At 51.2% G+C, this 143,099-nt stretch overlaps 3 protein-coding genes across 8 annotated transcripts; 2 read left to right on the top strand and 1 right to left on the bottom strand.

Moving 5' to 3' along the window:
• Window positions 1–57,142: 57,142 nt before the first annotated feature.
• On the bottom strand, window positions 57,143–78,726 carry TRIP13 (thyroid hormone receptor interactor 13). Of its 2 annotated transcripts, none has more exons than XM_049859966.1 (13): window positions 78,594–78,726; window positions 77,039–77,204; window positions 72,234–72,363; window positions 71,583–71,638; window positions 69,782–69,872; window positions 67,519–67,591; window positions 65,715–65,778; window positions 64,806–64,892; window positions 64,300–64,406; window positions 62,738–62,891; window positions 59,932–60,044; window positions 58,490–58,559; window positions 57,143–58,068 (listed from the first exon to the last, which is right to left on the bottom strand). In XM_049859966.1, exons 1-13 carry the CDS (start codon window positions 78,683–78,685, stop codon window positions 57,973–57,975), a joined length of 1,299 nt encoding a protein of 432 aa, XP_049715923.1. In that variant the 5' UTR covers window positions 78,686–78,726; the 3' UTR covers window positions 57,143–57,972. The 2 variants fall into 2 exon arrangements, with proteins under 2 accessions (XP_049715923.1, XP_049715929.1); XM_049859972.1 differs by having other exon boundaries at window positions 59,932–60,017.
• A 152-nt stretch (window positions 78,727–78,878) lies between these two features.
• On the top strand, window positions 78,879–117,881 carry BRD9 (bromodomain containing 9). Of its 5 annotated transcripts, none has more exons than XM_049859851.1 (16): window positions 78,880–79,018; window positions 80,519–80,733; window positions 81,157–81,289; window positions 83,475–83,535; window positions 94,160–94,304; window positions 95,870–95,980; window positions 96,633–96,745; window positions 98,711–98,843; window positions 103,205–103,280; window positions 105,599–105,694; window positions 106,444–106,576; window positions 107,113–107,224; window positions 110,898–110,936; window positions 112,905–113,007; window positions 115,162–115,329; window positions 117,000–117,881. In XM_049859851.1, exons 1-16 carry the CDS (start codon window positions 78,967–78,969, stop codon window positions 117,098–117,100), a joined length of 1,791 nt encoding a protein of 596 aa, XP_049715808.1. In that variant the 5' UTR covers window positions 78,880–78,966; the 3' UTR covers window positions 117,101–117,881. The 5 variants fall into 5 exon arrangements, 4 of the variants coding, with proteins under 4 accessions (XP_049715808.1, XP_049715798.1, XP_049715790.1 ...); XM_049859841.1 differs by having other exon boundaries at window positions 96,630–96,745; XM_049859833.1 differs by having other exon boundaries at window positions 96,570–96,745.
• Window positions 117,882–119,060: 1,179 nt separating this feature from the next.
• On the top strand, window positions 119,061–137,904 carry LOC126062402 (uncharacterized). Its single transcript, XM_049859930.1, has 4 exons — window positions 119,061–119,463; window positions 119,980–120,138; window positions 128,517–128,560; window positions 133,167–137,904. The coding sequence occupies exons 1-4, from the start codon at window positions 119,455–119,457 to the stop codon at window positions 133,738–133,740; spliced, it is 786 nt and encodes a 261-aa protein (XP_049715887.1). The 5' UTR covers window positions 119,061–119,454; the 3' UTR covers window positions 133,741–137,904.
• Window positions 137,905–143,099: the final 5,195 nt, after the last annotated feature.

Below are 143,099 nucleotides of genomic sequence, written 5' to 3'. Positions count from 1 at the left end.
TTCTGTCACTCTCTCTCTCTTTATGGGTGCATTTAAGCCATTTATATTCGGGGTGATTATCAGTTGGAGTGAGTTTATTCCTGTCATTTTGTAGTGCTTTTCTTTCTTGATGTGACGCTGATGTTTTCTTTGTTCCTCTTACACTTCTGTGCTGAATTCCTTTTGTGGATTCTTTTTTCCATTTGTTTCATTTTTGTAAATTTTGTGTTTACTGAGGCTTTATGTTTTTCTTCTTTATTTTGATGGGTAGGTTTCTTAACTTTCTGTGTGGTTACCTTGAAATTTACCCTTATCTTCCTAAGTTTGAACCAGTCTGTTACTACTTGTATCGCCTTGACTTCCTTTCCATTTGAAAGTTCTATGAAAAAGAATGGGGCATCAGGACTGCAGAAAGACTCATTAACAACCTGCATTATGCAGGTGACGCAACGTTGATTGCTGAAAGTGAAGAGGACTTGAAGCACTTACTAATGAAGATCAAAGACCACACCCTTCAGTATGGATTACAATTCAACATAAAGAAAACAAAGAATGCTCACAACTGGACTAATAATTCACATCATGATAAACGGAGAAGAGATTGAAGTTGTCAAGGATTTCATTTTACTTGGATCCACAATCAACAGCCATGGAAGCAGCAGTCAAGGAATCAAAAGATGCATTGCACTGGGTAAATCTGCTGCAAAGGACATCTTTAAAGTGTTGAAAAGCGAAGGTGTCACCTTGAAGACTAAGGTGTGCCTGACCCAAGCCATGGTATTTGCAATCATATCATATGCATGTGAAAGCTGGACAATGAATAAGGAAGACCGAAGAAGAATTGACGCCTTTGAATCGCGGTGTTGGCAAACAGTACTGAATATACTGTGGGCTGCAAAAAGAATGAACAAATCTGTCTTAGAAGAAATACAGTCAGAATCCTCCTTAGAAGCAAGGATGGCAAGACTGCATCTTACATACTTTGGACATGTTGTCAGGAGAGATCAGTCCCTGGAGAAAGACAGCCTACTTGGTGAAGTACATGGTCAGCGGAAAAGAGGAAGACCCTCAACGAGGTGGATTGACACAGTGGCTGCAACAGTGGGCTCAGTCATAACAATGATTGTGAGGATGGTGCAGAACCGGGTAGTGTTTCATTCTGATGTGCATAGGGTCACTATGAGTCGGGACTGATTCAACAGCACCTAACAACAACAACAACATACCTACACTTTGTATTCCCCCTTTTGTTGTTCTGACATTGTCAGATTGTTTGCAGATTGAGGTCTCCAGTTCCCTGTTTTAAATCTTTTAGTTTTGTCTTATCCTTGAGAATTCATTACCTAGGTTGGTGTTTGGCTGATAGCAACCTGTGTCCTAGATTCAGGTTGTTGTCTGATGTTGGTTCTGTAACCAAAGGACTCTCATTAATAATTCTTATAAGTTTGGTTTCATTTTTACATATTCCATTAATATCTGTTTATCTGGAAAGGTCCTAATTTTGCCATTATATTTTAGAAAGAGTTTTTCAGGGTATATTATGCTTGGTTGACAATTTTTTTCTTTGCAGATTTTATAGATATCATCCCATTTCCTTCTTGCCTGCATGGTTTCTGCTGAGTAATCAGAGCTTAGTCTTATATTTTCCCCTTTGTATGTGACTTTTTGTTTTTCTCTAACTGCTCTCAGAATTCTTTCTTTGTATTTGGTTTTGGCGAGTGTGATTAGGATATGTTTTGGTGAATTTCTTTTGGGGTCTGTCCTATATGGATTTGTTGAGCTTCTTGGTTGGCCCATTTTTTAATTTTTTCGTGATATTAGGGAACTTAAAGACTAAGGTGTGCCTGGCTTAAGCCATGGTGCTTTCAATTGCCTCATATGCATGTGAAAGCTGGACGATGAATAAGGAAGATCGAAGAAGAATTGGCGCCTTTGAATTGTGGTGTTGGTGAAGAATACTGAATATATCATGGACTACCAAAAGAATGAATTAATCTGTCTTGGAAGAAGTACAACCAGAGCGCTCCTTAGAAGCAAGGATGGCAAGACTATGTCTCACATACTTTGGACATGTTATCAGGAGGATTAGTCCCTGGAGAAGGACATCATGATTGGTAAAGTAGAGGGTCAGTAAAAGAGAGGAAGACTTTCAAGAGATGGATTGACACAGTCTCTGCAACAATGGGCTCAAGCATGACAACAATTGTGAGGATGGCACAGGACCAGGCAGTGCTTCATTCTGTTGTACATTGGGTTGCTATGAGTCAGAACCAACTCAATGGCACCAAACAACAACAACGAGGAGGGAAGTTTTCTGTCAGCAAATCTTCAGTGATCCTCTCCCCTAGTTCTAGAACTCTGACCACATGCATATTTTTGCTCTTGGTTGTATCCCACATAGTTCTTAGGTTTTCTTCATTCTTTTTTCTGATTTTTCCTCAAACGAAGTGGCATCCAAGGATCTGTCTTCAATTTCACTGATTCTGTCTTCCATTGTTTCAAATTTGCTCCTAAAACCTATTGCGTTGTCTATTTCTGAAATTTTCATGTTATCTTTTGGATTTCTAATTGCTGTTTTTGTATAATTTCTAATTATTTATTTATTTTGACATTTAGTTCTTGTACCTTTTCCCTGAATTCTTCTATTGCTTTGTCTGTGTTTTCCTTGATTTGGGTTATGTTTTGATTGGTTTTGTCTGCGTTTTCTATGATTTTGTCCAGGTTTTTCTTGATCTCTTTCCTAATCTCTTGAAGAGCCCTTAATATTAGACTTTGAATTCCCTATCAGGTAGTTCTAGTAACTTTTCTTCTGCCAGAAGGTCAACTGGTGCTTTATGCTGGCTGCTTACTGGAGCTATATTGTCCTTCTTTATATTTATGTTCTGATATTGTCTCTGAGACATTCAGGTATTATTTTCTTTATTTATTGATTGTAGATACGTTTGTTTCATCCTACTTTTTTGTTTTGTTTGGTTACGTCTGGGCAGGTGGGTCAGCCATGCTTTGTTGCTTGCTCATCTGTGGGGACAATAGCTTTCACCACCTTGTCCAGGTATGCAGGGCTGTTTGTTCAGCTGTGGTGCAGCAGTGTAGGTCCAGCAGGGAGGAGAGGGGAGAAAGGGGCAGAGATGGGTCATTTTTCTGCAGCATGAAACAAGCTGGGGGCTGGAGTGGGGCTGAGGTGGGTGGTGGTGGGGATCCCAAGCTGGCGGGGAGGGACGTGGTGTCCAGGCCAGGGCCCCCAGGGCCACAGCAGGCAGCAGGAGGGTCTGGAGCCAGTGGGAAAGGGTCTAGGATACAGGTTGGGTCCCCTCAGGGCCACAGTGGGTGGTGGGAGGTGTCTGGTGCTGGTGGGGAGAGGCTTGGGGTTCAGGCCAAGTCCCCTTTGGGCTGTGGCTGGCAGGGTGGAAGAGAGAGATAGGAGGTGGGGTGAAGGCAGGGGAAGAGGGGCTAGATGGAGGAGGGCAATAGGGTGGGTTGTTACTGTGGTTTCCAGTAGTTGGGGTTGTCATTATTGGGTGGTTATAGCAGCTGTTCACCAGAGTGGTGAGTGTTGTGGGAGCAAGCTCCTGTGGTTACTGGGTGAGAGAGTCTGGGCTCTTCCTTGAGTTGCAGCCAGCAAATGTGGTCTTACTTAGCCCTGGGTGTATCTGCACTGTACCCCTGTGCCTTTTGGGAATTCTGTGGAGGTGCTTCTCTGTGTGCAGCATTGTTGGTTTTATTCGAAGATGGCCATGCTGAGCCATGCCATTTAGCTGAGAACCTCCACTCTGTATCTCTATTCTTTCCTCATTTTCTATCAGTTTCTTCTTCTCCTCAGTGACTTCCGATCTAATACTTTATCCGTTTGTGTAATGTTCAAGGTTCCAGAATTGACATCTGTATCTGCTTTACTTGGCTTTTCAAGTCTTTGTTGCGGTGGGATATCTTTGTGTGTCTGACTAGTTTACCATCTTGGCTCTGCCCCCTTCTCATTTGATTTCTTGACTGCTGCTTCCATGGGCATTGATTGTGGATCCAAGTAAAATGAAATCCTGGACAATTTCAATTTTTTCTCCATTTATCATAATGTTGCTTATTGATCCAGTTGTGAGGATTTTTGTTGTCTTGTTGAAGTGTAATCCATACTGAAGACTGTAGTCTTTGATTTTCTTCAGTAAGTGCTTCAAGTCCTCTTCACTTTCAGCAAGCAAGGTTATGTCATCTGCATAGTGCAAGCTGTTATTGAGTCTTCCTCCAGTCCTGATGCCTCTTCTTTCTTCATATAGTCCAGCTTCTCGGATTATTTGCTCAGCTTACAGGTTGAATAAGTACGGTGAAAGGATACAACCCTGATGCACATCTTTCTTGACTGTAAACCATGCATTATCCCCTTGCTTTGTTCAAACTATTACCTCTTGGTCTATGTACAGATTCCTCATGAGCACAATTAAGTGTTCAGCAATTACCATTCTTCACAATTTTGCCCATACGAGCCTTCAATATTACAACTCGAGGTTTGGATTTGTTTTCAATCCTTTCAGCCTGAGAAATATCAAACATATTTTTCCCTTTCCATCTCCAGGTCTTTGTGCATTTCATTATAGTACTTTACTTTGTCTTCTCCAGCCACCCTTTGAAATCTCTTCAGCTTTTTTACTTCCTCATTTCTTCCATTTGCTTTAGCTACTCTACATTCCAGAGCAAGTTTCAGTCTCTTCTGACATACATTTTGGCCTTTTTTTTTTCTTTCCTGTTGTCTTAGTCATCTAGAGCTGCTATAACAGAAATACCATGGGTGGATGGCTTTAACAAAGAGAAGTTTATTCTCTCACAGTCCAGTGGGGTAGAAGTCTGTATTCAAGGCACCAGCTCCAGGGGAAGGCTTTCTCTCTCTGTCAGCTCTAGAGGAAGGTCCTTGACATAAGTCTTCCTTTGGTCTGGGAGCATCTCAGTGCAGGAACCTCAGGTCCAAAGGACACACTCTGCTCCTGGCACTGCTTTCTTGGTGGTATGAGGTCCCCATGTCTCTCTGCTCCCTTCTTTTATATCTCAAAAGAAATTGCCTTAAGACACTACCTAATCTTGTAGACATCATCAGTATAATTGCCACTAATCCATTTTATTACATCACAGTGATAGGATTTACCACATATAGGGAAATCACATCAGAAGATGAAATGGTAGACAATCATACAAGGGAATCATGACCTAGCCAAGTTAACAGGTATTTTGGGGGGACACAATTCAATCCATGACACCTGTCTTTTTAATGATCTTGTTTGGTCTTGGATCAAATCTGTTTTGGGGATGGTTTCTAAATTCCAGTGGGATATGCTCAGGGTTGTACTTTGGCTCTCGTGTATTTGTTTTAATTTCCTTAAGCTTCAACTTGATCTGGCACGTGAGAAATTGATGGTCTGTTCCATCATCACTATGAGTCGGAATTGACTCAATGGCACTGGGTTTCTGGGTTGGGTTCCGTGGTCAGCCCCTGTCCTTGCTCTGACTGATGATATGACCTCCTCCATCATCTCTTTCCACAGCTGTAGTCAATTGATCCCAGTGTATTCCATCCAGCGAGGTCCATGTGTATTAAAAAACAAAACAAAGCAGAACCTGCTGCTGTCGAGTCAATTCCAACTCATAGCATCCCTACAGGACAGAGTAGATTTACCCCATAGGGTTTCCAAGGAGCACCTGGTGGATTCGAAGTGCCGACCTTTTGTTTAGCAGCCATAGCTCTTAACCACTATGCCACCAGGGTTTCCTCCATGTGTGTAGTTGCTATTAATGCTGTTGAAAGAAGGTATTTCCAATGACTAGGTCATTGGTCTTGCAAAATTCTGTTTTCCAATGTCTGGTGTAATTTCTATCAACAAGGCCATATTTTCCAACTACTGATCCTTCCTGTTTGTTTCCAACCTTCACATTCCAATCACCAGTAATTACTAGTGCATCTTGATCAAATGTTTGATCGATTTCAGACTGCAGAATTTGGTAAAAATCTTCAATTTCTTTATCTTTGTTTGAATAACAGCCTTATTAACTGGTTTTCCTTGTAGGTGTATGGATATTATCCTATCACTGACAGAGCTGTACTTCAGAATAGATCTTGAAATGTTCTTTTTGGCAATGAAAGTGACCTCATTCCTCTTCAGTTTGTCATTCCCAACATAGTAGACCATATGATTGTCCAATTCAAAATAGCCAATACCAGTCCATTTCAGCTCACTAATGCCTAGAATATCTATCTTCAAGTGTTCTGTTTCATTTTTGATGATTTCCAATTTTCCTAGATTTATACTTTGTACATTCTATGTTCCAATTTCTAATGTATGTTTGCAGCTGCTTCTTCTCATTGTGAGTCATGCCACATCAGCAAATGAAGGTCCCAAAAGCTTGATACCATCCATGTCGTTAAGGTTAGTTCTACTTTGAGAAGGCAGCTCTTCCCCAGTTGTCTTTTGAGTGCCTTCCAACCTGAGTGGCTCGTTTTCTGGCAGTATATCAGACGATGTTCTGCTGCTATTAATAAAGTTTTCTCTTGCTAATTTTTTTTAGAAGTAGATCACTGGGTCTTTCTTCCTGTTCTGTCATAGTCTGAAAGCTCCGCTGACACTTGTCCACCATGGTGACCCTGCTGGTATTTGAAATACCAGTGGCATAACTTCCAGCATCACAGCAACACACAAGCCATCACAGTATGACAAACTGACAGATGCATGGTGGAATTTAACTATAGAAGAGAATAAAGAAAAAAAAAACAGTAAAAGTTCATGTTAAGGAGGAAAGGGCCTCCTGGGCTAAGCAACCAGCACTTGTGCTGAGCGCACAGTGCATTCTGGGGACAGTTCATGATGCACAGAGAAGGCTGCCACTCTTGCTGCTAATTGCTCCATGGTCTCTGCCCTGATGACAATGGAGGGCCTGTCACACTCTGCAGGCATTTAGTTTTAGGCAAAGGAGCATGATCTAGACGACTCTGCTTTCTCTGAGGAGTTGATTTGTGCCTTAAGACCCCCAAAGAGTCTCTGTTGATGGTAAGAGGTGTTGCTTTAGAGCTGAGAAGGGGGCTGAGAAGGAACTGCAAAGCTGCTTAATCAAAATATTTACATTGATTTTTTTTTCTCCAAATGCAAGGAAGAGAGAAATGAGAAGAAAGGCAGTGTAATATGTATGTTTACTTACATTTGAGTTATTTTTTATAAAGAGGAAATATATCTTTTAGTCAAAACTCATCTTTTCATAATTTTGAAGAATCAGTTTCTTCACTGTGTTATTTATCCAACAAATATTAATTTAGTACTTATTTTTTTTACAGTCTAATTTGCTATTTGAATTTCTCTTTCTCCAATGACATCCAAGTAGCAATGAGCATACCCAGTGCCCTGATCTTGTTTTTTATATGCCATTCTCCAATAAAATGGACCAGAGCTAGTGGAGAAGTGGTTAATTCTGGGGCTGAACGGAAAGTACAAGATGAGCCTGGAGCATCTTCTGGTACCAAAAAGTAAGAAAGTACTCAAAAAAGGATGGGGCAAGCAGAAAAAAGCCAATGAGAAGAGATGCCAATGGCCAAAGCTGGAACAACTTAAGCCATAAAGGAAACAATCCAAAGTATAAAATAAACATTCATGAGCCCATAGTGATATAAACAAACAATTGAAAAAACAAAGGGAGAAAGGGGACCTCTTCTTTATGGAGCAATTCCAATCTGCAAGTGTACAAGGATGGAGGGAAACAGAAAATCGCCTGGAGAGCACCTCAGTGGTGGCTGTGCAGGGAGGGTCTGCCAACAGATGCTAAAATAGTAGGCAGAAGTTTGAGAAGAAACAGGATGTGCTTAGTCTCGAAATATCTCCTCCAAGATACTTATTAATTATATAGGAAAAACAGCTTTACAGTGGATAAACCACCTTACCCAAGCGATCAAGGTCAACACCACCTATAATAAAACTTGTTGACACCATGCACCACGATACAACACATCACTGGTGTAGTTTCCCTGCCCAAAACACACAACCTCCTTGAGTCATGACAAACAGTAGACAAACTCAAATTGAAGGATATTCCAAGAAATAGCTGACCAGTACTCCTCCCAAGTGTCAAGGTCATGGAAGACCAAGGAACAGTCAGACTGGACAAGGCCAAAGAGATACGAGGATTAAGTGTAACATGGGACCCTGGATAATACCCTGGAGCAGGAAATGGACATCAGTGGGAAGCTGGTGAAAGCTTGACAAAGCCTGTAGTTGTGTTGCGTTGTAACAAGGCTCTTTTCCTTGTCTGCGTCATTGCAGGAGGGTTACGCAAGATGTTGGCATTAGGGGAGGCTGGATGAAGGGCTCATGGGAACTCCTTGTAATATTTGCAACTTTTCCGTAAGTCTAAAATTATTTCAGAATAAAAACTTAAAACAAGTGTAGTGCCTGGGTTAAAACAATGAGTACGAAAATGACAGAGAACCCCTGAGGGAGCAGGAGAGCAGTGGGATAAAAACAGACCCCAAATTCTCATCAAAAGACCGGACTTAATGGTCTGACTAAGACTAGAAGGACTCCAGTGGTCACGGCCCCCAGACCTTCCGTTAGCCCAAGACAGGAACCATTCGCAAAGCCAACTCTTCAGACAGGGATTGGACTGGACAATGGGATAGAGAATGATACTGGTAAAGCTTGAGCTTCTTGGATCAAGTAGACACATGAGACTATGTTGGCATCTCCTATCTGGAGGGGAGATGGGAGGGCGGAGGGGTTCAGAAGCTGGCCGAATGGACACAAAAAGAAAGAGTGGAGGGAAGGAATGTGCTGTCTCATCAGGGGGAGAGTAATTAGGAGTATACAGCAAGGTGCGTACAAATTTTTGTATGAGAGACTGACTTGATTTGTAAACTTTCACTTAAAGCACAATAAAAATTGAAAACAAAAAACAACAATGAGTACAAGAAGCCTGAAAAGCAGCTGCCCTCAGCCCCCATGGTCTCATCTTCACTCCATGCTCTGGAAAAACCACTATTGATTGTTTTGGGACTTCAGCGGTTCTAGAAGGGAGAAGTTTCAGGTAGATCCTTGACCCCTAGTTCTTGGTTTATCTGTGTTAGACCCTGGCTGCTGGCTGGCTGCCCCAGTGTATGGGGGATTTCCCTCCCTCCTTTTGTCAGCAAACATGCCTCCTTGCCTCTCTAGGTGTGCTGGGCATGGGAGTCACTGCTGAGGCCACCTGGGTGAGAAGCTCTACTCCACACTTACCTGCGGGGCCCTCCAATGTGCTGCTTCACTTTGGGCCTCTGTTTCCACATCTGTAAAATGGGACAATAAAGATGCCTCCCTCACAGTGCTGAGGTGAAGACTAAGTGTACTAACACCTACAGACTGATTTGTACATAGAAAACTATAATTAAAGTTGCCTACTGAAAAAAGTATTTCTCTGTGTCTCCCTGTGGTTCTTGTTTATGAAGACAGCATACAGTGTGGACATAAGAACTGCAGTTTAAAACGGCTATGATATGACAACTCACAAATGGAAAACCCTGCAACCAACTCTGCCTTTCCCAATGTCTGTTTCCCAGTATCCTGGATTTCTGCTGACTTTCGTGTTACTCTCTTGGAAAAAGAATGGGAAAGAGTTTATAGGCTGTTTGCAACCTCATGCTTGTTCTTAAACTTCTGTTCACTTTCCAGGTTTGTAGCTTAATTTCTGGAATAGTGGAAGTTCTTCTTCCCTCCTTGCTTGGAACCTGTAATTCCAGGTTGACGTGTCTTTGGGGTTTGCTGATAGCTAGCTGTGGTCACCCTTCATCACTGGTACCGCAGGGGTCTGAGAGGCAGAATGACCTTCCTGCCTGTGCACACGGGTCTGCTTTGTCTGCCCTCCTTCAACCACAGGTCACCCGCTCACCAGAGCGAACCAGTGGAGGACAGGATCCTGGCTATCTCTCAGGCCGTGGGAGCTAGGGACCAGTGGGCTGAAGCCTGATTCTAGGATCTCATTCTAGAAAGTAACGCCTTCCCCCCATTGTCCAGGACTCACACGTGAAGAAGGTTTCTGGTGAGGGCTCAGCCGCCACTGCCCCCTGTGGTTTCAATGCTGGTCTCTAGGGCACTGAGTGCAGCTGAGGAGGAGAGAGACCTGGCGGCCATGCTCAGGGCCTGGTGCCAGCACGTTCATGGGAAGACTGGCGGGGTGCTGCTGGTCTCAGCTGCTGGTCCGGAGCAGATCTCCTCACACCAGTGGTTCATCCTCAGGAGTCCCAGAGAAGGATGAGCCTTCAGGCATTGGGGCCAAGCAGTGGGGACCGGGATGATCAGGGGGCAAAGAGAGCCGAACAAAAACAGCTTCACATCCTGCTTCCACTGAGCTGGGGTCCAGACTGAGAGCTGAGGAGTGGGGCATTTTAGAAACTCTACTGGAAGACCCACCCCCAGAGGCAGGAAGACCCCCCCACAGGTGGGAAGACCCTCCACAGGTGGGAAGACCCCCCCCACAGGCGGGAAGGCCCCTCCCTCTCCCGCAGGTGGGAGACCCCCCCACAGGCAGGAAGACGCCCCACAGGTGGGAAGACCCCCCCGAGGCAGGAAGACCCCCCCACAGGTGGGAAGACCCCCCCCACAGGCGGGAAGACCCCTCCCTCTCCCACAGGTGGGAGACCCCCCCACAGGCAGGAAGACGCCCCACAGGTGGGAAGACCCCCCCCACAGGCGGGAAGACCCCTCCCTCTCCCGCAGGTGGGAGACCCCCCACAGGCGGGAAGACTCCCCACAGACAGCTGGCCTCTCTACGTACTTGCTCTGTGTTCACTCCCAGGGAACTGCAGCTTCCTTTCTCAGCCTGGGGGAAGGGGGGAAAGAAGGAGCGGGGAGGAAGGAAAGGAGGGAGAAGGGAGGAGCAGTGGAGGGGAGGGAGGGGTGCTGAGAGGAGGGGGGAAGGAAGGAAGGAAGGCAGGGGGAGGGGAGGAAGGGAGGGAAGAGAAGGAAGGGGTAGAGAGGCAAGATGGAAGAAGGGAGGAGTGGAGAGTACGGAGGAGGCGAGTGGGGGAGAGAGTAGAAAAGGGGAGAGGAAGGGGGAGTAGGAGGAGGGGAGAGATCAGAAAGGGGGGAGCAAGAGCGGAGTGGGAAGGGGGAGGAGAGGTGGGGGAGGGGGCGTGAGGACCTGTGACCTTGTGAGTATCGAACTGCTCACCAAAGAGCTTTCTCTCCAGCCAGTGTGAGCCAACAGAAATATCTGTGCTACTTTTCCCTTACGCACCTGTTTGAAATATGGGGAAGTGGACTTGGCCCAAAGCATGTGGTATCTGGTTCAGAAACCATCTGAGGTAATTACCAGATCCTCTTAGCGCCTCGTGCTGGTCCCTGTCCTGGAACCCCAGTGCCTGGCCTTTGAGTGGGGAACAGCCACTGCAGACACCCTTGCCTGAGCTCACTTGGCTGAGTCTCTGCACAGGAAGCAGGGCTGTGGAGAGTTGTCTGGAGCTACTTTTTTTTTTTACCCAGGCCAGCCAGTGCAGGTCCCTTGCACCAGACCTCCCATGCAGTGTGGCCACTGCTGGCCACATCAAGGCCCTCTGCCCTTCTCTGCCACGTCTGCTCCTGCCGGCCGATACTGGGGACTCCTGGATCCGTTAGCCTGGCACCATGTCCTTACTCAAAGTCTCTGCAAGTCTGTCTGTCTGGGGTGACCTTGGGGTGGTCAGTCCCTCCCTTGGCCAGAGCAGTGGCTCCAGGGACACTGAAGGGCTCCAGCCCCTCCAGTGAGATCCCCCATGTGCTGCCATGCCCAAGTCTGACCCAGGACACACTGGGCAGGTGTCTCCAGCCCCCTCTGCCCCTCAAGCAGGTGACCGGGGTGGCCGCTGGGACCCTGCTGGCCAGCAGACCTCGCCCCCAGCCTCAAGGGGAGCTAGGAAGGGTTCTCTCTGTGTGCCTTTCAGCCCAACTGAGCAGCGAGGCCCCTGTTCTTATCACAGCAGGTCCTTCCCCTTGACACTTTTCTCCTTCTTTTAATTGATCAGAGCCATTGTTCACCATCCCAAGTCAGGAAGCCCAACTGATGGACCATCTTTGCAAACACTGAGCCCACCTGTCTCTCTGCCCTCCAGGGCCTCAGACCCAGGGACAGTGACATGCTGAGTAAGGGCGGGAGGGTGCCAAGCCAGTGAGCATTCAACTGACAGGCGGCCCATGACTGCCCTCCCCATCCCAGGCCCCCACTGCCACTCAGAGGTGTGGGGGATGTCGTCCACCTCCTGGCCACAGGGGGCTCTGCGGTGTTCCCTTTGGAGAGTTTCCAGACCATAAACCTCCCGTTTTGTGGGATTTGGAGCCTTAAAAAAAAAAAACGCGAGGGGGACAGAGCTGCAGTTGCTGAGCTCTGCCCAGGCAAAGCCCAGCTGGTTTTCAAATAAGAGGGTACCCAGTCCTCTCCTCAAATATCTATGTTCTCCGTCCATCACCATTACATCTATTTAAATAAAAGAAGCCAAGTCCCCACAACTTCCCAGACCTGAATTATCTGCTACTTGAAGGGAACTGGAAGCCACAACTGGCCTTTGGACATGGCACACACGTGTTTGGGCAGAAGCCCCTTGTGGCATTCTGTACTGAAGTCCTGGGGCAGCCATAACAAAGAGCCACAAAGCGCGTGGCTTACAAGAACAGAAACTGATTGTCTCCCAGTTTGGGAGGCTGGGGGTCCTACTCTCTCTCTGTGGGCTCTTCCAGCTTCTGGAGGCCCGAGGCATTCCTTGGCTGGTAGCAGGTTCTTCATATGGCATCCTCCCTCTGTCTGTCTGCCTCTGTTCTCTCCTATAAAGACACTATTCAGATGGGATTAGGACCCACCCTACCCTGGTATGACCTCATGGTAACTTAACAGATGTTTTTACTGTTGGGTGCCATAATGTTAATTCCGACTCATAGCGACCCTGTAGGATGCAGCGGAACGGCACCATAGGGTTTCCTAGGCTATAATCTTTATGGGAGCAGATCACCAGGGCTTTTCTCCCTCAGAGCCACTGACAGATTCGAATCACCGACCTTTCAGTGAGCAGCCAAGCGCTTAACCACCGTGCCACCAGGGTTCTTGATAGTATCTTCAAAGACTCTGCTTACAAACCAGGTCGTGTTCACAGGTACAGAATTCAGCCCACAACAGTATCTAATTTAGAGGTTAGGTTTCTCTTAGTAAAAAGAGCAACCTAACGCAGCCGGTTGGTGTGGATTGATTAGATGACACGCGGTTGCTCAGTTTCACCCGTGTTGATATGAGTGTGCCTTTCTGGGTGACAATGCCTGGGGTGGGAAAGACACCCTTCTTCAGATGTGGCCTGAGCATACGAGGTTCTTAGGAACAGGCCCTCGTGGTACCAGCACAAGGAGAAACCATTTCATCCTGGGGCACGTTGTTCAGCGCAGCTCGGCTTGGTTGGTTTCCCTCAGCTCATACCCAGCCAGAGCCATGTCCAGGTGCCAAGTTTCAGGACAGCCTTATTTGTGAATTGGAGGGTTCCACGGGCCACAGCCGCAGAGCGGGGCGCCTACCTGTGTGCACTGGGTTTACTTCCCCACACATTTGGCCCCAGATTAAAGAGCCCTGTGATGACTCTCCGTGCTTGTGGGTCTACACGTACGTAAGCCCGTGTGCTGTGTTTGATCGAGGGCAAGTTCCTGCCACTTCCAGCAGCCTTGGCAGACCCTCCTGTGCCTGGCAAAGCCAGCCTGCATGGAAACAGATGGAAAATGTTTTCTTGAAGACGTTCCAAATAGATGACAAAATGGCTATTTCTCCGAGTGCAGCGGTCTCTTGCCAGTGAAGCTGCCCAGCTGGGGGAGACTGTTGGAGGGTCGAGTGGCTGGAACAGGACTATCCACTGGGTCTGATGACCTGGCCCCCGTAGACATGCCTTCTGGAGGCCAAGGCCAAGCCAGCTGTTGGCCGCTCATCTTGATCTCACTAACAGTACTTCCACGCTTCATCTTGTTTTTGGACGCAATTGATTGCTCCAGTTTGATTTAACACCTTATCCTAGTTCAGACACAAGGACCCTCACCTGGAAAATGCACCTTAAAAGGAGAAAAAAGGAGCCCCTAAAAACTTACCAGTAAATAATCATGTGAGTCATTGGCCCCTCTGATTTGCGTCCTAAATGTGCTCCCTTCCTGGCCCCTGACCTCAGTTCTGGTTTAGGGCTTAAAGCCCAGGGGTGGGGTCCTTTTGCATGCCAGGCCACTGGCAGCCGCTCTCACTTTGTTTCGCTTTGGACACCCTTGTAAGGGTCTCGTCCCTCTGTGGACCTGGGGGAGGATTAGGAAGGGTGCAATCAACCAGGCCACAGCCCGGAAGGTGGGTGTGGAGGGCCACCTGAGGACCCTTACAGCTGCTCCCCACAACCTCCCCCACCTCTCCCTGGGAAACAGAGCCACCAACCTGATTCTTGTCACCGAGAGCTGCCACCAATGTCAGGCCCCAGCCTTGACCAGATAGTTCAGGAAGCCTGGACAGAGGCCCCACTGTGGAGCTGCCTTCCAGAATGCCCCCGGTCTTCAACCACCCCCACCCAGAAGGTATCGGGACCACTGGGCAGCCCCAGGAGGCAGCTTCCCCACATGCTCCCCAGAAGCTCTCTGCAGGGGAGGTGGGTGCATCTCTGCCTCCCTTTCCCCCCACCTCCACCCCCTTCTCTCTATCTCACACACACACGCACGTGCACAAACACACACACACGCTTGTGGGCTCACCCCTCAAACTCACATGCCTGCACATACTCACATGCACACAACATGCTCACACACACATGTCCACGCACACATGCTCACACGATGCATACACACACACCTACACACACACCCACACACATGCCAACACACATGCACATACACAGGCTCACACACACAAGCTCACACACGCATGCCTACACGCATATGCCCACACACATGCACACATGCAAAAGCTCATACATACATGCACACACACACACACTTGCACACACAAGCACACACACATGCTCACACACACCCACCCACACATGCACACACACGTGCACACACACATGCTCACACAAGCTCACACACACACCCACACCCATGCACACACAAGCTCACACTCACACGCCCACATACACATGCTCACACACATTTATGCTCACACACATGCGCACACACACAAGCTCACACACATGCACACACACGCATGCTCACACACACATATGCTCACACACACATGCTCACACACACAAGCTCACACACATATGTTCACACACACATGCCCACATGCACATGCCCACACACACATGCACACATACACTCAACTCTCATATATACTCACAGGGACATACACCTCTCGTACACAGTCCCACACACGGTCCCACGATTCCCTGTGCTCAAGCTGACCTCAGCCTACATTCTAAGTGTGACCCTCTGCTTTCCAGCAGGCCCCTCAGCTCCACAGTCTGATTCCTGTGAATGTGTCATTCATTCGTTCACTCATTCATTCCTTTAACATATGTGCCATTCTTCTGGGCACCTGTGGAGCCTGATGGTGCCCCGGAGATGTCAGGTCCTTGTCCCTGGAGCCTGTGAGCACGACCGTATTTGGGAAATGGGACCCCGGGGACATGGCTCCAGTCAGAGTCTTGAGATGGGACTTGATCTGGATTCTGTGGGTAGCCCTAAATGCCACCGCAGGGTCCTCAGAAGAGGGAGGCAGGTTGAGGTCTCGCACACAGAGGAGGAGGCGATGTGAAGGGGGAGCAGTGCTGCCTGTTGTGATGCTGCCTCAGCCTGACCTCACATGCTTGGCCTGACCAGGCTGACGTCCACTCTGGCTTCGGTGTTTGGCAGGGCTACAAGGGACTTTGGGTCCAAGCCCAGCGGCCGCTCCTTCCTGGCAGGGCCACGGCCACATGGTGTCAAATAACATCTCTGACGGGAGTCTCAGCCACGCCTCCCCCCAGATCAAAGCATTCCTCCAGCCCTGTCCACTCCCCACTCCGAGGCAGCTCTGGGCAGCTGTGTTTGTGACTGAGTCCTTCTCCTCAGTGGGAACCTGAGCCCAGCGCTCTCGGAAGCACTGGGCAGTGGGCACCAGATCCCGCGTGTGTGGCAGCTCTCAGCAGTGGCAGGAGCCCCCATCCAGCCCTCCAGAGGACGAGTCCTCCCAAGAGTCCAAGGGATGAACACCTGGCAACTCCCTTGGGAGTCAGACAGTCCTCACATGGCCCATGGGTCAGCTGGCTCTGGCTGCTGCTCAGGCTCTGGGCATCGATGACCAGGCCGCATAGGACCCTGTCCATCCCAGCTTGTGTCTGAGTGACTGACGCCCAGTGCTCCAAATGCAGCGTTGGCTTATCGCACGGCAGCCATCCTGTGAAATTGGGCTGTGTGGATCCAGGATGATCCTGGGGCTGTGGCTCCCATGCTCAGGGATGGGGCCACTGCCTCCACTCTGCTCCCATGAGGCCTCCAAAGTGGGTTGGTGTCCTGCAGGGTGCAGTGCACCAGTGTCCCGCAAGGAGTGCTGTACAGCCCCTGGGAGCCTGTGTCCTATAGGGCACTGTGCAGCCCCTGGGGGCCTGTGTCTTGTAGGGAACCATGCAGCCCTCTGTATCCTCATAGGAGAGCCTTTCCCCTGCAGATTGGGGGCCAGAGAAGAGGAGAGCAGGGAGGACGGTCTAGGGAAGAGAATGCCTAGAGAGTGGGCACTGGCTGGACACAGAGGACAGGGAGCCATATGGGTCTAGGTGGGCATGGCGAGTGGAGGGGGCACCCCCTGACTGCGGTGGGTACTATCTTGTGGGTGTGGCCCCAGCACCATTCTCCTCGACCGCCGTAGCACCTACCACCGTAACAGACTGTGGGGCACTTTGGACATGGGTACACCTGCATGGGGAATGCCAGGGCAAGGAAGGCCTTCTGGCTGGCCTCCCCTCCACCCTCCTGAGACCAGCATGGACAGAGCAGCACAGCATTGAAAAAGAACAGTGGTGGGACCTGGCAGCTGGCAGCCAAGAGGGCAGAGCTCAAGGCAGCAACCAGAGAAGTTTGGGAACAGGTAGGGTGGAGAATCAACCACCCTGGTCCTTCTTGCTCTCAAGCTCCCAGGTCCTTGATGAGGTTGCCAGTCAAGGGGACCCAGTATTAAGGAAGTGGTAGCCGCCAAGGTTCCCATCCCTTAATTTTCATGCAACCATTCCAGGCTACAGCAAGTCTCTCTCCGCCATGAATGGGATCCCCATGAGCTGGCAGAGGGTGGATATTCAGAAGTGTTGGCTCAGTGAGTGAGTGAGTGAGAGTGAGTGAGTGGGTGAGTGAGCGAGAGAGTGAGTGAGAGAATGAGAGTGAGTGACAGTGACAGAGTGAGAGAGTGAGAGTGAGTGAGTGAAGGAAAGCAAGCGAGAGAGTAAATGAGTGAGAGAATGAGAGATTGAGTGAGTGAGAGCAAGTGAGAGTGAGAGGGAATGAGTGAGAGTGAGCAAGTGGGAGAGTGAGTGAGAGTGAGTGAGCAAGCAAAAGAGTGAGAGACAGTGAGTGAGACAGTAAGTGAGCGAGAGTGAAAGAGTAAGAGAGTGAGTGAGTGAGGGAATGAGTGAGTGAATGAGTGAAAGTGAGACAGTGAGTGAGAGTGACTGAGAGACTGAGTGAGAGTGAGTGAGTGAGAGAGTGAGAGTGAGTGAAAGAGTGAGTGGGAGTGAGCGAGACAGTGAGTGAGAGTGGCGGAGTGTGAGTGAGAAAGTGAGTGAGTGAATGAGAGAGTGAGTGTGCAAGACAGTGAGTGTTAGTGTGAATGAGTGAGTGAGTGGGACAGTGAGTGAGCAAGTGAGTGAGTGAATGAGCAAGTGAGTGAGAGATTGACAGAGTGAATGAGTTAGAGAGTGAATGAATGAATGAGTGAATATATGAATAAGTGAATAAATGAAAGAGTGAAAGAATGAACAAATGGCATGGTAAGCATTTTAGCTGTTGTGTCACTCATACCTTTTTCTGAAACTGGAGATCTGGGACTTGAAACACTGAGAGGGAAATCAAAGATGTCCCTGAGCTGTGTCCTGATGTTTTGTCACTTTGGCTTGCCTGCCCCCTCCCTCCTTGTTCTCTCCCTCAGGACAGCCTTAGGTCTCATCCCTCTTCTAAGGGACCCCAGATCATGGACCTGAGACTCCAGTGTGGGGCATGCGAGAAAGGACCCACTGTCCAATGGGGTCTCAGCCCCTGGCTCCCTGGGCTCGCCTGGAGCTCTTTGAGCGAGGAGACATGAGTGGCCATGAGCAGGGTAGGCCGGGCGCTGAAGGTCACCCACTTAGCATTATGGGGAGGTGGGGCGAATGCAGCCTGGCAGGGGAGATGGGGTGTGCAGCTGCATTCCCAGGACAGTGGAGGGAGGCTGGCCTAGAGGGCACTCGCAGGCTCTGGGAGCCCTGGAGGAGATGTCCAGGGCTGTGGTGGGAAGGGGTCAGCGGCACAGGGAAGGTTAGGCAGGAGGTAGGGGGAGTGGTCAGCAGGTAGGTGGTGGCAGGGAAGGCGTAAGTGGCTGGGGAGGGCTGGGTGGGCGGTGAAGAAGAGGGCCAAGGAGGGCAGTGGTGGGGAGGCAGAGGGGGTGGCCCCATGACCCACCTTCACCGCCTGGTGGGTCTGCCCCAGGACGTAAGACACGTTTCCCTGTGAGAGCAGGTGGCAATCTGAACAGCTGTCTGATCTTAAAACTGAGGCTGTGTTTGTAACAGGAACCCAGATCCAGCAGAGCCTGCTGAGTCACATCAAATTGGTATACGTGTAGAAAGGCTTTACCAAGAACAGAGACTTTAGCTGCTCAAAAGACCGAGGAGACAGATGCTGCAAGGCACCTGAGGCAATGACACAACCATCAGGGCCTAGGGGCCAGCCTGGAGCCTAGAGATGAACGAGGCCTGCTCCCAGCGGGACCCCGTACGGCTGGGGTTGTTGAGTGACTGCCAGGTACCATGGCCATCAATGGGCCCCTTATGTTCTTTTCTAGTCATTTGACTAAATTGCCACAACAATGGAGGTCTCTGGCTAAGCTTGGGGGCTGTGCCGGCTTCCACTTGTCCCAGATGATGAGGGAAAGCATCTCAGGAATCCCAGCATGGCTGAGGAATATGCACTAGTTTGTGAAATACCATTGTCATGGGCAGGTGCAGGGACTGTGGGTGAATCCTGAGCGCTCAGCCCTCTTGGCCACATTGAAACCATGAGGTGGCGAGGATTCAGTGGTCTTCAAGGTGCAGACACAGGCCCGTCCTGTGCAAACACAGAGCAGATCCACACGTTTCTTGGTCTCACATCTGCCCAGCCTTGAGGACTCCTTCCAGAAGCACCTATAGCCACCTGTGGGACACATGGGACGCGGCTCTTCTTCCTGCATCTCCCAAAGTCCTGTGCCCTCATGGGTGGTCCACAGTCCCCACGCTGCCATGCTTTCAGAGGATTTCAGGCCCTCACAGGCTAGAGCCCTGGACGGTGGGTGTCTCTGGAGGTGCCATCAGGTCTGAGACCCTCAGCTGGGCTGCAAGGGCTCTCACCTCCCTCTGCAATATGTCTGGAGCGTGTGTGAGCCACAGCGCAGTCATCTTATGGCCTGGGGACCCAACCGTGTCTGCTGACCCTGCCCACACCCTGGCCGTTGCCTCCACTCAGCAGCTGGTGCTGCCCTACCTGGCCACGAGATGCTTCCAGAACCCCAGGTTGTCAGGCCTAGATCACTGAAGGGACTCAGAGGTCAGAGAGAAGCCCGTGAGTGAGGTGCTTTGTGACCAGTAGGGAGGGTAGGCGCTCTCCCTCCTGCCAAAGGCCCCACAGTCATAGGCCTCAGGAGCCGGGGTGTGGATTTGTGATTGACACCAAGGGTGAGGTTTCCAAGCCATGGTGTTTTCAATCACCTGATATGCATGCGAAAGCTGGGCAATAAATAAGGAAGACTGAAGAAGAAATGACACCTTTCAGTTATGGCATTCGTGAAGGATATTGAATATACCATGGTGCCTTAGTCGTCTAGTGCTGCCACAACAGAAATACCACAAGTGGATGGCTTTAACAAAGAGAAATTTATTTTCTCACAGACTAGTAGGTTACAGGAAACCCTGGTGGCTTAGTGGATAAGAGCTACTGCTAACCATAAGGTCGGCAGTTCAAATCCATCAGGTGCTCCTTGGAAACCCTATGGGGCAGTTCTACTCTGTCCTATAGGATCGCTAGGAGTAGGAATCGACTCGATGGCAATGGGTTTGGTTTTTTTTTTGTTTGTTTGTTTAGTAGGTTACAAGTCCAAATTCAGGGTGTCAGCTCCACGGGAAGGCTTTCTCTTTCTACTGGCTCTGGAAGAAGGCCCTTATCCTCAATCTTCTCATGGTCAAGGAGCTTCTCATGCGCAGGGGCCCCAGGCCCAAAGAACGCGCTCTGCTCCTGGTGCAGCTTTCTTGGTGGTATGAGGTCCCCAACTTTCTGCTTGCTTCCCTTCCCTTTTATCTCTTGTCTTGGAAGAAATACAGCCAGAATGCTCCTTAGAAGCAAGAATGTTGAGGCTATGTATTAAATGCTCTGGACATTTTATGAGGAGGGATCAGTCCCTGGAGAAGGACATCATGGTTGGTAAAGTAGAGGGTCACTCAAAAAGAGGAAGATCCTCAAAGAGATGGATTGACACCGTGGCTGCAACAAAGATCGTGAGGATGGCGCAGGACCAGGCAGCGTTTCCTTCTGTTGTACGTATGGTCGCTATGAGTTGGAGCCGACCCGACAGCACCTAACACCAAAACATCTTTCTGGTATTCTCTGCTTTCAGCCAAGATCTGTCTGACGTCAGCAATAATAGCCTTTGTTCCACATCTTCTTTTGAATCAGCTTGAATTTCTGGCAGTTCCCTGTCGATATGCTGATGCAACTGTTTTTTGAATTATCTTAGCAAAATTTTACTTGTGTGTGATATTACTATCGTTCTATAATTCCCAGCTTCTGTTGGATCACATTTATTTGGAATGGGCACAAATATGGATCTCTTCCAGTTGGTAGGCAGGTAGCTGTCTTCCAAATTTCTTGGCATAGATGAGTGAGTACTTCCAGCGCTGCATCCATTTGTTAGAACATCTCAATTGGTATTCCATGATTCCTGGAGCCTTGTGTTTCACCAATGCCTTCAGGGCAACTTGGACTTCTTCGTTCTGTACCATAGATTTCTGATCATACTCTACCTCCTGAAATGGTTGAACATCAACAAATTTTTTTTGGTATAGTGACTGTGTATTCCTTCCATCTTCTTTTGATGCTTCCAGCGTCAGTTAATGTCTTCCCCATAGAATCCTTCGATATCACAACTCGAGGCTTGAATTTTTTCTTCAGTACTTTCAGCTTGAGAAATGGGGTGCGTGTTCTTCCCTTTTGGTTTTCCATCTCCAGGTCTTTGCACATGCCATTTTAATACTCTGTCTTCTCGAGCCGCCCTTTGAAATCTTCCGTTCAGCTCATTTACCTCATCATTTCTTCCAATGGCTTTAGCTACTCTACATTCAAGAGAAACTTTCAGAGTCTCCTCTGACATCCATTTTGGTGTTTTCTTTCTTTCCTGTCTTTTTAATGACCTCTTGCTTTCTTCACGTATGATGTCCTTGATGTCATCCCACAACTCTTCTGGTCTTCAATCATTACTATTCAATACATCAAATCTATTCTTGAGATGGTCTCCAAATTCAGGTGGGATATACTCAAAGTCATATTTCGGCTCTCACAGACCTAATTTTCTTCAGCTTCAACTTGAACTTGCATACAAGCAATTGATGGTCTGTTTCACAGCTGGCCTCTGGGTTTGTTCTGACTGATGATATTGTATATAAATGTATAGCCTTAAAATATGTAAATTAAAAATTGACAGAATTAAGTGCATGGCCCCTGGACACCCTTTTAACTCAGTACTGAAGTCACTCCTGAGGTCCACCCTTCAACCAAAGATTAGACAGGCCCATAAAACAAACAATAATACATGTAGCCCAGCGGCAAGGACAAGAAGGCAGGAGGGGACAGGAAAGCTGGAAGAATGGAAATGGGGAACCCAAGGTTAAGAAGGGGAGAGTGCTAACATGTTGTGTGGTTGGCAACCAATGCCACAAAACAATGTGTATTAATTGTTTAATGAGAAACTAATTTGCTCTGTAAACCTTCATCTAAAGCACAATATTTTTTTTTAATTGACAGAATTATAAAGAGAAATAAACAAATTCACAAACAAAATGGAACATTTTAACAAATCTCTCAGTACTTATTAAAAGCAGAAAAAATCCAAATCCTGATCTGCTGATAGACAGTGCACTTAGCAGCTGCAGAATATACATATTTTCACACATCTATGGAACATTTATGAAAATTTAACAAGTTTTGATAAGTTACAAGAACTGGAGCCCTGGTGGCGTAGCAATTAAGAGCTACAGCTGCTAACCAAAAGGTCGGCGGTTTGAATCCACCAGCTGCTCTCTGGGAATGCTATGGGACAGTTCTACTCTGTCCTACAGGGTCACTACAGGTTGGAATCAACTTGATGGCAACAGGTTTGGTATCATACAGACCACATTCCCTAACCACAATGTGATTAAGTATAAATTATTAGCAAAAATATTATTAGGGGAAAAAAAATATTCAGCAGAAAAAAACTTTTTAAATAATTTATGGATCGAAAAAAATTTTAATAAACCAAATACCAAACCTGCTGCCGTTGAGTTGGTTCTGACTCATAGTGACACTATAGGACAGAGTAGAACTGCCCCCTACAGGGTTTCCAAGGAGCCACTGGTGGATTTGAACTGCTGACCTTTTGGTTAGCAGCCGAGCTCTTAACCACTATGCCACCCAGGCTCCAAAATTTTAATGGAAATTATAAAATATTTAAAACTCATTGGCTACTTAAGTACATATCATCACTTGTGGGATTTTAACAAATCAGTACTTAGAAGGAAAATATAGCATAACTGCTTATATTAGAAAAAGAAAATGTTGAAAATTAATAAGTTAAACATTTAACTAAAAAAAAAATTGGGTAAAAACCCAACAAAATGAAAAGGAATAATAAAGATAAGAGAAGAAACTAATGAAATGGCAAACAGTCATGCAATAGAAAAACTCAGCAGAGTCAAAATTTATTCTTTGAAAAGATGTACAAAATTCATAAAATTTGTTTGAAGTTGATCAAGAAAAACCGCAAATATTAGCATTATCAGACAAAAATAGGTTATAGTTGCTAACAAAATTTAAAAGGTAATAAAGGGGTATAATGAACAACTTCATAATAGTTTGTTTCAAAAATACATAAAATGAACAAATTCTTACAAAATAATTTACCAAATTTCTCTGAAGAATAGAAAGCACAAATAGTCCTATAATCATCGATACACTGAATTAGTAATTAGAACTTTTTCCCTAAAGAAAATTTTAGGCTCAGATGGTTTTACCAGTGAATACCACCAAAAATTCAAGTAACCAATATTTCCAATCTTACACAAAATATTCCAGAGTGTAGAAAAATAGGAAACATTCCCTAGCTGAAGATAATTTGGTATTACATTGCTAATATTTCATCATATATATATGAGTTGGAATCGAATTGACAGCAATGGGTTTGGTTTTGGTTTTATATATACATATATAATAGTATCTTCTATAATCAGTGTAATTCTCAACTTTTATTTATTCAACAATTACTTACTGAAAGCCAACCATGTACCAGGCATGCATTCTAGGCAGTAGGGATAGAGCAGTGAACAAACAGCATCTCTCCCAGCTGAGGTGAGGATGCCCCCTTGCTCATCCCCGTGGTGGGTGCCTCTCTCTTTTTCATCTCTCCTGGGTGAGGTGAGGACATCTTCTCATTTGTCCCCATGTTTGGTGCATCCCTCTCTCCTGGCTGAGGGTTGACATCCCCTCACTTGTCACCATGGTTTGTGCCCCTCTCCTGTCTCTCCTGGCTGAAGTGAGACGTCCCCTAGCCCATTCCTGCAGTTGGTGCCTCTCTTGGCTGAGGTAAGATGTCCTCTCACCCATCCCTGCAGTTGGTGCCTCTCTTAGCTGATGTGAGATGCCTCCTCATCCATCCCTGCAGTTGGTGCCTCTCTCTCGTCCAAGTCCAATGAGAGGCAGACTTTTATCTTCTTTTCAATTCCTGAAGGAGTTCCTCACAGGAATCAGCCAAGTCCAACAAGAATCAGAACACAGGAATTGAGAAGGGACCCAAGCAAAGTCACAGGGGCCACCTGGCATAGGCACAACATTTTCAGAAAGATGCTGCTCAGAAGGGGGTTCTGAGGCAGCTAAGCCGCTCAGGGCCTGACTCGTTGGTGCCAAGGGAGTTAATGGTAACAGGGCTAATCATGATCATGTTTGTGGATGGCATCTATGTGCCAGGCAACGTCCTTCATGAGTACTTTATATTCATCATCAGTTTAATCCTTAAAACCAGCCTGTGAGGGAGCTATTACCACCATCCCTGTTTTACAGATGAACATGGGTGAGACCCACTTTCCTGAGGTTAAATAGCTAGCAGGTGGCAGAGCAGGGACTTGGAACCAGGCTATGCAGCTTCAGAGTCTGATGCCTTCAACAACATGCCATGCTCAAAGGGTGGAAGAGGTAGGGGCCCTGCAAACCCCAGAATGAAAGCTTGGATGCTTCTGCCTAAGATAAGGAGCATGACAAGGATGTCTACTCTCACCACTTTGATTTGACATTGTACTGGAGCTTCTAGCCAGGGCAATTAGGAAAGAAAAGACATAAAAGGCTTTCATATTGGGAAGGAAGAAGTAAATTATCTCTGCAGATGACATGACCTTATATGTAGAAAATCTTAAGAAGTCCACTAAAAAATCTACAAGATCTAATAAACGAGTTCAGCAAGTTTGCATGGTACAAGATCGATATACAAAAATCAGTTGTATTTTGATATACTAGCAATGACCAATCCGAAAATGAAATTAATGAAACACTCCCAATAGCATCACCAAAATAAAATGCTCAGGAGTAAGTTTATTAAAAGAAGTGCAAGATTTGTACCCTGAAAACTATAAAACGTTGTTGAAAGGAATTAAATATCTTTCAAAAATGGAAAGACATCCCATGTTCATGGATCAGAAGACTTCATCTTGTTAAAATGGCAGTGTTCCTCAAATTGAGGGACAGATGCAACACAATCCCCACGACAAAGTCCCAGATTTCTGAAAAATCTGGGATTTTGTCGTGGGGATTGTGTTGCATCTGTCCCTCAATTTGAGGAACACTGATCCTAAAGTTTATATTGAAATGCAAGGGACACAGAGACCAAAATAATCTTGAAAAAAGAAAGCCCAAGTTGAAGAACTCACACTTCCTGATTTCAAAACTTAATACAATCCTACAGTAATTAAGACAGCCAGACTCAGAGAAGACCAGTGACAATAAAGGCAGAGTTTGGAGTGATGCAGCCAAGGAATGCCTGGGGTCAACAGAGGCTGAAAGGGACAAGGAATGGGAATGGTCCTCCCATAGAGCCTCTGGAGGGAGCCTAGCCCTGCTGACACTGATTACCGTCTTCTGGCCTCCGGAGCTGGGAGAATGAATAAGTAACTATCGTATTAAGCCACCAAGGTTGTGATTTGTCATGGTAGCCCCAAGACACTCAAGGACAGTCCTACCTCGAGGACAGCACCACAAACACAGGCTGAGCTCTGACGAGCCCTCTGTTCTGAGAGAGCACAGAGGAGCAGACCTCAGCTTCCTTCTGCAGTACTCTGCTGCTCCAAGTTGCTGGATGCCACACCTTTGGGAATGTGACCATGTCAATTACTTCATTCCCTCGGGGGACATCAGCCAGCCCCTTGTCTGAACAGCTGCTACAGGGGAAGGGCAGAGGGAGATAACTGCCAGGCTCCAGGCAGTCTGGAAAGCTCTGCCCAGGCTCCTCCCCTATGGAAGCTTGTGGCAGCCCCTACAGTCATCCTGCAGCCACCCAGGGCGGGGAAGTGTGGGCAAGGCTGGGCACCAGGAATGTGCATCTACTTCGAGCTTTCCCTAGAGCTGATGGCCACGTGTCCCTCCAGCAGGGCCAAAAGAACCTAGGCCTCTGGTCCACTCCCAGCCAGCCACATCCATGCAGCAAGGGGGTACACTGAGAGGGGTCTGCTGCCCTTCAGGTGTTCACAGTTTGGCCCTGGTCACCACCTTAACCAACAGGCATGACGTGTAGGTTACAGGGCCTAACACCTGCTCAGACACACAGCCCAGGGGCCGCCCTGACAGAACCCTCCCAACCCCCCTGGGGTGGCTGTGGGTGGCCATCCTGGGCATCGAAGTGGACCTGAGTTTACTCTTTCCCTCATGTCCCTGTACTCCAGGCAGCCCTCCTCTCACTGCCGCACCCCACTCCATGGGGGTGGAAATGCCCCTCTTGGCCAGAGGAACCGGCAACTTCCCTGGGCCTCACCAGGGCCTAGCACTGTACACCCTTCATGTCTGAGCGTTTTCCAGGTCTGGAGGTGGGGTCTGGTTGGTCCTAGCTCAGGACAACTGAACCCACCTCACCAAGCTCTAGGTACCTGCCTCTCTCCTCACTGTTAATCTCTCCACTCAGGGTGGGTTGACAGCTGACCTGTGGTTTTGACACCAGCAACTCCAGGTTTGTCCAGGTGACTGCCCTTTGGCCCCAGCTGCCTCGCCTACCCTCCTCCTGTGGACGGTCATGTCCTCTCCATGCCCTGCTGTAGCTTGGGAAGAAGGTGTGAGTCCTGGGTGGGACACCCAGGCCAGGAGAGAGGAAATGGCGGTGGGCTTGGCTTTGGTCCTAGCAGACGGTATGGTCCTTACATTCCTTACCTGGGCACTCATGAGGGTCAGCCAAGGTGGAGAAAGGCACCTGCGCAGGCCCGTGCATTCCAGGATGTGAGTGCTATGGAAACGACTCACAGACCGACTCATGTTCGCTCCTGTGACAGGACTGGGAGGGAGTCCTGGCTCCAGACGCCAAGGCTGTGGAAAGAGGCCATACCTGCAAGACTCCACGTGCAGGTGAGCGCAGCACAGGGTACGGGGCCTGGGAGCCAGGTGGCTACCCCGCCAAGCATGGGGAGAGCCCTATCCATCAGGCCAGCTTAGAGCTGCCAAATGTTACTTCCCCGAGAGCGGGAGGCACTTGGAGCTTGGGATGCATTTTCCAGGGATTTGGATAGAAAGGGGAACCCACACACAAATGTGCACCTACTTCATCCTCAGTGCTGGGCCCTGCTGTTCACATTCCCTCAGAACTGCTGCCAGCCTTGGCCAGGGGTAGCTGAGGGGTCTGGAGGACAGATGGTATTCATATTTGTTTAGCTTTTGAGCCTGGGGTCTCCCTTAAACTCTGCTTTGGAGAGGTGGCCAATCTTTTCTACAGCCCCCACCCTTTTCCCTAATGATCTATGCCACCATCTAGTATTTATCCAGAAGGTGGCAAGCTCACATTTTTCTTATATCCAGGACATCCTGGCTGGGTGGCTGTTCCTGGTTGCTTGGCAGAGCAGGAATGCATCTTGGTCCCCTTGAGAAGGTCGCTGACACCAGTCATTTAAACCATTCATGTCATTTCCAGACACCCATAAATCCCAGCTCTTCGGCTGAGATTGGTATAGGTGGTTGACCAGATGGTTCCTTGCTGGAGTTAACCAGATTCCTCATTCTGACTCTCATGGCAGAGTAGGCTGATCAGACCCTGGCACCTAACCCAGCCACTAGGGTCGGTGTTTCAGAACACTGCACAGTTCTAAAGCAGACATGTGTTGGCCATTGACCTACGTGATGCCCCAAATTTTTGCACCCAAATTTCCCTGGTCCAAGTTCCCCCAGCAAGGGTTTATACTTCATCGACCCCTTTTCAATATTTTCTCCCCACAATTTTATCTCCTTCATCTGACCTTACCGGTCATTACAAATCTATGAAAACTGATTTATCATTGTATGCCCTGTTCCAATTCCTTCACAAGTTTTTTCTCATTGTTACTTGATTAGGGTCCGTGCCCTGGAGCAGTCGAGCCAATGAAACAACTCCAAGTCAGAAAGAGTGAGAAAGTTTATTAAGGAGATGCATACATCACCGGGGACCCAGCAGCAACACAGGCTGTCTTTAAGGAGTCCCAAAGAGCAATTTTACATTAGAGCTTATATAGAATCTTACAAGGGTTACAAGTGTCTTTGTAGTCCCCTGCCTGACATTTCTTTATCAGGCCAAAAATATACATATCTGATACCTGGGCTCCAACTTTCCTGTGGGGGTTGTATGCCACAGGTAGTCTGGACAGAACAAAAGGTTATTTGCATCAGTTTAAAACAAAGAACAAAATCATTAACCTTTGGTCAAAACAAAGTCATTAACAGAGGTATGTGAAGGAGGCAGGCAGAGGAAGAACAACTTATAGGTTTATCATGGCCTTAGTCGTGTTAAGCTCTCAGTTGCCCGTTTTGAAAAAGGAGAAAACATGCTGGGGGGTATTGGGGTCACATCATCTCTAATCTCACCCACCTGTGATCCTCACGAGCAAATACAGCTCCACGGGGGTGGGCGGCATCATTCTTCCTGATCACCTGACCCATCTTCCATTGCAAGGAAGTGCATAGGGGGTGTTGTCCAGCACCCCTTCGGCGGGAAGGGCAAGGCTCCCCTGACACCTTATCCACCCTCCCTGCTGCTCCCTGACTCACACGTGGGGTCCTGAAGAAATGCCGATTGCCTCCTGATAGAAGTAGAGGAAAGAAAATCAGCGAGGCTACAGAAACTGAACATCGTCAATCAACTGGGTCGAACTGACATTTACAGACGTGCCACTCAGCAAGGGCAGAATGCACGTTCTTACAAGTGCTCGTGGTAGGTTCACTAAGATAGACCGCATCCTGGGTCATAAAACACACCTTAACAAATTTAAATAACGGAAATCATAGCAAGGATGTTCCTTGACTATAGTGGAATTAGACCAGAAATCAATAGCAGAAAGATAACAGAAAAATCTCCAACAAACACGCAGAAATTGAGCAACACTACTAAATAATTTATGAGTCAAAGAGGAAATCTGAAGAGAATTTTAAAAATGTTTTTAATTGAATGAAAACATATGGTGAAATAAGTTTCTTCACACTGACCTTTTGCTTCAGTTCTGTTAAAAAGAAAACAGCTTGGGAGATTTTTCCCTGGGTCCCGAGGAGTTGTTACAGCTGCCCTGGTCCTTTGGAGAAGATTATTACTTTTGCCAAGGGAGGTAGCCAGTCCCTGCTGGCAGAAAATGTCAGTTATGATGCAAATAGATGAAGCCACTTGCAAGGGGTTGGCCAGTTTAGTCCAGAGAGGGGATTGGTGAGTTATTATGCAAATAGGGTACATAAAATCTGCCCAGTAGAGTTGATCTACTTGCCTATATAAGCATCTGTTCCACAGAGGTTGGGGTGGACCTCATTATCATCAAGAAAAACGGCCTGTAGTACAGCACATCCCTTGGAGCCGGCGTGCCTGCATTGAGAACCTTCTAGACCCAGGAGTCATAGGGAGCTGTAACACTGGAGTGGTGGAAATAGAACCAGGAGACCAGTGTGAGACAGTGTGGTGGGATTTCTGGCCCACAGAGCGAGGAAGCTACAGTGGACTTAAAGACCCACGGAGTGACAGAGCTGAGCACCTTCCAGCAAGAGGCTTGCTGGAGAGTAGGTAGGGGTGCCTCAGCGCTGGGTGGCAGAGCTAAGGAGTTTGCTGCCCATGGAGCTTGAGAACTGAGGGCTGGCCATCCGGCAAAAGGCTTGCTGGTGGAATGAGGTGCCTCTGGGCACTTGCTGGGAGGCTTAAAAAATTGTAACACTTGCCCAAGCAGGGTGGAGGCCAGACCCAGGTGGGGCAGAGAAGGCCAGAGGAGGCTTGCACGGCCTGCTGAGAGAGAAGAGCAAGAGAGAACTGTCCTACATTAAAGGGAGGGATGCGTTTGGGGGAGCCTTCCAGACCTTCCTGTGTGCTTCCTGACATTGACCCTGTTTCTGTTATTTCCTTGTTAATCCTGATCCCATGTTACTTCCCTCATGAACCATCTAACTGTGAGTATGGCCCGAGAGTTCTGTGTGGCCACTGCAATGAATTATTGAACCCAGCAAAGACGTAGAGTGCTGTCAGGAGGACAGCTGGTGTGAGAATGGGTAAAACAGGCTGGAGAGTGGAGATATGTTCGACCTCCACCTCACAGGAATCAGCTTTGGGCTGATGCTGATTGTCATTCTCCCTGAAGTTAGGTGAAGTCCTAAACTACTGCCACCCTTTGCACAAAATGAAGACACGACATATCAAAGTTTGTGGGCTGCAACTGAAAAAGTGCTCAGAAATACATTTATAGCATTAAATGCTTATATCAGAAAAGAATAAAGCATTGATATCAATAATCTAAGCTTTCACCTCAACCAACTAGAAAAAAGGAACAAAATAAACACAAGCAAACAGAAGAAGGAAATAATAAAGAGCAGAAATTAGAGAAATTAAAAAAGAAAAATAATAGAGAAAATCAATAAAACAAAAGCTGAGTTTTTGGAAAAGATCAATAAAATAGATAAACATCAATCGAGATTGACCAAAAAAAAAAAAAAAGAAGATTCAAATTATCAATATCTGGACTAACGGGGGATATTACAAGAGACTCCACAGACTTTAAAAGGATAATAAGGGAATACTTTATAAATCCAACAACTTAGCTGTGATGGGTCAACTCCTTAAAGGCCATAATCGACCAAACTCACCCAAAAAGAAAAAAAAAAAAAAAAAACCTGAAAAATATTATAACTGTTAAATTTGTAATTAAAAATCTTCCAAAAAATAAATCTCCAGGCACAAGTTGTTTCATTGGCGAATTCTGCTAAACATTTAAAGAATAATTAAGATCTACTTTACACAATCTATTCCAGAAAATAGAAGAGCAGGAAATTCTTTGCAAATCATTAGGCCATTACCAAACCAAAAAACCAAACCCAGTGCCGTCGAGTCGATTCCAACTCATAGCGACCCTACAGGACAGAGTAGAACTTCCCCATAGAGTTTCCTGTATAGGACAGGGTAAAACTGCCCCATAGAGTTTCCAAGGAGCGCCAGGCGGATTCGAACTGCCGATTGTTTGGTTAGCAGCAGTAGCACTTAACCACTACATTACCTGATACCAAAACAGTGACCTTAGAAGAAAAGAAAACTGCAATTCTTCATTAATACAGAAAGTTTTAACAAAAAATTTACCAGAAAAAATTATATATATACACACACATACACACACACACACGCCCTGAGAAAGTGGGATTTATCTTGGGAATGCAAGTTTGGTTCAGTACTTAGAAATCAATCAGTGTAATCCATCATATTAACAGGCTTAAAAAAATGTTCGTATTGATTGTTTAAAAAAAAAAGGTGACAAAACTAAACATCCGTTCCTGATATTCATGACTCCTGATAAATTTTTAGCAAACTAAAAATAGAAGGGAACTTCCTCAACCTAACAAAGAACATCTACAAAAAAAAAACCTGTCAGCTAACATCATATTTAATGATGAAAGACTGACTGAATGCTTTCCCCTAAGATCAGGAGCAAGGCAAGAATGTCTGCTCTCACCATTTCTATTCAACATCGCACTGCAGGTGTCTCAGTTACCAAGTGCTGCTGTAACAAACATGTCACAAGTGGGTGACTTTAATGAGCAGAAATTTATTTTCTCACAGTTTAGGAGGCTAGCAGTTCAAATTTAGGGCGATGGCTCCAGGAGAAGTCTCTGTCTACTCTGGTGGGAAAATCCTTGTCTCAGCTTCTCTAGCGTTCTTCTTAGGGTACCTTGGAGATCTCCACATGGCAGCTATCTTTCCTCCATATGTGCTTGCTTCTCTCTATGTCTAATCTCTTTTTATGTCCCAAAAGTGAGGTTTAAGACAACTTACACTGATATGGCCTCATTAACATAACCAAGAAACCCCTATTCCCAAATAGGATTACATCCACAGCTATAAGGTTAGGATTCCAGCACATATTTTGGGGGGACACAATTCAATCCAGAACAGCAGATTTGAGCCAATAGGCAAGAAAAAGAAATAAAAGGCATCAACGTTGGACAGGAAGAAGTTAAAATATCTTTAATTGCAGACACCATGGCCATCTATGTAGAAAATTTGACGGTGCCTTAAAAAAAAAAAAAAAAACCACTAGAATATACGATATGAGGTCAATAAATAAACAAAAAGATTGTATTTCTATATACCAGCAATGAATAAAAAGACTTACATACTTCGGACATGTTGTCAGGAGGGCCCAGTCCCTGGACAAGGACATCATGCTTGGCAAAGTACAGGGTCAGCAGAAAACAGCAAGACCCTCAATGAGATGGGTGGATATACTGGCTACAAAAATGAGCTCAAACATAACGAGTGTTGCTGTCTGCTCACAGGTGACCCAGCCTGGCCAGAACCCCACTGGTTACCATGCAGTTAGCAGCATGAAAGTGGAGCTCTGACCCTGACTTTGCCCAGTGATGTCACAACGTGAAGACATCCATGTCTGAGCCTGCTTTAGACCACTGTCAGTGAGAACCCTGAAGCATGCTTTGCTCCTGGAACTTTGACATGTGACCGCAGAGAGGGGCCTGGCAGCCCGGCTCCTGCTCCCATCACCGTGGGTCCCTGAGGGATGCCCGCCGCCTGCCGCCCGCCGCCCGCCTGCACACCAGGTGATTGTCCTCATGCTGTGTCCTGGGACTTGCCCCTTGGCCAGAGTGCCATCGGACTTCACCTCATTTCACCCCAAACACAGCCCCTTTCGCAGGCCCCATGTGTCCCCATGTGAGATGAAATAGGCTGTTTTGGTGACTCTTAGGACCTGGTGTTTTCAGGGTCTGAGCTCTCCCTTGAGAAGCCAGGGCAGCATTTCTGCAGCAACACCCCAGGGGGAAAGAACCCTCTGCTCTGGGGGCAGCTCTGCTCTATAATGGGGGCTGGGGTTGGGGGACTGAGCCTTAGGGACCCCCAGCCTACCCCAGGTGGACCAGGGGACAAGGCTGCTAGCTCAGGACCTCCAACCACCTCCACTTCCCTTGGTGTGGTCGGAGAGATCGCAAGCTTCCAAGAACTTGTGTCCAGGCCTCTCCGGGAAGCCGACAACCAAGCATTTTTCCTGAAATGAGAGCCCACTATACTCTGCCCCATCCTTCTCTCTTGTTATCTTGTTTTTCCCATCACAAACCCCAAGCTGGAGACAAAATGTACCCTTCCAGAAGGCAGCCAAAGTAGAGGTGTGGTCTGCTTCCCAGAGCCTGGGTGTGTCTCGGTTGTACCAGAGATGACAGGGAGAGGCCTTGGAGCCACATGGAGGGGCCACAGAGCTGCCTTGGGCACATGACAGCATCTGAATGCTTGTACCAGTGAATGGTAATCAAGCCACAGACAGCTGGGTGGTGCTCAGGGCTGAACAAGAGGTCGGTGATGGGTGTGTCTCGGAGCTGAGCTGTGGGTTTGGAAGTGCTGTGCTACCCCCTGAATGCAGACTCAGAGGGGTTAACCAAGGAGGGAAAGAACATGGCTTTCAGAGGCTGCTCTGGAGGGCCCAGGTGGTGCTGGCTTGAGTGGCCTGTCGCCTCATGCTCTGAGGGGGCCCCTCTGGCTGGCTGCCGTAGTAACGCTGTTGAATCTCTAAGCCACAGTTTCCTCTGCTTTAATGTGTTTAATATGTTTTCCAGTCCTCTGACCCCCAGCTCTCTCACACCCACCAGACTGAAGTTTGCCCCGAGTGGGAGAAGAGAGGGAAGTGAGCCAGAGAAGATACAAAACGAGACCAGACTTTGTTGGGATTTCTGAAGGGGATCCTGCAATTGCCCCACCTTGAGCCAGACCCAAGGACCCCACTTTGGTTTAGGATCTCAGAGGTGATTGGCCCCATCCTCTCCCAACCCGATGGTGGAGTCTGAGAAGAGAGCACGAAACCCCAACCCCCGTGCTGCACCTCATGCTGTGTGGAGGCAGACAGTTCTGTCCTGCATGAGGCTGGCAGAGTAGCCCATGACAGTTACCACAAGGCCAAGAGTGCACAGAGCCAGTGTCAGCCCATCCCTGTCCCTCATGTGGGCCATGAGATAGCCTTGATGAAGGACAGACAAGCCGAGAGCCAGCCTAGGACACAGAATGGGTGGGAGAGAAGGGCAGACAAGCTGAGAGCCAGCCTGAAACACAAAATGGGTGGGAGAGAAGGAATGTGATATGAAACGCACACGATAATCACCCTTCGAGAAATAATGGGGCAGCAGAACGGCAGACCAGGTAACTGGCAAAAAGAACGAATACGCTGGGTCACATTTAAAAATGCCTCTCCAAGGCACTCACCAGTTGACAACCAGAGGCCAACAACCCCATAGACTCTGCGGCTCTCAGACAGAAGCCAGGCTTCACCTCCGGGACGTCTGCCACCTCAGTAAATCAGAGCACCAGTTTTTTATACCTTTCTGGAGATTCAGGACCAAGCTGGGTGGAGAGTATCACAGGAGACTCACTAGGAATCTAGGACACCAGCTTGCACACCATCAGTAAGAGTGAACTGGCAAAAACCATCCAACCCCAAGGATCAGAGAAAAACTGAGTAAGGAGGAAAACGTTTTCTCTAGGAATTCATACTGTGACCCCGAATACTCCCCAGCATGTTTTTCTTATTTCAAAATGGGCAACTGAGAGCTTGACATAATTCGACTGCTCCACGGCCCGGACCCTATTCAGGTAACAATACTAACAAGTTAGGAGACAAGCGAGTTTGCTGCCCAAATTCACACCTTCTGGGTAGTGTGCAAAACCCAAGGCCAAGAATTCAGCTTACAGTGGTTCTGGGCTGGTACTTTCCCTAGCTACCTGAAAGAAGCAAAATGCCAAACTTCCACCTAGGAAAATCCACCTTCATTCCAGGCCTTTGTCAAAACATAATACATAAATACAGTTCCAGAGAAAATGAGAAGCTCAGAGTCAAAAATCACCAAGCACACAAAGAGACATGGCACCACGAGCAAGAGCAAACAAAAGATTCAAATCAAATTATAAAGACTATAGACTTAAAAAGACAATAAATATTGGAGTTAAAAAATAAGTCTATTCAATATGTTTTAAGACATAAAGAAGAGACTTGAAAATTAGTGAATAGCAAGCAGAGCTGAAGAAGAGCCAGACAGAAGTCCTGGAAACTAAAAAAAAAGATAGTAATGGAAATTTAAAATTCAGTGGACGGTTTTGACATCAGATTAGATGTGAGAACTAGTGACCTGGAAGATGAAACTGAAGACATTATATAGGACGCAGCCCAGAGAGCTGAAATATGGAAACTGTGAAAGCAACATTAAGAGAAGTGGAGGGTAGGGTGAGAACTGGACTCACAGAAAGAGACAAGAGAGAGAACTGAGTAGATAATGGCTGAGAACTTCAAGAATAAAGATACAAATCTGATTCAAAAGGAAAGAATCCTGATCAGGATAAATGAAAAGGAACCTAGATACGTTTGAGTGACACTGCAGAACACTACAGAAACAGCAAAAGCTCCATAGCAGCCAGAGGGAAGGCCAGCGTTAGGATCAGTGAGACTGCACGCTGGCTCCCAAGAGCAGTCAGACAGCAGACAGCAGACAGCAGAGCCCATCCAACGTGCTGGAGGAAACACCACCTGGGCAGAACTCCAGAGCCATCAAACACACACTTCAGGAAGGAGGATAAATAAAGACATTCCCAGAAACACCACAACTGATGGAGTTTGCACCAGCCCAGCCTCGCTAGAGAAATGTGTAAGGATGTACTTGGCAGAGACAACCAGATGAGACATCAGCAGTGAGGAAGGAGAGGAAGCAACGAAAACGATCAACAGGTGAGTAAATCTAAATAAACCCCAGAAGAATGGCAACCGGCCTTGTAGGGTCACAAATGTTTAGAATTAAAACACACAACAATTGCACATACATTGAAAGAGGGGTGACTGGAATTCAAGTTTTCTAGGGTCCTCGTACATTTCAGAGGTGGTTAAATTATCAACTTTAGACTCTAGTGAGTATATTACACCCCCAGAGAAACCACTCAATGACAGAGTATATAACTTCCAAGTCAGTAGGTTAAAATGCATAATGAGGAAAAGTAATCAAATAACCCAAGAGATAAAGAAGGATGTTGGTGATGTGAAGCAGAATGAAGTAGTTATAAATTGGACATATTGGGTATACAAATACATAATGGCTAAAATAAAGAGCGTGAAGGAGGTTGAGGGGCTTCGTGGGTGCAGTCGAAGAGCCTTGCGTGAGCCTGAAGGTGGGGTGTGGCGGACACAGAAAAGGGGTAAAGAGGAGATGAGTAGAAGAGCAGAAGGTTGACATCCACAACAAAGGGGTCTCAGAGGGAAACTAATCAGTGGAAAATGAAAATACATAAAGACCTGTGACCAAAGTGCTTTCAGAATTAAAGAAAACTGTGGATGGATAGGGAGTATGGAGGGCCAGGGAAGACGGCTAATACAACATGCCATCTCCTTCCTTGTATCCATTATACTAAAATTTAAAACAAGATAAAATCAAGGAGAAGATTTGAAAGCATAAAGAGATCAACTGCGAAAGAACAAGAGCCGCCTGACAGCAGGCTCGTCAACAGAGAACATGGAGCCTTGCTTTCAAAGACGCTCAAAGCCAGAACGTTATAGGAGCGAACTGTTACTTTAGTGTGAAGGTGAAAGTGGCATTTCTGGGGCTGTGTGCTGAGGAGTTTACCACATGGAGACCCTGTCTGAAGAGCTCTGGCACGAGTGGGCAGGAGGCGGGGACAGAGAAAGTGCTTGGACCAGGTGCATTGGGTTGGGGGTCGGGGGGAGGCACAGAGAGCGGTGAGTTTAGGAAGTTGATGGGGAAACAGTCAAAAGTGTGAGTCTCAAAATTTAGGAGCAGCAGAAGAATAAAAACAGAATATGTTAACTTCAAACCTGCTGAAGAAAAGCTGATCTCTACGGTGGATCAAAGACGAAAGAAATGTCCTTACTGGTAAAGACTGTAAGCCAAACCTACTGTAAACACTGTCGTCTGGAGGGATTGCAGACACTTCTGCATTAAGGAAGGGAACAAGAAAAGATGCCTGTCTCTTCCACGCTGTTCAGAACTCCAGTCAACTCAAGGCAAGAACAGCAGGTAATACCTGTGGCGTTTGAGGTCTCACGGGGGAGGTCTCACGGGGGTTGAGTTATGGTCTTGTGCTGGCTTGTGATTGGGGAGCTTTAAGGGCACACCATCCTGTTTGAAAGGATGGTGGCAGGTATGCTGTCCATAGTGTGGTCCTCTGAGCATCCACAGCACCTTCGTGAGTGCTCGGATCCCCGGCTGCTCCCCAGGCACCACCTCCTCCGTTTACTCCCCAGTGAGATGAAGGTAACAGCAGTGATGGCCGGTTTGTGTGGGGAATAAATAAGACCATGCATTTTGTAAGCCCCCTTCCAGTCAATGCCCATGTGGCCTGCGAGGTCAGCGTGTTTCCTCACACAGATGAGCAGAGGAGGGCCCAGCCAAGGTGAGGACTGGCCAAGTCCAGCTGGGCCCAGCTCACTCCTGGCCACCCTCTTTCCTCTGTACGGACCCCATGGGGATGGTAAGGGTTTCCAGGACCACTTGTGGGCAGTGAAGGTGCCTGGGCATGCTGGGGGTCCTGCGTGTCCTGAAGATGAATGCTTCATGCCCTGTAAACAAGGCGTCAGCTCCAATTCCTACCTAGTCAAGATGAAGGGTCTGTTTGGTAGTTACGCAAACTCAAGATCAAAGTCTTTGATCATTTTAAGCTGACAGTTTGTCATCTGCTCGCTGGAAATTCAAGTCCCAGTAATTATACTGACTTCTGACACTGTGTAAACACCAAACCATTCAACTCCTAACAGGAGATTTGGAAAGTACACAAAGACCTAACTTTACGTGGATTTCGAAAAGAAGATAAGAGGACCTGACCCGTTGTTCAGGCATTGACATTTTTTGCTAGAAAAAGTCCTTTATTTTTCATCGGTACTCAGGCACAGTTTCTCCATCTGTGCTTCCAACTTAAGTAGCGGGTCGGTACTTTCCTTCTATTTCGAAATTTAAACTGAATAAAAGCTAGCCAGAACATTTGCCAATTGTTCTCCAGAGGAAATAAAAGGAGTCATTTGTCTCGGCAGAAAATATAATATAGCCTTGTTAAAGGACCTGGCTCTCCTTCTCCTGTGAGCCTCTCTCCTCTGCACAGAAGGTGCACACCCTGCTCAGCCCAAAACAAAGAGCTTCCCTCCACCTTGTTCTTGGTGGGCAGAAAAAAAAAAAAGGATGGCTAAACGCCTTCCTCCTCGAGCTGAGGGGGATCAAATGAGTTACTTCGAGAATGGTGCTCTGGCCGGAGCGCTGTACCTAGGAAGGCTTTCTTGGATGTTAATAGTTGTTGATATTGTTATCATTTGATGACTATCATTAGTTCAAAACAAATTTTCATTAGTTCATTAGTTCAAAGACAGACTAGGAGGAAGAGCCTGGCGATCCACCTCCCAAAATTAGCCAATGAAAATCTTACGGATAACAACAAAGCTTGATATGCATGGGAAAGCTGGACGTTGAAAAGGAAGGCAGAAGAAGAATTGGTGTGTTCAAATGGTGGTGCTGGCGAAGAATACTGAAGATGCTGTGGACTGCCGGAAGGAACAAATCTGCCTTGGAAGAAATGCAGCCGGAATGCTCCTTAGAAGCGAGGATGGCGAGACCTTGGCTCACTTAATTTGGACACATCATTGGGAAAGACCAATCGCTTGAAAAGGACATCATGTTCAGTGAAGTAGAGGGTAAGCAAAAAGGATGGGAACCCTCAACGAGATGGGCTGACACAATTGCCTCAATGGGTTCAAACATACAAAGTGACCACAAAGATGGTGCAGGATGGAGCAACGTCTGTTCTGTTCTATATAAGGTCGCCATGAGCCCGGGCCAACTTGATAGCAACTACAACAATAAAGTTCAAAGCGGCCCAAGGAAGACCCCTGAGAGAAGGCCAGGGAACTGACCTCCAGTCCTGTGGCCAGCATGTGTCACCTGGCCAGGGAACTGACCTCCAGTCCTGTGGCCAGCATGTGTCACCTGGCCAGGGAACTGACCTCCAGTACTGTGGCCAGCATGTGTCACCTGGGTAGGGAACTGACCTCCAGTACTGTGGCCAGCATGTGTCACCTGGGTAGGGAACTGACCTCCAGTCCTGTGGCTAGCATGTGTCACCTGGGTAGGCCACTCTGTTCCTTGTGAAGTGAGGTGAGTGTGTTACGTGATCGTGTGAATTACTGAATTTGCTCCTGTCATTACCCTACCATTCTGCCCTGGTCTTCTCTCCAGGATGTCATGATGCTTGGGGGGAAGTGTGTGACACTGCCCACACGTGTTGGCACTTTCCCACACTGCCACCGCCAGGGGAGGGGCTCCGGACGCTGAGCCCACACGTGCGGCATCTGCCAAGGCAGCGGCAGCGTGCTGACTAAATGAGGAATTTCACCCCAGATGCCGAAAACAAATGCTGAGTGAGCTCGTTGATCCCATTTGCAGATCCAAGTACAGAAATTCCAGTGTCTTAAGGAAGACTACAGGGTTGCTATGAGTTGGAATTGACTAGATGGCAACAGGTTTTTTTTTTTTTTTTTTTAAAGGAAGACTCTTGATTGGTTTTGCTGAGTTTGTGGAAAGGAAAATAAATTGATCCAGAAATAGCCAGTGCTGGTAAGAGGGTGGAGTCTTCAACAAACCCTGCCCCTCTTCCCAATAAGGTGAGGCCCCCTGGAGCCTAAGCATCCTTTGAACGGATGCCTGAAGGGCAGACACAACCCACTCCTGCTACAGAGGGTGGAGCAGGCCCCAATCCCAGACTCCAGGACTTTGGAATTGTGAGAGCCTGGCTGCTGTAGTTCTCTTGGCATTTCTTACTCGGGAAGATGGCTGGCCTTGTGGCCCATGAGGTCACATTCTTCTCGACTGCTCCGAGGATGACTGTGGTCCCTCCAGACCGGGAAGGCAACCTGGAAGTGTGCTGCTTGCTCCATGTGGGTCCTCTGCTTTTCTCCGGCTCCATCTTCCCACCTGAAGGGATATGGGGACCCCTGCTGTTCAGGCACATTGATGTGGCCAATCTCTCCCTGGCCTTCTTCACTGTCCGGAGGGCAGTAGGTGCTGCCCTGAAACATCCGGCAGAAAGAGGGGGTTGAAGAACTGGATCCCTGAGCAGGTTCAGCCACAGGTGTCCCCTGTCCACCACCAGCTCAAGGAGAGGCTGGGCAGGGTGGGAGGGAGCTGGGTGCCCTGCCAGCTGAGGGAGACGGCCTCCATCTCCGCCACAGGAAGACTACTGGTGGCACCACAGCAGAAGAAGCCACGTGTGCCCCACCGACAGCCTGCAGCCCACAGCCCAAAGTGCCCACTGTTCCCCAGAGCTGCCCATTGCCCCACAGAGCTGTCCACTGCTCCCAGAGCTGCCCACTAACCCCCAGAGCTGTCCACTGTCCCCCAGAGCTGCTCGCTGCCCCCCCAGAGCTGCCCATTGCCCCCCAGAACTTTCCACTGCCCCCTAGAGCTGCCCACTGCCCCCAGAGCTGCCCACTGTCCCTCAGAGCTGCCCACTGTCCCTCAGAGCTGCCTACTGCCCCTCAGAGCTGCCCGCTGCCCCCAGAGCTGCCCGCTGTCCCCGGAGCTGCCCATTGTCCCCCAGAGCTGCCCACTGTCCCCCAGAGCTCCCCGTTGTCCCCCAGAGCTGTCCGCTGTCCCTCAGAGCTGCCCGCTGCCCCCCAGAGCTGCCAGCTGCCCCCAGAGCTGCCCGCTGCCCCCCAGAGCTGCCCGCTGCCCCCCCAGAGCTGCCCACTGTCCCCCACAGTTAAAGAGGGAAGACGTTTCGGCACTACCGTGGAAGTCTGGGGCCAATGCTTCTCTTCAGAGACCTCAGGAGTGGCCAGTCCCCACAGAGCGATGGCCCAGTGGCCGGGCCTCCAGAAGACAGCCCCCTTGCTTCCTCTCAGCAGCCACAGGACAGGAATGGAATTCCGATGTCGCCCAAGCCAGGTATCAGGCTATGCAAAGGGGCATCTGCCCACTTGCAAATATCCTGAAAGTCTGCTCCTCACCACTCTCCATCTCACCGTGTGGAGGCTCCCCTTAGTGTCAGAGAAACAAGTGGAGGTATGAGGGCCGCAAAGGGTGCAGGTGGAGGGCGTCCGGGGCAGGGTTAAAGGAGGGCGCAGGGTAGGTGCCCCGGCCAGGGTTAGAGGAGGACTTGGGCGGAGGGTGCGGGGTAGGTGCCCCGTCCAGGGTTAGAGGAGGACTTGGGCGGAGGGTGCGGGGTAGGTGCCCCGGCCAGGGTTAGAGGAGGGCTCGGGCAGAGACCGCAGGGTGGGCGCCCCTGCCAGGGTTAGAGGAGGGCGTGGAGTGGGCGCTCTGGCCGCACTTCCACAGAAGAGCCCGTTAAGATCCCTCCGTGACAGCCCATGATCTACTGGAATATTAGGTTGTCAGGACGCGTTCTTCTCTTCAGTGGTTGGGGTCCCACCTCAGTCGCAGGAAGGGTTTAGCGAAGGCAGCCAGGCGACTCAGACACACAGCTGGAGCGAATGCTGGGTCTCCTGCAGGGCAGAGAAGCCCCCAGTCCCGAGGGGGGTCTCAGCAAGTCCCAAGGGGGTCTCTGCTGCTTCATTTTCAGAGGCGCCTTCCCCGGCCCAGTGCTGCTTGTAGCTGTGCGCACCGCCGGCTCCCGGGGAAGTGTGGAGCTCCAACGCTGCCGCCAGCCACCAGGCCTGTGACCGAGGCACTGATCCCGGCTCTAACCGCGACACAGCCCATTCTCCGCTGCGGCCCCGGCCAGGCCTCTGCCACGCACGGCTTCCGCTCACCAAGCCGCGCTATACTGGCCTTAGATGGCCACGTTATGATGTCCCAAAGGAGGCGCCTGGCGTAACCATGGTTTTTTTTGGTTTAAACTAACAAGTCAGTGTAAAACAATATCATATTAAACGAACTCTGGGCAGTTTCTACCAGAGAGGCAGGCAGCGCTCTGCCTGGTAAGTGGGTGTTTGTGTTGGCAGAACGCCGGGAGCCAGGCCGCGCAGCGGCTGGGAGCTGGCACCGGGCACGTCTGCCCGCACACACACGCACTGGGACCAGCGCAGAAGCTCCCCGAGCTGCCCCTGACCCACACCCGGACTCAGGAAGCCTAAAGCCTCCTCCAGAGGTAGAGTCCAGAGCTCGGCTGCCTACAGGGGCCCAGGCCTCTCAGTACCTCCTCCCACGGCACCCTACCCCTCAGCCCCCTTCTCCTCGTGGCGCTCTCCCTCCCCTCCCCTTAGCTCCCTCCTCCTCAGTACCCTCCCCCATGGCACCCTCCCTCAACTTCAGTGCACCACCCTGCGGTGCTTTCCCTCCCCCTGTGGAGCCCTCCCCATAGCACCCTCCCCAGGGGTGCTCTGCAGCCCTGACTCAGGTGTAGCAAAGGAGGGGTTGCAGGAGGGTCCATCTGAGATCCTGGTGGGCAGGCGCCAGCGCCTCTTCCCGTGCACCAGGGTGGGCCATGCACAGGAGGTGCCCTGCTGTGACCCCCTGACACCCATACCGAGCTCTGCAATGGTCCCATGGGCTTGAGCTCCACTTGAAGGTTCTGGTCAGTCAGCAAGGCTGAGCTTCCACACCCCACCATGCACCATGCTGCCAGCACTTTCTTGCCATGTGTTAGGGACGTGGCATCAGGGTCACAAGTCAGTTCTTTTGGAGCTGGGGAGAAAGGCTGCACCCACTCACAAGCACACACTGCAGCGGACTGCACCCTTGAGGCCTCTGCTTGCATATCAGAGAAATGCCCCATGTTGGCCACAGGGGGTGGGGGCTGGGAGGTGCATTCTGGAAGGTCTCAGAATGACCACTGTGGGGTTTCATAATGACCATGTGGGCGATGGGGCCATTTGCCATCCAGGCCAAGCCCAGGAGAGACAAGGGGGCCACAAGGGCCAAGACCCCAGCCTTAAATAGGTACAGGAGTGTGAGACCCCACAGCAGATGAGACAAGCTAGGAGCACAGAGCTTCACTTACTGGAAGCCTCACAATGCAATGAGTCCAAGCACTTCACCACTGCGCCAACACGACTCCTTACCTATCTACACACCTGTCCACGCTACCTACATGTCGTCACTGCGCCACCGGGGCTCCTGCTTACCTATGTACACACCTACACACACTACCTACATGTCGTCACTGTGCCACCACGGCTCGTTCTTACCTATTTACACACCTACACACACTACCTACATGTCGTCACTGTGCCACCGGGGCTCCTGCTTACCTATGTACACACCTATACACACTACCTACATGTCGTCACTGCGCCACCACGGCTCATTCTTACCTATTTACACACCTATACACACTACCTACATGTCATCACTGCACCACCGGGGCTCCTGCTTACCTATGCACACCCCTGCACACACTACCTCCATGTCGTCATTGCACCACCACGGCTCCTACTTACGTATGTACACCCCTGCACACACTACCTACATGTCGTCACTGTGCCACTACGGCTCCTTCTTACCTATGTACACACCTGCACACACTACCTCCATGTCGTCATTGCACCACCACGGCTCCTTCTTACCTATGTACACACCTACACACACTACCTACATGTTGTCACTGCGCCACCAGGGCTCCTTCATACCTATGTACACACCTACACGCACTACCTACATGTCACTGCACCACCGGGGTTCCTTCATACCTATGTACACACCTGCACACACTACCTCCATGTCGTCATTGCACCACCACGGCTCCTACTTATGTATGTACACCCCTGCACACACTACCTACATGTCGGCACTGTGCCACTACGGCTCCTTCTTACCTATGTACACACCTGCACACACTACCTCCATGTCGTCATTGCACCACCACGGCTCCTTCTTACCTATGTACACACCTACACGCACTACCTACATGTCACTGCACCACCGGGGTTCCTTCATACCTATGTACACACCTGCACACACTACCTACATGTCGTCACTGCGCCACCGGGGCTCCTGGTTACCTATGTACACACCTACACACACTACCTACATGTCGTCACTGTGCCACCGGGGCTCCTGCTTACCTATGTACACACCTATACACACTACCTACATGTCATCACTGCGCCACCATGGCTCGTTCTTACCTATTTACACACCTACACACACTACCTACATGTCATCACTGTGCCACCGGGGCTCCTGCTTACCTATGTACACACCTACACACACTACCTACATGTCGTCACTGCACCACCGGGGCTCCTGCTTACCTATGTACACAGCTGCACACACTACCTACACGTCGTCACTGCACCACCGGGGCTCCTGCTTACCTATGTACACCCCTGCACACACTACCTACATGTCGTCACTGCACCACCGGGGCTCCTGCTTACGTATCTACACACCTGCACACACTACCTACACGTTGTTGTTGTTACTGTGCCACCAGGGCTCCTACACACCTGCACTCACTATCTACAGGTTGTTGTTAGGTGCCATCCAGTCTGTTCTGACACATAGAGACCCTATGTGCTGCAGAAGGAAACACCGCCCAGTCTTGTGCCATCCCCCGAATCGTTACGCTTGAGCCCATTGTTGCAGCCACTGTGTCAATCCATCTCCTTGAAGGTCTTTTCTTTCTCGCTGACCCTCTACCTTACCAAGTATGATGTCCTTCTCCAAGGACTGGTCCCTCCTGACATCATGTCCAAAGCACGTGAGACAAAGCCTCGCCGTCCTTGCCTCCGAGGAGCACCCTGGTTTTACTTCTTCCGACAAAGCCTCGCCGTCCTTGCCTCCGAGGAGCACTCTGGTTGTACTTCTTCCGACAAAGGCTCGCCGTCCTTGCCTCCGAGGAGCACTCTGGTTGTACTTCTTCCGACAAAGGCTCGCCGTCCTTGCCTCCGAGGAGCACTCTGGTTGTACTTCTTCCGACAAAGGCTCGCCGTCCTTGCCTCCGAGGAGCACTCTGGTTGTACTTCTTCCGACAAAGGCTCGCCGTCCTTGCCTCCGAGGAGCACTCTGGTTGTACTTCTTCCGACAAAGGCTCGCCGTCCTTGCCTCCGAGGAGCACTCTGGTTGTACTTCTTCCGACAAAGGCTCGCCGTCCTTGCCTCCGAGGAGCACTCTGGTTGTACTTCTTCCGACAAAGGCTCGCCGTCCTTGCCTCCGAGGAGCACTCTGGTTGTACTTCTTCCGACAAAGCCTCGCCGTCCTTGCCTTTGAGGAGCACTCTGGCTGTACTTCTTCCGAGAGCTGAATGTAGTGTGACCCACAGCCAGTTCCCGTGGAGTCCACTCCAGGTCATGGGGCCCGTGTTACAGAGCAGAGCTGCCCCACGGGGTTTTCTTGGCTATAATCTCTACAGGGCAGATCAGCAGGGCTGCCTTCCGTGGCACTGATGAGTGGATTCAAACCACCAACCTTTAGGTTAATACCAAAAAAAACCCCGAAAACCCAAACCCACTGCCACTGAGTCAACTCTGACTCACAGGGACCGTACAGGACAGAGTAGAACTGCTTCATAGGCTTTCCAAGGAGCAGTTGGTAGACGGACTGACAGCCTTCTGGTCAGCAGCTGAGTGCTTAACCGCCACGCCACCGGGGCTCCTTAGGTTAGTAGCCCGTTGCATGTAGCCCACGGCTTATACCCTGTTGGTGGCACAGTGGGTAAGTGCTCAGCTGCTGACTGAAAGGGCACCAGTTGCTCTGCGGGGCAAAGACGTGGCAGTCTGCTTCCGTAAAGATCAGAGCCTAGAAAACCCTACATAGTAGCTCTACTCTGTCCTATATGTGCGCTGTGAGTCAGAATCGACTCAACAGCAACGGGCTTGGGGTTTTGGATTCGTTGTTGGTTGTCGTGGAGTTGTTCCCGACTCATGGTGACCAGCACGTGCAGAGAACTGCTCCACAGGGCTCTCAGGCTGTGACCTTTTGGAAGCAGATCACCAAGCCTATCTTCTGAGATGCCTCTGGGTGCGTTTGACCAGTCAACCTTTCTGCTAGAGTTGAGTGCATAACTGTTTGTGCCACGCAGGGATCCTCTATAGATGCAGACACACAGGCAAGTCATAATGGCTGCTGCCTCCCACTCCAGGCAGCACCTGGTCCTGTCTGCAGACACGAGGAGAGGCCAGCAAACGGGCTCCTGGGGTGATTTCCGGGAGCCCAGTGTCAGGTAGCCTTGGCACCCGGCCTCTGGCAAGGTTGCACCGAGAGCGTGCCTGCCCACTGCCTCTGGATACTCCTGTGATGTAGGGCCATGGCTCAGCTCCAGCCGCGCACAGCCGTGTGGAGGCGCTTGGCGGCTCCTCAGACCCCGTCAGGCTGCCGCCTTCACTGTGCTCAGGCCCCTGAGCCCATGCCTCCCGAGCTAGGAACAGGTGACCACGGGGTGGGGACGCCAGAGCAGCTCAGGGCGCCACCAAGGCTTCTACCTCCTGTTGCCCTGCTGAGGTCCGTCTTGACCCTTCTCCCTCCCACATCCTCCTCACCCCTTTGAGAATGGGAGGGTAGACAGTGTCCCTGGAGGCCTCAACTGCTCAAGATGGGGGAGGGAAGGGGGGCTGGAAGAAGTGGAGAAAGCCTGGCAGGTGTGGTCAGGTGGCAGCAGCTAGGGTCAGACCAGGGGCACAGGGTGGTGGGGGGTGGGCTCCAGAGTCAGACCAGGAGCGTGGGGTGGTATGGGGTGGGCTCTGACCCTAGGGGGTCATGGCTGCCAGTCCCTCAGGGTGACCAGCATGCGGGGCCAGTTTGATCGCCCCTCAGTGTCCCTTGGCAGTCAGGGTCAACCCTGAGAGGCTCTGTGTCAGGTGGAGTCGCACACCTAAGCTCACCTAGACTCCTGTGCACACCTGGGGCTGAGAGCGGGCTGGGCAGCTTCCTCCACCCCATCTTGGCTGGGCCTGGGAGTGAACAGAGAGGAGGACCTGCTTACACCCTAACATGGATACGGTCTGATGGATGACTGAGATGACTTCTACCCCAGCGGCTGCCTCAAGGAATGGGAGTGCAGGCTGGCCCTCCACGGCCGAGCCCTATCACTGCGTCTTTGGCAGCCCGATTCCACCGCAATGCCTCTTCGGCTGCCCTGACCCCCCAACTCTGCAGCCTCTCTGGCAGCCCCTGCTCCCACAGCTGCCTCTTGCACACCCCGAGCCCCCCAACCGTGCTGGCCATCTCCAGTGTGCCCAGTGCTTCCCCTTGGGTCGCTGCACCCCCCTGGGCCCTTTCTGCAGTAGTGAATGTACCCACCTGGAAGGACCTGGGAGGTGGGCTGACTTCTCAGTCCGAGGTCCCCATGGCCTTCCTCATCCACCTCTGCCCAGCCCCTCTGCCAGTTGGGCTGGGTTTCTGTCAATGCTCAGCCCACACTCCTCCCACTCCCACCTAGCCACTGTCAGCCCCGAACACTCCCCCACCTGCTCCTCACGGCCCACTGCTCCCAGGGGGAGTGTTCTGGCTCAGGTCTCCACATCATACCTGCCCCTACCTGGACCGCCGAGCCCTTCCCCCAAAGCCAGGCACCATCTCACCACAATTTCACTCACAGTTGCAACACCTGCTGTGAGCACTCTGAGGAGCAACGCCCCTCACAGCCAGCATGCAAGGTCCCCGAGTCTGCACAGGCCACGTGAAGACATCCCCCAGGCCACCTTCAACCAGCCCTCGTGCCTGGCTGCGGGGATGGGGTCTGCAATGACCTCCAACTACAATCCCCCTGGTCCACCCAGCATCACGGAGACCGCCTTCTCCTCAGTGTGGCCCCTGTGGGAGATACCTCTCCTGGGACATGGGAGTCTCTGCGTCTTCCGAGCAGGTCTACTGTCCCTTTGTTGGGACTGTCTCATCAAAGATGTTTGTGCAGCCAGCAGCCAGAACCTGGGAAGATGGACATGGTCCTTCCATCCAGGACAGAGCTCTGGGCTCTGTCAGTGACTACCAAAGGACACAGGGTAGGGGGTAGAGCAGGCACCATCACAGGACACAGGGCAGGGGGCAGCAGACACCATCACAGGACACAGGGCAGGGGCAGCACAGACACCATCACAGGACACAGGGCAGGGGGCAGCACAGACACCATCACAGGACACAGGACAGGGGCAGCAGACACCATCACAGGACACAGGGCAGGGGGCAGCACAGACACCATCACAGGACACAGGGCAGGGGCAGCATAGACACCATCACAGGACACAGGGCAGGGGGCAGCAGACACCATCACAGGACACAAAACAGGGGGCAGCAGACACCATCACAGGACACAGGGCAGGGGGCAGCACAGACACGATCACAGGACACAGGGCAGGGGGCAGCACAGACACCATCCCAGGACACAGGGCAGGGGGCAGCAGACACCATCACAGGGCACAGGGCAGGGGGGAGCAGACACCATCACAGGACACAGGGCAGGGGGCAGCACAGACACCATCACAGGGCACAGGGCAGGGGGCAGCACAGACATCATCACAGGGCACAGGGCAGGGGGTAGCAGACACCATCACGGGACACAGGGCAGGGGGCAGCACAGACACCATCAGAGGACACAGGGCAGGGGGCAGCACAGACACCATCAGAGGACACAGGGCAGGGGGCAGCACAGACACCATCACAGGACACAGGGCAGGGGGGAGCAGACACCATCCCAGGACACAGGGCAGGGGGCAGCACAGACACCATCACAGGACACAGGGCAGGGGGCAGCAGACACCATCACAGGGCACAGGGCAGGGGGGAGCAGACACCATCCCAGGACACAGGGCAGGGGGCAGCACAGACACCATCACAGGGCACAGGGCAGGGGGCAGCACAGACACCATCACAGGACACAGGGCAGGGGGGAGCAGACACCATCCCAGGACACAGGGCAGGGGGCAGCACAGACACCATCACAGGACACAGGGCAGGGGGCAGCAGACACCATCACAGGGCACAGGGCAGGGGGGAGCAGACACCATCCCAGGACACAGGACAGGGGGCAGCACAGACAACATCACAGGACACAGTGCAGGGGGCAGCAGACACCATCACAGGACACAGGGCAGGGGGCAGCACAGACACCATCACAGGGCACAGGACAGGGGGGAGCAGACACCATCACAGGGCACAGGGCAGGGGGCAGCAGACACCATCACAGGGCACAGGGCAGGGGGGAGCAGACACCATCCCAGGACACAGGACAGGGGGCAGCACAGACAACATCACAGGACACAGTGCAGGGGGCAGCAGACACCATCACAGGACACAGGGCAGGGGGCAGCACAGACACCATCACAGGGCACAGGACAGGGGGGAGCAGACACCATCACAGGGCACAGGGCAGGGGGCAGCAGACACCATCACAGGGCACAGGACAGGGGGGAGCAGACACCATCACAGGGCACAGGGCAGGGGGCAGCAGACACCATCACAGGGCACAGGGCAGGGGGCAGCAGACACCATCACAGGGCACAGGGCAGGGGGCAGCAGACACCATCACAGGGCACAGGGCAGGGGGGAGCAGACACCATCCCAGGACACAGGACAGGGGGCAGCAGACACCATCACAGGACACAGGGCAGGGGGCAGCACAGACACCATCACAGGGCACAGGACAGGGGGGAGCAGACACCATCACAGGGCACAGGGCAGGGGGCAGCAGACACCATCACAGGGCACAGGGCAGGGGGGAGCAGACACCATCCCAGGACACAGGACAGGGGGCAGCACAGACAACATCACAGGACACAGTGCAGGGGGCAGCAGACACCATCACAGGACACAGGGCAGGGGGCAGCACAGACACCATCACAGGGCACAGGACAGGGGGGAGCAGACACCATCCCAGGACACAGGGCAGGGGGCAGCAGACACCATCACAGGGCACAGGGCAGGGGGGAGCAGACACCATCCCAGGACACAGGACAGGGGGCAGCACAGACAACATCACAGGACACAGTGCAGGGGGCAGCAGACACCATCACAGGACACAGGGCAGGGGGCAGCACAGACACCATCACAGGACACAGGGCAGGGGGCAGCAGACACCATCACAGGGCACAGGGCAGGGGCAGCACAGACACCATCACAGGACACAGGGCAGGGGGCAGCAGACACCATCACAGGAAACAGGGCAGGGGGCAGCACAGACACCATCACAGGACACAGGGCAGGGGGCAGCAGACACCATCACAGGGCACAGGGCAGGGGCAGCACAGACACCATCACAGGACACAGGGCAGGGGGCAGCAGACACCATCACAGGGCACAGGGCAGGGGCAGCACAGACACCATCACAGGACACAGGGCAGGGGGGAGCAGACACCATCACAGGAAACAGGGCAGGGGGCAGCAGACACCATCACAGGACACAGGGCAGGGGGCAGCACAGACACCATCACGGGACACAGGGCAGGGGCAGCATAGACACCGTCACAGGAAACAGGGCAGGGGGGAGCACAGACACCATCACAGGAAACAGGGCAGGGGGGAGCACAGACACCATCACAGGACAAAGGGCAGGGGGCAGCACAGACACCATCACAGGACACAGGGCAGGGGGCAGCAGACACCATCACAGGACACAGGGCAGGGGGCAGCATAGACACCATCAGAGGACACAGGGCAGGGGGCAGCAGACACCATCACAGGACACAGGGCAGGGGGCAGCACAGACACCATCACAGGACACAGGGCAGGGGGCAGCAGACACCATCACAGGACACAGGGCAGGGGCAGCACAGACACCGTCACAGGACACAGGGCAGGGGGCAGCACAGACACCATCACGGGACACAGGGCAGGGGGCAGCAGACACCATCACAGGACACAGGGCAGGGGGGAGCAGACACCATCACAGGACACAGGGCAGGGGGCAGCATAGACACCATCAGAGGACACAGGGCAGGGGGGAGCAGACACCATCACAGGACACAGGGCAGGGGGCAGCATAGACACCATCAGAGGACACAGGGCAGGGGGCAGCAGACACCATCACAGGACACAGGGCAGGGGGCAGCACAGACACCATCACAGGACACAGGGCAGGGGGGAGCAGACACCATCACAGGACACAGGGCAGGGGGGAGCAGACACCATCACGGGACACAGGGCAGGGGGGAGCAGACACCATCACAGGACACAGGGCAGGGGGGAGCAGACACCATCACGGGACACAGGGCAGGGGGGAGCAGACACCATCACGGGACACAGGGCAGGGGGGAGCAGACACCATCACAGGACACAGGGCAGGGGGCAGCATAGACACCATCAGAGGACACAGGGCAGGGGGGAGCAGACACCATCACAGGACACAGGGCAGGGGGGAGCAGACACCATCACAGGACACAGGGCAGGGGGCAGCACAGACACCATCACAGGAAACAGGGCAGGGGGGCAGCACAGACACCATCAGGGGACACAGGGCAGGGGGGAGCAGACACCATCACAGGACACAGGGCAGGGGGCAGCATAGACACCATCACAGGACACAGGGCAGGGGGCAGCACAGACACCATCACAGGACACAGGGCAGGGGGCAGCACAGACACCATCACAGGACACAGGGCAGGGGGGAGCAGACACCATCACAGGACACAGGGCAGGGGGGAGCAGACACCATCACAGGACACAGGGCAGGGGGCAGCATAGACACCATCAGAGGACACAGGGCAGGGGGGAGCAGACACCATCACAGGACACAGGGCAGGGGGGAGCAGACACCATCACAGGACACAGGGCAGGGGGGAGCAGACACCATCACGGGACACAGGGCAGGGGGGAGCAGACACCATCACGGGACACAGGGCAGGGGGCAGCATAGACACCATCAGAGGACACAGGGCAGGGGGGAGCAGACACCATCACAGGACACAGGGCAGGGGGGAGCAGACACCATCACAGGACACAGGGCAGGGGGGAGCAGACACCATCACAGGACACAGGGCAGGGGGCAGCATAGACACCATCAGAGGACACAGGGCAGGGGGGAGCAGACACCATCACAGGACACAGGGCAGGGGGGAGCAGACACCATCACAGGACACAGGGCAGGGGGGAGCAGACACCATCACGGGACACAGGGCAGGGGGCAGCACAGACACCATCACAGGGCACAGGGCAGGGGGCAGCATAGACACCATCAGAGGACACAGGGCAGGGGGGAGCAGACACCATCACAGGACACAGGGCAGGGGGGAGCAGACACCATCACAGGACACAGGGCAGGGGGCAGCATAGACACCATCAGAGGACACAGGGCAGGGGGGAGCAGACACCATCACAGGACACAGGGCAGGGGGCAGCACAGACACCATCACAGGACACAGGGCAGGGGGGAGCAGACACCATCACGGGACACAGGGCAGGGGGGAGCAGACACCATCACGGGACACAGGGCAGGGGGCAGCACAGACACCATCAGAGGACACAGGGCAGGGGGCAGCACAGACACCATCACAGGGCACAGGGCAGGGGGGAGCAGACACCATCACAGGACACAGGGCAGGGGGCAGCATAGACACCATCAGAGGACACAGGGCAGGGGGGAGCAGACACCATCACAGGACACAGGGCAGGGGGCAGCACAGACACCATCACAGGACACAGGGCAGGGGGGAGCAGACACCATCACGGGACACAGGGCAGGGGGGAGCAGACACCATCACGGGACACAGGGCAGGGGGCAGCACAGACACCATCAGAGGACACAGGGCAGGGGGCAGCACAGACACCATCAGAGGACACAGGGCAGGGGGCAGCACAGACACCATCACAGGGCACAGGGCAGGGGGGAGCAGACACCATCACAGGACACAGGGCAGGGGGAGCAGACACCATCACAGGACACAGGGCAGGGGCAGCACAGACACCATCACAGGGCACAGGGCAGGGGGCAGCACAGACACCATCACAGGACACAGGGCAGGGGGCAGCATAGACACCATCAGAGGACACAGGGCAGGGGGGAGCAGACACCATCACAGGACACAGGGCAGGGGGCAGCATAGACACCATCAGAGGACACAGGGCAGGGGGGAGCAGACACCATCACAGGACACAGGGCAGGGGGCAGCATAGACACCATCAGAGGACACAGGGCAGGGGGGAGCAGACACCATCACAGGACACAGGGCAGGGGGCAGCACAGACACCATCACAGGACACAGGGCAGGGGGGAGCAGACACCATCACAGGACACAGGGCAGGGGGCAGCATAGACACCATCAGAGGACACAGGGCAGGGGGGAGCAGACACCATCACAGGACACAGGGCAGGGGGCAGCATAGACACCATCAGAGGACACAGGGCAGGGGGGAGCAGACACCATCCCAGGACACAGGGCAGGGGGCAGCACAGACACCATCACAGGACACAGGGCAGGGGGCAGCAGACACCATCACAGGGCACAGGGCAGGGGGGAGCAGACACCATCACAGGACACAGGGCAGGGGGCAGCACAGACACCATCACAGGACACAGGGCAGGGGGGAGCAGACACCATCACAGGACACAGGGCAGGGGGCAGCATAGACACCATCAGAGGACACAGGGCAGGGGGGAGCAGACACCATCACAGGACACAGGGCAGGGGGGAGCAGACACCATCACAGGACACAGGGCAGGGGGCAGCAGACACCATCACAGGGCACAGGGCAGGGGGGAGCAGACACCATCACAGGACACAGGGCAGGGGGCAGCACAGACACCATCACAGGACACAGGGCAGGGGGGAGCAGACACCATCACAGGACACAGGGCAGGGGGCAGCAGACACCATCACAGGGCACAGGGCAGGGGGGAGCAGACACCATCACAGGACACAGGGCAGGGGGCAGCACAGACACCATCACAGGACACAGGGCAGGGGGGAGCAGACACCATCACAGGACACAGGGCAGGGGGCAGCATAGACACCATCAGAGGACACAGGGCAGGGGGGAGCAGACACCATCACAGGACACAGGGCAGGGGGGAGCAGACACCATCACAGGACACAGGGCAGGGGGGAGCAGACACCATCACAGGACACAGGGCAGGGGGCAGCATAGACACCATCAGAGGACACAGGACAGGGGGGAGCAGACACCATCCCAGGACACAGGGCAGGGGGCAGCACAGACACCATCACAGGACACAGGGCAGGGGGCAGCAGACACCATCACAGGGCACAGGGCAGGGGGGAGCAGACACCATCACAGGACACAGGGCAGGGGGCAGCACAGACACCATCACAGGACACAGGGCAGGGGGGAGCAGACACCATCACAGGACACAGGGCAGGGGGCAGCATAGACACCATCAGAGGACACAGGGCAGGGGGGAGCAGACACCATCACAGGACACAGGGCAGGGGGCAGCATAGACACCATCACAGGACACAGGGCAGGGGGCAGCACAGACACCATCACAGGACATAGGGCAGGGGGCAGCAGACACCATCAGGGGACACAGGGCAGGGGGGAGCAGACACCATCACAGGACACAGGGCAGGGGGCAGTACAGACACCATCACAGGACACAGGGCAGGGGCAGCACAGACACCATCACAGGACACAGGGCAGGGGGCAGCAGACACCATCACAGGACACAGGGCAGGGGAAGCAGACACCATCACAGGACACAGGGCAGGGGAAGCAGACACCATCAGGGGACACAGGGCAGGGGCAGCAGACACCATCACAGGAGACAGGGCCGGGGGCAGCAGACAGCATCACAGGATGCAGGGCAGGGGGCAGGACAGACAGCATCCCGGGACACAGGGCAGGGGGCAGGAGACACCATCACGGGACACAGGGCAGGGGGCAGCAGACACCATCAAAGGATGCAGGGCAGGGGGTAGGACAGACAGCATCACGGGACACAGGGCAGGGGGCAGGAGACACCATCACGGGACACAGGGCAGGGGGCAGCAGACACCATCAAAGGATGCAGGGCAGGGGGTAGGACAGACAGCATCACGGGACACAGGGCAGGGGACAGCACAGACACCATGACAGGACACAGGGCATGGGGCAGCAGACACCATCACAGGACACAGGGCAGGGGGCAGCACAGACACCATCACAGGTCCCAGGGCAGGGGCAGCAGACATCCAGCTCAGCTGCTAAGAGAGGAGGGTTAAAGACACAGATTAGTCCCGGGGCCAGGGCTGCACCCCAGAACCCCCGATATCTGCGCTGGTACCTGGGACAACAGCCACCTTTGGCTCTGACAGAGGGAGTGAGTTCTGAACTTTAACTGATCCAAATCCCACAGGTAGCTGGTGGTATGAGAGACTGCATAGCCCTAGACCTACCCCACACATAGCTGGAGCTACAATGCTGGGGTGCCCTAGACCCAGCCCACCCCACATGTAGCTGGAGGTACAACACTGCATGACCCTAGACCGACCCCACAGGTAGCTGGAGCTACAACGCTGTGCTGACCTAGATATAGCCCACCCTACATGTAGCTGGAGGTACAACACTGCATGACCCTAGACCCACCCCACAGGTAGCTGGAGCTACAACGCTGTGCTGCCCTAGACCCAGCCCACCCTACATGTAGCTGGAGGTACAACACTGCATGACCCTAGACCCACCCCACAGGTAGCTGGAGCTACAACGCTGTGCTGCCCTAGACCCAGCCCACCCTACATGTAGCTGGAGGTACAACACTGCATGATACTAGACCCACCCCACATGTAGCTGGAGCTACAATGCTGTGCTGACCTAGACCCAGCCCACCCCACATGTAGCTGGAGGTACAACACTGCATGACCCTAGACCCACCCCACAGGTAGCTGGAGCTACAACGCTGTGCTGCCCTAGACCCAGCCCACCCTACATGTAGCTGGAGGTACAACACTGCATGATACTAGACCCACCCCACATGTAGCTGGAGCTACAATGCTGTGCTGACCTAGACCCAGCCCACCCCACATGTAGCTGGAGGTACAACACTGCATGACCCTAGACCCACCCCACAGGTAGCTGGAGCTACAACGCTGTGCTGACCTAGACCCAGCCCACCCTACATGTAGCTGGAGGTACAACACTGCATGACCCTAGACCCACCCCACAGGTAGCTGGAGCTACAACGCTGTGCTGACCTAGACCCAGCCCACCCTACATGTAGCTGGAGGTACAACACTGCATGACCCTAGACCCACCCCACAGGTAGCTGGAGCTACAACACTGTGCTGACCTAGACCCAGCCCACCCCACATGTAGTTGGAGGTACAACACTGCATGATACTAGACCCACCCCACACGTAGCTGAAGCTACAACGCTGTGCTGACCTAGACCCACCCCACATGTAGCTGGAGCTACAACGCTGTGCTGACCTAGACCCAGCCCACCCCACAGGTAGCTGGTGCTACAACACTGCGCTGCCCTAGACCCAACCCACATGTAGCTGGAGCTACAACGCTGTGCTGACCTAGACCCAGCCCACCCCACATGTAGCTGGAGGTACAACACTGCATGACCCTAGACCCACCCCACAGGTAGCTGGAGCTACAACACTGCGCTGCCCTAGACCCAACCCACGTGTAGCTGGAGCTACAACGCTGTGCTGACCTAGACCCAGCCCACCCCACATGTAGCTGGAGGTACAACACTGCATAGCCCTAGACCCACCCCACAGGTAGCTGGAGCTACAACGCTGTGCTGACCTAGACCCAGTCCACCCTACATGTAGCTGGAGGTACAACACTGCATGATACTAGACCCACCCCACACGTAGCTGGAGCTACAACACTGCGCTGCCCTAGACCCACCCCACATGTAGCTGGAGCTACAATGCTGTGCTGACCTAGACCCAGCCCACCCCACATGTAGCTGGAGGTACAACACTGTGTAGCCCTAGAGCAACCACTAAGAAATAAAACAGGTGTAGGTGGGAGTAGGAAACCCTGGTGGCGGAATCGACTTGACAGCACCAGGTTTGGTTTTGTTTTCGGCTAAGTGGGAGTAAACTTAATAAAATTTGATAAAATTCAAAACATTTGAGTGGTCCTGGTGACGCAGTGGTTAAGCATGCGGCTGCTAACCAAGAAGTTAGTAGTTCAAATCCATCAGCCACTACTTGGAAATCCTACGCGGCAGTTCTACTCTGTCCTACAGAGTCGATAAAAGTTAGAATCGACTCGACGGCAACAGGTTTTTATTAAACAATTGAAACAAAAAAAAAAAACCCTGGGAAACACACATTTTAATACTTAAAAAGTCCTATAATAAAAAGTAGCTAGTCCTTTAAATACGGACTTTATGTATAAAACATGAACTTGAAATTTACTTCAGCACGAGATAAAAGCAACACACAATATCCTACAAAACACATCACTGACAATTTAGTTCACGTTCTGTTCACCTGACTTCACGTGAGACGTGAATAACATCACCGAACACGGAACAACTCGTACACGCAACCTGTCCCACATGCACAGCACACAGGCAGGGCAGCTGAGGGCCAGGAGTGCCGTATGGCGCCCACGCGTCTCGTTTCTATGCCCTTGGAGTGGGCTTTTCTTCTCCACGGACGTCTCCAGGCCGCATCTGGGAGATAAGTGAGCTCAGGGAGGAAATGTGCCATGGTTCGTCACGGCGGGTAGCTCATCTCTGTTTCTACACAATCTACGTTCTTCTTTTTCCTTCACAGGGCGTGTTAGTGTTTTATGCAAACAGGTGCAGTGGGAATAATATTGAGGCTGTTCTTCGTAAAAAGACACACAACTTGAATTACAGTCATCAAACACATCTGAAAACAGTGGGCACGACAGTGGGCACAAGCCACCTGTCCTTCAACACGCATGCAGTCACGTGATGACTCCTTCTCTTCTCGGAGCTCACAGCATGGGGTTGTGGCCTCCAGATCGGTGCTGTCTCAGAGAGAGGTCACGGGGCCGAGGCTGCCTGGAGGAATGTGAGATCCTGATGGGGTACGGCATTTCAGTGGGAAGGATGCAGGGGGAACAGTGCAGAGGATCACACGCAGGTGGAAAGCTTCTTTCTCTCTTCAAACTGTCTGTCCACTGCCAGGGACAGGGCCTGGAGGAACCCCTCTATCGTGACGGTGGGGGCCTGGAAGGGATGCAGAAATCAGATGGCGTGACCTGGGCTGGGCCGCCCTGACGCACACACACAGCGAAGGGAGTCAACAGGGGGTTAGGAGGGGGAGTGAAGGGGGTCGGTCAACGAGAGCCACCCAGCTGCACACAGGGTGAGGGAAGAGTCAGCTACAAGTGACCTAAGCCACAAAGACATGTGCGCACACGTGTGGGAGCGTGTGCATGTGGAGGAATATGCAAACGTGTGTCTATGTGGGTATGCGCGTGCACTCAGACACAGGCAGCTAGCCACCTCCCCGCAGGGGACTTGGCCCCCCAGGCTCTAAGGTCAGATGCTGTGCTGTGGCCCGTGGGCCCTTCCCACAAGGAGCCAGCTGCATGGTGTGATGGGGCACTGTCCCACACAGGGCTCAGGATGCAGGAGCCAGCCTCACCTGCACATACAGCGCATGGGCCAGGAAGGGCAGCTTCCGCAGGACCCGGCCGCTGAGGCCCTCGCTCTTCCTGTTTGGAAACAACCCCAGTCAGGGTGTGGACCACATGGACGGCCCACACACCTCAGGACTGGTTCCAGTCAGTGTGGAAGCCAAGTGTGAGGGCTGCCTGGTGCTGCCAGCAGGGCCTTTGCCTCAAAGGACGTCTGCTCATGTCCCCTGGGCCCCACACGCAGTTTCTGCGTAACAGAGGGCAAGATCTGGAGCCCCCTGAAGAGGACACGCTGAGCAGTTACGGAGACACCATTGCACCTGATGCTTCGCGTCCCTGAATGGGCGCAGCGGCCCGGTATCACACTTGCCAGGTGGGTGGGCACCACATGGAGCAGACCCAGCAAGAGTGGCCTGTGCCCCCAGAGCGCAGCAGAAGGAGGTGCTCAGACTGTGGGTGACCTGAGTCCCTGCCCCACCTGTGCCCCTTTCCTCCAGCTCCCCTCTGCTTCTCTTGGGTGTCCACTGCTCAGGAAATCCCACCCCTGCCCCAGCCCACAGCCCCACTCCGTCGCTCTCCAGTGTCTCTGACTCTCACATGTGAGTCAGCACGGCTGAGTCAGTCAGTGCACCCGAGATGGTCTGCTCAACGGGACCCTGGACGAGTGAATGCATAAACAAGCCAACGGATAGACTCCCCCAATCACCAGGCTGGGTCCAATCTCTGAACTGCCCCCCTCTATGCCCACCTCAGCCCACATACGTCCCTTCAACAGAGCGTCACAGATGTTTTACACGCCCCCTTCGCTCAGTCGTGTTCACAGCCTCCTGTAACCCCCGCCCGCCTCCTGCCTTCCCCGTGCCTCCTCCGCCCCCGTGAGGGCCCGGGACACCGCCCACGCGTTGCTATGTCTCCTCTACCCCATGAGGCCCCCGGACCCTGCTTGCATATAGTTGTGTCTCCTCTCCCTCTGTGAGGCCCCCGGACCCTGCCTGCATGTCACTGCAACTCCTCTGCCCCGTGGGGCCCCCAGACACCCAACGTGCCCTCCTAGCTCCTCCCGGCCACCCAGGTCCTAGTAGCCTACAAGACCTGCTCACTCTCTTCCTTCCCATCTGTCCTCCCATTAGAAAAGGCACCCCCTCCTTTGGCCTGGCCTCTGAAAGCACCCTCGCCACAGGCTCGCACAGTTCGGCTGTTCTCGCGGCGCCCCCACTGATCCCAAAGCACCAATGCAGGTCCTGCAATTACTTACGCAGTTATGTTTTCCACGTCTCTACCAGCTAATCTTAACACCATTTAAAAACCATCTCTATCATCTGAACTCTGGGCGGTTCTGACCTCTGTCCTCCAGCCCTCCCTAGATCCTTGGAGCCGGTGGCTTCATGCCTATCCTGGGTCCCGAAGCCTCCCGAGGTGGGAATTCTTGGATCAAAAGGACATCAGTTACCTTGAGATCTCACTGAGCAGGAGGCTCAGCCTGGACACGTTGTTCTCGATGAAGCCAATCATCTCCAGCTCCCGCAGGGTCAGCAGCTGTTGGCGAGGGTAGATGATCTGACACTAGGGAGACACTCACAGTTAGGGGACGCCCACACAGGGGTCTCGGGAGAGGTACTGCAGTTACGGGACGCCCACAGAGGGACCTCGGGACAGACACTGCGGTTACGGGACAACCACAGAGGGGTCTCGGGACAGACACTGCGGTTACGCGGCGCCCACAGAGGGGTCTCGGGAGAGGCACTGCGGTTACGGGACGCCCACAGAGGGGTCTCGGGACAGACACGTGCAGTTACGGGACAACCACAGAGGGGTCTCGGGACAGACACTGCGATTACGGGACGCCCACAGAGGGGTCTCGGGACAGACACGTGCGGTTACGGGACAACCACAGAGGGGTCTCGGGACAGACACTGCGGTTACGGGACAACCACAGAGGAGTCTCGGGACAGACACTGCGGTTACGGGACAACCACAGAGGGGTCTCGGGACAGACACTGCGGTTACGCGGTGCCCACAGAGGGGTCTCGGGACAGACACTGTGGTTACGGGATGCCCACAGAGGGGTCTCGGGACAGACACGTGTGGTTACGGGGTGCCCACAAAGGGGTCTCGGGACAGACACGTGCGGTTACGGGACAACCACAGAGGGGTCTCGGGACAGACACTGTGGTTACAGGGCACACACAGAGAGGTCTCGGGACAGACACTGCGGTTACAGGACTCCCACAGAGGAGTCTCGAGACAGACACTGAGGTTACGGGATGCCCACAGAGGGGTCTCGGGACAGACACTGCGGTTACGGGACAACCACAGAGGGGTCTCGGGACAGACACTGCGGTTACGGGGCACCCACAGAGGGGTCTCGGGACAGACACTGCGGTTACAGGACTCCCGCAGAGGGGTCTCGGGACAGACACTGTGGTTATGGGGCACCCACAGAGAAGTCTTGGGACAGACATGTGTGGTTACGGGATGCCTGCAGAGGGGTCTCGGGACTGACACATGCGGTTACGGGACAACCACAGAGGGGTCTCAGGACAGGCACTGCGGTACGGGACTCCCGCAGAGGGGTCTCGGGACAGACACTGCGGTTACGGGATGCCCACAGAGGGGTCTTGGGATAGACACGAGCGGGTATTGGACGGCCAGAGAGGGGTTTTGGGACAGACATGGGCGGTTACAGGACGCCCAGAGAGGGGTCTTGGGAAGGACAAGCATGGTTATGGGATGCCCAGACAGGGGTCTTGGGACAGACATGCGTGGTTATGGGATACCCAGAGAGGGGTCTCAGGGCTAATACGAGCAGTTACGGGATGCCGAGAGAGGAGTCTAGGGACACGTGTTACAGGACGCGCACAGAGGGGCCTTGGAACAGACACATGCGGTCACAGGACACCCAAAGAGGGGTCTCGGGGCAGACATGCATGCTGACGGGATGCCCACAGAAAGCGGTCTCAGGACAGACATGCATGGTTATGGGATGCCCACAGACGGATCTCAGGAGAGACACACACAGTTACGGGACGCAGAGAGCGGTCTCAGGACAGACGCCCACCGTCATGGGACACAGAGCAGTCTCAGGACAGACACGCACCGTTACGGGACACAGAGCAGTCTCAGGACAGACACGCACCGTTACGGGACACAGAGCGGTCTCAGGACAGACACGCACCGTTACGGGACACAGAGCGGTCTCAGGACAGACTACGCACCATTACCGGACACAGAGAGAGTGGTCTCAGGACAGACACACACCATTACGGGACGCAGAGAGAGTGGTCTCAGGACAGACACACACCATTACGGGACGCAGAGAGAGTGGTCTCAGGACAGACACACACCATTACGGGACACAAAGCAGTCTCAGGACAGACATGCACATTTACGGGACGCAGAGAGAGCGGTCTCAGGACACACACGCACTGTTACGGGATGCCCACAGACAGAGGTCTCAGGACAGACACGCACGGTTATGGGACGCCCACAGAGAGCAATCTCAGGACAGACACGCACCGTTACAGGACGCAGAGAAAGTGGTCTCAAGGACAGACACGCACCGTTACGGGACGCAGAGAAAGTGGTCTCAAGGACAGACACACACTGTTACGGGACGCAGAGAGAGCGGTATCAGGACAGACATGCACTGTTACGGGATGCCCACAGACAGCGGTCTCAGGACAGACACGCATGGTTATGGTACTCCCAGAGAATGGTCTCGGGACAGACATGAATGGTTACGGACACCCACAAGACAGGGGTCTCGAGACAGACACGCAGTTATGGAACGTCCACAGAAAGGATCCCCGGCACTGTCAGCCATGGGCCACCGCGTCGGTGGAAAGTTAATGGTGTGTCCTGGAGGGACGGCTGCGCCTGAGGGCTCCTCTTGTCTCTCAGGGAGAGACCGAAACCCCCAGGCCGGGGCTGCTCAGGCTGTGGGAAGTGCAGAGCTGGGGCCCACCCAGGATGACACTAGGCAGGTGACTGCAGACCATGCTCCCCTCCCTTCCCGCCTGCAGGTTAGCACGTTGAGCAATGCAAGGGATGACATTTTGTGCAAAAGAACCAGAACCAACGCGAACATAAGAACTCAACTGGCCAAGACATGAAAACCTCGAGTTTTAAGGAGATGGTCACTGTCTGCCCTGACATGCAAGCTCCACACCAGAACCAGCTCCCCTGAACTCTCAACCCTGCCCTGTAACCAGCCCCCTGCCCCAAGGGCATGGATGACTCAAGAGCAGACAGCTCACCTTCATTAGTTCCTCCAAGCATGAGAGGTAGATCTTGAAGATGGCAGCTGCTGACGGGGGCCCGATGTACTGCTTGATGTCGGCCCTGTCCACAAAGGCCACGTCGATGCGCTCTGTGATGTTGGATGTGGTCAGGATCACCACGTTGGAGTGCCTGTAGGACAGCCGCACGCTGAGGGAGGGCAGGGGCACCTCTGCGGGACCCCCACCTGGAGGGGATCCAGAGGAAGAGGCGGACATGTGGGAAGGGGTTGGAGGCAGGAGAGGCAATGAAAGAGCTGCAGGGAGGGGTCCCAGGGGTCCAACACTGCAGGAAGTTCCAGAAAGGAAAACTGAGTGGCTCTGGTCAGCTCTAGTGAGGAGGCAGGGCCGGGGTGGAAACCAGCCTACAGTGGACAGAGGGAGGACAGACAAGGGGTGTGTCCACATAGGCACAGAGCGTGTCTGAAGGATGGCCAGGAGCAGACAGGCCCCCTCTTTGGCTGATGCCCACAGGAAGTCGTAGATCTTCTCTGTTGTAAAGCACTAACAATGCCCAGTAACTACTCTCCGCCCCATTCGGTCTGCTCTCTTCCATCTCCAGAGGCAGCTGCTCAGGCTCTGCCCCCACAGGTCCTGGAGACCCAAGAGCACCAGAGAGTCACTAGGATTCTGGCCAGCAGCGGGGTGTGGAGACACTGAGAAGGGCAGATGGGGGCTGGGGTTTGTACATCACTTCCTTGTAAGTCTGGTTAGTCAGAGACGGCCCCTAACTCTGACACACTCTGGGGACAATGACACACAGGATGGGCCTCAAGCCAGCAGGGGGAGCCGGTGGCCATCACCACCAGGGCCATCCTTGATAAACACTGGTGTGTGTTGGCACTAACACTTCAACACAGCACTGCTTTACGTTTCCTTTTACGCTTCTCTGCATAAAATCGTGTAACGTTTTTACCATGCCTAAGTACTGTTTTACATTTTTAAATTTTAATAAAACATAAAGAATTTAAGTGAATCTCTTGTTGTGGAGTGAATTATGTCCCCCCAAAATACGTACTGAGGTCCTAACTCCTGTATCTGTAAACTACGGCCCTGTTTGGAAACGGGGGTTTCATGCTACGTCGATGAACCAGGCTGGAGTAGAGCGGGCTCTAACCTACTTCCGAGTTACAAGAAAAGCAGAGTAGACAGACACACGGGGAGACGGCACACGGACACAGAGACGGCGCACGAAGACACACATGTGGCAGACGCGCCAACAGGCCCAAAGCGCCAAGGACTGGCAGCTACAAGAAGTGGAAACTGACGAGGAGGGCCTCCCCCTAGAGCCATACCCTGAATTCTGGACTTTAAGAAACTTGTTCTTTAAAGCCAGCCCCTCGCAGCGTTTTTCGTTATGACAGCCCCAGGGAACTAAGAATCTCTAAAAAGTACGTGTTATGTTTCCTGAAATGCAGAGGAAGATAAAGCAAACACAATGCCACTGTCTCCTAGTCAGAGTGCTGGGAAGTGCAGGACCACACAGCCACCCGCATTCCTCTGACCAGGGGCTTGTCTATCCTTCCACACTAGAGTGTTACCTCTTGATCTGGTCTATCTGGGTAAGGACGGCATTTACCACACGGATGGCATCGGAGGGCTCTGTGCCTGCCCTGCAGGCATTGCGGGCTGCGGTGAGGCTCTCCACCTGCAGGGACAGGTAAACGGTCAACAGGAGTGCTGGCCCAGCGGGTGCAGTGTGGGGGCTGGTCACTGAGCAGACTAGTAAATACATTAACACAAATGTGTCCACATGAAGCCAGGAATTCTGTGGCCAGGAATGCTGGGGCAGGACAGGGCTTTGTGACAACGCCAAAGCTGGAGCTGAGGCTGGACAAAGCAATGAGCAAGGAGGCCAGAGCCGAGGCTGGACAAGGCACGGGAAGGCCAGAGCCGAGGCTGGACAAGGCACGGGGAGGCTGGAGCCGAGGCTGGACAAGGCATGGGGAGGCCGGAGTGCAGCGCAGCATGAAAGGGCACAAGGTCCAGCAATAGCGAGGGGCAGGAGTCCCCCTCAATCGCAAGGTGTGATATCAAGCAGCCTCACCTCATCAATGAGCACAAACACCAGGGCATCTTTGTCATCTATGAAATCCTGAATCTTCTGGAACATCTTGGTCACCAGCTTGCCACTCTATGACCACACATTCTGTCAGTGTTGAGCTTCGTCCAGGACAGTCCAGCACCCCTGTGCCTGTGCCAACGTCAGGCTCCCCCACTGTGCCCATAGCCCTCCTCTCCTGGACATCCCAGAGTCTGCCAAGAGGGGCTGAGCCAGCCCGATGGGTGGATCCAATCTGCCCTGTGCTTGGGTGCCTGCAGGGCTGGAAACTGGACATGCCTGACCCAGTCAAGGGCCTGGCGGCGTGGATGCCTCACCTCTGTGGCCACCCCCTCCTCCTTTCACTTCCTGACCCACTGTCCTCAGAGACCCAAATGAGGGGTCACACACAGGTGCAGCATGCACACAGTGGGGCTCCCTGAACTAGTTCCCTGAAGGCATACTCTGTCCCCAACGTGCCCAACGTGCCGCTTCCTGGCTCACCACCTGCTGGGGACACATCTGCCCAGTGCCTTGACGAGCAGCCTATTTAGGGGTGGGAGTGCCTGTGACATCAGCTCATCTGACCCCAGATCACAGATGGCAGAATGAGGCCCAGGCAGCCGAGGGCATGCCAGTGGTGAAGCAGGCTGAGTGGACGCCTGCTCTGTTCTCCTGAGGCTGCCAAACATCCCAGACCACCCAGTCAAGGGTCCGTGAGACGAACCTGGGGGCGGGGGTGTCTGCTCAGCCCTGGGCCCTCTGACCACAGAATCAGCCCCAGCACACACACTCCCATTTCAACTCCTTCTGCCCTGAAGCTTCCAGAGGAGCAAGCCTGTCTAACACACAGGACATTTTCTCAACTATAATTGTTGACAGCACAAAAAACAAGAGTAAAACTTTAATACTTACTTCTGAAAACCACTTAGAAAAGAGGCTATGGCTGTTTATTTCAATTAATTGGCCATATCGGTACCTAAGATGATAAAAAAAGGGGTTAAAGAAATCCTTTAACTGAATGGAATACTACGCATCCATAAAGAACAATGACAAATCTATGAAACATTTCATAACATGGAGTAATCTGGAAGGCATTATGCTGAGTGAAATTAGTCAGCTGCAAAAGAACAAATATCGTACAAGACAGCTATTATAAGAACTCAAGAAATAATTTAAACAGAGACGGAAATATTCTTTGATGGTTACAAGATGGGGGAGGGAGGGGGTGGGAGAGGAGCATTCACTAATTAGATGGTAGAGAAGAACTACTTTAGCTGACGGGAAAGACGAAACACAATACGGGCGAGGTCAGCACAACTGGACTAAACCAAAGCAGGAAGTTTCCTGAATAAACTGAATGCTTTAAAGGCCAGCGTAGCAGGGGCGGGGGTTTGGGGACCACAGTTTCAGGGGACATTTAAGTCAATTGGCATAATAAAATCTATTAAAAAAAATTCTGCAGCCCACCTTGGAGAGAGGCGTCTGGGGTCTTAAATGCTAGCAAGCACCCCTCTAAGATGCATCAATTGATCTCAACCCACCTGGATCAAAGGAGAATGAAGAACACCAAGAACACAAGGCTATTACAAGCCCAAGAGACAGAAAGAGCCACATGAACCAGAGACTACGTCAGCCTGAGACCAGAAGACCCAGATGGTACCCGGCTACAACCGATGACTGCCCGACAGGGAACACAACAGAGAACCCCTGAGGGAGCAGGAGAACAGTGGGATGCAGACACCAAATTCTCGTAAAAAGACCAGACTTAATGGTCTGACCGAGACTAGAAGGACCCTGGTGGTCATGGCCCCCAGACCTTCTGTTGCCCCAGGACAGGAGCCATTCCCGAAGCCAACTCTTCAGACAGGGATTGGACTGGACAATGGGTTGGAGAGGGATGCTGGGGAGGGGTGAGCTTCTTGGATCGGGTGGACACTTGAGACTATGTTGGCATCTCCTCCCTGGAAGGGAGTTGAGAGGGTAAGGTGGGTCAGAAGCTGACAAAATGGACACAAAAAGAGAGGGAGTTGAGGAATGGAGCAGGGTGTCTCATTAGGGGGACAGCAATTGGGAGTACGTAGCAAGGTGTGTGTAAGTTTTCGTGTGAGAGACTGACTTGATTTGTAAAGTTTCCCTTAAAGCACAAAAAAAAAAAAAATCAGATTAGACTCTGTAGAAAATCAGTGACCTTGAAGACAAAGACAGAAACTGTCCAGAAGGAAACAAACAGAAAATTTTTAAAATCTGGGGGGAGGGGGAGCAGAGGGACAGCTTCAGCAACCCGTGGGGCGACTGGTATCAAGCAGTCTGACGTGCCCACTAACGGATTTGCACGACAGGCAGGGGCAGGGAAAGCAGGGGAAAAGATGACGGAAAGAGACAAATTTACAATTAGAAGCTTCAAGCACTCCTGATGAAGCCAGCATTGGTGGAACACTCCACTCAACAACAGTGGAATACATGTTCTGTTGAGACGCACAACGGACGTTTGCCAAGATGGAGCGCATGCCAGTCCTGCAACAAAGCTCCACAGACTTAAACAGACTCGACGCTAATTCGAGACAGGTGATTCTAAGCATAGGTGGGTAACTAACTTACACTGAAGGAGAAGCACAGATAATTCACATAAAAGGATTTCAAAAATAAAAATTGCTATGTTAAAACAAAAACAAATACTCCCACTCCGGCTGCTCGCTTTCCAACCACCAGGAGTCACCTGTTTGAGAGCCTTATGGTCAATTTCTGGGCTAATGCTTTACACAGGGATGTTTTTCCGGTTCCTGGAGGGCCTGTAATGAAATCCAAGCAAACGTGTGTAAGTCAGCACTGTGACAACTTTCCACAGACAACACTAGTGTCGTCAGCCACAGGATACACAAGAGGGAGAAGGGTTTAACGCCATTAATATTACCAACACAAGTGCTATTGGTTAGCTTAGAAAGGAGCCTGCGTTAGCAGCTGAAAGGGTTTCCAATGTCACGACACACTTTAAAACAGAAGGCTGCCATTTCCACACAGGCTCACGAGTCTCCCCTTTCTTTCCTGCCTCCATTTCTACGTGGGCTCACAAGTCTCCCCTTTCTTTCCTGCCTTCCATTTTTCACCTCTACACTGCCTCGCTCGGTAAAAGGAGCCAACTTCCAGTGTCCGTGCTGTGCTTTTCAGGCTGTAGCTTATGAACTAGGCTGTGGCCAACAGGTGTCTGTGTGTGTGCATGTGCACCAAGAGACAACACCGTGTGCACAGTCAGGGCAGGTGTTGCCGGGAAGGTCTTGTTCCGTTCACACCTACAAATACATGTGTGTGTCCAAGGCCACACATTCAATGTCCTTCCTAGGAGTCTGCCACTTTGCTAATGGAATGGCCCATTCTTTCAGAAAATGAAACCTTAGCTAAATTCTGACTCCGCTTTCTTCTCTTCCAAACCAACCCCCGACCTAACCAAATTTTCAAATCCTGTAATTTATCCTCAAAACACCTGTTAGATCTGTCCCTTCACACCCCTGGGCCCAACTCCTCTCCTCTTTCCTGCTTCTACCTCTCCCACATGCATGGTCTCTTCCAAGCACACCGGGTCCCTCCTGTTGCCTCTGCCTCGAGGCCCGTCCCAAGCCCGGGGCTGGCCGGGCCGTAGCAGCTGTGTAGCCCTAGCGGTGCCCACCACAGAGGTTTAAGTACCACGCCTGTGCCCATCTCCTTCAAGCATCTATAAAACTACTGGAAGTAAAGTCTCCCTTGCCGACTTTGTACAGGACCCCCGGCAGCGCTGGTTATAACTGAACTGAATGTCCACCACCTACCTAGCACGGTGGGCAACTCTTGGCCTGACGTAACCTGGGCTCAACTCAGCACTACCTTTTGGTCCAGGCCTGCAGCCCCCTGAGCAGTGTCTACCTGATCTGTTGTCACTGACTCTGCCCGTGGCCTGGCGTCCTCTCCCACACTCCGTAAAGTCCACTCACCAGGGCACCAAGCAAAGCCACGCTGCTGGTCCCACACACCTTTCCTGGTAAACGGAGTGGAGGGACCACCCTCGCCAGGGCTCTCAGGCACTGGTGCCAGCTGTCCCTGCAGGTCTTCTACATGGGCCTTGCATCCCATACAAGCTAGAAGGGCCAAGGCCGGCCCTGCTGTCCACTTGCCCTGTGTGGCGGCGCCACGGCCTGCCGTAATATCCCCTTACCCTCTGTGGTATGAGCACAGGACCAACTCTGGGTGGACCAACAGAAGATGGTGCAGAGGGTGTAAAATGGAGACATCCAGCTCCAACTCCCAAAGCACCACCCATAATCAAAGGGGAGATGTGCAACTGAGTCTAAAGAAGAAGACAAGGCCCACTTGCTTACTCAGCTATGTGCTGACTGCCTGCTGGCCTTGCATAGCAAGTTCCGGGGCACGTGCCACAGCCTAGTTCATAACCCCACAATCTGGTAAGCACAGCGTGGACACTGAAAGTTGGCTCTTTTTACCGAGTGAGGCAATGTAGAGGATCTGACTGTCCTGTACAAGGAGGCTACCTGCCCACTGTAACTTGCATCCTCTAGGAAGCGTCTCTCCACCCAGTCAATTCCTTTGTCATCTTTCTACTTGGTGACTTTGAAAATAATCACCACTATTTTCTTCTGAGAACCAGGCAGTACTCTTTGAAAAGACCTTTTCTGCAGTCTGCTGCTCACGAGGGGGCTCTGGGGACTCCACACAGAAGCACAAGGGGTCTCTATTCTGATGAGTTATGACCAGCTGGGCAAATAAGGCAGTTACTTGAAAAGCTTCATAATGATACAAAAAAGGGCCCCAGTAGTAATCAGTTAGCTACCAAACAGGGTCAGATAATAAATACTAGACTAATGTGAGCTGGGTGTGTTTCACAGAGAAGGAACACTGCAGAGCAGCTCTGCTGCTTCAGAAAGTACAGGGTTCTAGCTATCGTAAGCAGAAGCCCAGCTTTACACGTGTCTTGTAAACACACAGCGCTTTACCATGCAGCAGCACAACACGGTTCCAGGTGATGAGGTTGCTGTTGACACTTTTTTCTGAAAACAGTAAGGTTGTCATCACGTAATCCAGGAGCTGATGAAAGAGGAGGAAAGAAGCAGATGAAAGAGCCAGCAATGCAAAGCCTTCCAATAGCCACGTGCTAGTGTCTGCTCCTGAGTAGAAGCAGAAGCAGGGCCACCTCTGGAGACCCCACCCCCAGATGCTCCTTGGCACTAAGAAGCTTTCATTTTCAACACACTTAGAACATCGGGAAAAAAGTGCTGGCTCCTGCTATCACAAGAGGATAATCAAAAAGATCACTTTTATTTGAAATGCCAACAATTAAGCAATCCCTGGGGGATTCACCAGTAATAAGAAAGCTGCTCCCTCTAGGAGGACCAGAAATGGCAAGGGCATGGCACCACTCACTAAAAGCCTCAACTGCCAGGTCTCTGCCCTCAGGGCTGCCAGGAAGCATGGGGTCCTGGGCCCCAGAGAATGGGATTTACTCAGACTGCCCACCAGGAGCAGCACCAGGTCCTGCGCCCCTGGAACGTGCTTTAGTTCAGACTGCCCACCAGGAGCAGCACCAGGTCCTGCGCCCCTGGAACGTGCTTTAGTTCAGACTGCCCACCAGGAGCAGCACCGGGTCCTGCGCCCCTGGAACGGGCTTTAGTTCAGACTGCCCACCAGGAGCAGCACCGGGTCCTGCGCCCCTGGAACGGGCTTTAGTTCAGACTGCCCACCAGGAGCAGCACCGGGTCCTGCGCCCCTGGAACGGGCTTTAGTTCAGACTGCCCACCAGGAGCAGCACCGGGTCCTGCGCCCCTGGAACGGGCTTTAGTTCAGACTGCCCACCAGGAGCAGCACCGGGTCCTGCGCCCCTGGAACGGGCTTTAGTTCAGACTGCCCACCAGGAGCAGCACCGGGTCCTGCGCCCCTGGAACGGGCTTTTGTTCAGACTGCCCACCAGAAGCAGCACAGGGTCCCGGGCCCCTGGAATGGGCTTTAGTTCAGACTGCCCACCAGGAGCAGCACCGGGTCCTGCGCCCCTGGAACGTGCTTTAGTTCAGACTGCCCACCAGGAGCAGCACCGGGTCCTGCGCCCCTGGAACGTGCTTTAGTTCAGACTGCCCACCAGGAGCAGCACCGGGTCCTGCGCCCCTGGAACGGGCTTTAGTTCAGACTGCCCACCAGGAGCAGCACCGGGTCCTGCGCCCCTGGAACGGGCTTTAGTTCAGACTGCCCACCAGGAGCAGCACCGGGTCCTGCGCCCCTGGAACGGGCTTTAGTTCAGACTGCCCACCAGGAGCAGCACCGGGTCCTGCGCCCCTGGAACGGGCTTTAGTTCAGACTGCCCACCAGGAGCAGCACCGGGTCCTGCGCCCCTGGAACGGGCTTTAGTTCAGACTGCCCACCAGGAGCAGCACTGGGTCCTGCGCCCCTGGAACGGGCTTTTGTTCAGACTGCCCACCAGAAGCAGCACAGGGTCCCGGGCCCCTGGAATGGGCTTTACTCAGACTCCCCATGTTCTTTCTTCCCTCTGCTCCAGCAAAGCCTCCTGAATCCCACTGAGCTCCTGAGGCTGAGATTAGATGAGGTGTCTTTACATTCTACCCCCTGCCTGTCTCTGTCAGGGGCCCCGAGAGACCGGTCACGCTGGAGCACCCTGTGGTGCCATCCAGGCCATAGGGTGCTGGTGTCACAGGCTCCCAAAGCCCTCCTGAGTCCAGCGGGGCTCAGAGTGGCATGGAAGGAACAGTGTAGAGTGATGGGCCTTTTGGGAAAAACACCAGCACTTACTTGTGACTTAACTTCCACGTCATACACCAGGCTGTCCCACAGACCATGGAACTCCACTGTCAACAAGAGAACAGAGTGAGATTTCAGAGGCGGGAGCATCAGGCACATCCCGCCTGCTGGTTTGCACCTGGGCTCCCAGCGGCCCCGATGTGGTCGAGCGCTATCTGATCACATGAAGCTACAGTTGTTAAGTTTTTCTTAACACTTTAATTTTCTAAAAATTAAAGACACAAATGTCAGTTACATGTGACTGAGAAAAGATAGTAGAACTGAGTCAGAGGACAGATGTTCCCATTCTTCAAGCAGGGACACTGACCCCACCCATCTCCACAGCCTTAGCACTCAGGCAGCACAGGCTGGGGGCGCAAAGCCCACGACATATCAAGCCTGGGACTTGCTGCTGGCACACAGGCAGGTGCCACGGAGAACATAAGCACCAGCCGGCACTCCCAGCCAGATACGCTGAGGACAGGCCCGAGGGCAAGGCTCTGACACAGGATGTCTGTGTCATCCCCGTTTCACAGGCGAGAGAATGCTCGGAAACCCCAAAGCATGAACCAACCAGCGAGCCCTTCCCTGCTGAGTTGGCATGCCCAGGGCACATGCAGCCCCACTGGCCACCTCGTCCAGCACACTGCCCCCCACCTGTACCTGCGGGCAGAACCCAATGGTTTGCTGCAATGATGTTTTCTGTCTCTTCCTCCAAGTTTTCACTACTGGGGCCGTCTTCATTCAGCTGGAAGATGTGTAGCACAACTGTGCAGGTGCTCAGATCGATGGGCTGCAGTGGGAGGAGGAGGTCAGCCAGGCCTGACAGGGACATGTACTGCTCACAAGAGTGGCACTCACATGCTGAGTCCACAACTAAACCCATACAGACACACGACTGCTCATGAGAGCAACAATCAGACGCCAAGGTCCACAACTAAACCTACAGATATATGGCTGCTCATGAGAGCAACAAGCAGACGCTGAGGTCCACAACTAAACTCACACAGACACACGACTGCTCATGAGAGCAACAATCAGACGCTGAGGTCCACAACTAAACTCACACAGACACATAACTGCTCATGAGAGCAACAACCAGACACCGAGGTCCACAACTAAACTCACAGAGACACACGACTGCTCATGAGAGCAACAATCAGACGCCGAGGTCCACAACTAAACTCACACAGACACACGACTGCTCATGAGAGCAACAATCAGACGCCGAGGTCCACAACTAAACTCACACAGACACACGACTGCTCATGAGAGCAACAACCAGATGCTGAGGTCCACAACTAAACTCACACAGACACACAACTGCTCATGAGAGCAACAACCAGACGCTGAGGTCCACAACTAAACCCACACAGACACATGGCTGCTCATGAGAGCAACAATCAGATGCTGAGGTCCACAACTAAACCCACACAGACACACGGCTGCTCATGAGAGCAATAACCAGATGCTGAGGTCCACAACTAAACCCACACCAAGAGATGGTTGCTCACTAGAGTGACCATCAGATGCTAAGGTCCACAACTAAACCCACACAGACACATGGCTGCTCATGAGAGCAATAGACGCTGAGGTCCACAACTAAAACCACATCAACACACAGCTGTTCACGAGAGCAACAATCAGACACTGAGGTCCACAACTAAACCCACAGAGACATATGGCTGCTTACTACGGTGACCATCAGACGCTGAGGTCCACAACTAAACTCACACTGAGACACAGCCGCACACTAAAGTGACCATCAGACACTGAGGTCTACAACTAAACCCACACCAACACACAGCTGCTCACTAGAGTGACCAGCAGACACCAAGGTCCACATTTAAACCAACACCAGGGCACACCATGCTGCTCATGAGAGAGCAACAGTCAGATGCTGAGGTCCACAAACAAAGAGGGTGAGTGAAGTACATTAAAAACTAGGTCTCAGGCGAAGTGATAAAGTGACTTTATTTCAGATTCAGGATTGGCGTTTTAAAAAATTCCCCCCCTTCCATTTTGGGGCCTACATCATATTAAATAAAAGCATTACTGCTTCCCATAATTTCAAAAGTACCAATTCTTGCTGAAAAATGCAAATACAGGAAGAAAAATGAGTCCACTATAATCCAACAAAGTTGAAACTGAAGGAAATGACAACAAGTTCATGAAAGCCAAAGTATGACCTGAGTATATCCCACCTGAATTTTGAGACCATCTCAGGACAGATTTGATGTACTGAACACTAATTACTGAAGACAAGATGAGTTGTGGAATGACATCAAGGATATCACACATGAAGAGAGCAAGAGATCCTTAAAAAAACAGGAAAAAAAGAAAAGACCAAAATGGATGTCAGAAGGGACCCCGAAACTTGCTCTTGAACATTGAGTAGCTAAAGCAAATGAAACAAACAAAGTAAAAGAGTTGAACAGAAGATTTCAAGGGGTGGCTAGAAAAGACAAAGTACTATAACAACACGTGCAAAGAGCTGGAGATGGACAAAAAAGGGAAGAACTCGCGTGGCATTTCCCGAGCTGCAAGAACTGCTGGAAAAATTCAAGCCTCAAGCTGCAATACTGAAGGACTCTATAGGGAAAATACTAAACGATGCAGGAAGCATCAAAAGCAGAGGAAGGAATACGCAGAGTAGCTACACCAAAAAGAACTGGTCCACATTCAACCATTTCAGGAGGTAGCACGTGATCAGGAACCGGTGGTGCTGAGGAAGAAGTCCGAGCTGCACTAAAGTCACTGGGGAAAAACAAGGCGCCAGGAACTGATGGAATACCGACTGAGATGTTTCAACAAAGGGATGCAGTGCTGAAGCGCTCACTCATCCATTCCAAGGAATTTGGAAGGCAGCTGATCCATATTTATGCCTATTCCCAAGAAAGGTGATCTGATCCAATTTGGAAATTATTGAACAACGTCATTAAAACCACATGCAAGTAAAATTTTGCCGAAGATCATTCAAAAGCAGCTGCAGTGGTATATCCACAGGGAATAGCCAGAAACTCAAGCTGGATTCGGGAGAGAACGGAACCAGGCATATCACTGCTGATGTCAGAGAACACCAGAAAGATGTTCACCTGTGCGTTACTGACTATGCTGAGGCATTCAGCTGTATGGGTCATAACATATTATGGATAACACTATGAAAAACGGGAATTCCAGAACACTTAATTGTGCTCATGAGGAACATAGGTCAAAAGGCAGTGGTTTGAACAGAACAAGTAGATACTACGTGGTTTAAAGTTAGGACAGGTGGGCATCAGGCTTGTCTCCTTTCACCATATTCAATCTGTATGCTGAGAGAATAATCCAAAAAGCTAGACTATATGAAGAAAAACGGGGCATCAAGATTGGAGGAAGTCTCATTAACAGCCTTGCTGAAAGTGAAGAGGACGTGAAACACTTACTGATGAAGATCAAAGACCACAGCCTTCAGTATGGATTACACCTCAACATAAAAAAAACAAAAACCCTCACAACTGGACCAATAAGCAACAACGTGGTAAATGGAGAAAAGACTGAAGTTGTGAAGGATTTCATTTTACTTGAATCCACCATCAACTCCCATGGAAGCAGCAGTCAAGAAATCAAAAGATGCGTTGCATTGGGGAAATCTGCTGCAAAAGACCTCTTCCAAGTGTTGAAAAGCAAAGATGTCACCCTGAAGACTAAGGTGTGCCTGACTGAAGCCATGGTGTTCTCAATTGCCTCGTGTAAGCGTGAAAGCTGGATAACGAATAAAGATCGAAAAAGAATTGATACCTTTCACTTAACGTGTTAGATAAGAATATTGAATATACTAGGGACCTTCAAAAGAACAAACAAATCTGCCTTGGAAGAAGTACAACCAGAATACTCCTCAGAAGCAAGGACAGTGAGACTATGTCTCACATACTTTGGACATGTTATCAGGAGGGACCAGTCCCTGGAGAAGGACATCATGCTTGGTCAAGTACAGAATCAGAGAAAAAGAGGAAGACCCTCAAGGAGATAGACTGACACAGTGGCTGTAACAATTGGCACAAGCATAGCAACGATTGTGAGGATGGCACAGGACTGGGCAGCATTTTGTTCTGTTTTACACAGGGTCGCTATGAGTTGGAAGCAATTTGATGACACCTAATGACAACAACAACATGATCCAACCACATAATGTTATACATATACGCATATAAACCAAACCAAACCAGTTGCAGTTGAGTCAATTCCAACTCCTAGTGATCCCACAGGACAGAGTAGAACTGCCCCATAGGGTTTCCAAGGAGCATCTGGTGTACTCGAACTGCTGACCTTTTGGTTAGCAGCCTGAACTCTTAACCACTGTGCCACCAGGGTTCCGTGTATGTGTATTAACTTACACATAATTAGCCAAGCACTGAGTTCTAGGACAGTTTTTTACCTTACACCTAGTCCACTCACTACAGCTTGAAGACATTTCACTTTGTCGAAGAAATCTACTGAATTCCTCTTAATGGCTATACTGTATTTTACTGATGGTTCTATCAAATTTGTTTAACCGGTCTCTGACTGAGAGAGTTAAATTATCTCATGTTGTCTGCTCTTAATAATAAGAAGCAATGGACATTTTTGTTTACATACTTCCACAAACTTACAGTGATCTTTTGAGGTAAATACCTATAGGTGAGTCTGCACGGTTGAAGGTGAAGACATTGCACACTTAGTGGTCAGGACCGACATCCTCCAGATTGGCTGTGCCAGGCTGTCCTTCCACCAGTGCTGGGCAGCACTTGCTTCCCCCTTACGCTAGCCAAAACCAAGAATTATGGTGCCAGGTCTTAACAGGAATAAACCTGGGCAACACCAGAACAGTAACCCTAATCCACCAATGGGGAGGTATGCCTCATAAGCAAAATTCGGTGCCAAAGCAGTTATACAACACGGGCTCTTGGTAAGATCTGCACTGCAGAGCTATGGGTGCTTCATCTTCCAGAGGTGACAGGCAATGCCCCGCACCCTTCACTCATACACCACTACCTTCACGTCCACGCACGAATTGTTAACTTGGCGGGGGAGGAAGTCTGCCCGCTGGACTCCAATAAGAGCTACTGGAAGGAAGCCCATCTCTCCTTCCCTGCCGCCCAGCACCGTCTATGGTCCCAACACACACGTGCACTCCGTGAGTGCTTGCTGAATGAAAGAACAACGGAGAAGGACCAGAGCCTCATTAGCACAGCCCGCTGTTCTCACAGGACGGCATTCTAACACTGTTTCCCCGTCTGCTTCCCCACTGCATGGCAGCAGCCTGAACCCAGGCCCGTGTCTTACTCCTGGTTCCTAACACAGAGCAGACAGCCCGTACTTGCCGATCCTTCACCCAGACCAACAGGCTGGCCAGTTTCTGACAATGCAGCTTCAAGGCACCCAGAGTTCATCAGCATCTCTGCGCGTGCAGCCAAGGGCCAGCCGGTGCTGGGCAGGGTGAGAGTTACCTGCGGGCCTTTGGCTTTCAGCTCTGTATCTACGATGGACACAGACTGCACGTTTCTGGTCAGAAAAGGCTCGTCGAACTCGGTCCACATGTAATCGCCAAACACAATGCTGTGTCTGCTCAGCAACTTTCTAACGCTCAACTTTATGTCTTCTTTTTTCGCGGTACTAGAAAAGCAAACAAAATGCAGACAAGATCTAAGTTGAAGTTCGGGATTTTATGGCAGGGTATTATTCTTTAATCAGACAGGGGTCAGGAGAGCAGGCTGAAGTCAGCCTGCCTGGCTAAAACCTGCCCAGCACGTGCTGGCTGCCACACCCAGCTGTGGGGGCTCTGGAAGCTACTCGCTGTCTGTGCCTGGGCTCCCCATGGTAGAACAAGTAACTGTGAGCGTACACACTACACTGGGCAATTCTGTAAGAGTGGTTAGCACATTACAGTATTTAGAACGACGCCTGCACAACACTTGGTAATCGTTGGATCTTACAATTATCAACAAAAGAATGGAAGTATCCATGCCTGGGGGCCCAGGAGCCTGCATCTCCCCATGCCTGTGACAGACACTGACAGTGACGAGGTCCACAGGCCTCACTGCCACCCTCCTGCACCCAGAGCAGCTCTAGCTCACCATTTGCACCTCCATCCTGCCGTCCCCGCTCTCAGGCTGGTTAGCTCAGGTCAACTGAGACCCAGCCCCAGCCTGCCTCCCCCAGCCTCCCTGACCAGATGGTCCCTTGGAGGCAAGTACTTTGTGCCCAGCTGGATTGCTCCCAGACCGCCTCGTGGCACCCACAGCCAGAACTGGGCTCCCGGCCCTCCTCGCAGCACCAATTGCCAGAACTGTGCCCAACAGACCAGGCTGAGTTAAAAGAAGGGGTCTCCTCCTCTGCTTCCCTGAGACTCTGTGGTCTTGTTTGTTCTTGACCCACCCTCCAAACGGTGAATGCTATAAGGGGCATCTGTGTCACTCTGCTGCCCACAGGTCCCGGCCACAGGCATGAGGGATGATCTTTGGCCGACCTGTCCTTGTCACTGCCCAGAGGTCCCCACCACAGGCATGAGCAGCGTTTCTCAGCTGACTTGTCCTTGTCAAGTTGCAGGTGAATGGGGTTTACTGGGAATCTTAAAGCTACTCAGCCCTGAAGGGAGGAGAGAGATAAACAGTGGCTCAAAGTATAACATCTCTCCGCCCGAATTTAAGGGGCTGGGGTGGGGCTCAGGTCAGGGTTGGCTCTGGCTCAGGGCCAGGCCTAATCCCGGTTGGGTAGGGTCAGGGTCCGAGTGCGCTCTGGGTCTGGTCAGGGGCCTCCTCGCGCTAGGGCTGGGTCAGGACAGGGTCTGGGTGGATTCGCATGAAGTTCGGCCGGACCTCTGCGCCGGGGTCTGGTCGAGGCAGGATCTGGGTGGGGTTGGGTCCGGGTGGATTAGGATGGAGCTGGGGTCGGGTCAGGGTCGGGTCCGGTTCGGCTGGATTCCGGTCAAGTTCGGTCCAGGCCTCGTCGGGCCCGGGTGGATTCGGGTCCGGTTCGGGCCCACCTCGTCGGGGCCAGGCTCACCTGCTGCCGCGCTGGCGCACCTCCACGTGGACAGTCGGCGACTCGGTCACGCAGGGCAGCGCCTGCTTCAGGTCGCCCACCGCCTCGTCCATGGCGCCGCCGCGGGGACGCCGCCTCCACCGCCTTCACCGCCTCCGCCGCCTCACGGCCGTCCTCCCCGCCTCAGCCGCCGTCCCCCCGCCTCAGCCGCCGTCCCCCCGCCTCAGCCGCCGCCCTCACCGCCTCAGCCGCGCTTCAAACCCGCCGCGCTCGGCGCGCCGCCCCTGACCCGGAAGCGCTCGGCGCCGCGGGCGGGGCCACTTCCGGCGGCGGGAGCCTGGTTCCGCGCCCGGTCGGGGTCGGCAGGGCGGCGCTCGCGGAGTCCGGCGGCGCCATGGGCAAGAAGCACAAGAAGCACAAGGCCGAGTGGCGCTCGTCGTACGAGGGTGAGCGCGCGGGGCGCTTTGTGACGCGGCCTGGCCCCTTCCCCCCGCGCCGCGGGGGCTGGGTGCTGCCGCCGGACGCCGAGGGGCGAACAGAGGGGCGCGGAGCTCTGGCGATGGGGCCGGCCTCGGGGTCCCAGGCCGCGGCGCCCCCCTACTGTGATGTCAGGTCCTCCCCGGGACCTCGTGGCCAGGGCCGGAGGTCCCGGGAGGGAGCGCGGAAGAACCTGGCGTCACCGTTGCGCGGCGGTCTTGCACCCCCTCCGACGGCCCCTCAGTAAGGCCGCCTCTTGGCCCCCGTGCCTCCAGCCGGGCCCCCCCGTCCCTCCAGCCGGGCCCCCCGTCCCTCCAGCCGGGCCCCCCCGTCCCTCCAGCCGGGCCCCCCTCCGTCCCTCCAGCCGGGCCCCCCTCCGTCCCTCCAGCCGGGCCCCTGTCCCTCCAGCCGGGCCCCCGTCGCTCCAACCGGGCCCCCGTGCCTCCAGCCGGGCCCCCCTGTCCCTCCAGCCGGGCCCGCCGTCCCTCCAGCCGGGCCCCCCTGTCCCTCCAGCCGGGCCCGCCGTCCCTCCAGGCCCCCGTCCCTCCGGCCGGGCCCCCCCGTCCCTCCAGCCGGGCCCCCCCGTCGCTCCAGCCGGGGGCCCCCCCGTCCCTCCAGCCGGGCCCGCCCGTCCCTCCAGCCGGGCCCCCCCCGTCCCTCCAGCCGGGCCCCCCCCGTCCCTCCAGCCGGGCCCCCCTGTCCCTCCAGCCGGGCCCCACCCCGTCCCTCCAGCCGGGCCCGCCCGTCCCTCCAGCCGGGCCCCCCTCCGTCCCTCCAGCCGGGCCCCCCTCCGTCCCTCCAGCCGGGCCCCTGTCCCTCCAGCCGGGCCCCCCTGTCCCTCCAGCCGGGCCCCTGTCCCTCCAGCCGGGCCCCCCTGTCCCTCCAGCCGGGCCCCCCTGTCCCTCCAGCCGGGCCCCACCCCGTCCCTCCAGCCGGGCCCGCCGTCCCTCCAGGCCCCCGTCCCTCCGGCCGGGCCCCCCTGTCCCTCCAGCCGGGCCCCCCCGTCGCTCCAGCCGGGGCCCCCCCGTCCCTCCAGCCGGGCCCCCCCCGTCCCTCCAGCCGGGCCCCCCCCCGCCCCGTCCCTCTAGCCGGGCCCCTGTCCCTCCAGCCGGGCCCCCCTCCGTCCCTCCAGCCGGGCCCCTGTCCCTCCAGCCGGGCCCCCCTGTCCCTCCAGCCGGGCCCCCCTGTCCCTCCAGCCGGGCCCCACCCCGTCCCTCCAGCCGGGCCCGCCGTCCCTCCAGGCCCCCGTCCCTCCGGCAGGGCCCCCCCGTCCCTCCAGCCGGGCCCCCCCGTCGCTCCAGCCGGGGCCCCCCCGTCCCTCCAGCCGGGCCCCCCCCGTCCCTCCAGCCGGGCCCCCCCCCGCCCCGTCCCTCTAGCCGGGCCCCCGTCCCTCCAGCTGGGCCTCCTCCGCGGGGCGTCACGCTGAGCCGCTAAGCATCCGCCTGAACCCTCTTCCTTGTCTGGCACAGATTACGCAGACAAGCCCCTGGAGAAGCCCCTGAAGCTAGTCCTGAAGGTCGGAGGGAGCGAGGTGACTGAGCTCTCAGGCTCTGGCCACGACTCCAGTTACTACGATGACAGGTCAGACCACGAGCGGGAGAGGCACAGAGAGAAGAAAAAAAAAAAGAAGAAAAAGTCAGAAAAGGAGAAACACCTCGACGATGAGGAAAGGAGAAAGCGAAAGGTGGAGGCAGGCAGCTGCAGCCTCATGAGGGCGGCCTGTGGGGGACCCTGCAGCCTTAGGGGTGGGTGGGTGGGGGCTGCAGCCACATGGGAGGACCGATATGGGACTCTACAGCCATGGGGCGGGGGGTGCAGTTCCACTAGGGTACTGCTGCAGGGGGTCTGGGCTCACCTTGTGCTATTTCCAGGCATGGTTCTTTCATGGGCAGGTATTGAGGGAGGGTACTGTGGCAGCTCTGGAAAGGTCTTTTCTCATCTTCTCAGCCTGTTGACATGCTTGTGCTGTCTGTCTGGGGTCTCTGCTGTGCTCCTCACCTGACCCTTGCTGCCCTCCTCCCTGGCTCATGCTACTCCTCCTCACCTGGCCCATGCCTGCCCCCTCACCTGACCTGTGCCAGCCCCCTCACCTGGCTTGTGTCTGCAGGAGGAGAAGAAGCGGAAACGGGAGAAGGAGCACTGTGACACGGAGGGTGAGGCTGATGACTTCGACCCGGGGAAGAAGGTCGAGGTGGAGCCGCCCCCAGACAGACCAGTCAGGGCCTGCCGCACACAGCCAGGCAAGTGTCGGGCCAGAGGCACTAGGGCATGGGGGCTGGTCCCTGTAGAGTGAGGTTTGACACGCCACCCCCACCCCCCCCAGCTTTTAGGGAGACTTGTGGAAAAGAGGAAAGCACGCCCCTTCCAGGTCCTCACCACGTTGTTGTCAGGTCCTGCTATCACTGGACATCTGAAAAGCAGGCTGGCAAATTCTGCTTGCAAACGTACTGAGCTGAGAATGGCTTATGTGTTTTTAAGGACTTGTAAAAAAGCCACAAAGAACGTGCCACAGAGAGTGATTGTGTGTAGCCACAACCCCTAAGCTTCCTATCTGACCTTTACTCCTGCCCCAAATCCAGCCCTGTCAGCCCTTACCTCCCCACAGGTCAGTCAGACTCACAGGAGTGGGCGTGTCAGGATGTTGCAGGTGGTTCCCACTGGGAGGAAGGGTCTCACTTCTGCTGGGCAGTCGCCACCTGGTGCTGGTCCACCTCAAGGCCCAAGTGATAGGTCTACACAGCCGCTTAGAGTGGGCGTCAACTGGTCAACCAGTGATGAAGGAGCTGGGTATTCTTCATTCTCCAGTGAGGTCTGGCAGGACCCCGAGAGAGTACATGGGCCAGGGTGGCATTTGGCTAGAATTCCCAGCTCACAAGCCTTTCCTTCCCCTCATGCTCACCACGTCCAGCGCCGCCTGCAAGTGGGACATTCGTATTACGCCAGGGTGGCTCTTCCTAGTGACCCACGGCATCTTGTGGTTGGGGGCGTCTCCCTGATTCCAGAGGCTGAGGCAGCAGGGTTAGGACTCGTGACCCCAGAGGAGTGGGAGGTGGCCAAGCTAGCTTCACCAGGAGAGGGTCCAGGGCCTCCATCCCTCTCACTGGGGTGAGTTTTCCTGTCAGCCTCTGAAACAGGGCTGCATCCCTCTGACTGGGGGTGGGTTTTTTTCTTTGCGTATGAAACCAGGTAGCCCTGGGCCAGCAGCAGGTTTGCTCTTCAAGTTTTTCTTTTCTTGACTTTGAGTCGATCACCTCTGATCTATGGGGGCCTGGAGGAGAGGCATTGCGTCACTGCCATTTGTAGCAGCAGTCCTCCTGCCTCCATAAGTCACTGCCATGTGAACAGCTAGGTGGGTGGGGTCGTGGCTGGGCACAGTGGAGGTGGAGAGGTTGGGTACAGCGTGACAGTGGTTAGATGGACACATCTGCAGAGTTAGCGCTGTCACTGGTATGAGCAGCTTAGCCCACCTAGCACATGTGAGGTCTTGTGCCTGTGACCCCTGGTTATCTGCAGCACTTGCGAGATCCACCCAGGTCACCCTAGTTGTTCTCCTCTTTTATGTTTGGAGTCTTGCTCATTTTACTCAGAGCCTAGTCTGGGGGTGCTTGATCCCCTCCCCCAGAATTTACTCCACAAGCTCAGGCTACCACCCACTAAGGGGTGTATCCAGGTGGGACTGTCCTTGAGGGCCAGCAGGGGGCCCCAAGATGTTGTCACACCACATCCTTGTGGAAGCCTTGTGTGTGCGTGTTCATCCTGAGATGTCACACCACGTCCTTGTGAAAGCCCTGTGTGTGTGTTCACCCTGAGATATGGTCACACCATGTCCTTGTGGAAGTCCTGTGTGTATGTGTTCACTCGGAGATACGGTCACAGTACGTCCTTGTGGAAGCCCTGTGTGTGTGTTCACCCTGAGATGTGGTCACACCATGTCCTTGTGGAAGTCCTGTGTGTGTGTGTTCACCCTGAGATGTGGTCACATTGCATCCTTGTGGGAGCCGTGTGTGTGTTCACCCTGAGATGTCACACCATGTCCTTGTCAGGGCCCCATGCCATGTGTGTTTTCATCCTTGTTATACATGTGAGGGCCTGAGGTAGGGCTCTAGGAACTTGGAGAACCTGCTCAAGTACGGCATTAATTGGTGGCCCTTGGCCATCCTGTGTCTGAAGCTTCACTCTCTCTTTCATGTGTGTCCAGAACAGGACATGCAGCAGTGCAGGCTGAGGCATGATGGGTGGCAGCTCCCAGCTATTGCTTTCTGGATGCCAGCACCTTTTCCTGTCCACCTGAGCTTCTGGGAGTCAGGCCGAGCCTGACTGACCCATGAAACACCAAGCCAGTAAATACCATGAAGCTGAAGGTTTTATTGAAGCAATACGAGAGTCTTTTTACTAATTTTTATTTCTTCATTTTCTCTTTGTCAGCTGAAAATGAGAGCACACCCATTCAGCAACTGCTTGAACACTTCCTACGCCAACTGCAGAGGTAAGCACTATGTATCTGCGAGGCCCTCGTGGGGGACCCGTCAGCACCACATGTCTGCAAGGCCCTTGTGGGGGACCTGTCAGCACTTATGTCTGCAAGGCTCTTCTGGGGGCCCATCAGCGCTGCATGTCTGTGAGGCACTTGTTGGGGGACTTGTCAGCACTGGGTGTCTGCAAGGCCTTTGTGGGGGACCCATCAGCACTGTGTGTTTGTGAGGCCCTTGTAGGGGACCCATCAGCACTGCATGTCTGCAAGGTTCTTGTGGGGGACCCGTCAGCACTGTATGCGAGGCTCTCGTGGGGGACCCGTCAGCACTGCATGTCTGCAAGGCTCTTGGGGACCCGTCCGCGCTGTGTGTCTGTGAGGCCCGTGTTGGGAACATGTAGACACATTACTGCTGGATGTTAGTGAGGGCAGTGTTCGGGAATGGGGCTGACTTGTCATCTGGGTTTTGTTTCGTGTCCTCTTCTTCTCTTTTTACAACCCATGAACTAGGGACAGTTCATACCTTTTTGAAAAATCGTGAAAAGAAACAAATGAAAAAAACACGCAGCAGAGATCAACAGTGCATTTCCCACAAAGCCTGAATGTCTTCTCTCCAGCCTTCAGAGAAGACATTTCTCAAGCCTGGTTTAGCTGTGCTGGCAATTTTGACTCTAACACAAAACAATTTCTACTTTACATATGGTGTCTGAGAATTATTGCATCAGAAGGTGCTAGTCTGATATTTATTTCTGTCACGTGGCGTGTGTGGGGTGTGTGATGTTCAGTGAAAGTGCTCAGTCCTGAGAAGCCTTTCCTTTACACTACTGATGCTTTTGCGTCTGTCAGTTTGTTGTAGTATGGGGGCTTGCATGTTGCTGCAATGTTAGAAGCTATGCTACCAGTATTCAAACACCAGCAGGGTCACCCACGGTAGACAGGTTTCAGCGGAGCTTCCAAAATAAGACAGACTAGGAAGAGGACCTGGCGATCTACTTCTGAAAAGAATTAGCCAGTGAAAACCTTATGAATAGCAGCAGAACATTGTCAGATACAGTGCCGGAAGTTGAGCCCCTCAGGATGGAAGGTGCTCAAAATGGGACTGGGGAAGAGCTGCCTCCTCAAAGTAGGAAAAACCTTAATGACCTTGATGGAGCCAAGCTTTTGGGACCTTCATATGCTGATGTGGCATGACTCAAAATGTGAAGAAACAGCTGCAAACATCCATTAATAATTGAAATGCAGAATATATGAAGTATTAACCTAGGATAATTGGAAATGGCCAAAAATGAAACGGAACACATAAATATCGATATCTTAAGCATTTGTGAGCTGAAATGGACTGGTAGTGGCCACTTTGAGTCAGACAATCATGGTCCACCATGCCAGGAACGACAGCTTGCAGAACGGCATTGCATTCGTTGTCAGAAACAACGTCTCGAGATCTATTCTGAGATACAGCACTGTCAGCAATAGGGTAACATCCATGTGCCTACAAGGACAGCCAGTTAATAGGGTTTCTATTCAAATTTATACACTAACCACTAAGGCCGAAAATGAAGAAATTTAAGATTTTTACCAACTTCTGCGGTCTGAAACTTATCAAACATGTAATCAAGATGCATTGATAATTACTGGTGATTGGAATGTGAAAGTTGGAAACAAAGGATCAGTAGTGGGAAAATATGGCCTTGGTGATAGAAATGATGCTGAGATCACATGATAGAGTTTTGCAAGACCAAGGACCTCTTCATTGCAAATACCTTTTTTCAGTAACGTAAGTGGTGACTGTACGCATAGACCTCACCAGATGGAGTACACAGGAATCAATCGACTACATCTGTGGAAAGAGGCAGTTGAAAGCTCACTAACATCAGTCGGCCCAAGGCCGGGGCTGACTGTGGGAAGGACCATCAATTGCCCATATGTAAATTCAAGTAGAAGCTTAAGAAAATTAGAACAATTCCATGAGAGCCAAAGTAGCACCTTGAGTATATCCCACCTGAATGTAGAGATCCTCTCAAGAGTAGATTTGACACATTGAACACTAATGACAGAAGACCAGAAAACTTGTGGAATGACATCAAGGAGATCATACGTGAAGAAAGCAAGAGGTCATTAAAAAGACAGGAAAGAAAGAGAAGACCAAAATGGATGCCAGAAGAGACTCTGAGACTTGCTCTTGAACGTCAAGTATCTAAAGTGAAAAGAAGAAACGATAAAGTCAAAGAGCTAAACAGAAGATTTCAAAGGATGGCTCAAAAAGATAAAGTACTATAATGACATGTGCAAGGCCTTGGAGTTAGAAAGCCAAAAAGGAAGAACACACTTGGCATTTCTCAAGCTGAAAGAACTGAAGAAAAAACCTAAGCCTTGGGTTGCAATGTTGAAGGATTCTACGGGCAAAATGTTGAAAAACGCAGGAAGCATCAAAAGCAGTTGAAAGGAATGCACAGAGTCACTTTGCCAAAAAGAATTGGTCAATGTTCAACCATCTGAGAAGGTAGCGTATGAGCGAGAACCAGTGGTATTGAAGGAAGAAGTCCAAATGCACTGAAGACATTGGTGAAAAACAAGGCTGTGGGAATTGACAGAATACCAATTGAGATGTTTCAACGAACAGATGCAGCACTGGAACGGCTCACTCGTCTATGCCAAGAAATTTGGAAGACAGCTACCTGATGTACCGACTAGAAGAGATCCATGTTGTTGTTGTTTTTAGGTGCCATTGAGTCAGTTCCGACTCAGCAACCTCACGCACAACAGAACAAAACACTGCCCAATCATGCGCCATCCTCACAATTGTTGCCACGTTTGAGCCCACTGTTGCAGCCACTGTGTCAGTCCACCTCGTTGAGGGTCTTCCTCTTTTCCTCTGACCCGTACTCTACCAAGCATGATGTCCTTCTCCAGGGACTGGTCCCTCCTGACAACATGTCCAAAGTATGTAAGATGCAGTCTCGCCACCCGTGCTCGTAAGGAGCATTCTGGTTGTACTTCTTCCAAGACAGATTTGTTCCTTCTTTTGGCAGTCCGTGGTATATTCAATATTCTTCGCCAACACCACAACTCAAAGGCATCAATTCTTCTTCAGTCTTTCGTATTCATTGTCCAGCTTTCACATGCATATGATGCAATTGAAAATATCATGGCTTGGGTCAGCGCACCTTAGTGCTTCAAGTGACGTCTTTGCTTTTCAACACTTTAAAGAGGTCCTTTGCAGCAGATTTGCCCAATGCAACGCGTCTTATGATTTCTTGACTGCTGCTTACATGGCTGTTGATTGTGGATCCGAGTAAAATGAAATCCTTGACAACTTCAATCTTTTCTCCATTTATCATGATGTTGCTCATTGGTCCAGTTGTGAGGATTTTTGTTTCCTTTATGTTGAGGTGCAATCCAAACTGAAGGTCATGGTCTTTGATCCTCATCAGTAAGTGCTTCAAGTCCTCTTCACTTTCAGCAAGCAAGGTTGTGTCATCTGCATAACGCAGGTTGTTAATGAGTCTTCCTCCGATCTTTATGCCCCATTCTCCTTCATATAGTCCACCTTCTCGTATTATTTGCTCAGCGCACAGATTGAATAGGTATGGAAAAGGATACAACCCTGATGCACATCTTTCCTGACTTTAAACCAATCAGTATCCCCTTGTTCTGTCTGAACAACTGCCTCTTGATCCATGTAAAGGTTCCTCACGAGCGCAATTAAGTGTTCTGGAATTCCCATTTCTTGTTATCCCTAACATTATCTGTGATTTCTTGTGATCCACACAGTTGGTTAAATGTTTATGTCTATTCCAAAGAAAGGTGATAAAATACAATGTGAAAATAATGAAACAGTATCATTAATGTCACACACAAGTGAAATTTTGCTGATGGTCATTCAAAAGCAGTTGCCATATATTGACGGGGAATTGCCAGAAACTGAAGCCCGATTCACAAAAGGACGTGGAACCAGGGATATTGCTGATGTCAGGTGGATCCTGGCTGAAAGCAGAGAATGCCAGAAGGATGTTTTCCTGTGTTTTATTGACTATTCAAAGGCATTTGACTGTGTGGTTCATAACAAATTATGGACAACATTGTAAAGAATGGGAATCCCAGAACACTTATTTGTGTTCATTAAGTGTTAACACGTAGACCAAGAGGCAGTCATTTGAATAGAAGAAGTGGATATTGCATCGTTTAAAATCAAGAAAGGTGTCCTTTCACCATACTTATTCAGTCTGTGGAGCCCTGGTCGCACAGTGGTTAAGAGCTCAGCTGCTAACCAAAAGGCTGACAGTTCAAATCCACCAGCTGCCCCTTATAAACTGGATGGGGCAGTTTTACTCTGTCCTATAGGATCGCTATGAGTTGGAATTGACTCGATTGCAACAGGTTTTTTTTTTTTTTTTTTGTAATTCTATCTGTATGCTGAAGAAATAATCCGAGAGGCTGGACTGTATGAAGTAGAATGGGGCATCAGGATTGGAGGAAGACTCATTAACAGCCTGTGCTGTTCACATTACACAGCCTTACTTACTGAAAGTGAAGAGGACTTGAAGCACTTACTAATGAAGATCAAAGACCACAGCCTTCAGTATGGATTACACCTCAACATAAAGAAAACAAAAATCCTCACAACTGGACTAGTAAACACCATCATAATAAATGGAGAAAAGACTGAAGTTGTCAAGGATTTCATCTTACTTGGATCCACAATCAACATCCATGGAAGCAGCAGCCAAGAAATCAAATGATGTATTGCATTGGGCAAATCTGCTGCAAAAGACCCCTTTAACGTGTTAAAAATCAAAGATGTCACTTTGAGGACTAAGGTGTGCCTGACCCAAACTATGGTATTTTCAGTTGCCTCATAGACATGCAAAAGCTGGAATGAATAAGGAAGACCAAAAAAGAATTGATGCTTTTGAATTATGGTGCTGGTGAAGAATATTGAATACACTGTGGACTGCCAAAAAAACGAACAAACCTGTCTTGGAAGAAGTGCGGCCAGAAATGTCTTTGTCTTCGTCATCTAGTGCTGCTATAACAGAGATACCGCAAGTGGGTGGCTTTAACAAAGAGAAATTTATTTCCTCACAGTCTAGGAGCAAATTCAGGGCGTCAGTTCCAGGGGAAAGCTTCCTCTGTCAGCTTCAGAGGAAGGTCCTCGTCATCAATCTTCCCCTGGACTAGGAGCTTCTTCATGCGGGAACCCTGGGTCCAAAGGATACACTCTGCTCCCGACACTGCTTTTTTGGTGGCATGAGGTCCCCCAACCCCTGCTTGCTTCCCTTTCCTTTTATCTCTTGTGAGATAAAAGGTGGTACAGGCCACACCCCAGAGAAACTCCCTGTATATAGGGTCAGGTATGTGACTTGGGCAAGAGTGTTACACCCCACCCTAATCCTCTTTAACCACAGGTAGAGATTATGATTTATAACACGTAGGAAAGTCACGAAATGTAGGACAATCACACAATACTGGGAATCATCGCCTAACCAAGATGACACGTATTTTTGGGGGGACACAATTCAACCTATGCCAGCTCCTTAGGAGCAAGGATGGCGAGACTCTGACATACTTTGAACATGTTATCAGGAGGGATCAGTCTCTGGAGAAGGACATCCTGCTTGGTAAAGTACAGTATCAGTGAGAAAGAGGAGACTCTCAACAAGATGGATTGACACAGTGGCTGCAACAACGGGCTCACGCATAACGACGATCACGAGGATGGTGCGGGACCAGGCAGTGCTTCGTTCTGTGGTGCGTAGGTCCGTGCGTAGGGTCACTAGGAGTCGGAGTGTCCACGGCACCTAACAACAACTGATGCTTTGTGATCATGTTCTGTGCAGTTTGTTACCCCGAGGTTGCATTTGGTGAAGTTACATTCAGCTCTTTGTTTAGTGGCTGTGAGATGATGCTCTAACAAAGAAGTCACAGTAGGCGGTCACAGTAGGCGGTCACAGTAGGTAAGAGAGATCGCGGTGCGTAACAGCAGATGCATCCACACATAAAATCATTCAAGCAAACTTAAGAAGCGGGACGAGCATTTATTAAAGAAAATCAACTTTACTGACAAACGTAAGATTTGAGTAAAGTCTCTGTAATTAGTTGACCGTTGCTGTGTGACACCCTCCATCCCTCCCCATTTAGTGGCTTCAAACGACCACAGCTCAGAATTGTGAGGTTGGCCTTTGGAAGGACTCGGCTGGTGGGTCTGCCAGCCAGTCTCCTGCAGTCAGCTGTCAGCTGTCAGCAATACCTGTGTCCCTTGAGGTCAGCTCTCAGTGGGCCCCCACGTCCCTTCAGGTCAGCTGTCAGTGGGTCTCCACATCTCCTGCAGTCAGCTGGGCACTCAGCTTGCCCTCAGGAAGCAGCCTGGCTAGTCCTTGAGTGCCACTCACAGGAGAAGGGACCCCAGGGCATTGCTGCCTGGCTAGTCCTTGAGTGCCACTCACAGGAGAAGGGACCCCAGGCCATTGCTGCCTGGGCTTTGGTGCCTTCAGGCGGCTTTTTTAATATTTCACCTATCTTCTTTAGCTTACCTTGGCCCACAAATTAATTTGATGCCAGCTACTCTGTGATGCTCGAAGCAGAAGTCTTTTAGTTTTGTAGTTTATTTCCTTCTGCAATGACAGCCTGCTGGGGTGTTGTCTTGCGGCAAGGGCCACATGCAATTGAGTTGCTACCACAAGACAGGTGTTGGCAAGTGTGGACTCTAATTTACTCTTAGAGGATTTGGGGCTTAAGGTTTTTCCATTCAGATTCTTTGGCTTCTCCCCCCATTTCATTGAAAACTGGTACTCGTTCAAGTCCATGGATTTGCTGTTGCTGGCGGTGGGCAGTGAGCTTCTGGATACAGCTTACCCTGTGTCGGGGACAAAGAGGAAAAGTGATCAGGGGTTTACTTGACGTGGTCACTCATCTCTGCTGCTTCCTCTTACATCTCAGGACAGGAGGAAATGAAGGAGACAGGTTCACAGATGTTCCTCTGCTGGGGCCCTTAAGACCTTCTCCCCTGGCCCCACCGAGGGGACAGGCACCACACAGTGAGATGCAGGCCTCCTGGGCAAGGGGCCTAAAAGGGGCTCGTGGACCCCCAAGCCCCTGGGGTTCATCAGACATCCTCAGTGAGGAGAGGCCAGAGGCCTCTTCAGGTGTCAGGGTATAAATTTCAGGGCTGACGAGAGCCAGACATCATTTTTTGGAATTTTTCTTGTCGTTAGGTGCCGTTGAGTCAGTACCAAATCCTAGCGACCCTGTGCACAACAGAGCAAAACACTGCCCTGCCCCGCGCCACCCTCACAACCTTTGTCGTGCCTGAGCCCATTGTTGCAGCCATTTTGTCGGTCCATCTGGTTAAGGGTCTTCCTCTTTTTCGCTGACCCTCTGCTTTACCAAGCGTGACGTCCTTCTCCAGGGACTGGTCCCACCTGATAACATGTCCAAAGTCTGTGAGACGAAGTCTTGCCATCCTTGCTTCTGAGCATTCTGAGCACACTTCTTGTAAGACAGATTTGTTCTTCTGGCAGTCCATGTTGTCATTGTTGTCGTCGTTAGGTGCTGTTGAGTCAGTTCCGACTCAAAGCGACCTCGTATACAACAGATTGAAACCCTGCCCAGTCCTGCGCTATCAGCACAATCGTTGTTATGCTTGAGCCCCTTGTTGCAGCCACTGTGTCAATCTATCTTGTTGAGGGTCTTCTTCCTCTTTTTCCCTGACCCTCTACCAAGCATGATGTCTTTCTCCGGGGACTGGTCCCTCCTGATAAAATGTACAAGATATGTGAGAGCCCATGGTATATTTAATATTCTTCCCATCACCATAATTCAAATGTGTTAACTCTCCTCAGTCTTCCTTATTTGTTGTGCAGCTTTTGCATGGATACGAAGCAATGGAAAACACCATGGCTTGAGTCAGGTGCACCTTAGTCCTTAAAACAAGCTCTTTAACACTTTAAGCAGATCTTTTGCAGTAGATTTGCCCAATGCAATGTGTTGTTTGATTTCTTGACTGCTGCTTCTATGAGTGTTGATTGTGGATCCAAGTTAGATGAAATCCTTGACAACTTCAGTTGTTTTTTTTTTTCTGTTTATCATCATGTTGCTTATTGGTCCAGTTGTGAGGATTTTTGTTTTCTTATGTTGAGGTGTAATCCATACTGAAGGCTGTGGTCTTTGATCTTCATCAGTAAGTGCTTCATGTCCTCTTCACTTTCAGCAAGCAAGGTTGTGCCATCTGCATAACACAGGTTGTTAATGAGTCTTCTTCCAATCTTGATGCCCCGTTCTTCTTCATGTAGTCCAGCTTCTCGGTTTATTTGCTCAGCATACAGATTGAATGGATATGGTGAAAGGATACAACCCTGGCGCACACCTTTCTTGACTTTAAACCATGCAGTATTGCCTTATTCTATCTGAACAACTGCCGTTTGGCCTAAGTACAGGTTCCTCATGGGCACAATTAAGTGTTTTGGAACTCCCATTCTGTGCAGGTTTATCCATAACTTGTTACGATCCACACAGTTGAATGCCTTTGCACGGTCAGTAAAACACACGTAAACCTCTTTATGGTATTCACGGCTTTCAGCCAGGCTCCATCAGACGTCAGCTGTGATATCCATTGTTACACGTCGTCATCTGAATCCGGCTTGCATTTCTGTTAGTTTCCTGTCGATGTACTGTTGGTATCCGCTTTTGAATGATGTTCAGCAAAATTTTACTTCTGTGGATATTAATGATATTGTTTGATAATTTCTGCATTCTATTGAATCATCTTTCTTTGGAATGGGTACAAATATGGATCTCTTCCAGTTGGTTGGCCAGGTAGCTATCTTCCAGATTTCTTGGCATAGACGAGTGAGCGCTTCCAGGGCAGCATCAGTTTGCAGAAACATCTCAGTTGATACTCTGTCAGCTTCCTGGAGCCTTGTTTTTCACCATTGCCTTCAGTGCAGCTTGGGCTTTTTCCTTCAGTACCATCAGTTCTGATCATATTCTACCTCCTGAAATGATTGAAGGTCGATCAATTCTTTTTGGTACAGTGACAGTGTATTCCTTCCATCTGCTTTTGATACTTCCTGCATTGTTCAATATTTTGCTCATAGGATCTTTCAGTATTGCAACTTGAGGCTTGAATTTTTTTTTCAGTTCTTTCAGCTTGAGAAATGCCAAGCATATTCTTGCCTTTTGGTTTTCTAACTCCAGGTCTTTGCACATTTCATTATAATACGTTACCTTGTCTTCTTGAGCCGCCCTTTCAAATCTTCTACTCAGTTATTTGACTTCATCTTTTCTTCCTTTTGCTTTAGCTACTCTGCATTCAAGAGCAAGTTTTAGAGTCTCTCCTGACATCCATTTTGGTCTTTTGTTTCTTTCCTGTTTTTTTAATGGCCTCTTGCTTCGTGTATGACGTCCTTCCACAGCTCATCTGGTCTTCAGTCATTAATGTTCAATGCGTCAAATCTATTCTTGAAATGGTTTCTGGACTCAGGTGGGATATACTCAAGGCCGTACTTCGGCTCTCATGGACTTGTTCTAAGTTTCTTCAGTTTCACCTTGAACTTGCATATGAGCAATTGGTGGTCTGTTCTGTAGTCGACCCCTGGCCTTGTTCTGACTGATGATATTGAGCTTCCTCTTTGTTTCTTTCCACAGATGTAGTCGATTTGATTCCTGTGTATCACATCTGCTGAGGTCCATGTGTATAGTCGCTGTTTATATTGTTGAAAAAGGTGTTTTCAATGAAGAAGTTGTCGGTCTTGGAAAATTCTGTTATGTGATCTTCAGCATTATTAGTATCACCAAGGTTGTATTTTCAACTATGATCCTTCTTCTTTGTTTCCAACTTTCACATTCCCATCACCAGTAATTATCAATGCATCTTGATTGTGTGCTCAGTAAACTTCAGACTGCAGAAGTTGGTAAAAATCTTTAATTTCTTAATCTTTGGCCTTAGTGGTTGGTGTGTAAATTTGAGTAATAGTCATATTAACTGGTCACCCTTGTAGGCATATGGATATTATCCTATCACTGACAGTGTTGTACTTTAGGCTTGATCTTGAAATGTTCTTTTTGATGATGAACGTGACGCTATTCCTCTTCACTTTGTCATTCCTGGCATAGTAGACTGTATGATTGTCCGATTCAAAATGGCCAATACCAGTCCATTTCAGCTCACTAAACCATTACTGTCAAGTCAGTTCCAACTCATAGTGAGCCTATAGGACAGAATAGAACTGCCCGCACAGGGTTTCCAGGGAGTAGCTGGTGGATTTGAACTGCCAACCTTCTAGTTTACAGCTGAACGCTTAACCACTGCACTACTAGGGCTCTGTTTCAGCTCACTAATGCTTAGGATATCCGTGTTTATGCATGCTGTTTCATTTTGGACAACTTCAGATTTTCCTAGATTCATACATTCTGTGTTCCAATTATTAACGGATGTTTACAGCTATTTCATCTTTTATTACGGTTGGAAATTTTAGTGTATCCAAAATGCCTATCAGTACAAAAAGGATGAATTTCATCATTTTCTATTTTTAAAAAACAAACTTTAAATTTGGTCAAGCATGTCAGATTTTTAACTTTGCACCATTTTGAAATCCTGATTGTAATGTTTTTCTGGTTAAAATACTGGTGTCTTTATTTTTAGGAAAGATCCGCACGGGTTTTTTGCTTTCCCCGTCACGGACGCTATTGCTCCTGGATACTCGATGATAATAAAACACCCGATGGACTTTGGCACGATGAAGGACAAAATCGTCGCTCACGAATACAAGTCTGTCACAGAGTTTAAGGTTAGTTGATTTCCATGCCTGAGCTGGTCGTCAAGCTCTGTGTGTGCATGTTTCTGTCCCGGGAAGCACTCCATCCGTCTTTGGCTGTCACAGGTTCACACACAGGCACACATACATATGCAGAGACACACACACATCCGTGCCTGCGTTAGTGTTTCCCAAACACAGCATGAAGGAAACGATTGTGACTTTCTCAGTGTTGTTGTCAGGAGTCTGGTCTCTGTTGCATGCTGTTAAAAGTTTTGTTTGTTTTTTTTTTAACGTTACTGTGCTGGTATAAACAAGACATGTTGGGTCGAGCAGTGATGTAGTAATCCAGTTTGGCCTGGCACAAGCATGGGTACTAGGAGATGTGATTTCCTGATTCTTGGCTTTGTCCTATGGTAACTAACTGGGTATTGATATTTGGAGTCTTATGTTTTTACATCCACTGAGTACTCTGATCACAGCTCTGTCCTTGTCACTGGTTCTGAGAACTGGAAACTGCTCTTTGGCTTTGAACTGGGCCTGGGCGGGAGTTGTCTTCTCGGTGAGCAGAATGAATACATGGTAGAATCTATAGCGACGTCGTTTAGAGAAGCCTGAAGGTCCTCTCTGAGGCTCCACTGGCTTTGGGTTTTGACGTGTGGGCACTCGCTGGAGGGCGGCTGACCCAAGGAAGCCCAACCCGCAGGCTTGAGGCGACCTGCACGTGGCTCGGCAAGGCCAGACAGTCCAGCCCTCAGCCCCACACATCCTTCCTTCTGGCCCCGTGCCTCCCTGTGGCCTCGCTCCCCTCCCTTTTTTAGCGACAACCTCAAGCGAGCAGCACCCACTGTCACGTGTCCTCAGATGCCTGTTCTGAGCCTATGGCCGCCGTGTCCATGCTAATTAGCATGGCGGATAGTGGCCTCTTGTCCTGGGGACCCTGGTCCACAGCCAATGGTGAGCTTAGATGGTGACCTCACAGGGCCCACAGCCAGGTCAGCCAAGGACAGAATTTAACATACCTGTACACTCATCCTCCATCATGATGTCAGCTTACCTGTGACAGGTGTGTGCTGAGCAGTGTGGTTATAATAACAAAATACTGACATCTTAGATAGCTTTTTCGGCATGCTTTGTTGTTCAGTAAGGCTCTTCTTTTAGTGGAAGTCTTTAATAGTATTAGGGTGACTGTAGACAAGATTTTAGCCTGTATTCTGTGGAGAAGCCCCAGAGCTAGGGGACTTCACTCCCCTGCCCATCCATCCATCCCAGACCCTCCCTCACAAGAACCCAATCCTATTCCTCTCATTTCTGAGCTCCAAAGGCAGTGAAGACGGCCTGGGAGGGGAGAAGCAGAGGAGTCCCTAGTTTGTCCTCTTACAAAATGATTGAAAGGAAGTCGCAGATCTCGACCAACTCTTCACTGAAAAATTTTTCATGCAAGTAAAGACCAGTGAACAATTAAGAGTTTCCCAGAAAGAGTTCAGCTCTGAGAGCCAGGTTTGATTGCTCCGCTGGACTTGAGCCTTTACCCCTGGCCTCCCACAGCAGGGTCTGAGACACCGCTGCCTAGTGAACTCTGCTTTCTCTCTCTCCAGGCAGATTTCAAGCTCATGTGTGACAATGCCATGACCTACAACAGGCCGGACACTGTGTACTACAAGCTGGCCAAGAAGATCCTGCACGCGGGCTTCAAGATGATGAGCAAAGTAAGGGGGCTCCGGCAGCAGTGCCGAGAAAGCCAGTCACACCCTCCTGCGATTTTGTGTCACCTCCATCTGCCTGTCCCTGTGGTCTCGTGGTGGTCCCTCTGCTCCAGGGTAGACACCCAGGCTGCCCCCTCATGCCCCCTCCTCCAGACACACCCCTCTGCGCCTGCTCATCACCCAGCTGCCGCGGCCTTTTAGGGTGGTCTCAGCCTGCAGGTCACCTCACTGGATGCAGCCAGCTCATGGCGGGGTCCCGTGTCGCCCCCACTCTGTGCCTGTCCTGGGCGTGGTCCCAAGTGGCTGCTGTCCTGGGTCCGTCCTGAGGTCTGGGTGCACATCTGTCCAGGGAGCCAGGGTGCATGCGTGTGGGACATTTCCTTGGGCCTGACTAGCCTGTAAGGTAAGGTAAGGGGAGGACCGTGCTCTGTCCTCTCGCCGCCGGGCCTCCACAAGCCAGTCCCAGCCCGTCGCGCCACGCCGCGGGAGGTAGCGTTAGGCAGGTGAGGGCGCACTCCATCCCATGCCATCGTCACATGCCTTGCCGTGAGGGAGAGTAAAGGCCGCGCCGCTCTGTCCTTTCTGCTTCTAGGAACGGCTGTTAGCTTTGAAGCGCAGCATGTCGTTCATGCAGGACATGGATTTCTCTCAGCAGGCAGCGCTCCTGGGCAGTGAGGACACGGCCGTCGAGGAGCCAGTGCCTGAAGTCGTGCCTGTGCAAGTAGAAACAGCCAAGAAATCCAAAAAGCCCAGTAAAGAAGTTCTTAGGTAAAGGTCTGCCAGCACGTGTCCTGCGCCGACGCTGCAGTGCTGGCTGGGTGGGCTGTGGCCTCGTGAGCTCAGCGTGGGTGAGCACCACAGCTGGCGATGATCATGGGCGGCCTGGGAGCCTGAAGTCAGGAAGCCAGGCCCAGGCCTCAAAGCCTGGTGCATAGCCAGGCAGGGTCTGGCCAAAACCGCTTCATAAGCCGAGTGTCTAAGGCGGTGCCGTGTCCCCCTGCCCTCCTGCGGCGGGCCGACCCTCGTCTGCCGCGTCCCCCTGCCCTCCTCTGGCAGGCTGCCCTAGCCTGTCCCACACCCACAGGCGGTCCACCCAAGGGGCACTATTCTAGCTCGAGGTAGCAGAGGACCCCAGCACCACAGAGCTGAGCGCCCTCCTTATGGGCCATCGCACCACCTGCATCCCCACCATGGCAGCCTTCTTGGCGGTGGATACAGAGGGCTGAAGCAGCCCCTCCCGCCCGGCACACAGTCCTGTCCCAGATGTAGAGTCTGAGCACGCCTCCCAGGGCACAGAGCCACCTCCTGGGTTTCCACTGTCTGCTAATGCCCACTGACCTGCCCCTGAGAAGGCCCCATGTGGGAGCAACGCAGCCATGTGCCCTGTGGTGGTGGGGGGGGCGCCACCAGCCCAGGCCTCCACCCCTGGGAGAGGTGCTGCACACCAGTGGCAGGTAGCAAATAAGTCACAGCCTCGGTTTTGTCTCCTCCCTTATTGGGCCTCGTCTGGGTCAAAAAGAGGAAGCAGCAGGGCAGCCCACGCAGGGCACCAGAGGGGCTTGGTCCTGTCCACACCAGTGTGCCTTCCCATTAGTGGGTGCTTGTGTGACCAATGCCAAGACCAGCAGCCCCCCAATCACACGACTTCCCGGGTTGCTAGTGGTTTGTTTGAGCGAAGTGGTCGGCAGGGCCCCCTGTGAGCTCTGGCATCGAGGGCGCTTCTGCCACACCATCTGCCTGCATGAGAAGCAGTCTGCCTGGCTGGCTTGTGCCTTGAGAGGATATGCACGCTGACCTAGGTCCGGGGCAGTGTAGGGGCCGACACTCCACCCCCAGTTCACGGGGTTGGGGATTTGAGGGAAACAGCAAGTTTGGTGGTGCTTTCTCTGAGTTCCTGGCATCTGAGTCCACGGTCTGGTCAGCAGTGCCCGCTGGCCTTAAGGGCTGGTGTTTATCACACAAACTGTGACTGGGCATAGCGGGCAGACTCCCTCGGTGCTGAGCTCCAATCTCCTCCACTGCCTGGGGCCAACCGAACTGGTCAAGGGGCAGGGCCCAGAGTGCGGGCCCTGGTGAAACGTGGACGCCCTTAGCTGGACTTCCAGACTGTAGCTGCTGCTGTTGCAGGTCATTGGGGTTAGTGATGACGGTGTCGATGTGCCCATGATGAGTGAGGCAGGTCCCTGTGCAAACCCCACAGGGCCCGCAGCCCCTCAGCCCTCAGACTCACGAGAGGGCAGCCCCTCAGCAGGCCTCTATTCCCGCTGTTTCTCAGAGGGACTACCCACCAGCTTGAACCCTTCAGGAAAGGGAGGCCTCTTGGGCCCTCGTGCCTCCTCCCACCTGCGTGCCCTCTGGCCTCGCCTCCACCACTCCCAGCTGCCCTGCTTGAGCGCTCTTACGCAGGGCAGGGCCTTTGTCACTGTCCTCATCATGCCTTTGACTACACCAGGAAGGCTCCTGTCGTTTTCTTCCTTCTGTCGTGCTTAGCTTCACTGAGACATTTTAATTGAGAAGTGGCAGCACCAGACGTCTACTTGAGTTACTCTGCTCTTGGCTTTCCTGAAGTGTTGCGTGTCATTGTAACTGAGGAGGATGCCTGAGGGGGAGGGTGACGGAAGGACATGCTGTGCCAGCCGTTGGGGGTCTCTGGGCAGAGCCTGGCGGAGGGGCTCAGGGGGGCCGGCTGCACCCTGCGGGCGGGCTGGATATGACGCCGCCCTCTGCCTGCAGCTGCGTGTTTGAGCCGGAGGGGAATGCCTGCAGCCTGACAGACAGCACCGCAGAGGAGCACGTGCTGGCGCTGGTGGAGCATGCGGCCGATGAGGCACGTGATAGGATCAACCGCTTCCTGCCCGGTGGCAAGGTAGGGTGGCCGGCGTGGCCAGGGCGCTGCGGGTGAGCGGGCCTCTTCCTGGCCAGCGGGCTTTTTACAACCTCAGACGTTAGGAAAGCTGTAGGTTTAGGGCCAAACAAAAGCTTGTTTTCCGGAACCATTTTCAAGTAAGCAGGGGGCCCAGTGCCCATCAGCCTCAAACACTGGAGTATACTTTCTACAAGCCAAGATGTTTGCCACAGAACGGCCATCGGTACGTTACTGCCGTCTGCCCTCGCACCCATGTAGTTCACCTGGTGTCCCAGTAACATCCTTTACACCAGTTCAGAGCCATGCTGAGCTCCTGGTCATTTTCATCAGGATCTGTCTCGTCTCTGTTGGTGCTGTAGAAGCTACAGACAGTGGTTCTGTGCCTGTTCTAGAATGTTCCTCTTCTTCAGTTGGGACTGTGGAGGCTGTAGGCAGTGTGGGTCTAGGCCTGTTCTAGAACATTCCGTGCCGCCGTTTGTGCTGTGGAGACTGCAGGCAGTGGTTCTGAGACCTTTTCTAGAATGTTTTGCACCTCCACTTGGCACTGTGGAGGCTACAGGCAATGGTTCTAGGCCTGTTCTAGAATGTTCCATGTTTCCACTTGGCTCTGTGGAGGCCTTCGGCGCTGGTTCTGAGGCCTGTTCTAGAATGTTCTGTGCCTCTGCTTGGTGCTGTGGAGGCTACAGGCAGTGGTTCTGAAGCCTGTCCTAGAATGTTCTGTGCCTCTACTTGGTGCTGTGGAGGCTATAGGCAGACATTCCGAGGCCTGTTCTAGAATGTTCTGCGCTTCCACTTGGTGTAGAGACGCGGGCAGTGATTCTGAGGCCTGTGTGCCTGTCCTCAGCGAGAGATCGAGGGTGTGCAGTGCTGACAGGAGCACCCTGGGACAGTGCTGCAGCCTCCTCACAGCTCCCTCACATGGCCAGGATCATGGTCTGCTGTGTCCCAATCTCAGTACGGTTAACGTGGGTCACTTAGGTGTGCCTGCCAGTCCTCTCCCGAGGGAAGTTTGTGAGGCCATGGGAGTGCCTGCCCCTCACTAGACCCCTGCCTCCTCATGCTGTGCGGCCACACAGATGGCTGTGCCAGGACTTGCTGGGTCACTGTCATCGCTGTCCTTACTCACCTGGACCCCCTCCCCATTCAGTTCTCAGGGTGGCACCACCCAGCATATCCACATCCCCAGGTAAGGCCCCACCATCCCGTGAGTGTTTCCCTTTTTTGGACAGGACATCCTGGGCCAGCCGCCCCGGACATGGAACACGAGTCACAGGTGCAGTGTTAACGTTCTGGCTGTTGTTAAATAAAGTAACAGACACAGGCGAAATTGGTTTTCGTAACGTGCTGTATTGGACCTGATACTGTTGAAATAGTGTCGCTTAAGCATGTAGTCGGTATAAAGGAAACGTTCGTAACTTTGTCTCATTTTTCTTCTGTACTGACGTCTTGAAGGGCATATTGGATTGTAGAGAGTGTTGAAATAGTAAGATTTTTGGTGTGTTGGGTTAAGTAAGTGTATGGCTGATGGTTTTTATCTGTTGTTTTCCTGTAAATGTGCCAACAAAGTTTAAAACGGCCTGCGTGGCTGCATTTTAGCCCTGGGGCTACGTGGTCACGCTGCCCTGTGTTCCAGCCCCAGGTCATGTGGTCACACCCATCCTGTGTTCCAGCCCTGGGTCACGTGGTCACACCTCTCCTGCGCACTCCAGCCCTGGGTGATGTGGTCACACCCATTCTGTGCTCCAGCCCTGGGTCATGTGGTCACACCCGTCCCGTGCTCCAGCCCTGGGTCATGGGATCATACCTCTTATGTGCTGCAGCCCTGGGTCACGTAGTTGGTACACCTATCCTGCGCTCCAGCTCTGGGTCACGTGGTCACACCCATTCTGTGCTCCAGCCCTGGCTCATGGGATCATACCTCTTGTGTGCTCCATCCCTGGGTCACGTGGTCACACCCATCTTGTGCTCCAGCCCTGGGTCATGTGATCACACCCGTCCTGTGCTCCAGCCCTGGGTCATGGGATCATACCTCTTATGTGGTCCAGCCCTCGGTCACATGGTCGGTACACCTATCCTGCATTCCAGCCCTGGGTCGCATGGTCACACCCGTCCTACGCTCCAGCCCTGGGTCACGTGGTCACGCCCGTCCTGCGCTCCAGCCCTGGGTCACGTGGTCACGCCCGTCCTGCACTCCAGCCCTGGATCACGTGGTCACGCCTGTCCTGCGCTCCAGCCCTGGGTCACGTGGTCACGCCTGCCCTGCGCACCAGCCCTGGGTCACGTGATCACAGCTGTCCTGCGCGCCAGCCCTGGGTCACGTGGTCATGCCCGTCCTGCGCTCCAGCCCTGGGTCACGCGGTCACAGCTGTCCTGCGCTCAAGCCCTGGGTCACGTGGTCACAGGTGTCCTCCGCTCCAGCCCTGGGTCACATGGTCACAGCTGTCCTGTGCTCCAGCCCTGGGTCACATGATCACACCTGTCTTGCACTCCAGCCCTGTGCTGCTGCTCTTCCAGGGCTCTGCCCCCTTTGGTGGGGAAGAGTGTTTGGACACAGTGGGTGCTGCCCAGGCCCTCTTAGAAGAGAGCCAGGGCTTGCTGGGTCATCGTTTTCGCTGTCCTTACTCACCTGACATACCCCGTGACATGCACACAGTTGATAGGAGGAAATCCATGCCTGCCTGTGCAGTAGCACGTGTGCCTCTGATGACCATCCCCTGTCAGAGCACTGATCACACATGTCCGCACAGAAACCCCCAGCTCCTCCAGCACCACAGGGCTGCGCCGTGGCCTCCTGTCATTTTCTAATGCTGTCAGTCTGAGGCCTGGCCCTGTCACCCTTGTCTGCTGATTTCCTGATCACCCAGCCACCTCTTGGCTTCTGCCCAGACATGTTTTCCCTACCCAGCTCCAGCACCCAGGCCAGGCGCCACCACTGTCCCCTGAGCAACTGTCCTTACTCTGTGCCCAGCCACAGTGCTGCATGACGCCCTTCTCACCCCACTGTCCTTACACACACACCCGCTGTCGACACTGGCCTTACACACCTACCCACCATCCTTAAACACCCATCCGCTGTCTATACTGTCCTTACCCACCTGCTAACCCCACTGTCCATACACACCCACCTGCTGGCCCCACAGTTCTTACACACACACCCGCTGACCCCACTGTCCTTACACACCCGCTCACCATCCTTACACATACATCCACTGTCCACACTGCCCTTACACACCCACCCACTGTCCTTTCACACCCACCCGCTGTCTGCAGTGTCTACATACCCACCCGCTGTCCTTACGCACCCACCTGCTGTCCGTACTGTCCTTACACACCCACCCACTGACCCCACTGTCCTTACACACCCACCCACTGTCCTTACACACCCACCCGCCGTCTGTACTGTCCTCACACACCCACCCGCTGACCCCACTGTCCTTACACATCCACCTGCTGACCCCACTGCCCTTATACACCTACCCACTGTCCCCACTGGCGTTACACAACCACCCGCTGATGTCACTGTCCTTACACACCCACCTGCCATCCCTATACACCCACCCCTTGCCCGCACTGTCCTTACACACCCACCCCTTGCCCGCACTGTCCGTACACACGCACCCCCTGTCCGCACTGTCCTTACCCACACGCTGTCCGGGCTGTCATTATATACTCACCCACTGTCTGTACTTACACACCCACCTGCTCACCCACTGTGCTTACACACCCACCTGCTGTCCCCACTGTCCTTATATACCCACCTGCTGTTCCCACTGCCCTTACCCACCCACTGTTCCTACTGCCCTTACACACCCACCTGCTGTTCCCACTGTCCTTACACACCCACCCTGGACTGCACACCCACATCATTTTCCCCACACACACCCACTGTCTGCATATACATAATATCCATTTGTTGTCCTGGGTCTGCTAATGGCTTGTGGACAGGTGGAATAGCAAGAGGGATTTGGCTGGTTGGCTGGTTTGGGTCCTAAATGGAAGTCAGCTTCAGTGCTGGGGTCACCCAAGCTGTGTGCGCCATCAGTGGGGCTGCCTGACTGCATCTGCTCCAGCCTCAGTCAGTTCAGGCCTAGGAGCTGTGCCGAGGGTTTGTGTTGGTGAACTCTGCTCCATGAGGGCCATGAGGAGCCTGTGCACGGAGGTCCTGCTGCACACATGTGCTCTGCTACCTTTGTGCTGGTCTCCAGCTGAGCCCTGGAGGATTTGCTCAGAGGAAAGCCACGCCCGTGTGGCCATCGGGTGTGTCCATGCCAGGCTGCCCTGCTGGCCTTTGTTTGTCTTGTGCTGCCTCAGAAATCTCAGTGTGGCCTTGACTGGGTGACTCAGCCAAGCTTCCCTTGCAGATGGGCTACCTCAAGAAGAATGGCGACGGGAGCTTGCTGTACAGCGTGGTCAATGCTGCTGAGCCTGATGCTGAAGGTGGGTGCCCGGCTGCCTCCCTCCACCCACCACCTGTAGCCGTGGTTGAGGGGCACATGATGCGCTCCAGGGCCTTGCTGTCCTAGGAGTGCAGGGTGGCTGGCAGGGGCACGGTGCACGTGGGCAGTGGTGTCGAGGAGATCTCCTCTGATGGCGGGCCCTCACGGTGGCCTGTAGCACTCGGCATTGAATCCATTAAAGTTGGGAAGATGCCTGTCAGGCTCAGCTTTGAGAATGACTCAGATGACGGTGTCACGAAGGTTTGCATTGAAGTTCAAGAAGGGTTTGCTAATTAAACCTGTGTGCTAGAACTCTCTTGCCTTTCTTGAAGGCTAAGGAGCAGATGTCATCCCACATGTGAGTTCTAGAAGGAAACCTTGTTTGATGATTGTACCAAGGGAGGGGGACATCCCAGCCATTTGATTATTTTTATGATCTTTTAAATATTTTTAGTTTTCTGTCTCTGAGATATTTCAAAAGCTTGTCCTCTGAAGAAACACAGTACACAGTTGGTTTTGAACCACACACACGTACGCTTTCACACATTCACATGTGTAGTTATTCACACTCACGTATACCGTTACATACATACCTTCACACACTCATTTCTTAATCTCTTATGCGCTTAAACACATTCACATTCTCACTCATTCACACACACGCTCAGTCTTACACACACTCAAGCACGTTCACATGCTTAGTCTCACACACGTTCACACACTCAAGCATACATTTACATACCTGCTCAGTCTCTTCCACACATGCTCTCACATACTCAAGCACACTTTCAGACACGCTTAGTCTTAAACACACTCGAGCACGTGCTGAGTCGTACTCTTACACATGCTCACACACATTCAGACACGCTCAGGCTCACATGCTGACACACTCAAGCACATTCAGACATGCTCACATTCTCTTACATGCTCTCTCAAGCACACACACAATCTCATGCTTACACACTCAAGCACACGCTTCACACGCTCACAGAAGCACACGGTCACACATGGTCATTCTCACACTTATGCTCACACACAAGTACATTCACGCTCAGTCACACACATGCACAGTCACACTCTTACACACACGCTCACACCCAAGCACACATTCACACACGATCAAATTGTCAGACTTACACATGCTCGCATAGTCAAGCACATTCACACACTCACATTCTCTTACACACACGCTCTCACACTGAAGCACATGTTCACACACGATCACATTCCCACATACGCCGTCACACACTCGAGCACATTCACACAGTCTCACTCTCTTACACACACGCTCTCACACAATCAAGCACACATTCACACACATTCTCACATACATCATCACACACTCAAGCACACGTTCACATTCTCACACTTACACACACTCAAGCACACATACACACACACACACACACACACACACACACACAGAAGGTCCTGGTGCGAGCAGGCAGAGCTCTCACTCAAGCTGAGGCTTTGCTGACGGGGATGTGAGGTGGCTCCTGGGGTCAACGTCCTGCAGTGGGCCTTCCCAGTCCATGCCGAGCAGTTTTAGTCGCTGTTCTCAGATGTGACAGTTTTCTTTAATCAAGAGATGGGACAAATCACAGATGTCCCCCACGAGGGATGGGACAAGTTGATAGTGCGTAGCTTAGAGCCTGGGGCTTAGGTTCCCGCCTGGCACCCGGAGGATCCCTGCCCGACCTCCCGAGTCTCAGCAGTAGACTTGGCCTGCAGAGCAGGTTGGGGGCATGCAGAGGGGGAGGTTTGGGGCTTTCCTGTTACAGCGTGTAGGACAGGGTTTCTTCTTAGGGGTGTTGAGCAACAGCTTAAAGTTAAAGCTTTGCTGGTGTGGTGGTCGGAAATTTGTGTTTTTTATTACGTTGACTTTGATTATAAAGTGAAATTTTCACACTGTTAAAGATCGAGAAAAGCAGTTGGTTCCCCTTGACAAATTGCTTTTTAGATGGTCACTGTAGAGCCTTCTCAGGTTTCAAGCGCTGTGGCCAGGACTGCCGTGCCTGCCGACCGCCGCACCCGCTAACGGCCACACTCCCGCCGGCCGCACCGGCTAACGGCCACGCTCCCCCCGGCCGCACCCGCTAACTGCCACGCTCGCGCCTGCTGTACCTGCTGGCCTCCGTGCTGGCTGCCATGCTCCCTGCCCATTGCACCCGCTACACTCCCTGGCCACTGGGTTCCCTGACCACCACACCTGCTGAGCACCACCCCCTCTGACTGCTGGGTTCCCTGCCTGATCCTTGGCTCCTTGGCCACCACGTTCCCCTCCTGCCATGCCCGCTGACAGCTATGCCTGTGTTGCAGAGGAGGAGACACTTCCCGTGGACCTGAGCTCCCTCTCCAGCAAGCTGCTCCCGGGCTTTACCACTCTGGGGTTCAAAGATGAGAGGAGAAATAAAGGTGAGACTGAGAAGAGGGCTGTGCCACAGTGTGGGGTCTTCCTGATGACCTGTTTTTATTGCTAATAATGACTCACGATGATGTGAAGGTTGTCTGCAGGCCAAGGTAAAGGTTTTGTGGGGTCAGGTCCTTGTTTGTGTCTGTGCAGGCGGCATTGGCAGATCCTTCACCCCTGCTTGTCGTGGGTTTCTCCCATCAGGCCCCTGTCCTCAGCACTGGGTCTTAATCTCACGGTGGGTTTGGTTTCCTTAGCCCACGGCTTCCTGCCCTAGGTCTTGTCACCTCACCCTTCTGACACAGTGGTTCTCAGATGGTGGCAGGTTTGCCCCAGAGACATCGTGTGATGCCCAGAGACACTTGGTTGTCACATGGGAGGGGGCCTGCTCCGGCAGGGCACGTCTGGCTCACAGCCTCCCTTCAGTAGGAGCCTGGCCTTTGTGGGAGCCCCCAGGCACATTTGGCGAGTAAAATCCCTTCAACTGATTTGTCGATGCCCTTTGAGCATGTAATGACCCTGATCACCACAGATCTCTTCTGGTTTTCAGAGCGCAGTTCCTTACCAGAAAGTTACAGTTCCTTTGCAGTAGTTGGGGTATTGATTCAGTCCTGGATCCGCATGTACAGCTTTGATTGCTTTGCTTATGCTTGGAGAAGAAAGGAGGGACTCGGAGCAACGGGGTCCCTCCTCTGCCAGGTGTGATTTCAGTGTAAACCTGATAGTGTCTTTTGTGTTTCCCCTTCTCTGTTAGTCACATTTCTTTCAAGTGCAAGTACTGCTCTCTCAATGCATAATAATTCGGTATTTGGTGACCTGAAGTCTGACGAGACAGAGCTGCTCTATTCTGCCTACGGGGACGAGACAGGTGTGCAGTGTGCACTGAGGTAAGCTCCGGGCCACTGGGGCGGGGCAACAGGGGTGGGGCCACCAGGGGTGGGGCCTTGGAGGCAGGGCTTTGAGTGGGGCCTCGGGGCGGGGCCACAGGGGTTGGGGCCTCGGCCCCAGCATGAACGTCTCCTCCATTCCCAGCCGCACCACCCTCACCACCCTGCATCCTTTCAGCCTCCTGTGGATTTAAGTCCAGAACAAGTAGATGAGAAAGTACACTCTTGTTTTGCTGCTTTTTACAGAAATTTGTGTAATATATATGTATGTGTACATACTGTTTTTTTACTTTGCTTTAAAAAAAAATGGGTAGTATTTCTTGGAAATCTTTGTAATGTTTTTGGGTCAGGGGCTAATGTGAGAATCTAATGAGGACAGTTGACTCCCCATCACAGCCCGTCTGGGGGTCAGCTCTCATAAGAACCTTTCTTCTAGAGGAACGTCTGGGAGGACCCAGGCAGCCTTTGGTGATGGTCAAGTCCCGGCAGCGTCAGCATGGGGTTTGTGTGGAGTGCTCTCACATGGCCTCTTTCAGCCTGCAGGAGTTTGTGAAGGATGCAGGGAGCTACAGTCAGAAGTTGGTGGATGACCTCCTGGACCAGATTACCGGGGGCGACCACTCCAGGATGCTGGTCCGGCTGAAGCAGGTGGGTACCTTGCTGTGCCAGGCTGTACACCTGGCCCTGCTGCTGGCGTCTTCCTGGTTGACGGGAGTGGTCAGAGAAGAACGTGCCGTTTTTAGGAATCACTAGCTATTCTTCCCTTACTGGCTTTGGTTTCTTCTGCCTTAAGTAGTCATTTTTATCTTTTGAAGAAACTTAAAGAAAGTTAAGAAAAATCCTCTATGTTTACCACAGGTTAGTTTATGGCCCTTTTCATCACCTTCTCTAAGCCCAGTTTCTTTTTTCTGCTGTCAGTTTCTGTCACCGTGAAGCCTTTTCTCAGGGTGCGGATCTGCCGCCAGTGAATCTGCTCAGCTCATTTGTCTGAAAGCCTTTATTTTGCCTTCATTCGAGGTACATTTTTCTTGCATGGAGCTCTAGGCCAACAGTGATGTCCTCTCAACTTTAAAGATGCTGTTCCTCTGGCTGGCATCATCTCCGAAGAGTGTCTGCAGTCATTTTTGTCTAGTTTTCCAAAGCAGTGTGTCTTTTTGTCTAGATCAAGGGCTGACAAACTATGACTCATAGCCAGATCTGGCCTGCGGCCTGTTTTTGTGTGTTCCACAAGCTAAGAATGTGTTTTGTATTTTTTAAAGATTGTAAAAAAGAGGACTATGTAACAGAGAAGGTATATGGCCCACAGATCCTCAGATATTTAGTCTCTGGCCTGTACAGAAAGTTTACTGACCGCAGCTCTGTTGTTCGTTGCCGCCGAGTTGACTCTGACTCGTGACAGCTCCATGGATTTCAGAATGGAACTTCTCTGTAGGGTTTTCAGGGCTGTGACCTTTCAGAAGCAGGTCGCCAGGCCTGTCTTCCGAAGCACGTTTGGGTGGGATTCACCGTTTATGCCACCCAGGGACTCCTTGACCACTGCTCTACGTACTTTGAGTTTCCATTTTTATTGATGGTTTTCAGGAGTTTGATTTTGACATGCCTTGGTGGGTTTTTCTTTGTGTTCATCCTGCCTAATATCTGCCGAGCTTTTTGGATCTCTGTTTATCATTTTCATCAGATTTGGAAGATTTTTGGCCATTGTGTTGTTTTCTGCCCTCGTCTCTTTTTCTTCTTTTTTGGGGGACTCTAATTACACATGTGGATCCCTGGTGCCAAAGTGATTAAGCTCGGCTGCTAACCAAAATGTCGGCAGTTCAAATCCACCAACCACTGTTTCCTAATGGGACAGACAGTTCTACTCTGTCCTCTAGGGTTGCTATGAGTCGGAACCCACTCAACGACACCTAACAACAACAATTACACATGTATTAGGCTTCTTGATACAGTTCTACAACTTACTAACATTGTTTTCTTTTTTTATTTTTCAATTTTCTGTTTTAGCATAAGTAGTTTCCATTGCCATGGTTTCAGGTTCACCAGTCTTTTCTAAGTCTACTATTAACACCAACCAGTGAGGTTTTTATTTCTAGCATTGTGCTTTTCATGTTTAGAATTCTATTTGGTTCTTTTTGCATTTTCCATTCTCTCACGTTATGTCCACGTTTCCTTGAAATCTTTTAATCGGGAGTATTCATTACTTGTTCATAATGGCTGTTTTTAAAGTTCTTATCCACTTATTTCATCACCTCTGTCACTTCTGGGTCTGTTTCTCTTTGAAAATTTTTCTTCTGGTCACCGTTTTTTGTTTCGTTGCATGTCTAGTGATTTTCGATTGGATGCTGGGCATCATGATGATCCGTTGTTGAGTCTGGAGCTACAGTGTCTAATCGGCAGCCACTAGGCACATGTGGCTATGGAGCAGTTTAGGTGTGGCTGATCGGAACATAGATGTGATGCAAGTGTGAACCTCACACTAGGATTTTGAAGACTGGTAGAAAGAAATGTAAAATATTGCATTAATAATTGTCTTATGCAGATTGCACATTAGAATGAAAACGTTTTCAATGTGTTAAATAAGATAGAATATGTTATTAAAATTAATTGCACAATAAAGTTTATTTTAGTGCGTTTCGTAGAGAGCTTAAGTTGGTTATGTATTTATGTTCTATTTCTATTGGCCAGTGCTGGCCTGGATTTTGTGTCATCCGTTAAAGAAGTCAATGTTTGCTTTGGCAGAGAGTTCAGTCACTTGTGGACCGCTTGATCCTTCCAGGGTTTATTTTTAGGTTATGCTGGGTGTCTCTAGGGTAGCCTTTTTTCTAGGGCTAGTTTGGCCTTAATGCTAAGGGGGAGAGGCCTGTTGGAGCTCTTCTGACCGCCTGATTTTCAGGGAGGCCTCTGCTCTGAGTGGGTGGGGTTCAGACATGTCAGTGCTGCGTGAGCGCCAACACGTTTCGGTCCACAGCTCCCTGGCAGGTGTTCTTTGCCTTGTGGTGTTTCACTCGGCATGCACACATCAGGGTCCTGCTGGCTTGAGGGGCCTGCACAATGTGTCTTCCCTGTCAGGGGGGTCCTCTTCCTGCCCATGGTCTGGGAGTGACCCCAGGTGGGATTGGATGACCGAGGGAGGGTTCCCTGTGAGTCACTCTGCACCCCAAGTCCACAGTCACGGCCACCTATTGACACCAGGCCTGGAGCAGGCACTCCGTGCTTTTTCTACAGTTTTGCCAGCAGTTCCATATGAGACGTTTGCCCTCATGGCCCCTGAAGGCTGGCTGTGCCTTCGGTTTACTCCAGCTCCAGTTTGGTCACTTTCTGGAAGTAGACTTGTGTTTGGGTTGAGATAATCATGGACGTGCCACGTTGCAGTAGGTTATGAGGTTTAGTACCAAGCAAACCTTTGGTGTCTTCTGATGTTTAACATTGGAAGAAGCTTACATGAGGAAGGCATTAAAGTAATGGCCCTTTTTTTTTTTTTTCATTAAAAACTTGTGAAAAACTGTAGCAACACCGGGTAAATCTCAACTTTATTTTGAGCCAGAGATCCCAGTACAAAAGGGTGCATACTGAGTGTGTTTGAGGTACAAGTGTGAAGTATTCAGTGGTATCTCTTCCAGAACTTGGTGCGGTGGCTCCGTGGCTGTAGCAGACCTATTCTGGCCATGGCCACAACAGGGCCGAGGCCGCATGTCTGGTCCTCTCCTTGGTACGCTCAGGTGGACAGCGCCCCGCCGAGTGGAGCACGTGGCTGTGGGGCACAGGGCATCCAGCTCATTTGTTGCCTGGTGTACACTTGCCTTCTTGCAGGGCTGAGCCAGCTCTTGGTGCCTGGTCATCCCCAGGTCAGACCACCAGGCCAGCTTGACCCTGAGCTTCTCTTGGGACCTGGGCACAGCATCTGACTGTTTTCTGTGACTCTGAGGCACCTGGGGCTGCAGAAACCACACTGGCATCTTCTGCCATCTCTCTACGTCTCCATCTTGCCTGGGGGCCTCTCCTGGCACTTGGGTCTCCCTGGTGTGTGGCACGTCAGGGCCACCTGGGCCCACTGCCAAGGTGCACTGAAGGGCCTGCATCCTCAGCTGTCACTGCGTGTAGGTGCTGCTAATAGGACCGAGGGCTGTGGATGCACCTTGGCTGAGCGTGCGTGTGTGCGTGGCATGTAAGTGCTTGCATGGTGCCTGCATGGCACAGAAGTGCATGCATGGAGCAGGCGTGTGTTCGCAGTGCGTAAGTGTACATGGAGTGTGTGTGTGCGTGTGCACAGGGTGCCTGCACGGCCCTTCTGCGTGAACTGTTTCTTGCCTCTTTTACTTTGCAGAAGAGAAGCATCCCGATAAAGCCCCCAGAGGAAGGAAAGGTGAGTTTATGAACTGTGAGTGAAGCTTCGTGTTGGCATTCTTGTGGACAATGTCAGACCGTGAAATGGTTTGGTCGAGAAAAGCCTCATGTGTTATTTTATTTAGAATTTGGTTCAGTTGTTAATGAGTGAGACGAAGGCAGCTTTCCTCATTCAGTGGCCTGGCAGTCAGGCTTAAAGCCACCACACACTCTCTTAGGTCAGAAGCTGGAACTCCGGTGGTGGCTGCATGGGGGCAAGCCTTAGAGAGGCGGGCGTAGGGTCTACCCACTCGAGCTGGCCTCTGGTCAGGAGGTCCTCTGTCTGAAGCAGGGGTGTGCTGTGGGGGGTGGCCGTGAGTGCCAGCAGGGCCCCTAGCCCACCTGCCCACACACCCTCCATGCACAGACAGGCACCCCATCGAGATGGGGCACACTTGATCAGGTCTAATCCTAGGGGGTCTTTGTGCTCCTCTGCATCGCATTGAGCTCCTAATGTCTGGTGTCTCACTAGCTTAGCTGCTGGGCTAAACTTGAAGAAACCGACTTCTTGTGGCTCGGTCTCATTGCCCCTTCTCTGACACGTGCCGAATCGCAGGCCCGGCCCCCACTTAAAGTCCAGTGCTAGGGAGGTGGTATGTGCTTGGCAGGAGAATTTGGAAGGTCTTAGATGGGATCCATCCCTGAGACCACTAGAAATGAACGGTCTCTCAACAGTTTATAAAAACCGGCAACTGTACGTCTACATGTTACTCTTAAAATCTTGGTTCCTGAGGGAAAGGAATCGGAATGGGAGGAGGTCAAGGTGAGGGGAAAACCTCTGGGCAAATTCGGGAACCATGGCCATGTCTGCAAAGAAGCAGATGTAGGAGGTGCCACACGGCAGGCATGATGTGCGGAGAACATCCAGGTGTGGCACACGAAATGGGCGGGCAGCATGGAGTGACGCTGTAATGGAGCAGGTGCTGTGGGAGCCATGGGTGGGACCAGGGGGTGGGGACGATCACTGGGCGAGTCATAGGAACCATGGGTGGGATCGGGGAGCGGAAGGGCTCACTGGACAAGTCGTGGGAGCCGTGGTGGGACCGAGGGAAGGAGGGGCTCACTACCTGAGTTGTGAGAGCCGTGGGTGGGACCAGGGAGCTCACTAGCGAGTCGTGGGAGCTGTGGGTGGGATCGGGGGGTAGGAGGGGCGGTTCATGGGGTGAGTCGTGGGAGCTGTGGGTTGGACCAGTGGGGTAGGAGTGGGGGCTCACTGGGTGAGTTGTGGGAGCTGTGGGTGGGACCAGTGGGGTAGGAGCGGGGGCTCACTGGGTGAGTCGTGGGAGCCGTGGGTGGGACCGGGGGATACGAGGGCAAGAGGCTCATTGGGTGAGTTGTGGGAGCTGTGGGCAGGATAGGGTGGGTAGGAGGGCAGGGGGCTTACTGGGCAAGTTGTGGGAGCCATGGCCAGGACCAGGAGGATGGGAGGGCGGGGGCTCACCGGGCATTTCATGTGCAACACGGGTTGGCTGCATTGAAGAAGTCAGCAGGGGCACCGTGAGGGCTCGGCTGCGCTTGGGATGCTCCATGAAGGAGAGATTAATTTGGAATCTGCCCCACACTTTGTTAGATGAAGTCCCCGAATAACAGTCATGGGCCATCAGATCCATGCATCTCCACCACCCACAGTGTCTCCCATTTCTCTCAGTGCCTTTTGGAGAACCCCCCAAAAGCCAGTGTACTTTGTCTGCTTGGCATTGTTGATCTGAGTGAATTTGCACACCCATCCATAAGCTCAGACCAGTGGCTGTGGGCCAGGACACAAGCCGGGCAGCATCTCTGTCTTGTCAGCTCTCCAGGGAGCTGGGAGGAGGCTCTGTGGCCTGTGGGGAGGGGCTGCATGTGGGGCCATGACGTGGCACATGAGTAGTATGGCATCAGCAGCCAACACCATTTGCCATGTTAATAACGCATCCCTTCTGTGTCCATCCACGTCGTGTCCAAGCAGGTTGGAGACTCGCTTGGAGACAGTAGTAGCTCTGTTCTGGATTTCATGTCCATGAAGCCGTACTCTGACGTCTCTCTTGATATCTCCATGCTCAGCTCTCTGGGTAAGTCTCAGCGACACATGTCCACATGGCTTCTCACGTGGACACCACCCTCCTCAGGCACAAGATCGGGCTTGGCCAGAAGGAAGTGGCCCGTGTCACTCATCACTGGTGGCCTGGGGGCACATTCCCAGTCACCCGTGGCTGCTGTCTGCATTGCTCTGGAGACAGCGGCTTAGCCCTGGCATGTTGGCCCTCTGGCAGCTGTTGTCCCCACATCCCACCACACCAAGGGAGCCTCACTGCCCTCAGGAGCTCCTGCCTTTTGCTTGGAGTGTGAGACCATTTGTCTTTGATGCATAATTGGTATGGTTGAATTCAAGTCTGCCGTCTTGCCGTTTGCCTTCTCTCTTTCTCAATTGTGTCAGCATCCTGAAGACCACACCCAGGTTTGATCATCTGCTCGGAGGACTCCCTGAACTTGGCAGGTAGTCATGTTCCCAGTGGTTTATTACAGTGAAAGGACAGAGCAAAATCATCCCAGGGGAGAGGCGTGTGGGGCAAACAGGGAAACCAGCGAGCAGTTTCCAGAGTCCTCTCCCCATGGGGTTCACATGGACAATGCTTTATTTTACCAGCAACGAGTGTGACAACACATGGAAAGTGTCGTCCACTAGGGAAGCCTATTATGGACCCAACACCCAGAGTTTTTATTGGGGGCAGGTCAGTTGGCACCTTCTCCAGACTCCCAGGGGAGAGCAGTGTTCAGCATAAACCACACCATTTGCAGTCTAAGCACAGGGAGCCACAGTCCTCAGGGAGCTGGGGGACCCCCTGGAATACTAGACACTAGCTGGGGGTCCCCATGCTGATAGGCCTTTCCGAGGAGAGCAGGAGGCTGCCATGTGAGCTTATTTCTACACGCTACGATCCTTTCTCTCTGGCTGTTGGTAAAGTTTTTCCGTATTGCTGATTTTCAGTAGTTTGGTGATGGTGTGCCTCGGTCTGGTTTCTTTGTATTTCTTCCTCAGTTTTGTTAAGCTTGGTCTGTGGATTATAGCTTTTATCAGATCTGCAAGTTCCTTGGCTGCCACCCAGCCTTTTCCTGGGCTCCACTTGTATGTGTGTTGGACCCTCTGTTTCTCTCTGTTCCCGTGTGTCTCTCACCCTGTCCTGGGTGCTAACTGTCACTCTAATCAGCCCCTGAGGTGGCTCATTTCAGACACTGGGCTGTAATCTCTGGATGCTCTCCCCCACATGCTGGCCCCCTCTCCCTCAGAACACAGAGCCCACTCCTTTGCTGCATGCGTGTCCTTGTCTGAGAGCCCCTCATCTCTTTCACTAGGTGCTTCCCAGTTTGGCCACCTTCCCTGCTTCTTTGCATAACCGGTGATGTTTACTGGCTGCCGGCACCATGCATTTGTGCTGCTGGGTGCCAAGTGTGGCTGGGGCTCTTCGGTCCTGGTGACTTTGTCTGCAGGCATTCAGGTGACCTGGGCTGTTGAGGCCTGTCAGGGCTGGCGGTGCAGTGTACAGGTGGGCCCAGAGCCAACTAATCCCTCCAAGAGAGACCTGCACCACCTGGGTAAACACCAGACCCTGTGGCAGGTGTCCCACCGTGCAGCTGCACCCTCCTGAGGGTTTACTGAGGCCCTGACTGCCAGGACACAAATTTCCACAACCATGTGTACACTTGATGTTGTGGCGGTCTCTCCCAGGTCTTGGGGCACTTCTCACACACAGATGGAAAACGTGTGGGTCTCAAGCTCTCCAGGCAGCCCCTCTTTCTGGTTTGTGCCAGACACCCTGTGCAGTGGTCTGGGACCTGCCCCTTGGTGGCCATGGGGACACACTCAGTACTGTCTGATGTCAGTAACCTCAGTGTCCTTGTTCATGAGAGAAGGGCAGAGCTGTCTACAGCTTCCTCCATGATGGCCCCATGCTCGGTAGTATCTGGACAGGGGCTAAGGCTCAGTGTGCCCCACCCTGCATCCGTGCCCACCGTCTCTCACTTACTCCTGAGACTGTGTGGCTCACCCTTCTGACGTCTGGGTTGATCTCATTCTGGGAGTGCTCACATGTGAGAGAGAAAATGTAACACAGAGAAGGAGGCACTGGCGTTCTGGAGCACCCATGCCGGGCCTTGTGTCCTCTCCAGCTTGGCCTCCATATTGTGGCCTTTCCATCCCATTGCGATGGTGTTGTATATCTGCACAGGGAAGGTCAAGAAGGAGCTGGACCACGATGAGGGCCACCTGGGTCTGGATGAGACAACAAAGCTGCTGCAGGACCTGCACGAGGCACAGACGGAGCGTGGTGGCTCCCGACCCTCATCCAACCTCAGCTCCCTGTCCAACACCTCTGAGAGGGACCCGCATCACCTGGGTAAGCTCCAGGCCCTGTGACTGTGTCAGTTCTCCAGACTCTTTTCATGCAGAACCCACCTTAGGTAGCAGTAGTTGGCATTTGGGAATAGGGTAAAATGCTGGTGTTTCGAAGGCTGAGATTCCAAAGGCTGGACTTGTGCATGGTATATGTGGTATGAATGTGGTGGTGTGTGCATGGTGTGAACATGGGAAGTGGTATGAATGTGGTATGTGGTGTGCACCTGGTGTTAACATGGGGAATGGTGTGTTCGTGATGTGAACATGGTGCATGGTGTGAACGTGGAGAGTGGTGTGAACATGGTGCATGGTGTGAACACAGAGTCATAATGTGGGAAGTGGTATGAACGTGGGACATGGTGTGTGCGTGGTGTGAATGTGGGGAGTGGCATGAACATGGTGCATGGTGTGAACACAGAGAGGTGTGAACATGGTGCATGGTGTGAACATGGAGTGTGGTGTGAATGCAGAGTGATGTGTGCATGGTGTGAATGTGAGGGTGGTGTGAATGTGGTATGCAGCGTGTGCATGGTGTGAACGTGGTGTGGTATGTGCATGGTATTAATAGTGGGAGTGGTATGAACATGGTGCATGGTGTGTGTGGTGTGAACGCAGGGAGTGCTGTGAATGTAGTACATAGTGTGAATGTGTGATGTGCGCATGGTGTGAACATGGGGAGTGGTGTGAATGTGGCACCAGGTATGAACACGGTGTGTGGTGTGCATGTGATGTGAACGTGGGGAGTGGTGTGAACGTGGTGCATGGTATATGCTTGGTGTGAATGTGGGGAGTGGTGTGAACATTGCATGTGGTGTGTGTGTGATGTGAACGTGGCATGGTATATGCATGGTGTGGACATGCGGGGCATGGTTTGAAGAAGAGTGATGTGTGTATGGTGTGAACGTGGTGTGTGTGGTGTGGGTCTGGCCCCAGCTTTAGTTGTCTGCTTGTTCAGGCTGCACTGGCTTCCAGCTATCCTCCCCACCAGGGCGGGCTACCTTGAGGGGGCATTGTTGGGTGGAATTTTGTTGTTACTAATTTTAGGCTGTGGCCATAGATCATGGTCTTCTGGGTTTTAGAAGGTTCCTCCACCATCAGTGTGGGTGTAGGAATGTCTGTCCACCCGGATCTGTCCACAGTTCTTCTGACGTCTCTGGCCCTAGTCATAGAAGTTGTGCTGTGAATGCAGTGTCCCCCATGTTCCTGGTGCTCACAGGGTCTCTGGGCCCCATGCCAGCCTCCTGGCCACGCGGCTTTTCTGCTGCATAGCTCCGTGCGTTTGCTTGATTACTTTGCTTCCCTTGCTGCTATTCTAGTTCTCAGATGTGAGCATCTAGTCGTTCTTTCAGCATGGTGAATCTTGACATTTTTTCAAGAAAACAGTAATTGGCCACAGAGACTTATTAAAGCGAGAGGAGGTGCAAGTCCTCCAGTGCAGCTTCCCTGTGACTTAGGCTGTTTGCGGGCGGGGTTGTCAGGAGACCCCTGGGTGGCAGTCTTCCCTGCAGAAGCAGCTGCATGTCTGCCTGGCTCCCCTGCCTGCAGAATGGCCTCTGCCCCCCACCCCCCAGGACCTGGGTACAGAGGCCACACCTTGGGCAAGGAGCCGTGATGGCCAAGTCCCCGGGCAAGTCCTTCATGTGTGTGACGCCATCTCTCCCATGACTGCAGGCAGCCCGTCTCACCTCAGCGTCGGGGAGCAGCCAGACGTGGCCCACGACCCCTACGAGTTCCTGCAATCCCCGGAGCCAGCCACCTCCACCAGCAGCTAGCTTCCACCTGGCCTGTGGCCATCTCTGCAAGCGAGTGTCATCTGCACGGTTGATCCCTGTAGGACACAGACTTGTTTGTCCCTTCTAGGGGGACACAGCCAGGATGAAAAGACCCCCAAGATGGCATCCCGGCCGCGAGGTGTAGCATTGTGTGTACATAGGCAGGAGTCCTGAGGAGTGCCGTGGCATAAATGTGCGTGAGACCAGGTTCTGCGGCACTGTGGTCTGTCCCGGCAGGGTGGGTGTCCCTCTGTCCTTTCCTGAGCCTCCACGGGGCACTGAACCCTCAGCCTTGGGGTGCTGAGCCCTTCCTGTGGAAGCCAGGAAGCTTTGGCCAGCCCCGGCCTGCCTGCCCCACAATTCCTTACGTAGGTGAGGGTGGGAGTCCATCCATCCACCGGGCCTGTGTTGCCTGGGCGAGTGAAGGTGAGAGCCCCCCAGATCTGTATTTCTGGGACAGGTGAGGGTGGGACTCCCCCAGTTCTGCATTCCCAAGGCGGGTGAGGGTGGGAGCCCACCCATCCTGTGTTCTTGAGGCAGGCAAGGGTGACGCCCACACAGGTGCTCCCAGCATCCAGGGCCAGGCCACAGAGCCCGCCTGCCCATCGGGGTCTGCAGCTCGCTGGCTCCTCCTCAGTGTCTGAGCGTGAGAGAGGTATACACTGTTCACCTGTGGAAAGACATTCCGTGCTCACAGCACTCCTCTCGGGGTCTTCTGGCTGGACAACTGTATATTTACAAATCACTGTAAATGAAGACCGTAATAAAGAGATGAACAGATTGTGGCCGCTCCTGCTTGACTGCAGGGGGTAGACATCCAGTTCTGAGTGACGTCAGCGGGGGCATCTGTCTCAGTTCACGTGCCCCTCTCTTAGGCATCTTGTCCCAGCCCCGGGCCCCACTCACAGCCTGTGGGGATATCACCCTCGCCAACCGTTTCTGCACAGGGTTCACCTTGTATCTGTGCAGACCTTCTCTTCAGGGCTCTAAGACCCCACCGTGAGAGTGAGAATCTCACTGTCTTCAGGAGGGCGAGGGAGCAGGGACTGACCTTGGTGGGGAGGTTGGAGTGTGGGGACTAACCTGGGGGAGGATGGGGTGAGGGAACTGACCTGGGGGGGTAGTTAAGGTGTGGGGACCGACCTGGGGGGGGGTTGGGGTGTGGGGACTGACCTGGGGGGATTAGGGTGTGGGGACTGATGGAGGGGGGTTAGGATGTGGGGACTGATGGGGGGGTTAAGTTGTGGGGACTGACCTGGGGGGTTAGGGTGTGGAGGCTGACCTCGGGGGGCAATTAAGGTGTGGGGAGTGACTTAGGGGGGTTAGGGTGTGGGGACTGATGGAGGGGTGTTAGGATGTGGGGGCTGATGGGGGGGTTAAGTTGTGGGGACTGACCTGGGGGGTTAGGGTGTGGGGACTGACCGGGGGGGGTCAGGGTGTGGGGACTGATGGGGGGGTTAGGGTGTGGGGACTGACCTTGGGGGAGGGGTTTAGGGTGTGGGGACCGACCTGGGTGGGGGTTAAGGTGTGGGGACTAACCTTGGGGGGGTTAGGGTGTGGGGAATGACCTGGGGGGGGTTAGGGTGTAGGAACTGACCTAGGGTGGGGAGTTAGGATGTGAGGACTGACCTGGGGGGGGTGTGGGGACTGACCTGGGGGGGTCAGGGTGTGGGGACTGACCTGGGGGGGTCAGGGTGTGGGGACTGACCTGGGGGGGTCAGGGTGTGGGGACTGACCTGGGGGGGTCAGGGTGTGGGGGCTGACCTTGGGGGAGTTAAGGTGTGGGGTCTGACCCGGGGGGGTGTTGGGGCATGGGGAGTGACCTTGGGGAGGACGGGGTGCAGATGGACCTTAGGAAGGGTGGGGTGCAGGGACTGACCTCATGGAGGATGGTGTGCAGATGGACCTTGAAGAGGATGGGATGCAGGGACTGACCTGGAGAGGGGGATGGGGTGCTGGGATGAACTTGGGACAGGAGTACAGGGGCTGATCTCGGGATGGGTGTGCAAATGGACCTGGGGTGGCGCCAGGATGGCCCTCCAAGTGCTGTGAGGGAGGGGCCTGCAGCACTGCTCCAGGAAAGGGTTTTTATGGTGAAGGAGACACAGCGGCTCATAAGCTCCCCCAGCCCTGCACCCAGGCCTCTGCGTCTGCTAGTCTCTGGCCATCAAGCTCACGTGGTAGGGTCTCCCGTTCAGCCACTTTGAAGTGTGGCGTTCACAGTGGGCACCCACCAGAGCAGCTTCAGAACTTTCTCCTCCACACCCCGCAGGAACCTGTGCCCACCAGCGGTCACCCCCCTCCAGCCTGTCTTCACTGATAAACTTTGGTCTCTATGCATTTGCTTGTTGTAGATGTTTCAAGTAAGTGGGATCATATGCTTGTGTCTCTCTTACTTCACCAGCAGGGTGCCTGCAGCTGGGGTGGGGAAGAGGAAGCACGGGGTGGGGGCAGGGCATGGGGGGAGGTCTGCAGGTGTGGCCACAGTGCCCCCCGTGCCTGCATCAGGTTTGCATGACAACCCGAAGCTAAATCTCGCTTCTGAAGACGGGACTGGCATGGCACAGGGAGGGTCTCACCTGGCCTGCGTGGGAGCCAGGGTCCAGGGGCTGGGGTCCAGCCATACACCCTTCCTATCTCTCGTCCCACACCTCCCCACTCACCCCCTGGGACTCCCGAGGACAGGCAGGAATGACCCCAGTATGCAGATGGGGAACCTGAGCCACAGCCCTACGGGCTGTGCCCTCTGCAGTAGCTGACCCTTGGGGGCCTGGTCCTCAGTGTGGGGTGCCCTCCCAGTGACCAGCTGCCTGGGGCCACATGGGGCAGTCCAAGGAGTGGCATGGGGGTGCATGTCTGGTGGGGGGTGTTTTCCTCAGAGTTTTCAGAGAGAAAAGAAGTGGAACTCAGGGGCCACCTTGCTATATGGACTGCAGCCCCAGAGAAAAACCACCCGGAGGCACCTGACACATGGAATTGCATCTCCCAGGATGCCAACTCAGGGTTGCTATGAGTCAGAATCCACTCAACAGCAACAGGTATTCAACAGGATGCCAAAAATAAATGCTTTATTTATTTTCATTTTAATCTATTTTCTTTTAATGTATAATGTATTATGAATATTTTCTTTTAATGTCTTTTATTTTTTATTTCATTAAATTTTTTCTATTTTGTTCAGTTATATATTTTTATTTTATTTAACTTATATTTTATTGATTCTATTTGAATTTACGTATTTTTCAATTTTATTGTTATAACTTAATTTAGCTTATTTTCTTTATTTAAAATTTTCATAATTCCCTTTATTTTTATATTACTGTTTTAGTTTCTATTTCATTCTGTTTTACTTTATTAAATTATAATGTTCCTTCATTGTTTTTATTAATTTATTTTATTCTGTTTGATTAATTTTAGTAGTCTATTTTATATGAATTTTATCCATAATATCAGTTACCCTCTTCATCTTCTCCAGCCTGACACATGTAACCTGCCTTTTACTGCTTTAATTTGTGTTTGTTTACTATGACTGAGGGGTCCCTGGGTGGTGCAAAGTGAACAAGCTCAGCTTCTATCCCACTCAGAGGGTCCTCAGAATAAAGACGTGGTGGTCTGCTTCTGAAAGATCACCCTCTGAAAACCCTGTGGAGCACAGTTCTGCCCTGACACACATGGGCTCACCATGAGCTGGAGTCCACGTGACAGCAATTAAAAAAAAAAAAAAAGAAGAAGACTGAGGTAAATCACTCGTGTCTGTTTGTTGGCATTTTGTGTTCTTCCCTGTGGACATGTATCTCATTGATTTATTAGCATTATTGAGTAAATTGTCTATCATATGTTAAAAATATTTCATGATATTTTATTTATCTAATCTCAATTTTTAAGTATTTTATTATAGAATAAAATAGATTACAAAAAATGTAATAAAACAGAATTAGGTTTTAAAAAATAAAATATGAAATACTTGAAACATGGTAGGAAAATTTACTCAATAATGCTAATAAATCAAAGAGATACATATCAATAGGAAAAAATACAAAATGTTAGTAAACATAGGCAGAGGTGCTTGACCTCAGTCTTATTTTACATTTGCTGATGTGTCACAACTCAAAATGAGAAGAAACAGCTGCAAACATCCATTAATAACTGGAACATGGAATGTAAGAAGTGTGAATCTAAGAAAATTGGAAGTTGTCAAAAATGAAATGGAAAGTTTGTAGATATCCTAGGTATTAGGAAGCTGAAATGCACCATTTTGAATGAGACAGTCATGGTTTACTAGGCCGGAAATGACAGACTGAAGAGGAATGGCATCACATTCATTGTCAAAAAGGACGTCTCAGGATCTACCCTGAAGTATAATACTGTCAGTGATAGGATAATATCCATACGCCTACAAAAAAGACCAATTAATACAATTAATATTCAAATTTACATATCAACCACTAATGCCAAAATGAGGAAATTAAAGATTTTTACCAACTTCTACAGTCTGATAAACATGCAATCAAGATGCATTCATAATTGCTGGTGATTGAAATGGAAAAGATGGAAACAAAGATTGATAGTTGGAAAATATGGCTTGATGATAGAAACGATGCCAGAGATCACATGATGGAATTTCGCAAGATCAACAACCTATTCATTGCAAATACTCTTCTTCAACAACATAAATGGCGACGACACATGTGGACCTTGCCAGATGGAATACATGGGAATCAAATCGATTACGTCTATGGAAAGAGACAAAGGAGAAGTTCGGTATCATCAATCAGAACAAGGCCAGGGGCCAACTGGAAGAGACCACATTGTGAGACGACATCAAGGACATCATACATGAAAAAACCAAAAAATCATTAAAAAGACAGGAAAGAAAGAAAAGACTGAAAGGATGTCACCAGAGACTGTGAAGGTTGCTCTCGAACGTCACGTAGCTAAAGCAAATGGAAGAAATGATGATGTAGAAGAGCTGAACAGAAGATTTCAAAGGGAGGCTTGAGAAGATAAAGAATTGCAATAAAATGTGCAAAGACCTGGTATTAGAAAACCAAAAAGGAAGAACATGCTCAGCATTTCTCAAGCTGAAAGAACTGAAGAAAAAATTCAAGCCTCCAGTTGAAATATTGAAGGATTCTATGGGCAAAACATTGAATGACACAGAAAGCATCAAAAGAAGATGGAAAGAATAAGTCAGTGTACCAAAAACAATTTGTAGACCTTCAGCCATTTCAGTAGGTAGCATATGATCAAGAACCGATGGTATTGAAGGAAGAAGTCCAGTCTACACTGAAGGCATTGACAAAAACCAAGGCTTCAGTAACTGATGGAATACCAATTGAGATGTTTCAACAAAAGGCTACAATGCTGGAAGCGCTCACTAGTCTACACCAAGAAATTTGGAAGACAGGTACCTGGCAAACCGACTGGAAGAGGTCTGTATTTGTGCCCATTCCAAAGAAAGGTGGTCCAGCAGAATGTGGAAATTATTGAACAATATCAGTAATACCATATGCAAGTAAAATTTTGCTGGACATAATTAAAAAATGATTATAGCAGTATATTGATGGAACTGCCAGAAATTGAAGCTGGATTTGGAAGAAAACATGGAACAAGAGATACATATTGCTGATGTCAAATGGATCTGCGTGAAAGCAGAGAATGCCAGAAAGACATCTCTGTATAGTCATATACAAAGGCATTTAACTATGTGGATCATAACAAATTATGGGTAACTTTGCAAAGAATGAGAATTCCAGAACCTGTGCATAGATAAAGAGGCAGTAGTTTGAACAGAACAAGGGGTTACTGTGCACTTTAAAATCAAGAAAGATATGTATCAGGGTTGTATCCTTTCACCATCCTTATTCAATCTATATGCTGAGCAAATAATCCGAGAAGAATGCTGCATCAGGATTGGAGGAAGGCTCATAAACAACCTTTGAAATGCTAATGACACAATCTTCCTTGCTGAAAGTGAAGAGGACTTGAAGCACTTGCTGATGAAGGTCAAACGCCACAGCCTTCAGTATGGATTACAATTCAACGTAAAAAACCAAAAATCAAACCCAGTGCCGTCGAGTCAATTCCAACTCATAGCGACCCTATACGACAGAGTAGAACTGCCCCATAGAGTTTCCAAGGAGCACCTGGTGGATTCGAACTGCCAACCCTTTGGTTGGCAGCCGTAGCACTTAACAAAGAAAACAAAAATCCTTACAGTTGGACCAATAAACCACATTTTGATAAACGGAGAAAAGATTGAAGTTCTCAAAGATTTCATTTAACTTGGATCCACAATCAATGCCCACGGAAGCAGCAGTCAAGAAATCAAACCACGTATTGCATTGGGCATCCTCCTGCAAAAGATCTCTTTAAAGTGTTGAAAAACAAAGATGTCACTTTCAGGACTGAGGTACACTTGTCCGAAGACAAGGTATTTTCACTGGCTTCATATGATGCAAATCTGCTGCAAAAGACCTCTTTAAAGTGTCGACAAGCAAGGATGTCACTTTGAGGACTAAGGTGCACCTGACTCAAGCCATGGTGTTTTAGATCACCTCATATGCATGTGAAAGCAGGACAGTGAATAAGGGAGACGGAAGAAGAATTGGTGCCTTTGAATTGTGGTGTTGGAGAAGAATGTTGAATATACCACGGGCTGCCAAAAGAACGAACAAATCTTTCTTGGAAGAAGTACGACCAGAATGCTCCTTGGAAGTAAGGATGGTGAGACTATATCTCACATACTTCGGACATGTTGTCTGGAGGGATCGGTCCCTGGAGAACAGCATCATGCTTGGTAGAGTGTCAGCAAAAAAGAGGAAGACCCTCAACAAGATGATTGACACAGTGGCTGCAACAATGGGCTCAAGCATGACAAGGATTGTGAGGATGGTGCAGGACCGAGCAGTGTTTCCTTCTATTGTCTATAGGGTCGCTATAGGAAACCCTGGTGGCATAGTGGTTAAGTGCTACAGCTGCTAACCAAGAGGTCAGCAGTTCAAATCCACCAGGCACTCCTTGGAAACTCTTTGGGGCAGTTCTACTCTGTCCTATAGGGTCGCTATGAGTCGGAATCAGCTCGACGGCAGTGGGTGGTGGGATGAGTCAGAACGGACTTGACAGCAACAATGTGTGCATGCGAAAACTGGACAATGAATAAGGAAGACTAAAGAAGTGATGCCTTTGAATTACGGTGTTAGTGAAGTATATTGAATATACCATGGACTGCCAAAAGAGCAAGCAAACCAGTCTTGGAAGAAGTACAGCCAGAATGCTCCTTAGAAGGGAGAAAGTTAAGACTTTGTCTCACATACTTCGGATATGTTATCAGGAGGGACCAGTCCCTGGAAAAGGACATCATGCTTGGTAAAGTAGAGGGTCAGTGAAAAAGAGAAAGGCCCTCAGCAAGATGGATTGACACAGTGGCTGCAACAGTGGGCTCAACCATAGCAACAATTGTGAGGATGGCATAGGACCAGGCAGTGTTTTGTTCTGTTGTACATGGGGACACCACGAGTTGGAACCAACTGAACGGCACCTAACAGCATATGGATGTGAAAGCTGGACAGTGAACAAGAAAACCAAAGAAGAACTAATTCATTTGAATTATGGTGTTGGTAAAGAATATTGAACATAATGGACTGCCATGAATGCTTACAAATCTGTCTTGAAAGAAGTACGACCAGAGTGTTCCTTAGAAGTGGGGATGGCGAGACTTTGTCTCATGTACTTTGGACATGTTATCAGGAGGGACCAGTGCCTGGAGAAGGACATCGTGCTTGGTAACATAGAGGGTCAGTGAAAAAGAAGACCCTAGATGGATTGGCACAGTGGCTACTACAATGGGCTCAACCATAGCAACAATTGTGAGGATGGCACAGGACTGGGCAGTGTATCATTCTGTTGTATTAGGGTCACTATGAGTTGTTACTGATTTGATAGCATGTAACAACAACATTAAGTTAGCTCTTTATCATATGTGTTACAAATACTTTATTATATATTATTTTATCTTATTTTGCTTAATTCTGTTTTATTTCATTTAATTTTATTGTGTATTTTATTTTCAATATTTTTATTTATATTGCTTCATTTATTCTTTTTATTTCACTTATTCAATTTTTATAGTTACATTGTTTTAAATTTTTATTTTTATTGAGTATATTTCATATAGTCTATTGTTGGGGGCCATCCAGTCAATTCCTGCTCATAGCAACCCTGTGTAGTACAGAATGAAGCATTGCCTGGTCTATATAGTCTTTGCTATATTATGTAATTAATTGCATTTAAATTTATTTTACTTATTCTATTTTTATTTTTAAATTTAATTTAATTTATTTTTATTTAAGATATTTTACTTATTTAATTTATTTCATTGTTATTACCTTATACATTTGGGTCAGGCACACCTTAGTCCTCAAGGTGACATCTTTGCTGTTCAACACTATAAAGAGGTCTTTTGCAGCCAGTTTACCCAATGCAATGCATCTTTTGATTTCTTGACGGCTGCTTCCATGGATGTTGATTATGGATCCAAGTACAATGAAATTCTTAACAACCTCAATCTTTTCTCCATTTATCATGATGTTGCTTATTTGTCCAGTTGTGAGGATTTTTGTTTCCTTTATGTTGAGGTGTAATCCATACTGAAGAAGCTGTAGCTTTGATCTTCATCAGTAAGTGTGTCAAGTCCTCTACGCTTTCAGCAAGCAAGGTTGTGTCATCTGCATATTGCAGGCTGTTAATGAGTGTTCCTCCAATCCCGATGCCCTGTTCTTCTTCATATAGTCCAGCTTCTCTGATTATTTGCTGAACATACAGCTTGAATAGGTATGGTGAAAGGATACACCCGACACACACCTTTCCTGACTTCAAACCATGTAGTATCCCCTTGTTCTCTTCGAACAACTGCCTATAAGCTATGTATGATATTGTTTGATAATTTCTGCATTTGGTTGGATCACCTTTCTTGGGAAAAGGCATAAATATGGATCTCTTCCAGTTGGTTGGCCAGGTAGCTGTCTTCCAAGTTTCTTGGCATAGATGAGTGAGCACCTCCAGTGCTGCATCTGTTTGTTGAAACATCTCAATTGATATTTCCGTCAATTCTCAGAGCCTTGTTTTTCGCCAGTGCCTTCAGCCCAGCTTGGACTTCTTCCTTCGGTACGATTGGTTCCTCATCATATGTTACCTCCTGAAATGGTTTAATGTCAACCAATTCTTTTTGGTATAGTGACTCTGTGTATTCCTTCCATCTTCTTTTGATGCTTCCTGCGTCGTTTAATATTTTCTGCACAGAATCCTTCAGTATTTTAACTCTAGGCTTGACATTTTTCTTCAGTTCTTTCAGCTTGAGAAATGCTGAGCGTGTTCTTCCCTTTTGGCTTTCTATCTCCAGGTCTTTGCACATGTCATCGTAATACTTTGTCTTCTCAAGCTGCCCTTTGAAATCTTCTGTTCAGCTCTTTGGCTTCATCATTTTTTCCTGTTGCTTTAGCTACTCAACGTTCAAGAGAAAGTTTCAGAGTCTCTTCTGACATCCAGTTAGGTCTTTTCTTTCTCTCGTGTCTTTTTAATGACCTCTTGCTTTCTTCATGTATGATGTCCTTCCACAGCTCGCCTCGTCTTCAGTCGTTGGTGTTCAACACGTCAAGTCTGTTCTTGAGATAGTCTGTAAATTCAAATGGGATATACTCAAGCTCGTACTTTGGCTTTCATGGGCTCGTTCTGATTTTCTTCAGTTTCAACTTGAACTTGTATGGAATTGATGATTGATCCGCAGTTGGCCTGTGGCCTTGTTCTGACTGATGGTATTGAGCTTTTCCATCGTCTCCACCGATGTTGTCGATTTGATTCCTGCTTGTTCCATCTGGCGAGGTCCACGTGTATAGTTGCCGTTTATGTTGGTGAAAATGGTACCTGCAGTGAAGTTGTTGGTCCTGCAAAATTTAATCATCAATCTCTGGCATAGTTTCTATTACCAAGGCCATGTTTTACAGCTTCTGATCCTTCTTTGTTTCCAGTTTTCACATCCCAATCACCAGTAATTATCAGTGCACCCTGATTGCATGTTCAATCAATATCAGACTGCAGAAGCTGGTAAAAATCTTTGATTTCTTCATCTTTGGCCTTACTGGTTGGTGCGTAAATTTGAATAATAGTCCTATCAACTGGTCTTCATTGTAGGCATACGGATGTTATCCTATCACGGACAGCGTTGTGCTTCAGGATAGATCTTGAAATGTACTTTTGGACAATCAGTCCAACACCATTCCTCTTCAAGTTGTCGTTCCAAGCGTGGTAGACTATATGATCGTCTGATTCACAGTCACCAATACCAGTCCCTTTCAGTTCACTAATGCCCAGGATATTGATCTTTATGTGTTCTATTTCATTTTTTACAATTTCCAATTTTCCTGGATTCATACTTCATACATTCCATGTTCTGATTATTAATGTTTACAGCTGTTTCTTCTCATTTTGAGTTGTGCCACATCAGCAAGTGGAGGTCCTGAAAAGGTTGACTCCATCCATGTCATTAAGGCCAACTCTACTTTGAGGAGGCAGCTCTTCTCCAGTTGTCTTTTGAGTGCCTTCCAACCTGAGAGGCTCATCTTCTGGCACTGTATTAGACAGTGTCTGGTGCTGTTCATAAAGTTTTCACTGGCTAATTCTGTTCAGAAGTAGACCGCCAGGTCCTTCTTCCTGGTCTGCCTTAGCCTGGAAGCTCCCCTGAAACCTGTCCACCATGCTTGAGGATGGCACAGAATCAGGCAGTGTTATTTTCTGTTTTTATAGGGTCACTGTGAGTTGGAACCAACTCGATGGCACCCAACAACAATAGTATTTATTTTATGTGTTCTATTCACTTTATTTTACTTTTATTTTGTTTCACTTTATCCCTCCTTTATCAATTCCAACTCGTAGTGATGCTACAGGACAGGGTAGGACTGCCCTAAAGGATCCCAAACTGTAAAGTTCTGTGGTAGCTGACTGCCACACCTTTCTCTTTCTGAGAAACTGGTGGGTTTGAACTGCCAACCTTTCAGTTAGCAGGCTAATGCTTAACCACTGTGCTACCAGGGCATCTCTATTTTACTTTAATTTATTTAATATATTTAATCTGTTTTTATTGTATTTATACTATTTTTCAATTTTATTAAATATATTTTACATATACATGTATTTTGGTGGCTCAGTGATTAAGAGCTCCACTGCCAACCAAAAGGTCAGCAGTTCCATTCCACCAGTTGCTCCTCGGAAACCCAACGGGGCAGTTCTACTGTGTCCTGTAGGGTCACTATAAGGACTCAACAGCAACGGGTTTGGTTTTGTATTTTACATAGATTATTTATTTAGCCTATTTTATTTATTAAATTCTCTTATTTTATTCCAATTTTATTTTATGTATTTACAGGTAGCCCCAGATTTACGATGGGGTTTCATTCCAATGACTCTGATGTAAGTGGAATACCTCATTTTTTTTAGTTTTCATTATTATTGCCTTTTATTGTCAGTATCTTTATAAATCTGATCTTCATTTGTCTTTGGTGGTTGGAAACATTACATATAATCTTAAAAAAGGTATATTTTAATACATATATAAAAAAATTCACAGATCATAAAAACTTACTCGACAGTGAAGAAGGGTTGGACGACATTGGCACTTTGCAGTTGTAACAGCTCTACTTGTGGAGGTTTGGATTGTGTCTGGGCGTAGGGGTGGCGATTCTGGTCAGCAGATTAGTGAGAGTTGTCTGTATGGTCTTTGTCTTAGTTATCTAGTCCTGCTATAACAAATACCACAGGTGAGTGGCCTTAACAAATGGAAATTTATTTTCTCACAATTTAGGAAGCTAGAAGTCTGAATTCTGGGTGCTGGCTCTGGGGGAAGGCTTTCTCTCTCTGTTGGCTCTGGAGGAAGGTCCTTGTCTCTTTTGAACTTCTGCCCTGGGCCGTCTTCATGTGGTTTGGCGTCTCTCTTCACCCGCCTCTGCTTGCTTCTCTCTTCTTTTCTCACTTGTAAGATAAATGTGTGACTCGAGTAAAGGTGTGACTTGAGTAAGGGCAAGGTGACTTGAGTCAGACCCTCTTGTAAGGCCCAAGATACACCCCACCCTAATCCTAATTCTGCCTCAGTAACATATAGAGGTTAGGATTTACAATACATTGCAACATGGAGGACAACCACACAATACTGGACACAGTTCAACCAATAACAGCTGTTTTCTTTTTTAATTCATCTCACTGCTTCCCAAATCTACCTGTTGACTTGAGCAAAGCAATCAGCCTTTGGGTCCATGTTTTCAAGCAACTGAACCCCCTGATTTAGTTCAGAAAAAACTCCAGCTAATCCTTTCACTGTAAAATTTCTTGACAGCTTCTCTCCTTCCTCATTATTTCTTTCTTCTTCAGTATTTCTTTCCTCTTCATTAAGTCCTGACTGTCCATTCTTCCTGATCGATGAGCTGTTCCACGTTGGCAATAAACCAAAACCAAACCCATTGCTGTCCAGTTGATTCCAACTCATAGCAACCCTATAGAACAGAGTAGAGGTGCCCCATAGAGTTTCCAAGGAGCACCTGGTGGATTTGAACTGCAAACCCTTTGGTTAAGCACTGTAGCACTTAACCACTACGCCACCAGAGTTTCCACATTGTTATTGTTGTTAGGTGCCGTCGAGTCGGTTCTGACTCATAGTGACCCTATGCACAAAAGAACGAAACACTGCCCGGTCCTGCGCCATCCTTACAATCGTTGTTATGCTTGAGCTCATTGTTGCAGCCACTGTGTCAATCCACCTCATTGAGGGTCTTCCTCTTTTCTGCTGACCCTGTATTGTGCCAAGCATGATGTCCTTCTCCAGGGACTGATCCCTCCTGACAACATGTCCAAAGTATGTAAGATACAGTCTCGCCATCCTTGCTTCTAAGGAGCATTCTGCTTGTACTTCTTCTAAGACAGATTTGTTCGTTCTTTTGGCAGTCCATGGTATATTCAATCAATATTCTTCAACACTACAGTTCAAAGGCATCAATTCTTCTTCGATCTTCTTTATTCATTGTCCACGTAGTTTCCCTATAGAAAGTTCTAAATTCAGCATTCTTGCCATATGGACTATTTTCCCATCCATCTCTTCTATCATATTATCCTGATCAAATGCTTGGAGTGTGTTCACATAGCTCAGCGATTTTTTCCGTATCCCCTGCATCCATTTTCGATCACCTTATCCCAGGGGGATGTGATGTTCCAGATACACCGAGGGTTGTAAGTGTGATTCATCGTACTCGAATGTGTCATAAGTCGAGGACAACTTGTATTATTTATTTACCTATTTAAGGTTATATATTATTTTATTTATTGTATCTTATTATGGTGGCATAGTGGTTTAAGTGCTATGGCAGCTAACCAAAGGGACGGCAGTTCGAATCCGCTAGGCGCTCCTTGGAAACTCTATGGGGCAGCTCTACTCTGTCCTATAGGGTCGCTATGAGTCGGAATCGACTCAATGGCACTGGGTTTGGTTTTTTTTAATTATATTTATCTAACACTTAATTTAAATTAATGTATCTTATTTTCCACTTTGTTTTACTAATTCTGTTTTATCTACTCTATGTTATTTATTCCATTTTATTGTATTTAACTATTTTATTCATGGAGGAATCAGTCCCTGGAGAAGGACATCATGGTTGGTAAAGTAGAGGGTCAGCAAAAAAGAGTAAGACCCTCAATGAGATGGATTGACACAGTGGCTGCAAGAGTGGACTCGAGCATGACAATGATTGTGAGGATGACACAGGACCAGGCAGTGTTTGTTTCTGTTGTAGGGTCGCTGTGAGTCGGAACCAACTCGATGGCACCCAACAACAACAACAACATTCATGTTAGTTTTTTATTTTACATTATTTTTATTTTAATATATTTTATTTAATTTTAATTTTTTATTTTATTTATTCTATTAATAAATTTTTTAGTTGGTTTTACTTATTAACATAATTTTCTACTTTATTTAATTTTACTTTTTTATTTTATGTTTTCTCTCAGGGTTAGAATTTTTCTTGTTGCTCTAGAATGTTCTATGCACAGAGCAGGGGCTGGCATAGCCATGGGTAAAAAATGTAAACTGCCTGAATAAACTGAATGCTTCGAAGGCCAGTGTAGCAGGGGTGGGGGTTTGGGGACCATGGTTTCAGGGGACATCTAAGTCGATTGGCGTAATAAGATCTATTAAGAAAACATTCTGCATCCCACTTTGGAGAGTGAGGTCTGAGGTCTTAAACGCTAGCAAGCGACCATCTAAGATGCATCAATGGGTCTCAACCCACCTGGAGCAAAGGAGCATAAAGAACACAAAAGAGACAAGGTAATTATGAGCCCAGGAAACAGAAAGGGCCACATAAACCAGAGACTACATCAGCCTGAGACCAGAAGAACTAGATGGTACTCGGCTACAACCTATGACTGCCCTGACAGGGAACACAACAGAGAACCCCTGAGGGAGCAGGAGAGCAGTGGGATGCAGACCTCAAATTCTCATAAAAAGCCCAGACTTAATGGTCTGACTGAGACTAGAAGGACACTGGAGGTCATGGTCTCCAGACCTTCTGTTAGCCCAAGACAGGAACCATTCCCAAAGCCAACTCTTCAGACAGGGATTGGACTGGACAATGGGATAGAAAATGATACTGGTGAAGAATGAGTTTCTAGGATCAAGTAGACACGTGAGACTGTGGGCAGCTCCTGTCTGGAGGGGAGATGGGAGGGTGGAGGGGGTCAGAAGCTGGCGGAATGGACAGAAAAAGAGAGAGTGGAGGGAAGGAGTGTACTGTCCCATTCAGGGGAGAGCAATTAGGAGTATATAGCAAGGTATGTATTAATTTTTGTATGAAAGATTGACTTGATTTGTAAATTTTCACTTAAAGCACAGTAAAAATAATAATTAAAAAAAGCCTAAACTGGTAAACTTTGTGTGGGGAAATCCCAGTGACATAGTGGCTAAGAGCTATGGCTGCTAACTAAAGGTTGGCAGTTCAAATCCACCAGGCGCTCCTTAGAATCTCTATGGGGCAGTCCTACTCTGTCCTGTAGGTTTGCTATGAGTTAGAATCAACTCAACGGCAATGAATTTGGTTTTGTTTTTTGGTGAACTTTGTGCTCATCTCCAAGGCTGGTAAAGTATAAAATTTATTTTGTAAAACACTTGAAAAAACAAAGGTTTCGTTTTTGTGTTATAAATATGGACAGCAGCGGTTTTCTGAGCACACCTGTATGTTCTGTGCAGGAAGCAGGTGCAGATGGACCCTGTGCTTTATTTTTGTTCCTGGGTGATATAACATTATGAGTTTAAGTCATTCCTAAGAAAAGTCTTCAGAATTCCTTGGGAGTTTTACAGGAAAGAATAAAAGTTTATTTTAATGACAATAAACTTGACTTGGTAAATGGAACCTCTCACCTACAAGACAGGTGAACCTGCATGGAAAGCTCCTGGCTTTCTCTGGGTGGCAGCACAGGCCTGGGGTGTCGCCTTAGGTTCCCCCTTGCTAATGGGGACACGGGCTTCAGGATGCTGGGACACTGGAGCCCGTGGGACCCAGCCCCTGTCCAGGTGATCGCGGTGCCTGTGCCCCAGTGGCCCCCATACCTTCCCAGCTCCCTGGGACCTCGATCTCTCGATCTTTGCAGGCCCATCCTCTCCATGTTGCCCCCACCCCTGCCTGGTCCTGCCCAGGCCTCAATCTCTCAGCTCCACAGGGCCTGTGGACTGCACTGGTCTCCCTGAGCTGTGCCCATAGTCATTGTCACACACCAGCTGGTGAGAAGAACTGCCTTCCAGCTGTGGCCTCAGTTTCCTCTCCATGAAATGGGAGGGTTAAAGAGGCAGAGAGCATACAGGGCCTGGGTTGGCTAGTGCACGGCAAACTCTGAGAAGACTCCGAGTGGGCCGTCAGGATTGCTGATGCAGTGTCTCCTGTGATCACAAGGAGTAAGAGGTGGGCTTGTGTCCCTTTAATCCTTCCAGATGGTTCTTCCTGGCCTGAACTAGTTTTCTCACTTGATCCTGCTGCAGGAATTGCTGCCCGCACGACCTGGAACTAGACTGTGGGCTGGTGTGTCTGCTGCCCAGGCCTCCAGCACAGGCCCCTCAGAGTCCACCTAGTAATGACAAAGACCCGGTCACTACAGACCCCACCTTCAAGGAAGGCGAGCCTCAGCTTCCAGGGGGAGTCAGGCCCTGCCAGAAGATTCCCCAGAGAGTGGGTTCAGGAGCTGGGGGCCAAGAAGAGGTGTTGAACGCTGCCACCCGAGCACTGAGCTGGATGTGTGGGTACAGTGTGGGGCCATGGCAGGCACTGCTGTGTGGGCACCAAGCCAGACTATGTGGGTGTGGTGTGGGGCCATGGCGGGCACTGCCACTTGGGCACGAAGCCAGATGTGTGGGTGTGGTGTGGGGCATCACAGGCGTGCACGTGGAGCGGACTAAGGAAGCCAGTTGTGAGGAAAGGACTCCGGCAGCCCAGTGTACCTCCCGCCCTAAAGCACGGAGCTCGGACACAAACATGCACCTTTGTTGTGTTCTGGGTTCCTACAGGCGAGGGAATCCTCCAGGGGATGGGGAGAGGAAGGGAAGTGAGAGACAGTGAGAACTCGAGAAACGGGACTCCTCTGAAACCAGGCCTTGAGCCAAAAGCAAGGAGGGAAAGCTGAGTGTACAATTCCAAGATTAACCCAGGACTCTGGAAGGGGGATGGAATGGTTTCAGGTTAGTAGAGCCTGGCCCTGGCAGAAATAAACTGAAATAAAGTGATCTAAGTCAAGAACTTAAGTTTTTCATAGCTAAGATCAACCAAAATAAGCTCACATTCAGAGATCACCAAGAAAACAAACCACCAGGAGTGACAGCAGAACCCAGATTAAATGGGTTAAAAACCCAAACCCGCTGCCGTCAGGTTTACTCCGACTCATAGCGGCCATGTAGGACAGAATAGAACTGCCTGATAGAGTTTCCAAGGGGTGTCTGGTGGATTCAAACTCTAGACCTTTTGGTTAGCAGCCGTAACTTAACCACTACGCCCCCAGGGCTTCCTAGATGGATGTTTAGACCCTCAGAAGCTTCAGCTTTGCAATCATCAAATGTTGTTGTTAGGTGCCATCGAACTGGTTCCTACCCATGGCAACCCTATGGACAAGAGAATGAAACACTGCCTGGTCCTTAGCCATCCTCACAATCGTTATGCTTGAGCCCGTTGTTGCAGCCACTGTGGCAATCCATCTTGTTGAGGGTCTTCCTCTTTATCGATGACACCATACTTCACCAAGCATGATGTCTTTCTCCAGGGACTGATCCCTCCTGATAATATGCTCAAAGTATGCGAGACATAGTCTCGCCATCCTTGCTTCCAAGGAACGTTCTGGCTGTTCTTCTTCCAGGACAGATTTGTTCATTCTTTTGGCAGTCCGTGGTAAATTCAACATTCTTCTCCAACACACAAGTCAAGGGCCAACTCCAACACCAAATTCTTCGGTCTTCCCTATTCATTGTCCAGCATTCATTGTCCATCAAATACAGAATATTAAATAACATGCATGAAATATTTAAAGATAGGTGATGGAATAGAAATTAAGCAACAAGAAGATTTAAAAAATGATCAGTTCTCGCCCCTTCAGGACCAAGGAAGAATGACGAAAGCTAAAGATACAAGGGAAAGGTTAGTCCAAAGGACTTATGGACCACATATACCATGGCCTCCACCAGACTGAGTCCAGTACAACCAGATGATGCCTGGCTACCATCACTGACTGCTCTGACAGGGATCACAATAGAAGGTCCTGGACAGAGATGGATAAAAATGTAGAACAAAATTCTAACTCAAAAACAAAGACTAGATTTGCTGGCCTGACAAAGACTAGAGAAACCCTGAGACGTATGGCCCCTGGACACCCTTTCAACTCAGTAATGAGGTCACTCCTGAGGTTCACCCTTCAGCCAAAGATTAGAGAGGCCCATAAAACAGAATGAGACTAAAGGGGCGCACCAGCCCAGGGGCAAGGACTGGAAGGCAGGAGGGGATAAGAAAGCTGGTAACAGGGAACCCAAGGTCGAAAACAGAGCATTGACATGTCGTGGGGTTGTTAACCAATGTCATGAAACAATATGTGTGAATAAAAAAAATGATAATGAGAAACTAGTTTATTCTGTGAACTTTCATCTAAAGAATGATAAAAAAACAAATACATGGATGTTTCCATGATATGATGTCAGTTTATTTAAAAAAAAAAAAAAGATCAGCAAGATGTATAAAAGAGTCAAACAGAACTTGGATTCATTTTTCGCCACTACTGGGAAGACCCCTCTGTGCACTCAGCCCAGTGCCCCATGAGTTTTGGTGTTCTCTAGTCTGGCGGGTAGGAACAGGCCCTATTCCCGGCCTTGTGTGAGCTCCAGGCACTGTTCCCTCTAATCCTTCCAGATGGTTCTTCTTGGCCTCAACGAGTTTTCTCACATGCATGAGCTGATCAGTATCCAGCTAAGTACTTGAGGGGGCTGTCTGCAGACTTCTGGGTTCTCTTTGCAGCTTCCTCCTAATACTCTGCCTTGTGAACTTCACCATTTTGGTCTCCCAGTCTCTCAGTGTAGTCTCCCCAGTCAAGGGGGCCTGCTGGGCTCTGCCTGGCATTTTCCACCCTGCACCAGGCTCAGGAGCTCCCCCAGCAGGGAACTGGTTGATCACAGGGGCCACCTCATTTGTTTTCCACTCTCAGGGATCACTGTCCTTCATTACCTCTTGGCCAATGTCTTGCAAACCATCGTTTCATGTATTTTGTCTGCTGTAACAGAAACATCACAAGTGGGCGCCTTTAACAAACAAATTTATTTTCTCATAGGAGGTTAGAAGCCCAAATTCAGGGTGCTGGCTCTAGGGGGAGGCTCTCTCTGTCAGCTCTGGGGAGGGTCCCTGTCTCTTTTCAGCTTTTGTTCCTCGGTTCTTTGTCGATCTTCATGTGTTACGTATCTTCCATCATCTGTGCTTGCTGCTTCTGGGCCTAATCTGCTCTTTTATATCGCAAAAGTGATTGGCTTAAAACACACCCGGTAGTAGTACTGCCTCATTAACATAACAAAGAAAACTGTATTCCCAGAAGGAATTATAACCACAAGTACAGGGGTTAAGATGTACAACACATGTTTTGGGGGACACTATTCAGTCCGTAACACAGGGTAAGTCGGGCCCCCAAGACTCTATCCTACCTGAAAGCAGAAGTCTGTTCTGTGATGATCTGATGGGTACTAGATGTTGCTGCCTTACCCCATCTGTATTTGCAAATCAGGAATGCAGTTACGGGGCAGGACTGACAGACCCCCAAACACCCAGACTCCTGATGTCGTCGTGGGAGGTGGAGGAACGCCATTACCGAGGGCATCACAGGCTGTCAACTCCAGCAGCAAGACCCCCTCAGAGCAGCAGGAAGGAAGAGGGTCGCCAAGCATGAGTGTGGGAGCTGTCCAGAAATGGAGGCAGAGGGGTTGACTGCGTGACACTTGGTATCTTAACTAGATCAGGAATCAGGCGCTAACTAGTACGTATGCTCTATGTGCTAAGAAGACAGCACAAAACACTAGTTTAAATTAGCTTGGGAAAGATCTTCCCTGTGGAAAAGGAAGCTTCCACTATGACAGGAGAAAAATACACCCCAAAACCCAGGCATGCGCTTCCTGGGAGGCTTGTGGCACCTCTGTCGGTGGTCCCTTTTCCACAGGATGAAGTGGCCTTGTTGATATGACGTGGCTTACCTTCTGCCCAGAACTCACTTCTCACGTGCCAGTTAAATCTTAGGAGTGAATTATCATCTGACAAACACTCATATAAGAAACTTGTAAAAACGTCTTGATTTCAGTGGTGTTAAATTGTTCCTGCTTTGTGGCAACCTTTATGACTTGCACCTCTGTGTCCTCTGGAAGGGACCAGGCAGAAACCCACACCGGCCACATATGCACCTCACGTTCTGTGCCCTGCAACACCTTTCCAGCACAAGGAATCCTTCCAGCTTGTAGGATTGTCCCGCATGTGTCTCCACGGCCTGTGAAGACGATCTAGAGCCTACAATGGGCATTAAGCAAAAACGGGGGGAAGGAAGCTGCAGGAAACATCTGAACTCACTGTACACCCACAGATTTGTGCACCGTCAGGAAAAAAGGAGAAGCCAGGATGCGGCTGCCTCACAGGGGCACACACAGCCACGGTGGGCCTGACTCAGGTGGCGATGATGACCCGAATCCTCCGGTCACCACGGGTAAATCCCTCTCCAACACACCACCAGGTTTGGCACCATGAGTAGGCATGGTCAGAGGCAGGGAGGTGGGGACAGGTGGAGGGATCCCGAAGCCCAGGGGAAGTGCTGTGTCTTCTGCCCCCTAGCTGATGGACTGGAAGCCTTGGGAACCCTCTCAGGATATTCTTATGAGCAAAGTCAACGTCAGATCCACTGCTGAAGATCTTATTAAAGATTGGGGAGTCATCTTTAACCATGAGAAGTTTATATGGCTTTTAGAAGACTTTCTGCCTAGTTCTGTGATTGCAAGGATAAGCCCGTAGGTAAGTCCTGAGCAGTGATAAAAGCAGGTATGGCGTTGGCACGCACAGGTTGTGTGTCCATGAGCGAATCAGCATCTCCTGAAAGGGAACCAGGATCACAGCTGGCTTCACGGGACCCTACCTATGCAGTCACACGGAACCCTACATGCAGAAGGGCCCCAAGCTTGGTTTAATGCTCTGCTGGGGTGGAGTGACACAAGGACAAGAGCTCGTGCAGGGGTGTCCCAGGGGCGCAGGGCAGCAGTGTCCCCATGTGTGGTGGCTGCTGGGTCCTTGTCCTCCAAAATGCTACGTGACAAGACACCTCAGGCACTCTCTGAACTCGGTATGCCCACACTTTCCCAAGCTGGGAGGGGCAGTCAGAGGGGTGGAGGGGACGTGGAGCCTGAGGGACTGCCCCTCTTGGGAGAGGTGTGAAAGCATCTGACAAGAAGGGGCCACTGATGGGTGGAGGTCTTAGCATGCAGACAGGAGCAGAGGGGCAGGGCTGTCCCCATAAAGGCTGCTTGTCCTGTGTCCATGGAGGAAGGCCCACTAACTCCCAACATGTACCTCACGGCCAGTTCCATTGTGAAGCACAAGCTTCCCAGTTCAGGTGAGATGCTCAGCCACAGTTACAGGTAAAGTAAGCATGGACCGAAGGGACGCCCTGCTCTGTGATAGCCCACACCTGTTGCAGGGACTGAGAACAAACTTTCCTTTATAGGCAGGAACAGTCTTCATGGGCAAGCCCCCAACCTCAGACCACCAGGTGCCTCATGTTGTGTCCAAAGCAGGGACTCTGCGCCCCAGCCTGCCCGGGCCTCCATCCTGGTTCTGGAGTCCTCTGGCAGGTGTGCTGAGGACATGGTCATGAAACGCTGCCCAGGCCCCAGCCTTCCTGCCCTGCCTCTCTCTCCCAGGCCCTGCTCTCCAAGGCTCTTTCCTCTAGGACTTCACCTGTGGCTCACCTCCCAAGGTTTCCCATGGATTGAATCACTGCATTTATGTCAAGAGTGTTTGTACACGTTTGAAAAACGGGCCAGACAGCCTCCTTTTCGGCTAATGGAGTAGAGGAGCACAATGAGTCATGTTGGCAGTTACTTCCCTGTTGTTAATAATCACTTTCAGGCCCACAGAGCTTTGGGCTGCGGCCACACGGAAAGTGCGGCCAGCTTCTCCTGCACCCAGTGATCCTGAGGCCCAAGGGGAGGGTGCAGGGGTAGCTCCCCAGGCTCCTCACCTGCTCCCTCTGCCCCACGTTAAATCTTCAGACTTGCCTGGTGTCTGGCTGAGGATTCTTAGCGAAATAATTCTGGAGAAGTCCATCTCCGCCCGTGCCCAGAGGTAAAAGGAAGGTGAGTCTGACCAGAAGTCCTGGCAGGTGGAGCTGACGCTGGGCCTGGGTCCACGTGGGTGGGCTGGTGGTCTGTAGCCCATGTCCCGCCCCCAGCTTCCTCTGCAGCTTTGGCGGACTTGGCTGAAGTAGGGTGCTAGCCTGCATCCCTGCGGGGGCTCACCCTGCACTCGTAAAGTCCTGCTGCACCCCAGGAAGGGGACAGAGCCAGAGGGTGTGGGGAGGGTCTGCAGGTGTGTTTATGGGGGTAGGGGTCTGGAGGTGTATGGGGGGCAGGGTCTGGAGGTGTGGGCTTGGGAGAAGTCTGGAGGTATGTGTATGGGGAGGGGCGGATTATCTAATAGGCGATGTAAGCACAGTGCTTTGCTTACCAGATCATCTGTAGTGAACAATTTCACATTTTTTCACTTCATCAAAGATTCTGCTTCGAGGCATGGCTGGCATCTGTCTCTCTCCCAATCCCACAGCACCTTCCTACAGAATCAAATTCTCTTTTCAAATTTACAATCCTGACAGGGACAGATTACCCAGTAAGGTAAGCAAGAGCTAACTTGTGTTTGTTTATTTACCATCTGTAAACCTGGAGATAGAAAACCAAAAGAGAAGAACGTGCTCAACATTTCTCAAGCTGAAAGAAATGAAGAAAAAATTCAGGCCTCGAGTTGCAATATTGAAGGATTCTACGGGGAAAATATTAAACAGCCCAGGAAGCATGAAAAGAAGATGGAAGAAATACAGAGTCACTATACCAAAAAGAATTGGTCGACATCAACCATTTCAGGAGGAAACATAATCAAGAACCGATGGTACTGAAGGAAGAAGACCAAGCTGCCCTGAAGGCATTGGTGAAAAACAAGGCCCCAGGAATTGATGGAATACAAATTGAGATGTTTCAACAGACAGATGCAGCATTGGAGGTGCTCACTCGTCTGTGCCAAGAAATCTGGAAGACAGCTACCTACCTTGCCAACCGACTAGAAGAGATCCATATTTATGCCTATTCCCAAGAAAGGTGATCTGACTGAATGTGGAAATTATCAAACAATATCATTAATATCACATGCAAGCAAATTTTGCTGAAGATCATTCAAAAGTGGCTGCAGCAATATATCAGCAGGGAGCCGCCAGAAATTCAAGCCCGAATGAGAAAAGGACGTGGAACCAGGGATATCATTGCTGATGTCAGATGGATCCTGGCTGAAAGCAGAGAATACCAGAAGGATGTTTACCTGTGTTTTATTGACTACGCAAAGGCATTCGACTGTGCGGGTCATAACAAACTATGGATAACACTGAGAAGAATGGGAATTCCAGAACACTTAATTGTGCTCTTGAGGAACCTGTACATGGATCAAGAGGTACTTGTTCAGACAGAACAAGGGGATACTGATTGGTTTAAAGTCAGGAAAGGTGTGCGTCAGGGTTGTATTCTTCCACCATACCTATTCAGTCTGTATGCTGAGTAAATAATTCGAGAAGCTGGACTATATGAAGAAGAACAGGGCATCAGAATTGGAGGAAGACTCATTAACAACCTGCATTATGCAGGTGACACAGCCTTGCTTGCTGAAAGTGAAGAGGACTTACTGATGAAGATTAAAGATCACAGCCTTCAGTACGGATTACAACTCAACATAAAACAAAAATCCTCACAATTGGACCAATAAGCCACATCATGATAAATGGAGAAAAGATTGAAGTTGTCAAGGATTTCATTTTACTTGGATCCACAATCAACAGCCATGGAAGCAGCAGCCAAGAAATCGAAAGATGCATTGCACTGGGCAAATCTGCTGGAAGACATCTTCTTAAAGTGTTAAAAAGCAGAGAAGATGTCACCCTGAGAACTAAGGTGCACCTGACCCAAGTAATGGTGTTTTCAATCGCCTTATATGCATGCAAAACCTGGATGATGAATAAGGAAGACCGAAGAAGTGACACCTTTGAATTGTGGTGTTGGTGAAGAATATTGAATGCACCATGGACTGCCAAAAGAACGAACAAATCCATCTTGGAAGTACAACCAGAGTGCTCCTCAGAAGCAAAGATGGCGAGACTGCGTCTCACATACTTTGGACATGTTGTCAGGAGAGATCAGTCCCTGGAGAAGGTCATCATGCTTGGTAGAGGGTCAGCGAAAAGAGGAAGACTCTCAATGAGATAGATTGACACAATGGCTCCAACAATGGGCTCAAGCACAGCAATAATTGTGACGATGGTGCAGGACCAGGCAGTGTTTCCTTCTGTCGTGCATAGGGTTGCTATGAGTCGGAACCAACTCAATGGCACCTAACAACACCACCACCACCATCTGTAGTGACCAGTTTTTGGAAAGCTGGTGGTGTAGTGGTTAAGAGTTCAGCCGCTAACCAAAAGGTTGGCAGTTCAAATCCACCAGGCACTCCTCTGGGGCAGTGCTACTCTGTCCTATAGGGTCACTATGAGTTGGAATTGATTTGTCAGGTTAGTGACCAATTTCAATCAAAGATGTGGTGAAATTCATGTGAAATTGTTCACTACAGATTGGTAAGTAAGCACTAGTAAACTCCTGCTTACCTTGCTTACTGGGTAATCCATCCCTTTGTGGGAGAGCTCTGGAGGCATGTGTGGAGAGGGCTCTGGAGGTGTTCCTGGGGAGGGTCTGGAGGCGTGTGTGGGGAGGGGTCTGGAGGCATGTGTGGGGAGGTGCCTGGAGGTGTATGTGTGGGCAGGGGCCTGGAGGTATGTGTGGGGAGGGGTCTGGAGTTGTGTGTTGGGAGGGCTCTGGAGGTGTGTGTGGGGAGGGGTCTGGAGGCCTGTGTGGGAAGGGGTCTGGAAGCGCGTGTAGGGAGAGCTCTGCAGGTGTGTGTGGGAAGGGGTCTGGAGGCCAGTGTGGGGAGGAGTCTGGAGGCGTGTGTGGGGAGGGGTCTGGAGGTGTATGTGTGGGGAGGGGTCTGGAGGTGTATGTGTGGGGAGGGGTCTGGAGGGCCGTGTGGGGAGGGGTCTGGAGGCCCGTGTGGGGAGGGGTCTGGAGGCGTGTGTGGGGAGGGGTCTGGAGGCCTGTGTGGGGAGGGGTCTGGAGGCCTGTGTGGGGAGGAGTCTGGAGGCGTGTGTGGGGAGGGGTCTGGAGGCCTGTGTGGAGAGGGGTCTGGAGGCGCGTGTGGGGAGGGCTCTGGAGGCGTGTGTGGGGAGGGGCCTGGAGGCCTATATGGGGAGGGTCCTGGAGCCCTGTGTGGGGAGGGGTCTGGAGGCGTGTGTGGGGAGGGCTCTGGAGGCTTGTTTGGGGAGGGGCCTGGAGATGCGTGTGGGGAGGGGTCTGGAAGTGTATATGTGGGGGCATATATTTCCCCAGGGCGAGGACAGAGCCTGAGGTGGCAGCGGCGGTGGGGAGGGGGTCAGGGTCGCAAATCAGCCCCACCGGAACCACAGCAATGAAGCTGGACTCTCCCATCTCCTCCACACCCCGCCGCTGTGCCTCTCATCCGCCACGGAGGGGAGCGCTGGGGTCCCGGAGGAACACGACCTTGGCAGCGGGGGGCGCGGGTCGGGGGGCAGGGTAGCGCAGGCCTGGAAGACGGAGCCGGCCTCTGCACCCGAGCCCCAGCCCCGGCCCCCCAGCTGCGCCGTAGCCCCCCTAGAGCCCGCAGGAAGGGAAGGGCAGTAAGAGGTGCACCAGGCGAGGCTGCCAGGCCTGCGGCTGCCATCGGGTAACCAGGGGGGGCCGCGGGAGTTGAGGCTTGGAGCCAGGGTGGGTGTCGGGCCTGCAGCACGCGGCGGGACGGGGGTGGTGCAGCCACTGCTTGTCCCCGGGGCGGGGGCGCCGGGGAGCTTCGACTTGAGGCGGCGTGGGGGGCGGTGGCCGGAAGGACCTGCCTTTGGCTCGGCCGACCCCCGCCTCGGCCACACGTCCCGTTGGACCCCAGCGCTTCCCGCTCGGTGGCGGACGCGTGTCCGGGGAGCCCCGCGCTCCAGGCTGCGCCGACGCCCACGCCCGGCCCTGGAGGTGCGTCCGGGCTCTGGGCTCCTCCCGCCGCGTACACTCGCCGGGCGCCCGCGGGGCGCGGAGGTCTGGGCTGCGGCCGTCCCCAGGGCC

Source organism: Elephas maximus, chromosome 2, assembly GCF_024166365.1.
Source record: "Elephas maximus indicus isolate mEleMax1 chromosome 2, mEleMax1 primary haplotype, whole genome shotgun sequence".
In the NCBI taxonomy this organism is placed as follows: Eukaryota; Metazoa; Chordata; class Mammalia; order Proboscidea; family Elephantidae; genus Elephas; species Elephas maximus.
Note: the sequence above shows the minus strand (reverse complement) of the source record. Positions and strands in the feature narration are given on the sequence as shown.

Excerpts from the sequence above, each read along its gene's own strand:
- TRIP13 (XM_049859966.1), bottom strand. The coding sequence starts at position 78,685 with ATGGACGAGGCGGTGGGCGACCTGAAGCAGGCGCTGCCCTGCGTGACC. Across the intron at positions 69,873-71,582 it reads ACGTGGAAGTTAAGTCACAA|CTCCTGGATTACGTGATGAC; the intron begins GTAAGTGCTGGT and ends CTCTTTCATCAG. Across the intron at positions 58,560-59,931 it reads CTGCTCAGTGAGATCTCAAG|GAAGAGCGAGGGCCTCAGCG; the intron begins GTAACTGATGTC and ends GTTTCCAAACAG.
- BRD9 (XM_049859833.1), top strand. The coding sequence starts at position 78,967 with ATGGGCAAGAAGCACAAGAAGCACAAGGCCGAGTGGCGCTCGTCGTAC. Across the intron at positions 105,695-106,443 it reads AGATGAGAGGAGAAATAAAG|TCACATTTCTTTCAAGTGCA; the intron begins GTGAGACTGAGA and ends CTTCTCTGTTAG. Across the intron at positions 113,008-115,161 it reads CTCCATGCTCAGCTCTCTGG|GGAAGGTCAAGAAGGAGCTG; the intron begins GTAAGTCTCAGC and ends ATATCTGCACAG.
- LOC126062402 (XM_049859930.1), top strand. Across the intron at positions 120,139-128,516 it reads AATCCACTCAACAGCAACAG|GTAGCCCCAGATTTACGATG; the intron begins GTATTCAACAGG and ends ATGTATTTACAG. Across the intron at positions 128,561-133,166 it reads TTCATTCCAATGACTCTGAT|GAATTGCTGCCCGCACGACC; the intron begins GTAAGTGGAATA and ends ATCCTGCTGCAG.